This window comes from Pempheris klunzingeri, chromosome 3 (assembly GCF_042242105.1).
Source record: "Pempheris klunzingeri isolate RE-2024b chromosome 3, fPemKlu1.hap1, whole genome shotgun sequence".
Lineage (NCBI taxonomy): Eukaryota > Metazoa > Chordata > Actinopteri > Acropomatiformes > Pempheridae > Pempheris > Pempheris klunzingeri.
Window position 1 is genome coordinate 24,704,929 of NC_092014.1, and position 144,179 is coordinate 24,849,107.

Here is a 144,179-nt window from a genome sequence, read left to right on the forward strand (position 1 = left end):
GGGAAGCTATGAAGTCATGTCCTGTATGCGCATGAAGGATGCCCACTCTCTCCTTGAAAATCTGTCAAATTCTAGGTCTTTAAGCGGTAAAACACAGAGGCCCCTGGAGGATTGTTTATGGAGTTGCTTCCTGTCAAGATGTAAGAAGATAGAGCGTGATGACGTATTATAATGGAGTGGATGAAGTATCTGTTGTGTCTTGTATGATTGACTTTCTACCGAGGAAGAAGTCTATACTAGAGAACGATTGGTGCAGTGGCGAAAATTTGAGAAATCTTGGGGGGTGTTTGATGTATTTAAGATAAAGGTGGAGATATCAATTACAGGTATTTTCCTGTGAATCAATATGGATACACCTGTTAAATCTTAAATTATAGGGAGCTGTAACAAAAACAAAACGTACGGCCTAATAGCTCAGTTACCTATTATTTACCTATACATGAAAAGCCTATACGTAAAATGTGGTGCATTCAGCATTTCAGGTTTTTTTCATTTTATTTATTTCAGACTGCAACTGTCAGAAAACAACAGCATGTCAAATGTCAATTACCTGGTTCTTATCTCCCAAAACCAATACTGTAACCAACATACACAGCGCATGCACTCACACAACGAAATGTGACTGCACACAGACGTGATGATGATACAGATACAACACAAGCGTGCGTGTGTGTGTGTGTGCATGCGTGCGTGCGTGCGCGTGTGTTTCCATCTGTGTATGAGTGGGTGTATGGTGCCTCGTCCTCCCCTGCTCAGGTCACGGTATGAGATGATAATCTGGCCTCATTGCAAATGTCCCATCCAGAGGAACAATGACAGATGACTGCAGATTACAGCTACAGATTATCCAGCAGGGGATTGGCGAGGAGGGACAGGAATGGAGGGAGAGGAGAACAAGAAAGAGAGAAATGTGGAAGAGTATGTGACATACATGGACAGATAAAGACGTGTTTCTAAGCACAACTTTGCAATCTCTGTCAGTACCTATAGATGACAGGGATTCAGCAGCGCTCCGAATGCTGATGCTGAAAAACATGGATATTTAAATGATGACTATTTTCACACCCGTATCATATCCTCAATCATCAAAAAGAGTAAGTGTACAGTACTGGTCAAACTTTGATTGGCAGGTGATCTCCGGGCAGCAACACAAAAGAAGGCATCAAAAACATCCAAATTAAAGTCACTATAAGTTATAAATCATCTGGATCCTCACATGATGGCCCACTGAGTGCTCCTGCCCCCTGTCCTGTATCTGTTCAACCTCTGCTTTGGCAGACCAGCCAGCTGACTTAGCTGTTAGTTGCAGATAAAAAAAGATATAAAGTGAGGTTCTTGGGGATTACCAGTTTAACAGTCAATGTTTTATGCAGCAGAAGGTCACCGAGCAAATGAAATGATAACCTAAATTGGGCCTGTATGAACATTAAGCCCTTTAAGCTCTTTTTGTTACTGGGGAGATGTGCAAACAAATCAGCATAGATTCTACATAGATGAGGAGGCAAAATCCATCACGTTTAGAGAAACCTGTAAATAACGAAGCAGCTTTGTGGCAGTAAACAGGCAGGAGGTAAATAATGCCGTCTACAGTGTGTGAGATAAGTAGTTAAAAACAAGTATATTTCATATTACAAACTTTGTATGTGAGGTGATCCTGGAGCTGAATACTGTAACCCTACTTTAAGATATGTGCAAATGTATTTCTATTTATGGAAATTATTCACACACGTACAATATATGTCAGTATCTGCCTTTCTACTGTCTGGCAGTCACCTGACCTATACTGCCCACTCTCTCGCATGTTTCCACTTGCCTTCATCAGAGAGTCGGGAATTTATCATGCAATGCTAAACTGGCCTGCTTCCCAGCCTGCCAGCTTCCAGTCTGCCCTCCAGCCTGCTAGCCTCCAGCCTGCCAGCAGCAAATCCAGTAAATTGGGTTCGGGGTTGTCAGCCTGCAGCCTGCTTGTCCTATAATAGCTAACCCACCGCCTGCCAATCCTGATCCTGTATTTATGAGCATTCTATTGACAAGATGAGGAGCCACCCTGCCATCCAGCAGTCAACTTTAGAAGGGAATCACCATTTTCAGGGGGGACTGTAGAGTCATATGTGTAGTTATTCCAGAAGCTCCTTGCAATTGATATTAGCCAACTCAAATCCATCCATCCATCCATCCATCCATTATCTATACCGCTTATCCGTCAGGGTTGCAGGGGGAGCTGGAGCCAATCCCATCTGTCTTCGGGCGAGAGGCGGGGTACACCCTGGACTGGTCGCCAGCCAATCACAGGGCCAGCCAACTGAAATCTCAAAATCAAATTCTGCCCAGTAATTCGTCAGTGCTGTCTCACCATTGACTTGTCGGACAGCCTCATGGTTCCGTAACCATAGTCACTTGGTCAATATACACATGGGATATATTTCTATTTCTATGGAACCCTAACAGCAGCCCATCACTAACTCACCTGGGGCCCATTCGGACGCGCTGGCTGGGACGTTCCTGCATTTAGAATTATTCTTCAGACGTTTAGGTGGCTTTTTACTTTACGTTCTGACTGACTCCAGCCAACATATTTGCCATCCCAACAGTCTGTTGTTGTGAAAATCAAAATCAAGGAAAAAGAGTTTATGGTCAGCAGTGGGTGGTCCTGCCATCATCACCACTGGACCCTGAATTACAGGCCAGATTATGATGCGATTAAAACCACGCACATTAAATAGTTTGAAGCCATATCTGATTGTGTGAGAAACAGAAACACGCAGTTATTTAGAAATGGACAGAGCTTAAATCTAGTCTTTGTGATTATATAAATGAACAAAAGCATGTCAAATAGCATAGAGGGTAAAACATGCAGCTGCACTGGTTTATCACAAACATACATAGTTTGCATTCCCTATCTAATGTTCATCTGGACCTGGTGCCTGTTGTCTGTTCTCTCTGGTTTTTACTCACTTTCCTCTTAAGGTGAAGTTTATGCAAAAGGAACTGCCACTGCTGACACACCTACAATGTTTAGTTTAGTTAAATTAAGTTTAGTTGAGTTTCCCCAACCTCACCTGCTGCCTCCTGTCTAATAGGAAGCTGGTGAGCCACTGTGGTGTTGTAGAAAGATAACACTGCAGGTGCTTCAGTAGGGGCATTAACAGCAGCCTATCAGAGGACTTGATGAGCTCAGGTATGAGGACAACAGGACCAAAAGTCTGTATCTGCATGCGCCCCCTCTGATAGTACATCGGTTTGTCTTTTGCATAGAAGAAACGCCCTAAAAAATCATGGTTATCTTTACAACAGTGGTACAAAACCTACAGTCTCATAATGTGTTTGTAGAACATCTTGTAGTAAAATGCTGATATAAAATGAGCAGTTAGTTGCTGCTGCAACACCCTAATTTGACTCATGTGTTGACCTAAGGTAATGTAATGCAAATATAGACCACTGCTGGATACAGGATTATTTTCAAAGTATGGAGTGCAGTGTGGCGGAGGTCTGTTTAGTGAAATTCTGATGTGTTTTTTTCATTTTTTCTATCTCCTCTTTTAAGCTGCTCTCTCAGTGTCAGATCCATTGTCCTCTAAGCCCCTTCTGCTGCTCTATTACCACTCTCACCACACACACACACACACACACGCAAACACATACATCACACATGTACACACACACACACTGTAATAACTATATATAGGTATATATATGTGTGTATAGACGTGTGTGTGTGTGTGTGTATTACTAATAGCTTTCTTTAAATGAATATATGTATACATTTACGAATCTGCAATCTGAAACATTTACGGTACCTAAAATGTAGAATCTAAATATACAAATCAGCAATAATCTATGCATACAGTATTAGTTATAATATTAAATATTAATCTCAATTTGTAGTTTTTTTTCTTTAAAATTCAAAAAAAATTCTAAACTGAGAAGGACAACAAGTTCTGGTCTCTGTAAAGTCGACAGTGTGTTGCTGTTGAATTAGTGAAAGGTCTGGGCTCAATAAGGAGTAATGTGTGACCAGCCGACAGTGTTATACATGGGATTTGCAGGCAAGAGCATTTATTTTCAGTAGCTCTGACGAGCGCTTGGCTTTAACTGCTGCTCAGTGTGTAAAATTACACATTATCATCTCAATGCACAGCCCCTATATAAAGAGACATAAAGAGACAGTCTGTCTCTAATTTCAACACACACTTTACACACACATCTGACTTCTGTATGTATGAATGATTATAGTTGGTGTATGATGGAGAAACCTGCGTTCTCCAACAACCATACATTGTAATGAACACACAGTTTACAGTATGCAGTAAATCAGGTATTTGGGAAACTATTTAACTTCAAAAGAGTGACCTTTTCTTCAGTAACACTGTATGAAGAGCAGGAGGAGGAGGGACAACAGATGGGGATGGACAGAAAGAATAAGAGGCGGGAAGGAGGGGTGAGGAACGGGAGGGGAGGAGCAAGAAGCAAACCTATAAGAAAAATATGAGATAGTAAAGAAGAGGAGGGAGGAGGGACATAACAGAGGAGAAGTGGAAGAGGATTATTTACCGTTTTAAAAGAATAAATCTGTATTGTGTGAATCTAGCACAGAGAGGGAGGGAAGAGAGAGAGAGAGAGAGGGAGGGAGAGAGAGGGAGGGAGGGGGTTTATAGCAGCAGCAGAACAGCAAAGAGGAGCAAGAGAGACAAGAAAAGAGCATAACTGTTTATTTTCATTCATTTTATTTGAAATATTTTTTAAATGTTTCTTTTTTTAAATCTGTTTTAAGAATCGCCACAAGGAAAAGATGTAATCTGGAGCCAAAACAGACAGATACAGGTGGGTAAAAAGACAGCAGTGTGTGTGTGTGTGTGTATGTTTATGGTGTTGTATCATCTGACCTGTTCACAGTGATTGCTGTCCTACAGGACCATGAATGTAACACACACACACACACGTATATTTAGCTCTATGTTCTGCGGTCCGGCCTTTGATCTTTTGCAGAACATACACTGACGTTAACCTCATTCCAGCCAGCTGAGTTGTGTGAGTGTGACCGTATGTGTGACTATCCATGTTCACAAGAGACAAAGACTTGAAAAATGCGTCCCCGTGTCTGTGATGCTGCAGGTGTGGGCTCCAACCGGTGTAACAATAATAAGTGTATTATGAGCAGAGCCTTTCTCGGGCCCGAAACTAAATTTTGCAGTTTATAAAAGAGAGTTCCCACCCAGGTTCTGCTCTTCGTAGGGCCCATCAATCAATAAAACAATCAGAGCACAAAACAAATGGCTTCTGTTTGAAATGCCGTTGAGCATAATAGTGAAAAGCTAACTTCCCTAGCTACTTTTCATTTTGTTTTGCCCACATGTAAGCTATTCAGGGCACCCTGACTGAAGATCCAACCTTGACTGTTAGCTCGCTAATCATTGCATGTGTTCATCATCCATCATTGTATTGTTAACATTTGATTTTCTCAAAGCAAACTCATCTGATTAGAAGAGGGGTGTCAAACTTATTTTAGTTCAGGGGCCACATACAGCCCAATTTGATCTCAAGTGGGCCGGACCAGTAAAATCACAACATAATGACCTAGAAGTAACGACAACTCCAAACTTTTCCCTTTGTTTTAGTGCAAAAAAGTACAAATAAATTCTGAAAATGTTCACATTTAATGAACTATATTTTCACAAAACATCATGAACGACCTGAAATTTCTAAAGAAAAATAAGTGCAATGTCAACAATATTATGCCTCAGTTTATCATTTACACATTGCGACTTACAGATCATGGTGTATCTACAAAGGCACAAACCATTTAGCCACAGGTATCTGAACAATATAGTGTTTTGCTCATTTGAAATAGCAGTTAATGTCTTTGACTTTGCAAAGTCATCCTGCTGGATGGACCCTCTGGTGGGCCGGTTTTGGTCCGCGGGCCGTATGTTTGACACCCCTGGATTAGAAGCTACATTTTAGCATGAATGCAGCCTGTTTTGCAGTTGACTAGTGTCTAAACTAGCGTATCACTTGATATTCTTGTTGATGTTTGAACATTGTTGTATATTTATTTAATGGTTATAAAGAAATATAGTTGAATGATTCAAATCTCAAACATTTCCCTCACTGAGTATTCACTGGATTTTGGAATAGCTTCATATTGACTTCACACCGGACTGGTTTTCATGATACTGTGTTGCATCAGGTCTGTGGGGATGGCAGATGTCATTTGGGCTGGTGTGCAATGCGGCAGAAGAGGAGTTAGCATGCTGTTGCCCATTTGGATTTTCGCAGTAGGTGAGTCTTTACTTTGGTAAATTGACTTTTGGTACATTAAACAGTCAACGTAGGACGTGCTTTTCCCAGGGTCATTTAACTTCAAGAAGTTTGGGTCATTTTTGGGGTGAACACTTTGGTTCATATCTCTCCTTCTTCCTTTGTTTATTCCTTCAGTCCCTCCATCCCTTCTGCAGCCTCCTCTTCCTCTCTCCCTTCCAGTCCACATGTCGGTCATTCCTCCTTCCTGGCACTTCCTCCCTCTGTCCCAGGTGGAACTGGGCCCTCTTTTCTCAAACTCCAGCCCCTTCTCCTTCTCCCAGAGCCTGTTGTTGGTGCCTCCATCAGAGCAGGCCCTCAGACCGGGCCTCCAGGCTTCATTTGGCCCTTACTCAGTGACACAGGTAAGAGGAAAGGAAATGATAGAGGATGTGTTTGAGTAAGTTGACCGAAGATGGCAATGTACGCTAATTCTCCTTCGACTGCTAACGCTAACTAGTTTTCTCTTTCCACAGCTCATATCAGAGCCTGTCCTCCGTCTCTCTCCCCTTCTGTCCGCCTCCCTCCTCTCAGAGTATGTGGCAAGAGAGAGGGATGAGGAAGGGCAGGAGAGGTTCAGGGTCAGGGCGCTGTTCCACAAGCGGGGTGACACCAGCACTCAAGGGACCTGCATCACCCTGCATGCCTTCAAGGAGACAGAGGAGCACAAGGCCTCCTGCATCACACAGGTGAAGACCAGGACGTCGGCCTAGTGTGTCTCTCACTCATTTGCTTCACCACATCCCATTTCCTTCCTTTAATCTGTCCTGTTTCCCAGCCGCCTCTAGGGCTGTGTGTAGTAACCCTGACACTGCCCGGTGACTGGTTTGAGGATCAACGGGCCAACCAGTCACATCGGGATTTGGATAAGTGGCACAGTAGCATCCACCCGCGCCACCGGGGGCACAGGCGGGAACGACAGCGGGGCGGACATCATCATGGCAACTTTGTCAACCGTCAGCGTGCAACTTCTCCTTCACTGAGGTAAGATAAACATTCGTTCTTTCATTTGTCTCTCTCTGTTATATAGTCTGACAATTATCTAAACCACTTTATTTGCAGGTCAAATGTCAAATGAGCACAGAAAGGGTTTAGTCATTATTGTTGGAAGTGCACTTTATAAGTATCTATATAAAATAATTCCAGGATAAGGACTAACTAGGTAATTTGGCATATGTCCATCTGGATAACTTGGATAAGGTGCAGCACACAACTACTTCACTAAGCCTGAACTAGCCTACAGGCTTTACTTCATTTATTCCTTATTTTTGTTTCATTTTCAGTGTTTTTTAACAGTACAATTGACAGTTCAGAAGACAGGAAAATTCAGGTCTATCCTTTTAACAACTGTCTGTGTGACTGATTGATTTACGCGTACATTCAGATACCATCCTGATGTTGACGTGGACACCCTAGGGGATGTTCCACGGGCCCTCAGATACCATCGGGGACCTATGAGAAACCAAATAGAGCTTTTCTACTCGTCCTCAGACACAGTGGCAGACCTCAAGCTGACACCACCAAGGTTTGTTACAAAGAATGCGGGAACATGTATAGAGACTCCGTTTTTTTTTCATTATTGCTCCAAAATTCACTTCTGTCTGCTCCCTTGTACCCATCGACCACTCTTCCAGATGTGTGGAGGACAGAGGTCAGTCCCAGAGGAAGCTCCTCCATATCAAGGCGGTGACGCTGAAACCGGAGGAGAAGGAGAGAGAGCAGAACAGGACCAGAGAAGAACAAACGTGTTTGAATGGGCAGGAAGAGGAGGAGCTCAGTTTGGACTCCCATGTTGTGATTCGCTATCACAGGGGTCCTGTCCTGATAGGGCAGCCAATCAGGGTGTCTGTGAATCTAAGAGCCAACTTCAATGCTGAGTTTGTCGTCATAAGGTAAACACAAAAGGACTTGTCCTGTATTACACTCTGTATCACTAACTGCCTGCAGACTTTTGTAGTCTGACATATAAAATATGTTTGTGTTTGTGTCTTCAGGATGAAGGTGAAGAAGGGCTTGGTGTCGATAGTGGCCCAGAGAACTCTGACCTCTAGCCCGTGGACAGTGACCCTGGAGAGAAGCCAAGGCTCCAAACACGACGTGGTGTCCATCCTCTGCCACAAACACAGCACACTCAAGTACACACACAAGTAGGTCATGACTTCACCTCAGTTCAATCAGTGTCAGTTAATGAGCCATTACAGTCAAATTAAAGTCAAATTACAGGTGCGCAAATACATCAAATACGTCATATAGCTAAGCTCTACACCTCCAATCATGTAGTGGCGGCTGTAACACAGCATTTTACCATTCAGGCAACCTAAGGCGTACATTTACACCGATACCTATTAGCGCACACAAGACCTGGCGACACACACAGAAGCACACACACCTCAAGCAGATCCCTACCCTTCCACTCAGTGATTGGTCTGCTCCGTGGAGGTGAGAGAGTAGGCAGGGCTATCACAACTGAGTGCAACACAATGAATTAACTTTGACGTCAGACTGAGAATTCTTTTTTTTTTTCAGAGATTGCAAAAGTGAGTCATAAATGTGTGTGTGATGGATATTCTTTAGCATGACTAATTAACAGTTATGGTTTATGAGATATGGTAACGACCTGTATGGCACTGTTTCATCTTTTAGTTTGTCAATATTCATGCAAATTTGTCATTTTTGTCGTGGGATTCCCGTATGTGATGGACAATAAATCATTGAGGCGTCAGTATGTGAAAAAGTTTGACAACAGGACAGACAAAGCCTGAATTGTAATGTAAGTAAGAAATGGTCCATTTGCAGGGAAGCTGAGAGCTTATTTTATCACTTTGTAACCAAGGGGACAGTGGGGAAGCCACGTCTTTCCTCTGCAATGATTCTCACTGACTGTGGTTTGGCAGCTCAGGCTCTGATCTCTGTCGCACTGCAGTCCCACCCTCCTCCAGCAGGTAGTGTGTCTGTCAGTGGATGGCCTGAGGCACAGCTTTGGTGTTGCCATGACGGTGTCTGCTAACTGGTGGGTGGAGTACTCCGGGCATAATAACCCCTCATCGCCACATGGGGCAGTAGTGAGCATCTTCTCGTTCACTGATCGTCAAATCTTTGGCATCGCCCCCATCACAGAGGTGCTTCAAGCATTTATTCACTCATTCATTCATTCATTCATTCAATCCCGACCCACACTTCATAGTTTGTATGATCTTTTAAATCTGTGCGTTTTCTGATCTTCTGTTGTCAGAGCAACACAATCATCAACACAGCCATACTGACCAACCAGCTGGTGTCGCTGCCTGTTATTGTTCTGGCCGTGAGTCGTGATGGGAAGGTGTCAGATGTCACCTCTGCCGTGACGTGTCACTCTACCAACGAGGACACTATCAAGGTGCAAAACTAAGAAAATCAGTCTTCAAGGTCAAGAATGAACTAGTGCTCAACTTTAGGCAAGCGTAGCGCAAAAACTGGAAGCATGGGGAAACTGCATCCGCACACTAGATAAGTAACAATGTATAGTAAAGAATATTTCTATCATGGGTACATTTGGTACATTGGACCATAACAGTTGGTTAAATTCTCAGTAATTGTTGTCCATTTTGGGGGCAGCACAACAAGAATTAAAGCACAACAGTCCAGTAGTCAGTTTATCACAGCTTTTTCACTGAAAAAAGATGCTTGGATTGGACGAAGGTCGGTGAGAGACTGAAGCAAAACAGTGTTATTGTTGGTAAAAACCGAATAAAATGAGCTGAAATACACTTTAGAGAAACTCTTTAGAGGTGAGGGAGGCTGCATAGTTATCCATAAAATTCTGTAGGTTTGTCACTATGAGCAACACCTTTCACATTATACATCATTCAACCCATTGTTAATTTAGAAATATTGATTACTGCAGTTTTAATAAGTCACATTTTTATATTTAAATATTCATTTAGATCACAACTAAATTAAACCCATCTCCTTCTTTTTTTGACTTAATATACATAATGAACGTATGCCCTTTAATCACCAGTGTAACTGAAGTCTGCTCCTCTGTCTGTCTCCATCCTCACCATAGGTGTCCAGCGATTGCTCCACCCTCTTTGTGGACGGCAGCGAATCAGGGTTGGGCAACACCTGTGCAATAGTGGAGTTTGTCCTGGGCACGCTCAGTGGCTCTGTATGTCTGGAGGTGTGGGCGCCTTCAGTGCCCCTGCGAGTGTCCTTGGCAGACCCTGTTCTCAACGCCATCGATGGTTGGAACCACTTTTCAGAGAAAGGGTAGGAAACATTGTGGTCTATGTAGCCCCTTTTATAGTCTGTTTATTTCTCTATGAAAAGAGGTTCACCAGAGGCTTAAACATGACCTGAACATCCTCCTTAGCCCCGGAATCTACTTCAGCATATTCTCTAGGTGTCCGTGGTTGTTTTCTTAAATGCGCACAATGTCACACAATGTCAAGCACTCTTTGGCCAAAAAAAGAAAATATGCAACAGAATAATCACTTCTCAATAAGAAGGCCATCAACAGATGGATATGAAGGATCAACGACAACGATGAGCCTTTGTGAGCTAAAAAAAATAATCCCCTTGTCATCACAGTTGTGATTTTTCATTTCTTAGGGGCCAAATACTGTAAATGTAGTTCATCTGCTGGTCATGAAGTCTGTAGATAGACCAGATAATCCACAAGTATTCTACATACAGTAATGTGCAGTGCAGACACATTTGATCAGATAAAGATTTTTCAGTGGCATTATTTGTCTGAAAGCTGTGAAGCCCTTAAAAAGGGCATTAGGGAGAGAAATAAAAGTTGGGTAAAGAATAGAACAAGAAGAACACATGTACTTTAACGTTTTCCCATGAAACTTTTGTGTTTCCTTGCAAAACTTTCAAATATAGGTCAATACACTTCCAGGTCAGTTCGGCACCGGGGTTGCCACCCCTCTCATGTAATACTGGTTTGTCCAGTTTTGAAATTGTCCCATATTTTGTACACACCATACGGTAATGGAAATGTTCTCATACGATTGTAATGACATGAGAAAAACCAAAAGAATTTCATGTGACACAAAGGAGAATTATTAAATCAGAATAACAGGCAGCTTGACAGTCATTCAACATCATCTGTGCCCTGAGTTTGAAGACTTTGAAGACTTTTAACTATACTCGGAGGTCCAAGGTTAATATGCACAATATGTTCAGATGCGTTGGTAACACAAGCATGATCACATGCATTTGTGTATTTTCTGACACACACACTGAAATATATTAAGGCCTTTAGTTCCTCATGTGTTTCCTGTCTCCTCAGGTGTGTGCCGGTGTACCAGCGGTCCTCAGTCCAAGTTCTGACCCAGTTCACAGCTCAGGACTCCCAAAGCAGAACCACATACCTCCTGGACTCATCTGATTGGTTCGTGGATGTTACAGAGCTCGTCCGTAACTGGCTGAGAGTAGAAGACCCTCAAGTGGCTTCCTTTGACACCCAGAACAATCTGATCGGTTTACAGCCAGGAAAGACATCACTCCATGTAGGTGATGGTTGTACTTAATTTAGGTGGACTTCTTTATTTCATCATCATCATCATCATCATCATCATCATCATGTCTCTCTCTCTCTGTCTCTCAGTTCAGTTCATTCAGTTGGCTTTAAAGTTTTAGAAACAATATTGCCAAAGCATCAAAAAATAAATAAAAAGCAAACTAATTTGAACACTCTCTCTCTCTCTCTCTCTCTCTCTCTCTCTTAGGTCATCTCTGAGCAGTGGGACGGCATGCTGGGGGGATGTGACGTCACTGTGACCTCTGACCCTGTTACTCCCGGGGACCTGTCTGTGCAGGTGGTCGGAGGCCTTGGGATGTCAGTGACGGCCAGCCCCACCCACCCGTCCATCCTCACGGCAACAGTGACAGCATACAACATCCTGTACAACCATCACCAGGTGAGAGCAAGGTCGATTTATGATGTGTCGAGACAAGTTCTTCACTTCCATCCACAGAGTCATTCTCAGCACTGTGGTCCAGACTGAAACTTCTAGTTTGCAGTTTTATGCAGACATTCTTGGTCACCAGTGGATGAATCCTAATAACACTGGTGATCCCCTCACCTTTCACCTGGCAGCTTTTCTTTTTTGCTTATCTAGTGAATTATCTTGGCATCTATATGATGAATTGGCACAGAATTTGGTGTAGACAGTCATCAGCTGTTTGGCAACCAGTCGACTTGTAACCTTCAGTTATCACGCTTGAGTGGGTGGGAGGAAGAGAGCATGACAGCAGCCTCTCACCTTTAAGTTGCCTCAAAGGTTAGGGATACGTTACGAAAATGTATATGACGATCTTTCCATCCATATCCTGTCATGTCTGTCCAGGAGGCCTCCGTCAGTGTTTGGCTCCAGTTCAGTGACGACACTGCTGCCCTCCTCTCCTCCTTCAGCGATCTTCCCTTTTTCCTGCGACTCTCTTCATTGGCTGAGACAGTAGTCATGGTGACGCCTGGCCCCAGCCAACGCATCTTTGCCCAGGGCGATGGAGGTGGACCGTTACTGCTTGCAGAGCTACTGGTTTCGACCTGTGCTGACCAGTCAATCACCTCCAACTCTATCAGTGAGGGCGTCAGGGATTGGAAGGACATTGGAGGAGGAGGTGGAACCAGGAGGTTGGCAAGAGGATCTGGTTGGATAAGAGTCAACCTAGACCTAGACTTCCTGCAGAAAGTAGGGGACAAGGACGAGGAAGAAGAGGAGTTTGAGTTTGACATTTCAGATATGCTTGTTGAGTCGGATAGCGACATCTACGCAACAAACTTTGATGAGGACGATAATGGGAATGTAAGCAGTGACTACTATGATAAAATCAGTAGGAAGATGATAAATAGAAACTGGAATGAGGTGGGTAACAGTGGGATGGTGAGTCGGAACAATCTAGAAAGAGCTGTACTGATGCCGAATCAGGAGGAGGGCACAGTGTACTTCTCCCCGAGCCAGGAGAGGGGAGGAGGGAGGGAGGAGGAGGAGAAGGAGGATGGGCAGGGAGCTCGAGAGCTGGAGGTGGGCGTGGGCGCCGTCCTCTCTCTGCTCTGTCTCTCTGCCGTCCTCTTCCTGGCAAATTGTCTGCCCTGCGCCCTGCGAGACAGGAGGAGGAGGAGGACAACGATAGAGGAGGAGACGGAGGGAGAGCAGGAGGGAGACACAACGGAGGAGGAAGAGGAGAGGAAGAAGGCGGAGGTAGACGACAGAGGGGCAGAGGAGAGGAAGGAGGCGGAGGGTAAGGACAAGACAAAGCAGCAGCAGGAGGAGAACAATAAAGAGGACGTTACAGAAGTGGAGATCATTTGCTGATATACAAGCTGAGCAGGATTTCAGCTCACTTTGACTGAACAATCACAAGGAAAATGAAGCAAAGTCATTATTGTAACAGCCTGTTATCACTATTTCATACTACAGCATATTGCACTACCAGACACACACTCTCTCAGTTCGTGATCACTGCTCAGTATTTGTTACCCACAGTGGAACCATCATATTTTTTGGGGGGGGTGCTGGATAATGTTGTTGCGTCACTCGGCTCACATCAAATGATGCAATACTGCGATGTGGCTGCTCCGAGGTGCACTCTGATCTCTGAATTTAATGTTACACCCTCAGCTGTTTGAAAGCAGCAGAAAATGTGTGTGATCTGGATTCTAGGCTCCAGCTGGAACAAACATGGCGGCGCATTCGATCCACCCAAAGTCTTTATTCAGTCCATCCACCAAGTCTCGTGTCAAGTCAGTTTACTTCTATTTATGTAGCATCGAATCGCAACAAAAGTTATCTCATAAAAGTATACACCATACACCATAGAGCAGGTCAAGACCATGACCTTTCATTTTCAGACACCCAACATACTCCCATTAGCAAACACTTAGCAATAAAGAAACCTCAAAGAGAACCTGACTCTAGGTGGGTGGCCATCTGCTTTGACCTGCTGAGTTGAGAGTGAGGGAGGGAGGGAGGGAGAGAGAGAGTGCACCATATGCACCGTATTTTGGCCCATGTTTTATCAGTGATATGATTTATCAGACATTAAAACAAGTTGATTGATATTTAATTGTTCATGTTTGACAAATTAGAATATTTTCAGAGAAATGATATTTAGCTGAAGTGAGAGCTGACCAGTCATCCTTTGTAAAGTCTTCAGTCCCTTCACAGCCAATGTACCTCACAATGTACATATGTTGAATAATTACTGTGTATTTATGTGGTTAACTCCAAACCTTGTTTTTTTTGTGTTGTATCTTTTCTTTCAGAATATGTTATGTGGGTTGTCTATAGCCGGTCTCATACCATTATGTACCAAAAAAAGCTTTCTAATTTTTAAAGGACAGCTGGATATGAGTGTAAATAATATGTCAATTAGACTTCAGACACTTTGTGTGTGTGTGTGTGTGTGATGTTTCCATATTTACTGTAAAAGTCAAAAATATTCATACAAACTACCTAATCCATCTAATATTTTAAGAATTTAAGAATAAACGAAGACACATAATTCCACCATTAATGTAGTGACAGCTGAATATGCTTAACTGCGTATGCTCAAGGTCAACGCACATACCAAAAGCAAGTAGTTCTCCATGCCCGCTGTTGGTGTGATGATGAAATAAAGTAGTAGTAGTGGTAGTAGGGTCAGACCGCACTCACTGACAGCTTGTGAAACTCTCTAATATTTACAGTGAATCGTACAATGGAGCCTGAAGGATTAACATGGATGGGGCCTCAAACTTTGGTGTCTCACCAATGAAACAGGAAGTGGGCTGTAACTCGGTTGTTGATGATGATATCTGCTTCAAACTTAAGGTGTTCGATGAGAGTCCGGCCCTGAACAGATCTGTATGACAACATTCACCGACACTCATAGCGCCTCCTAGTGGCAATGGGAAATGTCATGTTTTACTCTGTGACGTCCACAGAAAAGACGAATGACCAGATCTACTTCAAAATGCCGTCCGATTACCCTTAAGACCTTGATGAAGCTTCATCATGAATAATATTACATTTTCGTCAGAGGCGCTGTGAATTTCGATCCTTCGCTATGACATGTCAAATAGCTATAACTCCACAAGGTCCTAGCTTTACTAAATTTCATGTGCTTGATGACAGTCCGGGTCTGAACCCATGCACAGGCCAATTTTGAATCATTGTCATAGCGTGCCACGCTCTATTCTCGGGCATCTCCCTCCCAGCAGCCTAACCACAGCCACCTCAAATTTGGTCAAAACATTCCCAAGACTTTGATGATGCTTTGTTAAGAAGCTCTTGAGCTTTTCTCAAACGCTTGTTCGCCATGAAACTGGAAGTTGCTGTAAAATTGTCTTTACATGATTCAAACCTCACCAAACTTGCCATCAGGAGGCGTAAAATGAGTAATCTGATCTAGTTTATGGATTTGGGTGTGTCAAAATGGCTCAACGGAGCCCCCTGCATTACTTCAACAGAGCTGCCCCCGAACTACGTTTGACCTACATATATGAAATTCGATGAGTGTATAAAGAATTAAACTTCAAAAAAGCCTCTTGGAGCCATGTCGTAAACCCAACAGGAAATCCGGCATATTGAATTAAGTGTCAGAATTTGGTGGATTTTTGGCCTGGACACACCTGGTCAGTGTGTGAATGTGAAACTATAAATCATATTGCGTATAAAAGCCCTAAATTTATTCTGCACTCATTTAATCAGCCACCAGAGGGCAGTGATGGCTTTCCAATGGCTGTAAACCTCTCTGGAAAGCCTCATAAATGTCCATTAAAGCACTCTTATGCCCTTTCTCTGTTGATAACCAATTTTCACAACATTGCACAGTGTGATCTTCTCTATACTTGCTATTGATCTTGTATAATTAATAGTATCATAGTATAAGACTATTAATAAAAAATAAGACATAAAATAAGACATTCTATGACTCGGTTGTGGCATCGACCGTTTTATATGGAGTGATCTGCTGGGTGAGCAGCATCACAGCTGTGGACTGGAAGACACTGGACAAGTTCATGTTCTGTCCTGGGTTTCCCCTTTGACCTTGATGAAGGACACACTGACGACGCTGGAGAGCTCCTTCAGCGACAGACTCCTCTACCCTGAATGTGTGAAGGCGCGATATCGCAGGTTCTTCCTTCCAGCAGCTGTCAGACTACAACCAGCACTGCTCCCAGTAGACCACACTGCACCAAAACTGACAATAATGGCACTATAATGAACACCAACTGTGCAATATATTTATTAATAATAATATTTATTCATCTTTTTCACCTCACTTCACAATGTGCAGTACTTTCTAATACTTTACTCTTTTTTTCATATTTCATATGTATATTATATTGTTTCATTTTTATACTTCCTCTATCTTAACTGTACATACACTGTAAGACATTTCATGTTATTTCAACTTGCAAATGAAAGTTCACCTGCTGCCTTGAAAACACAAATTAACTCAACTTGAAGACAACCTTTGTTTCAACTCGTGAATTAAAGTCCATGTAGTTGATATGACTACAATGTTCTAGTTGTCTCAACATTGTTTTTTAAGTTGTCTAAATTGATTTAACTTTGGACTCAGAGTTAAAACAACTAACCTTACATTATCAGTGCAAGAAAACCTCATTTACCTAGTCAAACAAACTCACATTTTGATATTGTTATAACCCACACTTTCAAGTTCAGTATTTATATAACTTGCCATTTCAAGTTAAGAGGATTTATATTTTAAATGTGTTTCAACTTCGATGTATAAGTTATATTGACTCATTAGTGCAAGTTTGCTTGATTTATTAATCACAATTAACAGTTGCTTTCCTCCAAGACTTTCTGTATAATTTCCTTGATATTTTGACCAGCAAGTTCTCCAATGTCAAATAACTCATTCCTGTATTGCTGAATTAGAAACATGTAAAATGGTTTGCATGCAGAGAAATAAAGATGCCAGCTGGTTTTTAATCACCTCTCCTTTTCCAAGGGGAAGTTCAGCACCAGAATCATATTGCAGCAACCATCAGGGTCACAGACGGCAGAAGTATTGCTTCACAAAATCATTTATTATTGAACACACATAACAGAAGAAATCACAGCATGTTATTGAACCCAATGCCCACCTAACTTATGGTTCTCCCCAAAACACATTAACCCTACCCATAAGTCCTTGCGGCGCTGCCCTGCCGATGCCACAATATGAAGGTGATGCCTCAGGATCATTAACAGAATCCTCCCCTTTGTTTTTTCAACTGATAACTTGATAAAGCAAATTCAGTCAACTTGACAAAATGTTCAATTAGTCAAGACAATGAATAAATGTAAATTTAACCTACAAAAACTAGAATAGCTGAGTTCAAAATCTAAAACTTATCAGAGCACTTTGAGTTAAAGAGAAAATGGAAATTGACATAACTAAAAGGGGCTGTGATGTTTTACAGTGTATACATATTTTTTATGTATATGGGAATATCTTATATTATTTTATCTTATAATATTTTATCTTATCTTATGAACACGTGTTCTGTGAATTATATGTGTTTTGTGCTTTTTTTTAACTGACTCAATAATTCTTCCACATAGCAAATAAGAGTCAAGGCTTAATAGACATCTACATGCCCTTAATACCTCATGGTCACAGCAACAGCTGCAGACAACAGGATCTCAGTCTCTTGTGACAAAGATCATCTGATTTATATGAAACGTACATATGATGCATGTGATGTACATCTCAGTTCCATTAAGTCTCGCTACAGCGGTCACAAAAATTCAGGGCAAGTCGGCCAAACTGTGGCAGCAAACCCGCGGCTGTGGGTGGGCTTGGAGAGGGAATCCTACACACGTGACACAACTATGGAGTGTGTAGCTACAAGCTATTTTCACTAACTATTTCAACCAACAGCTGTACGGAAAGAGAGGTTTGCAATCCTGGAAGCTTGACCTTCCTTTATTGGTTGGATACACACATGAGCGCCTGGTGACGCATCCTAAGGAGATACCAGATGAGGATCAGAGAGGATAATTGGGGCCGATCTGCCCTCCATGCAGGACTTGTACCTGTCCAGGGTCAGGAGGAGGGCAGGTAACATCTCTGTAGACCCCTCACACCCCGCAAAACCACCAGACACAGAGACAGTTTCTTCCCCCAGGCTGTCACCCTGATGAACTCTCACTAGTCTCAGAGACTCAGGAACCACTGTGCAATAGTCCCATACCTGCACATTGTACTATATTTGCACAACATAAATGCACCACACCTACCTCCAATTATATACTGCTATTTATACTGCTATTTATATGTACTTATATTGTTCATATTGTTGGGCTTCACCATACGGTGAACAGCACATGGTGAAGACCGCATGTTTCTTTGTCTGTAAAACTATTGGGCTCCCTTCCCCAATGCCCCCAGTTTCACAGATAGGTGTGAAATCACCCCCGCGCCCAGCTCCACAGTCGCCATTGGCCGGAGGGGACACATGATTTTACGACCGCAGGCCCACAAAACCAGTTCACCCCCACTGAACTTTCTCTTTCTCATCGTCTCTCCTGAAGTGGACAGACCACTCCTCTTTCTGATGTCTCTACTGAAGTGGAGAGAAAAGCTCTTTCCTGCTCCCTCTCCTCCTGCAGAGGAGAGAAGCTCAACTCAGCTAAGCTCTGCCTCAGTGTGGTCTGTCCAGAGCAGCCACCTCCTTCACGGTAGCGACACAAGGTCCTGCCTGAAGTAAGCAGATCAGCGCCAGCAGGCACGACCCAGAGTCTGCCAGCTGATAACCAACAACAAGAGCACACCAGCAAGTTAGCACAGAGCTGCTAACTAACAGGAACAAAGGAGCGACCGGATTCCTCCAGCCTGCAACCACACAGCAACGGACATGAACCACACCTTTCCTCCAGCAACAAGCTGAGAAAGCAGCACCCTCAAGGACACTTCTTCTACCCCTTTAAGGACTGGTAACAAACTCTAACTGGGCATAATTAGCATAGCATTACTGCATACATGGTTTACCCCTGTTAATGTATTGACTTGCTTTAATGTTCATTGAGTTTGATTATTGTGATGTGTTGTAGATTACTGTGCAGCCATTAAGTTTAGTTGATGTTAGTCTACAAACTAACCATCCTGTCTTAACCTGCACCTTTATCTCTCTCACACACACAGTCTGCAACAGGCCACTGAGGGACAAAGCTAAGCTAACAGCACTTAGCTTCCTTTGTCTCCTGTGCCCCACACCCCAGGGGGTCTGGCCATCACCATTTGGTCTCTCTCCCCCACCTTTGTGGGACCCATCTCACATTCCTCAGCCTTATCACACATACACACACACACACACTCTTACACTCTTATTATTTGTTAGTTTAGTCATAGAGATTTAGTTAGATTGTTTGATTGATTTTGTTTCTGTAACAGCAGATGTCTTTAATACCTACTCTGCTTCAGCTGTACTTACAACCAAAGTACAACTCCTTCACCTTAATGAGTAACAAATGATGTCCCTGAATTTTGCTCTGTTTTAATAAATGTTTTAATACCTGCTGTCTCCTTTAATGTTGTACAAGTGTGAACACTGCCAACCTCTACACTGTCAAGAACTCCAAAATCCTTCAGCTAGCTATCAATGTGGTAATTTTGGTAGTAATTATTAAATTAATTATAAAACATAATTCCAAATTGATAGTTTAGTATTTTTACCTCTAAATCAATTAAAACGGCTGTCTTTTCCTCGTTTTTCGAGGTGGTGCCCCAATCGAGGTGGACTTTAATCAAAGTTCATTTATTTTAATAATTATTAATTATCTTTGATAATTATTAATTATTTCTGATAGCCAATTGAACATTACCACTTGTCAAAGCACAACAATATTCTTGTTGTTCTAGTTTATTTCTTACTTTTTACTGTACATAAAGAGAGAAGTTGCACCAGAGTCAAATTCCCTGTTTGCTTGTACAAACTTGGCCAAATAAAGTTGATTCTGATTCTGATTCTGATGAAGTCATGCAGTTTGTTTTATTACTGTGATCATCGATCAATCAACACAACTGACAAGGATGAAAACTGAAATCATTTCATTGTGCTTCACAAAGTGTTTATTGTACATATTAACAAAATATACTTGATGTATCCACGGTACAAAATCATTTCAACCACTTGTTCTAAGACATGGGATGCAACAAAGGCTCCTGGTGTGTGTGTGTCTGTGAGAGAGACGACATTGTGTAACTTCTGTTAACAACAATGTTCTAACTTTCACACCTGTTGTGTTATTAGTGCTGGTGTCTATCAAAAGTAAGACCACATTTCCCATAATGCTACTTTCTGGCATATATAAGTCAGCTTATTGTTGCATGACATTGTAGTGAGTGCTCTAAAACAACACAACCTACTTTGATTGACTTTGATTCAGTAGTAAAGTACACATGACTTGCAGCTCTTGAGCTAAAGCACGACAATCACTGCTTTGATCCTTTAACTGAGGGCTAATAGTCATACAATGCTTTATTGTATATGAATGGCACAAAAAATCAGGAAAGTATGAAAATAAGTAAACCTTTGAACTTTTTCACACTTTGTATTGCTGCAACAGTCCTGCCCCCCCACAGTCTACTCAGTGTGATCAGCCTAGTCCTAACCCTCCTCTCGCCTGCGGCCCGCAACCTGTGGCAGACTGCTGATGCGTTCTCAGGTTGCAGATCCAAGCGAACCTCTTCCCACACTGGTCACACCTGAAGGGTTTCTCCCCGGTGTGAACTCTCTGGTGCTTCTTCAGGTTTCCGGCCTCTGAGAAGCGTTTGCCGCAGGTGTCACAGCGGAAGGGTTTCTCTCCCGTGTGGACTCTCTCGTGGGCCTCCAGGTTGGACAGGCCGGAGAAGGCCTTTCCGCAGGCTCGGCAGACGTAGCTCTTCCTGCGGCGGTCGCCGGGCACAATCTGGCTTTTATTGTGGTGAGCCAGAAGGCCAGCTTGATGCCGTGCAGCGATGGCCAGCATTGAGGTGGCTGTGGATCCCCTGACAGGTACGGCTGCCTGTGGAGCCATCGTGGAGGTCAGAATCCTACTGGTTGAGCTAATACCAGAGATATTTGTTTTATCAGCACTGTGAGTCTTATTGACAGCAGTTGTGGAGGACAGTGTGGTTTGTGCAGAGGGGCTGCTGTGCTGCTGCTGCTGCTGAGAGATCCTGCTGCCGAGACCGTGCTGCTGCAGCAGCTGAGCCTGTGCACTTCTTATCATGCCGGATGTTCTGCTCCATGAAGGCTGGGAAGATGGAGCCTGCATCCTCAAAGGTAAGGACACAGACGTACCAGCTGACAGGGTGGGAGCAGAAAAAACAAGCAGTCAGCACATATTCATCACATCATTCTCTCTCAACGACTGAAACAACACACATTCACCAATAAATGGCTGTAATAAAGATAATCTATTCTGGTAGCCTTCAACATATGCAGTTCTAATGATGTTTTGATAGCATGTCTGTGACTAAAGGAGAATCCACACAGGAGGTGTTTACTGAAACATTTTTGATGTAATCTCCATAAGTAGCTTTTCAAATTACAAGAGTCACTGTTAATGCTTGATGAACACTGAAACTCTATGGGCATAGAAGATTTGGTTGATACCAGTACAAAAAACATGTTTTCTTCCTGTTTACTTCTCATGCAGTCTACATGAAAACTATTTTTGCTCACTGAACAAATAAGTGTTTTTGATGGTATTTTTGAGACATTACTCAGTCTGGTGAAGATCAAGAGTAGCTGTGCTGCTGATGGCATTTGTAATTTTGTATTTCATCCTCTCACTGCTACCTGTTTCAACATATCCACAGTTCCCTGGTCTGTTAAAACTTTTAGGTCCGCTTCGAACAACTAAAAAAAGGGACCTGCACTCCAAATCTGTTCGAAAAGCTCAATCCTTCCTCTTCACGCTACTGAGCGTGACCAGTATTGTTACATTTAAAAACCCTGGAGAACGAAGATTGATTTGGGTTGTAAAAAATGCCAGATGAGTGTAATCGGGATCCAAAGCAGGAAACAAACATATGCATTTTTAAATTTAGCCAGCTTAGAGTGGCTGTACGGACTGAGGAAGCACTCAGCTCAAGCAACTCAATTAAAAGCCAATACAAATGTGTCAGTTTATTGCCCTTCCTTAAATCATCATCTAATCTTCATTCATTCTTTTGTTGCAGCAGTTATACGAGCATTTCTGTGCAGCCACAACAACCACCACCAAAAAAAAAACACAAAAACAGCACACATGGAGCCCCGACAGAGGAAAGGAGACCATCTCACCTTGTGACACTGACGGCTGGATGTGAACTCTGGAGCGGTCGGGTCCTGCACCCACCCTCACTGCTGAGGAGACGGAGCCTTGAGGCGGCTGAAGCACATGTTGAGGTTGCGGTTCAGTCTCTACGATGATAACTCCATCCTGATCACACTCTGCAGAGTCATCGGTGGTGAAAGAACACGAGGGGCCACTGGGGGCCGATGCAGAGTCATTATCGGGGGCCCAGCGGGTGAAGAACGTCTCCAGCTCAAACAGGGAGTAGTCAGAGCTGAGGGGGTTGTTACTGGACCTCTGCTGCTGCTGTTGTTGTGCTTTGGGGCTGGCGTCTGTGTTGGTGTCGGGTCCCCTCGGCTGGACTGCCACTATGCTGCTCGGGTCTTGTGATGTCACAAGGGTCGACTGAGGCGCTGCAGACTGGGGAGGGGGGAGGAGAAGGGTGGAGCGTGTGAGCAGAGGAGAGGTGTTTTAAGACCAGTGTACAGGACAAGATAGACATCTAAGCAAATAGTTGGGACACTTCTTCACTTCCTGTAGAGTGAGATGATGCAATGGACGCCACTCTGGTGTCTGCACATTAGGTATGGAGCTGGAGGAGTGTGACATCAAGTTACACTACTCCATTAACACGCACAAAGTTAATATCTGAACGTTCAGTTTTAATCTGCACAGACGGACGTCACCTCTTAAAGTCTGCGACACCTGTAGACACAATTCTGTAGAATATCTTCCTTCTGTCCTTGACTCCATGTCAGCAGGCCTACAGTAGTGAACTACTAAAACCCAGGCACCACCCGCAGTATCTGCAACATGTGACAAACATGTTGTCTGTAAAACTGATGTTCACAACAAGACTGTAAAAGCTAGCAGGTGGCTAAAGGCTGGCTGTGAAGGTGGGAGTACAGAAATGCTCGTAGAGTCCAAAAGGGAAAGCAAACTTTCTCTAACATATCTTTTACATGTGGTCATTATGAATTAGAATAATGTAGAGTATGAGTCATACTGTATACTACTACTATACTACTGTATACAGTATACTATACATTAAATTATATTGTGTCACAATTTTGTAATGTGCGATTTACAACAAAAACACAATTCACATGCTGAGTGTTTATAAAGTTTTAATGATTTACATTGCAAACTGTGAACATTGAGCAATATTTTACAAAATTGTGACACAATAGAAACAGCTAGTGATAGAGTTACAGTATATGTCTATGCTACCGTGACTCGTATTGTACATAATAGTCACCCTCTAAAATTCTTGCAGATAAAACAATGGAAAAAAGATGGATTGGAGGTATTATTAAGAGTGAACTGAATGCATTTTCAGTGGAGGAACAAGATTAAAATATGGCAAAAAAAAATGCACACAATATTACTGACTGTCTGAAACATGTCCTTATCTGTATCTATGACAACCCTCAAATAGCTCAAATACAGCCCTGGCTTTCTGAAACAGGATCTTGTTTGAAAGTGTATTCGTTCATATACAACATGTGCAACAACAGGATCGTGGCATACTTGCCTCTCTGAGTTTCTCTTTTAACACAAATACTGTTTGATTCATTAATTATCTCCTATAATTTCCACTTTGACGTTTTTAAGGCCTGGTGGAGTTTTGATATGCAACATCTGTCCAACTCCATAGCTGGTACGTTTACTCATAGCGTGCTCACCACCCTGCTGCTCTCATTATCTAGCCTGAAATAGAAACACTGTCCTTAGTTCTGCTTTGCTCAATGGGCATTTTGTCACAGTATGAAAAGCACAGCTGTAGATAATCACATGAATGACGGCTGAATTCCATTTAGCTGCTTCAGTTTCAGGTCTCCGGCCTTGTGCATGCTGGCTCGCTGTCACAGCTTATTAGGACAGAGCCATCGTTAATGTTGTTAACAGCATGTGCCATTCCTATTAGGACGAGTCAAAATGTCTGCTGTGAAAAAAGGCCTATGTTAAGCTACCATCAGTCAAATGTCACAGGTTAAACTCTTAAATGCCTTAAATTATCTCAACTGTGTTCCTGGTAGGTTTGTAATCTGAAATCCATGCAGGAAGCTTTAGGTTTTTATGACAGAAGCTTAAGAGCACTCAAAAAGAATCAATTCTTGAATAAAAACAGCATTTCTGTAATAAAGAGAAAGTGTTCTCAGCAGAGTGGTGAAGTATGACATGACTGTTGTTGTACAGTCTGAAGTGGAAATGGAAGTTATACTGAATTGACCACGTGAGCCATTACAGTAGAGGTGCAGGCTGGTCCCTGATTAGCATTCATTTCAATTAGGCACCAGCCTTTGTTTGTTCACGCTGGCTATTATCTGGCATTCAGCCACTATTTAAATACCGTTTTTTATTAGACATATTTGTGCTGCTTGGCACTGTAGAGAGACATGTGTCTTCATAACACACCAGAGCTCTGACTGACATCTGTGATTTAGTGAGTTAGATGTGCTCGCTATGTTGCTGTTGTCTGTAAATTTCAATAGCTATTTGATTTTTGAAATATAAGGCTTGGCATTCACAACAAAACACGTTTAGGTCTTCGTCTATGATGTCCCTGGCTTCGTGACCGTGTTTGTGAGATGGTGTCTCTTTTGGTGTTTTTTCAGGTTGCTGGGGTCAGAGAACCTCTCGGGACAGAGCGAGCACTGGTACGGTCTCTCCCCAGTGTGGATGTTCCTGTGGATCTTCAGGTTCCAGAACTGGGAGAATTTTTTCCCACAGATGTTACAGCCGTACGGCCTCTCTCCTGTGTGAGTCCTGAGGTGGGATTCTAAATTTGCTGGGGAGCTAAACCCTTTGCCGCAAAACCTACAGATGCAAACCCTCTTCCTGGGTATTTTCTGATGCAAAACAGCGCTGCTATAACTTCTCTGACCCTGACTTTGACTTGGATCCAAGAACTGCTGGGGCCTCTGTAGCTGACCTAAAACCTGAATGGGGCTGGACTCCTCTGACAGATCAATAACAGGAGGTTGCTGCTGAAGGGACACAGAGCTGTGGAAGCCCCTGGAGCTCTCAACTGCCAATCCCCTTCCTGCTGAATTCTCAACAGCCAATGCCCTCCCAGAGCTGCCGGGCTCTGCTCCAATGAGTGTGGTGGGCAGGTATGACAGGGGCACACAGTGTGTGGACGGCCCCGGAAGGCTGTCGTCATGAAAATAACTCCCCTCCCCATTAGTCCACAGGGAAGAGTGGCCATAGCTGACCTCTGAGAAGCCCCGCCCAGACTCCTGCAGGTCAGACAGCTGATTGGTAGAGGTTTGTGTGGTTTCATCAAAAGGCAGAACTGCTCTGTAGTCGTCTGTGCTGGACTCCACCAACCCTGAACGCAAAGAGAGAGAAACTGATTTTCACTGCCAGAGTGTATGTTTTACTCATACAGAGTAAAACAACGACTGAGAGAGACATACACAACGGTGGATGAGTCCACTCACCCTCCTGTATGCTGAGACCTGTCTCGCTCTGAGTACCCGTCGCCACCTCCTCCACCTTTACCAGAACCACATCTGGCTCCTCCTGCCTCTGCACATGCAATAAAGAGAGGAAACGTCTGCTGTTACTGCAGACACACGACACTGATGACTGAAAAGAGGCAACATCATCATTCAAAACGCAGTAAAGAAAACCGACCAGGAGCGACACCTTTGCATGAGAGAGCTTATTACAGATCTATCAGTACTGGCATATATGTCACACCGGACTGCAGTCTTTGTGGGTTCATCATTAGTGACACCTTTTATTACACATAATCATTGTTAATGAGAGAGATATTGAATATGATTTTGAAAATGATAAGGATTTCTTAGTGTTTATGTAAATATATTGGCCACAAAAGACCAGCGTTGTTTTCTAATCCGCAGCTCATGGTATGATCAAGAGCTGCATGCAGGAGAAATAACAGTAAACATTATGCTGATACCAAACCAAATACAGTTACAACTGTAAGAATGTATGAGCACCTGCTGTAATGCTCCCTCAGCAGTCAGTCTAGTCTTCAGATAATCATTTAGTACCATTTGGTCACAGACGTTACAAACATCAATGTCACAACTGGCTCAGAAACCAGTTCAGAGATTTTCAGTCGATGACTGGAACGATGGAAGGTTAATTAATTGTCATGTTTGTTATATTTGCCATTTAATTCCTCTTGTGTCGAACAGTGGAGCTACTAGTTGAGAACAAATTGTGACCATCAGTAATATTGAAACACAAGTAAATGTAACATAAATATAAATGAGGCTTTTTTAAAGTGTCTGGCTGTGACAGTGTGCTTTATACCCTAGTGTATGACTGAGCCATAGAAAGGCCACCAAGGTGTATATTTAATACTATAGAAAGCCTGCTACGAGAGGCAGGCATTGGATCAGTGGTCTTCTATCACATTCAAGTTGCAAGATGCATTTTAGTTGCCATTTCAGTGACTGGTCAGTCATTCTTCAGAGCCGCAATGCAAATCTGATTACATTCATTGGACTTTCAAAGTCCTCATTCTTCAAAGAAGACGGTTTGTGGTTTATAAGTAGATTTTATTCCATAAATGAAATGTTGCATACAAAGCGTCAAATATTTCAACAATAAAACAAAGGAAATGTGTTACATTTAGAATGGCATCCACTCCATAGCTTATCTTTCAATTATTTGGAGTACATTAACAGAAAGAGTTTTCAGACCCAGCTGTTGACTCAAGTCCAGCACCAGCACTAACCGTATCACCCGTGAAAACGGTGTGACATTACAGGACAAACTACATTTTAAAACTCTCCAGCGCCCATAACACAAACACTGAGTTTGATGCTTCTTCCGTTTTAGTCTTTAAATTTGCAACTGCGCTGGCTGATCTTTGTGTGACACCACATTTCCATCCAAAACCTGACTTCCATTGTGATTTGCAGCTTTACCAAAGAGATGTTGCAGTGTACTGGATGGTACGATTTACAGCCGCATTTTCAGTTTCCAGGCAGAGCTGAAGCATGGTCATTACATAAACTGACTGCAGAGGGTGATAATAAACAGTATGGCTTGAGCTCATTCTAACATGATTTGGTGACATTTTTTATATATAAATATATATATATATATATATATGTATATATGTATATATGTGTGTGTGTGTGTGTGTGTATATATATGTGTGTGTGTGTGTGTGTGTGTATATATATATGTGTGTGTGTGTGTATATATATGTGTGTGTATATATATATATATGTATATATATATACGTGTGTGTGTGTGTGTGTGTGTGTGTATATGTGTCATCCAAACCCATGTGCAGGCTCAAACCAAATACCTAATACTGTGTGTGTATTACAGCCTGATGCATCTTCTTCTGTGCCACAGAGCTCCATTGTTGTTCAATAACTATTAAAAACAGATCAGTGAGCCAAGCTTTTGCACTAGGTGACATGTTCCTTCATTACCATAAGCATGCACACAGTAGTTTATTGACTCAATCACACACACATCGCCCTGCTGCCCTAAATACTCACTAGAGCATCATATCTGTTGAGGAATATTTCCAGCAGTGTAGTAATTCAGAGTAACATTTACTTAGATCTATGGAGGAGAAAATTACTACATCTTTTTCTAAAAATGAAACAATACTGTATTTGTCTTTAAAGACAGTTTTCACTAGGAACTAATTGGTTTGCAGCTGAGAGCACAGACAGAGAGTCGGTCTGAAAATGAGATTTGTTGACTAACAAACTCTTTCAGGTGCTTTTAGGAAATGAGGTCCAGGACGGGGGGGGGTATCCACTCCAGTAGAAAAGCTCCTTTGTCACCTTTTTGTTTTTGCAATACTAGTGTGCAGTTATCATCCTGGGTGGGTCAGCCCAAGCATACGTATGGGAAACAGATAAATGAAATAACACATTTCAGGCCTCCACACAGTGGAGAACCAGAACACAGTTTTAACAAGACTAGTAAATGCATCATAACTATGTTCAAATTGCCCAACCAAATTCACTTGAGCATTTTAGTAAAGAGAAGTAAAGAGCGCTGCAATTCTAATTCATCTTGTTCTTATTTCCTTAAGTCACATTTAAAACATGCTTCTTGTTAACGTCTATGTGTTTATAAATCTCATGAGTTCTGTTTCTACGGCCAACATTGAGTCTTTGCTGGGTCATGATGCCCTACAGCAGACTTAAGGTAAGAAGACAGTTCAGGTCTGTTCCCAGCTCTCCACTTCAGTGTAGATTTCAGGGTGGCTCTTTTGCTGGTGTGTTTTCAGGTTTCTTATCCAGGCGAACCCCTTGCCACACATCCCGCAGCTGTATGGCCTCTCTCCGGTGTGAACTCTCTGGTGTTTCCTCAGGTTCCCGGCCTCAGAGAACATCTTCCCGCATGTGGAGCAGCTGAAAGGCTTCTCCCCCGTGTGGACGCGTTGGTGGATTTCCACCTTCTTGGGCCGGTTAAAAGCTTTGCCACAGTAGCTGCAAACAAACAGTCTTTCCTTGGCGCCGGTTTGTTGGTTCACTTTGCTGGTGTCACTGAAGGACTGGGACAGGGGGAAACCGGGGTCGTAACGAGTCCAGCCATTGATACTGGAAGAGGTTGACGGGAAATCAGCCGCTGCCATTGAGTACGAACAAGACGGCAACCTTTCTTCCACTTCAGCCCCCGAGTGCTTGTCAAAAAACTCCTCAACCAACGACTTCGTGTTTTTATCATTGCCGCACAACACATCAAACTGTGAGTCATTGCTGCCATCATCGATATACTGGTGAGAGTTTATAGTTTCCTGCAGTGAGTCTTTGCCCTCAACAGAGGCACTAAGTTCACACTTAAGGAGAGGAGAGGAGTCACTGACCTCCACTCCTCTGCTGCTGCCGCCGCTGCTGCCAGGACACCTCGTCTTGCTGCTCTGGACCTGGGACTGGGACTGGATCTGGGGCTGCGATTGGCAGGAAGTGGACTGGGTGTTCTGGTGTTCGAGGTTGGGTCTCTGTCCAGCAGCTCCACAGGGAACACGCTCCACCACTCCTTTACAGAGACGATGTGGGGCAAAGAGTGGACAAAATGAACTGAATGGGTGATAGAGAAAGCATTTCTTACACACTAAATATTCATGCCTTATATGGCAGCATAACTGCACCTAAACAGGAATTTTTTTTTGTGATTAACCTTTCCATTTTTTTTTCCATTGATCAATTATTCACCATTATCACTAATAATCACCATAAATGGCTAATGCTAAAGTCATCATGATGGATATCTCCAAAGTACTGATTCAAGAGTGCTTTAAAAAAAAAAAGAAGTCCAGATATCCTGACTTTTAGTGCGTAGTATGAGTAAGGCTAAACCACTACATTTCCTACGATGCATCTCAACAGCACCTCTACACCAACATCCGCAGTTTATACTGCAGTCTGTGTCATACATTTGGGGTCTCCTCACCCAACCGGAGACAACCCTGCTTACATCAATCATTGGAGTACCCTCCTTTAAATGTGGAATGAAGATGTAAGCAGGAATGTGACAGGGCATTCGGTAATAATTAATATTCAGCCTTACGCACACCGTGGTCTTCTGTACACATGCGTTACTGCTCACCATCATCTCCTATAAGCGCCACGTCTTCCTCCGTTTCCTCAGCTTGTGACATGTTTGCTTCCACCTTCTCCTCCTTCAACAGCAAAGCCTCTGGCTCCACCAGCTCCACATCTGGAGACTGCACAACAATTTGCCATTCGGTGAGCAAAGACCAGTTTGACATTCATGCACTCACTCAGAACAGCCGCCCAGTACAAACACAGCCCTGTGCCACAGACCAGTTCGGGGTTATGTTTCCATGTGTCATTGCTCAGCAACAACCCACTACAAAGCCAAATTAGCGGGTTAGCCAGGGTTTTCAGTGTCATGAAGGTGGCTGGTTCGATCACCATGGCAACTTAACCTGCTCAGAGTTTCATCTTTCAACTGTAAAAAGTATCTCTCTCTTTCCCCTGTTGATATTCCCTATGAGCCATGTAAATTCTCATCTTAAGGAAGACGTTATACTGTGTGTGTGCAAATCATGATGCAAACTTGTTACCTTACATACATTATGATGATGTCAGCGACTGAAGCCACGGAGTTAGTGGTGCAAACTGTGACTTTGCATTGTCAGAAGAAGCTACATGCAATTCATTTGGTGAAGCAGATCATCCTCACGCTGACAGAATGATGAAGGCTCAGCAGCTACAAACATCCTGTGTTTGTTCCTGAATAGCTGCAAAGTCGGCTTTACACTGCTGGCAATGCAGCTCCACCGATTAGAAAATTGATTACCGTATCTGTATTTATCACAGATAATATTTAATTGTTAAAATTAATTTCAGTTTGATTTGGCCAAAAACTAAAATGATGTCCACTTCTCCGTCATCATGGGACAGTGTTAGACCTAAATGCACTCGAGTATGTTAAAATGTACAATATGCAGCTTCTGCATTAGGAATAAACAAGAGGATTAAGAGTCGCCTTGTTAATTACCTTAGTCTGGATGCTGTCAGAGTGGATCCGGTCGGTAGCTGCGCCCCCTGCAGCAGCTCTGCCGGACCACAGAGCCACATCCATCTGTCGCTCAAACACACCATCTACGCAAAAACAAGGAACATTTCTACTTACTAATACTGACAGTGTCACTACAGTGGAAGTAGAGATGAGAAAATACACAACGGAGTGCGTCTTCCCCACCATTAAACAGTCATCTTTCCAAATAGAGCCAAGCATGCTGTTGCTAAGGAATGTTAATCACCATTTTAAGTTAACAATCAACTACATGACGGTGTGAAATGTTTTGTGGATGGACTCCAAGTGAATGCTGATGTTGCTCTGTGTTTGGTGTGTGTGTAAATAGGCAACTGTTTGCCAACAAGTTCACCAGAACAGAACAATAGGCCACAGATATTGTGCACCTTACTGTGTGCAGGTCTGTAACACCATAGTGTAACTGAAAAGTGTGTTTCCATCGGCTTTCTCACTTTATAAATATATAATTTCAATTTCATTGTGCTTCTTTGCACAATGACAATAAAAGAAATCTGATTCTGAACACACAAACTGTTCAATTGTGAACAGAAATATAACTATTATTGAGAAAGAACAAATCCAGATGCTGTCTGCTGATGTTACAATGCTTTAATCAGCTGGACAAAACCATCATTCAAAGATGTAATCACCCATATGACAGTGTGATGCTGTTTCCTATGTTTCATTCAAGGCTCAAAAATGTTGTGCTTTTCATTTGACCTTTATATAAACCTGTAGCAGAATTACAACTATAAACTTGTAAAAACAAACATTTTCAAACCAAGTGACTGAAATGGACTCATCAGCAGTGATGCAGCACTGAATCATCTATCAGTGTGTTGATGTCAGAAAACCAGCTTCGCAGCCTGGAGGCATATAGTGCACCCCTGCAAATGTTAAGGGGAAACAGGAGAGGGGCAGCAAGAGCCAGGCAGTAACCTGCTGCAGTGATTTCAGAGGTGATCACAACAGCTTGAAAATGTAGATTCTGACACACTTTGCTATAGAGCACGAGCATTCACGCACAGTTTCCTGCCTTTCTTAAGGTTACACAGAAATGAAACATTTCTGGGTTTTATGCATTAATGTGAACTCTAATGGATCTAATGCTCGTTTACCACATCAGTCTGTTGACGACAGGATGAGGGGTGTGACAAAACTCCCTTTAATCATTACTAGAAAGGTAAAAATGATCATCATTATTAATAATAATGAATAATTATTCATAAATCATCAATCAATACTGTGAAATGCAGCTGAAGTGTGTATGAATAAACACTCTCATTAGCTCCATACAGTTATTACCATGGAGGAGCTTCATCTCATCTACTAAATGTTAGTTATTTAGGTGTGTTTTTTTAAGTTGGCATTGAAATTGAGTGGAAATTTAGAGTAGGTTTTTATGAGGAGATGAGATGATATGATCCCAGCAGCGAAGCCACTTTCAGACACACATAAACACAGCAAGCTGTACGGCTGTGCACAAGTAAACATTACAGCCCAACCTTGAATGGTGGCACTGTGGCCGAAATGACCTCAAACCTAGTTAGGCATTTCTGTACAGCAACTTCTTGTTGCTTCTCTCTTTACATACACACCAACGCTGCCATAACTGCAATACGCTCGTGTATTTTGGCCTGTCTAGCTCTAATCCACATCCATTTTATGAGCAAACAACTCTTGTTTTTCTATTGTCTAAAGTAATATGACATTTATATGGTCTTTATACATACAGTATATACATATTAGTATATATACATAGAACTGAGGTAGGTTATGTCACAGCGGTCATAAGTGATGGCGGACAGCAACATGCTCTGAATGATGGCAATAGTCATGACAACCGCCATTGTTGACCTTAATATAGTAGCAAGTCATTGGGGATGAGTGTGCAGAGGGTGCTGCTGCATAAGTCGTACTACGCTGACAATTATGTCAATGTAATGATTATTTAGAACCATACCTCGAAGAAATTATGTTACAATATTATAAGAAAGGCCACATATTTTAACAAAGACTCTTTCTACAGTACAACAACAACAGCAGTCTCCCATCAAGATACATGATGAGAGATATTTAGGAGTAAGAATTCATCATGATTAGCATCATTCAGAGGGTGTATATTCCCTTTAAAACACACTTTTTAACACAGACTGCTGACATGGCTCTTACCGGAGGGAGGCGAGGACTCCCGGAGCCTGCTGACCTGCACCCTCGGTCGGCTGCTGTTCATGGCGCTTTCCCGGAGCCTCCTCTCGGCGTTTCCCCGGGCCATCTTCAGCTCCAGCAGATGCAGCTTCCTCTTCAGGGCTTTGTTCTCTCTCTGGCATTGAGACATCTGCAAGCTCACCACCGCGTAGTCGTCGTCCACCAGCTTACAGATCTCTGCCACCGCTGCGTTAGCCAGGACCTCCATGATGGAGGCCAGCTGGGTCTGGAAAGCCAAACGGCTGGACATTGTTCCTGCGGTTGTCGAGTCGCTGGTTGCTCCGTGGCTCTGAAAACGCCGTTTAACTCCCCTCGCAGGTTTACAATACGCTGGCTGGTTTGGTCACAGCATTACAGTGGCGGTGAAATCGTACGTGTTTAAATGTTGAGCAGTTATAAGGCTAGGCTAAAGTTGCTTCTCATCTCCGCCTGGGCTGCAAATGATTGACGTAATTTCCGCTTCTTCTTCTTCGTCTTCTATTTTCTTCTTCTTCGTTTATTGTTTTTTTGGCAGTTGATAATAACACTTAGGTGCAGTATCGCCACCTTCTACATTGGAGTGTGGATCTGAACAGTTACTATCACATTAAATTCTTCAATTACCTGCTGTGTTTACTTAAAACCTGCAAATAGCCCTATTTATCTCTATCTTATATATATATATATATATATATACACACACACACACACACACACACACACATATATATGTACACATATATATATATTTCTCTTGTGTTTCTACTCTTATTGTTTCACTTTGTGTGCTTATTTTATACTTTATTTTTATTTTTAGTATTGTTTCAGTCTAAAACAGGCACTCAGAACATTTCACTGCACATTATACTGTGTATAACTGTGTATGTGACAAATAAAGGTCTTATGTCTTATGTCCTACATCACGCCTCGTCTCTTGTTAGTGTGTGTGTGTCTGTGCTTGTGATTGCAGACCTCCAGGGTGTGTGTGCAGCCTACGAGCTGCTGCTCGGAAACCCCTCACTATCACATTACAACGTGATTTGTTCCTAGTCATTTGACAACAGGCAAAACGTCAATAGGCAACATCTGTGTGTTTGGTATTTCTGGTAAACCGAGGTAAGAGTGAGTCAGCACACCTGCTTTTCTGTTAAGGCTCATTATTGGCTGGAAGGTGAAGATGGATGACCGAGACAAGTCATCTGACCAACTTCTTAGCTGCTACAAACACTAACCAGTAACCCTGTGCAGTAACCTGCACTCCACTCTCTTCACACTCTTCAAACAGTGTTGTGTGTTTGTGATCGTCAGCTTTGTACATGTATCAACAAGATGAATACTAATCATATTAATTATTCATATTTCTCTTTGGCAAGTCAGATTCTTACAAACTGTACCTCCTCTACTTTGTCATTTGAAAGACAAACATCTTCCCGTCCTGTCCTGTCTTTTTGTTTTTTTAATTTGAACCGCTGAAAACACAACAGATTCCCACAGTCCACATGACAGAGACGGTCCAGTCCTTTATATATGAGATCACAGCACAGAAATGATGCCCACAGCACAGTTAAGGTCACTGCAAACCTTTTACATGTTTAATGACACCCATACATTTGAAATCACTGGAACATGTCATGAAAGAATACTGAAAGGCAAAATATTTGTTTTAGCTGCGCAACCTACAGCTAATGCCAAATACATCCAAACACCTACATATACAAACACAACTCTCTGATATATAGTTTTACTTTACATCTTTTTACAGTCCTTTGTTCGTTGATATTTAAATCGAGAAGAAAGAATGATTGACATTAAAAAGACTTACGCCTCATTCTTCAAACTGTGAAAAGCTGAGGAGGAGGGATTAAACACTGCAGGCCTGCATCAAGCGGACTTTGTACCGACAAAAATGTTCACTGCCCAGTTCTGGAAACAAATGTTGAGGTTAATTTTCTGGACAGCAGCACACGACACCTTCCCCTCTACTGTTAAGAAATGAGAAGTAAATAAATACAATGACAATCAGTGCGACAGACATAATCATGAACACAATCATACATGAGAAGGTGCAGGCCTGCACTACAAGATTTATTCAACAAAGTGCCAACATTTACCATTCAACTACCTGCCTGGAGAAGGCCACTCAGTGATGACACCGTAGCAGTATGAGTAACAGGGTGGATTATATGTGATGAATACATCATGAAAAACTAATTGGGTATCAGCACTGCTTCCACAGTTTGCCCATGACAAATGATAATGGGAACATTTAAAGTGCTTTAAAGGAAGAGTCTGACATTTTGCAGAATATACACACACTGTCGTCTAACCCACAGTCAGAAAAGAAGATGGATAATGTGTCATCTCTGCACATACAGTACAAAGATAGATCCAGGACAGAGGCTTTCTTTTCCTAGCGCGGTGATGGAAGGTTTTGCCTTGGGCAAGCCCCAGCTTAATTTCATTTGTCACTCCAACTGCTTTTCTTCTCCTTCTTTAGAGATTTAACAAAAGTCTCCTTTGTGCTCTGTACTGCAACTGCTGCACAATAATTTCCCCCTGGATAGGTAAATGCTATTTTATCTTATATTACACTGTAAGTATATCTGAACGGATTAAAGCTGAGTACATGATGCTACTTGTTGTTCCATGTGGACCTCTCACCCGAATCTTTTGTCTTTTAGCACTTCTTTAGTTTTTATACTGAAGTCATCTAAGTAAACAAACATTTCGAAGGATGGAAGTGAACTCAGAAACACAATGTCTGTTATTCCCACATAATGCAACCTACATATTGGAAAAACTTAAATCATTTTCACAAAAAATGTCCCGTTTGTCAGCAAACAATGTGTACTGTGACAATGATGTTTGACCGCTGTACAATAAAAACAATAATGTATTTTTCATATCCATTGTCTCGACTGCAATATCCTAGCGATGCGACATAGCGGTAGCCAACTGCCTTAAACCCCTAACGATAGAGAAGAAGAAGAAGTCGGGGCAACCAATGATGCCAAGGATGTGGTATCTTATCACAAAGACTAGAGGCAGACGGAGGTAGTTAGCTTGTTAGCTTGCTCCATCATAACTTTAAAAAACTGCCAACAACCCCAACACTGTCTTATTTCTTTATTGTTCCACGTTAGTCACCCATCTCAAGCTGGGGTTCATTGACAGCAATGACAGGGCTTAAGAGTGGCAACCCAATCTGTGTGCTATCGCTGTTTAGTTCAGTAACAGCAATGCTCCTACTTTTTCACAAACAACTCCAAAGCTGTCAGTAAGACAGCTTTGGAGTTGTTGGAATATGCGGCCGTTTCACTTTTGATCGCCCCCGAGCTAACCAAGCTAGCAGATTTTCCCTGCTTTCAGTCAAAAAAAAAACGTTACTTCAGTCTGAGCGCCACGCTGTCTCTGCATCCTTTCATATGAACACTTGGCAGAGCGTGAAGTAAAATCTTGCAGTGGCAGCCCCAAACCAAACCACAGAAGCTGGAAGTATCTGGCTTTAGAAATCACAGTAGGATAAGGCAAGAACAGATTTTTGTTAATATCAAGTGCTAAACATCTGATAAAAACGTATTTTACGTCAATTTTATAAGTCAACCCATTACTTAAAACACTATAGAGCTGTAGGTGTTCTGTTCTTCCTGTTTGAGCTGGTGGTCAGCGGAAAGTGCAGGTACACTGCAAACAATGACCCTCTCCTCCTGGATCAGCCCATGTAAACCAGCTACATAAACCAGATAGTCTGTCACAAACAACATCATTTAATGACAAATGAATGGGTTTAGTGTTATCAACACTGTCTCAGGCACTCTTTTACAGTCCACTGTACGGTCCTCTCTCGGTTTGACACAAGGAGTAAGAAAAGGTTGAGAGGCTTTTATGGGAAATCCACTTTAAACCAGATTTCACATGTAAGTGCTATGATCTACGACAAATATCGACTCTACGTGCCATGATATCACAGGATACAGTCTTGCTTCTCATTTGTTCGTGCTGACGTAAGATGCTAGGATTCCCATATAAAAGGGACTGCAATCATTCACCCTTCAGAGTCAAAAGTGTTTGAGGACCACTTCCAGATGCCATCCACCTGCTGGAGAGGTCAGTCTACAGGCCGCACTGGGACTGCTGCCGGTGTCTACGAACGCTACACATTTGGCTGAAGGACTGTCCGCAGCGTGAGCAGCTGTAGGGCTTCTCCTGCGTGTGGACTGTGCGGTGCCGCTTCAGGTGGCTGGACGAGATGAAACTCTTCCCGCACAGTGTACATCGATAACGCCTTTCCCCAGTGTGGATGAGGAGATGGACCCGCAGGTTGTTGGGCTGGGCAAAGCCCTTTCCACAGTGGGGGCAGGTGTAGGGTCTCTCGCCTGTGTGCACCCGTTGGTGCAGCTCTAGGGCAGCTGCACTGGGGAAGACACGCCCGCACACAGTGCACACCACAGGTTCTTTAGCAGCAGTAGCAGCAGCAGCAGCAGCAGCAGCAGCAGCGCCGCTCCTGTAAGGTCGCCTCTGGTTAGTCGTGGCGGCAGAAGGAGCTGTAGCGGGAGGAGGTGGAGGAGGCGGAGGAGGTGGCGCGGCTACGACAGCAGCTGCTGCGGCAGCGGCAGTGGCCATGTCGAAGGAGGCGGCAAAAGCAGCAATTTCATGAGCACCACCTGTGAAGAGCATGGTTGGGGGGCCATCTAGACTGTCTCCTCCTCCCTGCGAGGGGAAGGAAGCAGAGGGGTGGCCAGTTTCTGTGTTCCCCAAGCCCAGCTGTGCTACTGCATATGCTGCACCAAGATGGCTGACCCTCTCCTGCATCCAGGCCAGGTCCAGGCCAAGGCTGTTGAGGCGGTCGGGGCTGGGCTCCTCCGAGGATACAGGGGCCGACAGCTGAGAGGGATGAAGTTCATCTTCTGTAGTATCATCTGCCTGGATCTCTGGCTTCAGAGCACCATCGGTTAGGCTCCCTCCAAGGTCCCTGCGAGCGGACTCGGGAGTTGGGATCCCCCCACTGCTGACTGTCAAACAGTTACCCACAGGCTTGGTGGCTTTACGTTTCGCTCGAGGCCTGCAGGTCAGGTCCATTGTGGCGTCAGTGGGAGAGGAGGAAGGCTGGGTGGCAGAGGAGGTGATGTTGGTGACACTGGTGTCGAGAACAAGATCACTGGGGGGAGGGTTCTCACTGGGCTCCAGGGCTGAAGAAGGACAGAGAGGGACAGAAGAACAGAATGAGACAGGATGAAACAAAATACCCTGATGAACTTCTCTTATGGAACATCTGAACAAGACTTGGAGAAAACCTAGAATATGGCTGGACCTTATCTATCAAGTTTCACGATGCAGTCATTGACGTCCACAGAACATCTATGGTTTGTTCTCCAAGATGTTTGGAACAACCTACCTGCCCAGTTCCTTCAAAAACTGTCTGCAAGTGTACTTGGAAGAACTGATACTGGAAGTCAGTCAGAGTTGGGGGTGCTGACAAAGGGGTGCCACAAAGTTCAAAGCACCCAATTGGCAAATTTTCTTTGTATCCTGCAGCATTAAGAAGAGCCCTCATTGGAATCAAAGGGCATAGCACAAAGCCTCAAAAACAGCATCTCTCCTCCACCAAACTTTACAGTAGGCATTATGCGTTCTGGTGGGAAGTGTCCTTCTAGCATCCGCTAAGCCTAGATTGGTCGATCAGACTGCCAGAAAGTGAAACATCCGCTAAGCCTAGATTGGTCGATCAGACTGCCAGAAAGTGAAACGTGCCTCATCATTACAAAGACAACGTTTCTACTGCTCCAGAGTCCAGTTGAAGAATGCTTTACATCACTCCAGCTGACGCTTGGTATTGCACATGATGATGCGAGGCTTGCATGCAGCTGCTCAGCCATGAAAACGCATTTCATGAACCTCCTGGCTTAAGGTTTGTGTGCTGGTGGTGCTGCCAGAGCTACTTTGGAACTCTGAAGTCAGTAATACAAAAGATGTTTGGTGATTTTTACACACTAACCCTTCGTGGCTAAGTTGTTGTTGCTCCCAGGTGCTTCTACTTCACAATAACATTTCTCAAACTGACTTATGCCAGATTTAAAGCCACTCTGTATTTTATTATTATTCTATGTACGTGTTAACGATGTATTGTATCTATATATACACAGTGGATATAAAAAGTCTACACACCCCTGTTAAAATGCCAGGTTTTTGTGATGTAAAAAAATGAGACCAAGATAAATCATTTCAGAACTTTTTCCACCTTTTTATGTGACCTATAACCTGTACAACTCAATTGAAAAACAAACTGAAATCTTTTTCATTACAGTCTTTCACCATGGCACATCTTGACTCATTTGGCCACTCTTGCTCCAAATCTGTCAGATTGCGAGGTAGAACATTCTACACTCAAGGTCTACCTGATCAAGGCCATTGGATAGGGTAAAAGCTTTAGAGAAAGCTACCAGGTGAACTTTTAATTTGTTTGTCACAAAAATATCTGCTGTGATTAAAACTGACCAGCAGACTGAAGTCCAGATGCACTTGTTTATCTTCATATTCTGCTTTATTGGTATTAAAACCAGGGGAACCACTGAAACCATAAGAATATCATCATGCACAGAGCCACACTCACCAGTAGAGAGACCACACTCTGCCCTGATGTTGACCTCTACCTTGAGGTCCAGGTTGCAGTCATCTCTCTCCACTTTCTCCTGCTTCACCAGTGGCAGCACCTTGGTTTCTTCCTGCTGTGATACAGAGGAAAAAAAAGCAGCTTGGAACATGACAGGACATATCTACATCCATCAGGTTCATTCGTTCAGGATGAGCTTCGGACTCAGACCTGTGAATAGGTTCATGCTGTTGGCTGCCTGAGATGCACAATGTCAAGTTAGAAACATTGAGTTAAGCCTGACTGGAGAGAGAGAACTTTTAAACTTGCAGGCTAGAAAAAAAACACCTGTCAGCACAGTTATCGCCACCTGCAGCTGAATTCCAGCTTGGAAAGTCAAAGTGTCAGTTAACGTTGTGACATCTCTGATGTGATGTTATCCATTTTACAGATTAGATAACATGATTTCACTTTTGTAAACTGTTCTATGCCGTGTTCAGTGTGTTGACGTGGCTTGGTCTACTGGAGTGCACCACAGAGGTTAAAGTTTCCAGGCCACTCGTGAGTGTGCATCTTTTGCACTGGCTTCATTTCTATGTGCTCAGAGGGGAGAAGGGATGCCTTACACACCCTGATATAGCCGTGAAGTGACACAACAGACCATGTGCGAAAACATTCTGCCGATTAAATCTTTACCTTGGAAATGCGGTGACAAGGTTTGTCTTCAGGGGAGGAAAGAAGAGGCTGGTGGTCGTCATGTCCTGGAAAAACAGCACAGATATAGAGTGCTTTATAGTGATTTAAAGTGCTTCAGACAGTCACATTGTGCCATCTGATTTCTTTAATGCTCTGTCCTTTCATGCTCATATTCTCTTATGCCAATAGAAGTGGACATACAGCGATGTAGTAGTATAAAAAACACAACATACAACCATCAGCTGTTTAGAGCAGAGGGAAACAATGACGAGATGCTTGAAAAAAAGTGTCCCAAAACTGCTCATGGGTGCACAGCAAAGCATCCATCTAACTCCTACATTTGTTCATATTCCAGCATGCGTCATAAGAACATACCGCAAAGCAACCATATCAGTCTATGGGGAATTTACAGGATCAAAGTCAGCTGTATGTCTGTGGAAGTTCTGAAGTAAAACACATGTTGTACGTAACAAACACAGAAGCGGAGCAATCGTTTTCTTCAGTTTGAACACAACAACGATAAATCATGAGCGTCTCTTGACATCAACGTGGTTAGAAAGACAGTCTGTCAGACAATAATCAACATGAGCAATGGCTTTTTCTCCTGTGAGAGTCCATCCATGTGCTGACGGTATTTATGGAGTAACAGGTACGACAGTGTAATATCAGCTCACAGGGGGGAAAGAGCCCGTAGAGCTTATTGACAGAGTCACACTCGGGAGTTAAGAGAGACGGACGGATTTACACCTTTTGCATCTCTCTGGCTAGAATTCAACCCAACAAAACACTTGCTCTACAGCAATAGAGTTGGAAAAAAAAACCTCTCCTCTCTCCTTGAGGGTGGCTCATGATGCTTATTGCCTGATTTTGTTGCTTTGCCTTAAAGAGTCAAAACCTAGTTAGACAATAAGCAGTATTTCATTTTTGTGTTTATATATTATATAATCCCTGAATGAATGTTAAAACATATGATCATAAGGCAGACTGAGCCAAGTACTGCAGCAGAGAAACACCAACTATAACTACACTAATACTATTCTATAAATGCAATGATCTAACTCAACCAAGAAGTTTAACATGTCAGCCTGCCATATAACCCACTGACATGTGGCAGGATGTACTGTCAGGTACTGAGTGCATCAGCACCATCAGTTAGCATGACTCCTCCAGACATTATACCTGCATGCATGAGGGCATGTCTGCGTCATGACTAAACCAGACGTCATGACTAAGGCTCATGTCCACGGCCGCCTTCTTCTCTCCCCCATCTGTTTACCTTCGGGTGGCCTAAAATGAACGGCATGTATTTCCTCCCGCTGACTCCGTCTCCTCATCTTCCTCTCGTAGCTCCGCATCTTCACGTCCATTTCTCGCACCTTCTGCCGCAGAGCGTCGTTCTCCTTCTCGCTCTTCTCCCGCTCCTGGTCCATCTGGGAGCGCAGCGCCGCGTAGCCATCGTCCACCAGCTTGCAGATCTCCGCCACCGCCGAATTTGCCAGTATCTCTATAATTGAGGCGATTTGCGCTTGGAAGCCAACACAGTCCGCCATCATCGCCAGGTCTGTCTGTCTGTTCCTGCGCGGACAGATGCGCGCGGCGGACTGCTGCTGCTGCTGCTGCGGTGCACGGGCGCGATCAGACTGGCACACTGGTGCGTGACTGGTGACATGCAAGAAGCTCACAGTGTGTCATTGCCACTGTCTGCATTTCTTTAACGCGCCCGACACTGTTGTGGCTCTTTGGGGTGCGAGAGTCGCCTCCTGATGACGTCAGTTTGTTGTTCTGCATCACTTCACAGGCAGCTGTCTCAGTCATGGACACACTCAGTCAGATGTGAATGCTTAAACTGTCTGTGTGTGTGTGTGTGTGTGTGTGTGTGTGTGTGTGTGTGTGTGTGTGTGTGTGTGTGTGTGTATATATGTAGTACTGTGCAAAAGTTTTAGACAGGAGTGAGGACGTACTGTAAAGTAAGAATGCTTTCAGAAATGTAGGATTTAATTTGCTGATTTTTGTCGATTCAGATTAGATGGACTTTATTGATCCCCCATAGGAGGAAATTTCACATGTTACAGCAGCAACAAAGGCAGGGGCAAGATAAGCAACAATAGAAAGAAAAAGAAAAAGAACTAAAATAAGCAACAGTAGATAAACATATATTGTAATAATAATAAATGAATACATATTTACACTGTGAACATAAATGTACAGTATGGAGAGATATATGAATGTATGAGTGAAAAACAGTGCCCATTAGCTACCATGTGGTGACTATGGACTGTTTCTCGGTTTACAAAAACTGTTTACAAAATGCAAAGTGAGCAAACAGAGGGAAAATGTAAAATCAAACCAAAAACAGCATCAACTTTTTCACTCTGTTTAATAAGTGACCTGCATACAAGCTGCCCAGAGGGCATCTATGTACCAGGTGAGTCACCTAGCAAGGCAGCGAAGATCCTAACTGCATGTTTGGTTGATGTCCGTCAGTGGCTGCTGACCGTGAAGGCTTCCTCCATAAAGGACTGTGGAACACAGTACCAACTAAAATCACATTCATTTCATATAGAAAATCTGTTACAGCAAAGGATAAGCGCTGGTTAAAAGCAAACCAGAGCTGTACCCATTTATAGCTGATTGTCTTCTAAACTATTATTGGTGTATAAGTGTGTGTGCTTTAAGTGTATATTACTGTAATCTGTAGTGTAATGTGATTTTATGATATTGACATCTGCATATGTAACTACACTGTACATGTAAAAGTCCAACTAGGGACATGAGTTGAAAATTAGCAAAAGCTATAAACTCTCACATTGGTTTCATGCTCTTTATCAGACCTGTATTAAACTGCAAAAAAACAAACAAAGTAAACTATTTTCAACCATAATCAAGCTCAGCATCACACATGTCACAAAATGTTGTCACAACTTCACTTTTTTCACCCAACCATGTGACTTAGAACATGTCCAGTTGCCACTCAATCAAACACAATTTCCCAACCTATAATCATCTGTATGAAAATGTCAACAAGAAGTAAAGAATCCCACCATCAAACATGATAAAATGCTGCAGGGTCAGCGTGCATGTGACGTTACATCAACATCATACATGATGCCACAGTCACGTGTGCTCAGTCCAGTTGTCAAGTCAAGTTTTACAGATCAGTTTTAAACTTAAAAATCTGTTTATGAAACTTGTGTTGTGCTCAGTGTGTCAGACATCACAGTGTGACAGTGTCCCAGAGGAGCAGTCCACACGATACCTCAGGATTTCTGTATACCCGCTTAAAAATACGCAAGGACACTAACGGTATCATTTTGTGACAGAACTTTCACCTGTTTTAAATGATCCACTCACTATACAGTGTGCACTCACGGATGAGGCCAGGGCCAAGCCTCCCCTCAGAGTCACAGAGGGGGTCAAAGCTTACAACTTCTGAACTGAGAGGATGAAGAGGAGCCATCGCTCTGTTCACGACGAGAGGAAAATCATAATGAGAGTGAACTGTGGCGACAGCAATCAGCCAGACGTGTGCTCTCTCCACCCCAAGACAGATGTCTTTCTGTATTACTAATCTGAGACATTCTGCAGAGTTTCCAAGCTGCTGAAGAGCCCCGCTGTGCACCAACCCGACAGCTGCTGTGAAGGCTGTAGCAGTAACACCACCTACTGGGCATTACGGTGAACTGCACCAGGCCCTTCTGCACAGGTTGACCCTCAGTGGGGCCCTGGGGTCAGCAGAGGACTGATGATACCTCTGACTGAACTACATGTTAACCACGATGGAGCAAATCTGCCATCCATCCATTCATCCACCCTGACAAAGGAGAGATGGAGGATGGTAGGACAGATGGATGACATCCATGATAGATGCCATCCATCCATCCATATAGCTCCGTGGAGATCTGGCATTGTAAGACTGTACGTTAAGTACTGTAGAATAAAGCAACAGTGCAGAAATCTCCATTCACTGTCTGTTGCCTCTCAGAGCTAATCGGCTAACCCGGGGCTCCTGCTAACTAGTCGCTAGTTACTCCACCTTAACCAGCCACAGTTGCAGTTAGCGCCAGAACATCTTTCATCAACGAGTGAAATACTATGATATACTATTATAAATACTATTATATGATATAATGTCTACTAGAGTTCCTGAACTAGGGATGGTCATGTCATGATTTTAGATTATTCATTAAATTATTTAAAAAATTGAATTGAGTCTAATCCAGGTCATAGGTGGATGTATACTGCATTAAACCCACGCAATAACACAGTAGTCTGCGTCAAGGATTTTACTTTTTAAGCAACTTCGTACAACTTTCATCAAGAAATAAGATAATTCCAAAATGTTATATGTCGTCTGAAAGGGCGACTGCATATTGGGTTTAATCTAAACACCAGTGCATTCACATCTATGCCACCACAACAATGGCATGAGACATAAATCGGACATCACCATGGTATAGATTTACCGTGTACGGTAGACAAACACTTTAACTTCAGCCAGTCAGATGGGCTGATGGGTGTCATCTTAGATACCTCCAAGCGAGGCTTCATGTTGTATGTTTGTGCAGGAGAAGGAATCCACCCTGATCAGGAAACAAAATAAAAGAATAACTGCAGAGGTCAGATTTCTGTTGCTTTTCACATAAAAACTTAAATTTGTCGCATGCTACTGTTGGACGTGGGACAGAGATTTCAAAACACTTTGCACATTTAATTATTTCAGCTCAAGAGCCTCCCGCAAGAGAGAGAAAGGGACAAGATCAGCTTGAGAAAGTTCAGTCACACAATGTTTACCGGTAATATGACAAAATATTCACAATGAGATTTGCTGACTGATGAACTGGAAACACAACGAAGGCACAAGCGGCCTTACTGTGAGTTGTGAAGACAAAACACAACGAAAGCAGGATTTTGGATCCTTGTCAGCAAGACAGAAAGTGAGAACCTGACTGGAAGCTCTTCCAGATGTGCAAAGGAATAAAATATGAAACATTAAGGGATCCAAACACATATTATTCATGGTGGGCTGCCCTGAGCACCTGAATTTGCTAATTAGTAGTGTGTATTTGCTAATTAATATGAAGGGACAGTGTTGTCAAAGGAGAATGTATATTCACGATTTTCTTCACATGCATCTACAAGGCTGCGACCTGTTGATAAAACAGGAAAAGAAAGCAGAAATATGTTATGTGCACACAGCTGTCCTGAACTATACACTCACACATTCCTTTAACCGCATCTCTAAAAAGAGCCTCAACATTGCTCCAGTTGTCGATAAACCGGTTGTGAATTCCAATGCTTAGTTATGAGGAATTTATAAAGATGTAACATACATAAGTAACAACATAAGTGTGTTCTCCCAAACAAATGTAGAGAAGCGTACGAAACTTCTATGTCAAGATTTGGAAAGAATGAACAAGTACAGAGTAGTAAAACATTTTTATGACACTGTGGAAGAAGCTGGAAGATTATTTATTAAGGTAAAAAAAAAAAAAGAAGCAAATTGTTAGTTATATTTGGTGAAATTTGCAGAATTAAAACCGACCAAACAGTTTTTTTTTAACGTTTTATTGTAAACATGAAGGTGTCTAACTGACGACAGCACAGGACAATATTCAGTCTGATATTATAATTAGTCCTACTGACTTCATAAGACAGTCGGCCCCCTCTGCTTTCCTGCGTGCTCACTTGCTGATGTGGACGCTCTGGTGACGGACCAGGTTTCCCAGCACAGAGAACTTCTTGCCACACTTGGTGCAGCTGTAGGGTCTCTCTCCGGTGTGGACGGCCTGGTGCACCTTGAGGCTGCAGGCCTGTGAGAAGCGTTTCCCACACAGGCTGCAGCTGTAGCGCTTCTCCCCCGTGTGCACACTCATGTGTCTCTTGATGTGGCTGGACTGGGAGAAGCGTTTGCCGCACTGAGCGCAGCTGAACGGTTTCTCCCCGGTGTGCACTCGCTGGTGGGTTTTCAGCTGGTGCGGGTGGACAAAGGGCTTCTTACAGAGGTGGCAGTGATAGATCCTCTCCCCGGCATGACAGCGCTGGTGCACCGCTAGGTCTCTGGAGGTGGCGAAGAGGCGACCGCACTGCTGGCAGTTTAATGTTCGCTCCGCACTGCTTTCAAAGCTCCTGCTCCTGGTTTCACTGGAGGTGTCACTGAAGGATGAGACGGGTAAAGAGTCTGGCATGGGAGAGTCCCCAAAGCTGCTCCTGCTACTCAGGAAAGGAAAAGATGAGGATGACAGTGGCTCCTCCGTGCCTGTGACTCTGTCTGTGGACCGTGTGTGAGGAGCTGTCAGACACCTGGCCACCTCCGGAGAGGAGAACAGGTCATCGAAGGAGTCCAAGCTGCTGGTGTCCAGCTCTGCTGTTTCACTCTCTGTGTGGGGGCCGTTACTGGTAGTTAGTCTGCTGTTACTCACACACTGGTGTCTAGAGATAGTAACCAAAGGTGTCCTAAAAGCTTCAGACCAGGAAGGTTCAGCTTCCAGTTTGACTGCTGTTGGCGCTGCCTCTACCTTCCTGTCTGCTGCCGCAGCACCACACAGATCCTTCACTTCAGTGTTTGTGAGTAACAGCTTCGAGTCCAGTGTCTTTATCAGTGGAGTTTCCACATCAGGAATTTTATTACAACTAGACTCAGCAGACAGAGAGTCACAGGGATCCGCACCATGCGTGTCTTCCTCTTTGGCCAACTCAGTTCTCTCTCCGTTTGGACCAGAACCTCTTGGTGCGGCTCTATGGCTCTGGTCTGCTGGATGAGAGTAGCGACCCACAGTTATGGCCTCCACTGCTCCCTCTTTCTCCACCTGCTGATGAGCGTCGGGTCCGGCGAAGTCCTGTTTTTCATACTGACTTAACGCGCTGACTTCAGCACTCAGAGGGCAGTCACTCTCAGCAGTAAGAGGCAGAGATGGAGGTGCAGCTAAAGAGTCAACAGAGGAAAAAAAGGACAAAACGTCAACTTCAAAAACCAGTCTTCAGTTTTTAACTCTCATTCAGACTATTCATGTCAACAGAGATCATCGGCTGTTACCATGCTTACTCCACACTGTCAGAATTAAAGGATAAGTCCGGTATTTTTAAACCTGGGCCCTATTTTTACATATTTTGGGCTTATTTTGATTTGTCAAGCCTATTGTTTTGTATAGTTTTTATTTTAATTAAATAGTTGACTATTTGGTGTCACCCCTACAAATAGGTGCAAAAAGTTGTGGAATCGGTCCAATAGATCAGCAATCATGAAACAAGCTACAATGGCTGTAATGTAATCCTTTGGGGCAACTGCTCCTTTAAAAGTTTGTCCATTTAAAGTGTTTGTTTTTGGCAGTGACAGACTCAGATTGTGATTCTAAGCATCTGACAACATCAGAGAAAGGATCCCTACAGAGACAGACCAGTAAGATAAGATCCTTTGTATCACTCTCTTCACAGCCACCAGACTCCATTGACAAAAACAGGCATTTTACCTCCTAGATAGAACATGGGACTTTGTGTGACTATGGTGTTCTAAATGGTTAGTTTGGATCTCAAAAACCTTTAAAACTACCAAAGCAGAACGATAACACGAACAAACTAACTGTGTGAAGCAGCGGTAGACCAGCAACTGCCGTGTCTGCAGCCTGTCAGCTCCTCCTCCAGCCTTTCCTTCTTTATCACAACCACCTCTGGCTCCACCGGCGGCTCCATCCCAACCACTGGCTGACGAAAAGAGAGCACGTTTAGAAAGTCATTACTGCTGCAGCACCACTAATGCCTGGCTCAGTTATCAGGACTGTTCCAGGACACTTTTCATTAAATTCAAAAGATGACATACATACTTTTCAATGACCCTTTAGCTGGTTACTATTGAGCTAGCTAGCATGACTTTCCCACCTCTGATGATACACACACAACCGCTGCCCAGCTTTGAACCTCCCATCCCGATAACCTCCCTTTTCCCTTTTGAGGTCTCACATATGTATGACACAATAAGGAGGGAGATGATAGAAGAGCTACGCTGATCTTGGCACAGACAGAGGCACTTACTTGTGACTGCTGAGTGTCACTATTCTCCAGGGTTGTGCACTTGGCTATTCCTTTGCTAACGGCGGATCTGTCTTCTCCGAAGTGATTGTCTGTTGGAAACATATCACAGAAGTATGTCATATGATCATTGGTACCCTCACAAGTCATGTGCACTCTTTGCCATGTACCTTGCCTTTCATGTCAAACATAGTACTAATTGAAGTTATGGATTTGTATTTGATATTTAAATAATATCTTAAGTGAGGGACGAGGTTCTGGTTTTTCAATTATCAAATCAAGAAGTGGTTAAATCTGTATTTTTGTGTCTATAATGGGGGAGACCAAACCAGGAAAACAGCCCCCAACCAAAAGTATTTGGACACACGGTGATGATGGTTTGGTTCATTAATATGACAATGAAAATGTTCTCAGCTTAATGGAATACTTTTCACAAGAAACCTTCTGCCAGAACAATACATGACTTTATCATGTTAATTCATCTGTATACAGTTTTAAATGATTAACTGTAGATTTATGAACTTCATAATTATTCATTAAAATCATCAACCCCCCATTGCATATTAGCTGTATTGGCAAAATGTGCAAACTTTCAGCTGTGTTCAATGTACAGCTCAAACAAGAACAATAGAAATGGCTCAACAGAACTTATATTACTGGTGGTTTCTACAAATTCAACACAAAATGCCACTTTGGCTTCACCATGCTCAAAACCATATGCATAGCCAGACACCAGGTTCTGACAGTGTTCATGAGGAATCTGAGCCCATCCCTCATGGGCAGCAGCCTCCAGCTCTCTAATATTCTTCGATTTGTGTGCTGCAACTGCCTTTTTCAAATCCCAGAGTTTGTGTCTGTGCTGAATTTCCATTGATCCATAAGCCCATCAATGATCCCTTTGTGGAAACATAGGTAATCATTAGGCAACATGATTTGGGATCTTTTTATTTATTGGGCCCTGGCCTGTTACAGGTATGAATGGGGGGGGGGGGGGGGGGGGGCAGTGCACTTCTCAGTGTGATGCAACTGATAAAATACAGTACAGGTGCTATGTTACTGTTTGTCAGCAGAGCCATCAGACTCACCTGACCCACACCCTTGACTATTTTGAGAGAAAAAGCTGCAGCCATGTTAATGTTAATGTTATCATTGTATAGCCAAAGCTAATTGTGTCATGTGTGTCTTTCTACACTTTTATTTATGTCACTGTTAATATTGCCTTTTCTTAACATTTCACTGAAAGCATCAAATTCAGTAAACATCGTTTGTTTTTCCCTCATTCTCTCCTGCACAGCTCTGCTTATTGTTTGACCTGAAAGCTGCTACAGTGTGGTAAAGGCACAGGGGCTGTGATCAATGAGACACCAGTGAAGCGGGCTAACCTTTCCTGGGACAGGACACCCCCAGCGGCAGGGGGGAGGGCTCTCTGTGGGGCTGCTCTCCTAAACGGACCTCCATTAGCCGCAGTCTGCTCTTTAGGGTCTGGTTCTCCCTCTGGCTGCGGGATATTTCCAGTCTCAGGGAGGCAAACCCGTCGTCCACGAGCTGACAGATCTCAGCCACCGCCGCATTAGCCAGCACCTCCATGATGGACGCCAGCTGAGTGTGGAGGTCCACAACACTCGTCATCTTGTCCTGACGGCGCGGCTTCGCTGCTTCACTTCGACATTTCTACCAGCAAAACTACTCGAGCTGCTTTATAAAACTCAAGTCAGCCTATTGTGGTCACGCATGACATGTGAGAGGACGCGATACAGCCGTGCTCCGTAGTGACTGCCATTAGAGAATCACTTCTTCTCAATGAAAAAAGTTGTTTACTTCCGGTGCCGCAAGGTAGATCCTCGTCGTACCGTAATTACCACAGTACAGACGCACGTTAAAATCAATGAATCGTTGTTGCACTAAAAAGCATCGGACGGTAACAGGGTGTTAGGAAATAGAAAATGTGCAGGCACGCTTATGTTAATACATTTTCGTGTTTTTATGTTAGTACATTTATGCTTTATTATCATGAAGTTTTAGCCTGATGAAGGACTGTGTGATAGTTGCTGTGACCTTTACACAGACCAAAGAGATGTGTGTTGGTGTAGGATGTATCAGACTGTGCTTGCATTCTTGAGATAAAGAAGAGTTCGAGAAGGCCTTGAACAGTGAGAAGTCAGCGTACCTGCGCTTCCCACCAACCGCCCCTGCAAGGAGGAGAGGGAGCAGGGTGCGGCGGAGGACTGCTGAGAGGAGGAACTTTGCTTATACATGTTACATATATGCTTGAAAGACACTGAGACCATTCAGTGCAGATGTAGATCTTTGCCTGTACTCCTTGCTTGTTAGTTCAAAGTAAAACTTTGAACTGAGATCTCTGTCTCTGAGAGTTTATCTTGTGTGTTGGGAAATTAATGGTACGAACTAACAGCGAAAATACAGTTCTTGTCTTATAGAAATAATTTCCTGACACAGGGTTATTGTCATCTTATAATCATTAATTAGCCTTTTATCATGTGTTTTGGGTTTGTTTTCACTGGTGGGTTCTTCGTTAAAATGGCAGCAGATGACACTTGAAGCAGTTCGGCTTATTCAATGAAATTGGAGTACTTACATGATTCTTGCAATTGTGGGATGTGTGGGACTTGATTCAGATTGGAATGGCCACAGTCTGCCTGTGCAGCATGCAGATGAGCGGCATGGTGTGGGAGAACTTGGGTAGATTGAAGGCCAGCCGAACTGCTGCAGTCTGAGTGAGCTGCAGAGGTCGGATGGCAAATGCAGACACACCAGCCAGGATCCAGTTACAGTAGTCTAAGCATAAGACGACAAGTTTTTCATTCTTTTCCCCTTTCATTTGATTTAAGTGACTATGACGAATTCACTGGGTGTCAGCATCACCTCATCTATTCACCTCACCGAGCTTGTTTTACCTAGAAACTAAATCTACATTAAAAAGTAAAGAGAGCTGTCAGCATGGCCTGATGAGAACAGAGGAGATGCTCTGTTTCTTCAAATGTCTTCACACAACAATCAAAGCAAATCTTTTCGAAACCAAACCTGATTCAGTAACTACAGAAAGACTGATGTAAACTGTCAGACATCTTTTAATTAACCAGAAATGCTGTCCAAGACTTTCCAAACACTGTTCAAAGTGAATCCCAAGAAAAAACATGATGAATACTTCCCAACTGTACAGTGAACAGGGACAGCACACATGAAATGGCACTAAATGTAAACAGTTTAAGGACGTAATGACCAGTTATACCTCATACACAAAGGGTGGACACAACGTTATGAGCACCTGGACAGCTTAATGCCATTGTGCCTTGGATGGTTGTGCCGTTGTCCTGAATGCATCATACTGTACAGTGTTCAGTCTGGTCCCAGTGTGACCTGCTCTACTTGGAGCTGTGCAGAGCCTGGTGCCTGATGAGGTTGCTGAGGAAGGAGAAGTTCTTGCCACACTTGGAGCAGTGGAACCTCTTCTCCCCAGTGTGGACACTCTGGTGGACCTTCAGGTTGGTGGAGGTGGAGAATTGCTTTCCGCAGTGGGGGCAGGGGAAAGGCCTCTCCCCCGTGTGGACCATCTGATGGCGCTTGAGGCTGCAGACCTGACCGAAGCTCTTCCCGCATTGGACGCACTGGTACGGCTTTTCCCCCGTGTGGACGCGCTCGTGGATGCGCAGCTGGCACTGGTGGGCGTAGCGGCGCGAACAGAAGGTGCAGGCGTAGGGGAGGCAGGACTGTGCTGAGCCCGAGTCCTGGTTCTGATTGCTGGACGCTTGATAAAAATGGCTTTGCCTGGAGAAGTGGGCATTGTCCATGTGTCTGGTTCCAGACCAAGAAGACTGGGTTTGGTGTTGCTGGGAGTCCAGTGTCCCCATAGTAACAGGGGGGTTGCTGAAGCTAGAAATGTGACTGCTGTAGGCTGCATTACTTTCAAACATCACTTCACTGGACGGCTCGTTTATCTGAACACACAAGAGCGACTGATACTGTGACCTCACACTGGTGATACCCTGACCTACGAGAGGGGTCACTTCCTCAGCTCCGTCACCTCCACCGTGTCCAGATGACAACGCCCCACTGCAGCCGTCCCCCACTGCACATGGACGTGAGCTGATCACACCGAGGTCGAGCTTAGACACAGGGCTTGCCTGGTCCATGTCACACTGAGGCTTTTTGCAAACAGGGGGGGAACTAGAGGCAGCCTTTGTCCCCATTTGGCTCAACGATGAGTTTCCTACATTTTCTGGTGTGTAGGTGGAACAAGATGGTTGCTCTACATCTTCAGTCTCGCTGCTCTCTTGCCATTCCAGCGGCATTTGGAAGGGACTGTGTGTCTCTGTGTCATCTGATGAGCATGCAGAAAAGAGAACAGTGTCAGAAAAACATATTTGCTGTATTATTTTTATTATTATTTTTATTTTTTTTTTTTTACATACAGTGCTCTACGTAAGGGTTTTCATACAAACATCATGTCGGAGCACGCACGCTGCACGTTTCATCGAAGCTAAAGCGGAATTAATGGCCGAAAGTGGAGTAAGAAATCAATCAAAAAGCTGATATGTCATTTGTACTTAATGAGCTTTGGCACGCAAAACAACACAATGATGTGCTCCATTGTAGCACATATGGTGCCTCCACAGGGAGTAAAGTTCATCCACTGTTTGGAAAACTTACTAGAAATAATTAAACTTAGTCAGGTGATTGACTATTCTTAAATGTGAAATGTATTGTTATATCTCCGGCATTCGGTTTTGCCTCCTTTGCGTTTGGGAATGATTCAACGTTAACTAAACAAAAGCACTGTCACCGCTGTTTGAAGAGCCAATGCATGGAGTCTGGTGTAGGTTGAAATGACTGAATGGTATTTCTACCACAGTAAACGAAGTGACAGAAACACAGATACCTTGCACTTCATCCATATTTTCCTCCTTGCTCTGAGGGCTGCTCGTGTTTTTCAGACATCCCTGGCCCTGCAAAGAGGAGGGAGGCATTTAGCTGACACAAACAACCCACCAGGCTTTGACACAGTGATGCTTATTATTTCAAATAGGAGTCATTGGGTTGATGTGTTAGATGTATGTGCTAGATATACTCAAGCCATTTCGTGGAGATCGGTTATTCATTTTGTGTAAATCTTGTTATAACTACAGCAAAGAACTGCATCCCGCTGCTGCTTCCACTGTGACTAAAACTGTAGATGATGCATAAATTGACACCATACAATGAAACTCTTTGAAAATATGATTTATTGGCACATTAACACTACACTCTTGTTATACATGAGTACAAATGTATGATTACATTTCCCTCTCTTTGGTGAGCTCATGGCTCTGGTTAAAAGGATACATTTAAATGTTAAATGTTAAACATGCAGTTACATGTCAAAAGTGGTGTGATGGATCTAAGAGGATGAGTGACAGCAAGTCAACACAAAGGTCAATTATACTTAAGTGCTTAAACAACGAGGAAATCTTCACACGGCTTCCTGTAAAATACACAGTGAGAGTTGCTCACATTATGGTATCCATGGAGTATCATTACAACTGTGATCACACTTTGTGGACACCAGCAAAGGAGACAGCAGGAGACAGGAGCAGGAGTTGTCATTAGAAAAACAAAATGGGCTGATATGATGAGGAGGCTTGTTCCCAGCATTCGCATAATAATGTCTGTTTCATTGCACTTTCAGGTAAATTTGCAAAAAAAAAAAGTCTAAGATCCTGTTTTCATGTGTCATTATGTCATTAAGTGTAGACTGCAACATAACAAAATGAAAAACACAAAGGGGTCTGAATGCACTGTGTAAACTGTATATATTGTATGAGTGTCAGTGTCCAGCAGAGCTCTTCTCGTCTATGAATTAGTCGCTGTACTGTGTGCCATTTCCTGAAATGATTGTGGCCTCCACATCTCTGATGTGTGTGTGGGAGAACGTTGACAGAAAATCTTGTATGTCACTGCATGTTACTGTTTGTCTTGGTCAGGATCACCCTGGTTGTGCGACTCTTTTATCTTAATTTAACTGTCTAATTCTTACTGAACTCTGATGTAAATTTTTTTTTAACTGCTTATCATTTTTATACGGACTGCTCAACTATCCCATTCTCTCTGACACTGTTAATGAATCAAACTCTCTGGGGTGGTAGGATTTCAAACTTAAAAAGTTATAATCCTTATGATTTTCATTTCTAATTTAAAAAAAAAAAAAATCATCGATAGTATTTTCCTGCCACAGCGATTCAATGTATTTACATCGTTACTGACAGGGTCTGCCATCGCCACACTAGATTCAGATTGCTTGTTGTTGATGACGACACACAAACTTGAGAAGCATTCAGATCAAAGGGCAGAGGTGCTGCATTTGCTGCTCTGCATTTCTTCCATCTGATTCTAATAAAAAGTTGAATGCTCTGAAAGGTCTTCAAAAAATAAGCCGCAAGATTAACGGTTAGTACTGTGTAAAAAAAAAAAAAAAAGAAGCCTTGTCTAGCCCTCTTCAGGTATAACTTATAACCCTGGCTGTAAAACTTTGGTGCAGCAGTGTTGTGGAAGGTCCGGTCTTTGCCTTCAGTGCTGGATCTTCTGGTGCCTCTTGAGGTTGCTGGGATGGGAGAAGCGGCGGCTGCAGACAGAGCAGCTGAAGGGTCTTTCTCCGGTGTGCACATTACGGTGGATGTCCAGCTGGCTCTGGCACACAAAGCTCTTGCCACACAGCAGGCAGGTGTACGGCTTCTCCCTGGTGTGCCTGGCCATGTGCTTCTGCAGGTCGGCCTCCAGGAAAAAGCGCTTGGTGCAGCTGGTGCAGCCATACGGACGCTCCATGGTGGCAGCGTGGTAGAAGGCCAGGTGGAAGCTGCTAGAGAGGGGTTTGTGGTGGCTGTGCTTGGGGTTGCTCACAGGATGGTGCAGGGCCACACTGTGTGCATCATTGGAGGAGTTGCTACTGGAGGTGGTTCCACCACTGGATGTTCCTGGGCTGTCATCACGAAGGAGAGCAGAGCCCGCCTGCGCAGAGGACTTCACCTGCACAGATCTGTGTCCAGCCGATTCCGGCCCAGCACACTGAGTCACGGGTGTTTTTTCATGTCTGTCCCTCCTTCTGCCTGCTTGTCTCTTTGTCTGGTCTACATCTGACCACTCACATTCCTCCCCCTCCTTATCTGACGCCCCCCCTCCATCAATGACAATCACTTCTGACAGGGAGGGCTTAGACGTGTCTAACACAGCGTCATTATCTTTCCTGCCGTCCATTACATCATCACAGGAAGCTGGCACAGTGTCCCTGTGTGGCATCATGTCAGTGCCTGAGTTCAGCGGCTCACTGTCCCCTGCTCTGACATCACTTCCTGTTAGTGCCAGCTGGAAACTGAGGGTAGTGTCACTGCTGCTGTCAGTTTCCGCTGTCCTGCTGACAACAAAGCTGACGATGTCGGATCCACTGACCTCCGTTTCACTGCGGCGTCTGGCTGGCTGGCCGTTGCTGGCGTCCTTTGGGGCGTCAGGGAGCGACGTGGCAGCGTCGGCATCATCTCTGCTGCTGATGCAGGTGTCTAGCGGTGCCTTGTTGTTGGACGTTCCTGTCTCCATTGCTCCCTCCACCTTGACTATTAGCAGCTCCCCCAGCTCCTCTGGCTCTGCTGACTGAAAGGACAAATTGATTAAAATAATAGTCCATTTTTTGGGTAACTAATAGGAAAACAAATTGTTCCTGTAAATAGGATAAACCTCTTACCTATAGATGATGCCTGATGATTAACCCTACTTCAAATCTCGAGTGGTTTGATTAATACATAATTATGTACACTATAAAAATAATCTTTACTGCCTTATCTTTGACTGATGTTCAATCATAGAAAATATTAACTATAAATTAACTCAACTGAACAACCTCCACCCACCAGAGGGTAGGGCAGCCTGTAAGGAGCCTGAGAGGTGAAACCCAGGGCAAAATAACATAACAGCTGGTCAGTCTGACATTTAAACAGTGGAGAGGACAAAATAGAATTTTTTTTTCTGCAGTGGAAATGACACCCTTTGTCCCATATACGTCATATACATGTAGTGTTATCAACTACACATTCTGTTGGCTTCATTTTGACCACTGACCTGAAAAATGTTGCTGCACTGACACAAAATGACTCCAATGAAATGTTCATGTTGATGGCACGATGGAGACGTCTTTTTCATAGAGATTTTATCTGGCTTATTCACGTTGAACCCTGAAACTGTGATGAAAGTACATGTGTGTGTGTGTGTCTGTCCTTCGGTGTGTATATTTGAATGTCAGGTGCAGATGTACTCAAATTCGGAGGCTGTTTTATGTAAACACCATACTGAAACCCATCGCTTGTCTGCTGTGAAGACTTCACAAGCAACATCTGCAATCAGTTTTTCTGTCATACTCCTGTTCCCTGCTTCAAGTCACCTGGTAGCAAAGCAGGCCAGCAGCGACTCAACAAACAGTGCTGAAACAACACCACGGATATATTCTATGAGCTGGATACCAAAGGCAAAGATGGCGCCTATTCAGTCCAGTGAGAACGTCAAAAAAAGGTTTCTGGCTTTCGGTTTAGGTTCAGTGATATGTGGCCTGCAGAATATGCACAGTGGTGCTCATACCATCTTGCCTCTGGGCCACCTGCGACGGTGAAAGGCTCGCACCACAGTGGCGATATAAAAAAAAGTTTTACAAAGATTAAACCTCTACATCTTAAAAACAGTTGAGTTATTACAGAGTAATAATTTGGGGAAAATGCTTTCTGGGCTGCAGCGGATTTGTAGTTTGTTGCAATACTGTGAGTGGCCACTGGGAAAAATTAGAAAAAATGGACACAAGGCTGAGCGGTGGTCTGATTCTTATAATACATCCATGAACAACATTAAAACATCACAGCGATGTAAAAGACTATTTCTGCTTCGGTGTAACAATCAGTATAGAAATAAACAATAGAGACTTGGATCGTTCAAACGACAGGACTGTTATGGTAGAGCTTGGCAATATGATGATAAAGTAATATCCTCCTTTAAAACAAATGCCATGACAGAGCAAGACAAACATTCTTTGACTTGACGTTATTGAGCATTTTAATTACTATTAATCACTAACTTCTCTCATACACTTGGGTTCCAGAAAATCACCACCCACTGCCACAACATGGAACTATGAGAACACAACAGGGCCAGCTACCCACACATTAACATCTTAGTAATAGTTGTAGTAGTTAGCATATTTATTCATTCTTGTTAAATAATTTATTCTTTGTTTAGCTTTTTTTTCTTTTATTGACATCAAAATTCAATTTGGATTAAAGATTTTGAAATATCATCGTGAGCGTCGCTCACCGTCTGACTAAGCTGTGAAATTATTAAAACTTTAAGTGTCCTGCAACCAATATGGTTAAAGTTACGTGCATAAACGTTTTACAGGTGTGAACATTTCATCTAAAATATTTTACCTTTCAAAAAAATCAATTTAATAGCAATGTCTCCTCTATTCAAACAACATCTCCCTTCTCAAAGTCTGTGACTGGTGCAGCAATATCACAGCATCCTTTCACATCACAATTAAAATCATATCCATAACTATGGGAGTAAAGCAAAGTTTTGATGAGCAGACGTTTGGGGGAAAAGAGATGTGGGACGTCCGGTCCACGGAAAAGAGACATTACGGATTTCAAATGCACTTTACACTTTTGTATTTACAGGGCTCAGCGGGCAGACTTAATGATCTACCAGAAACATACGGCGCAGATTCTAGAAATTATTTTCACAACATCTCAATTCAGATAGTAATAATTCTGATTGGCATGGGAAAAACCAATCATCCCTTCAATCGTTGAGATACGGAGATGCGGTTGTGACAAGCCTACTGTGAATACAACAAATATTAACATATGAGCATATTAAGTGCATGTACCAACTCCAGATAAACGGAAAATAACAATTCAACAAATTTACAAATGAGAAATGATGACATTCAGTGTAGTAACATTAAACATAGGCTCTACACAGACGGACACAATCATCGCAGAAATGCAGTTGTGCTTTGGTGAGCCTACGTAGGGCACTTAGGGATGTATATGTGAGTATACACTATATTAACATGTGACGTAAGCACTTGTAGTTCAATGGATGCACCCAACAGAGGGAAATGTGTCACTCAGGGACACACAAGGCAAGACACAATAAAATACATAAAGTGTGGTTACAGCAAGTAATAACTAAAGTATGTTTAGCCATCTCCATTCCCTCCAACCATCAGCGGTTCACAGAACACAGCATCATCAGCCCCCAGTTGTCATTGATTGTAAGCTTATTATCAATTATAGTAGACAGATATTTGTAACACTGACCCTGTTCAATAATTACCTTAATTAATTGATTAATTAATTAATGGGTGTGTAGGGCTTTCTGCTAAAAATTGCACACATATCTTATCTAAGTTAAAGTGACATTCAGTTTTCATAAGCAGTAATGACACCACTGAACAAAGTCATCAACCACTGGGCCGTAAGCAGAATCACTTCCCTGTAAGAGGCCTCAGAAAGTGTGTACCATGTCAGGAACGTCTGGAGTCGTTGTGTAGTGATTTTTAGTGTATAGTATGTATAAAACAGGTGAGTTGGATTGTGCTGAAAGCAGAGGAGAAATCAAGACAAGATTTAAGACTTTTAAGAACTAACATCACTACTGTCCCTTTCAGAGCTGCAGATACCCTAATAAAAAGCTGTGTTAGCTGTTGGCATGCCTTATGGCAACAACAAAGTGCACAGTCAAGTTGAGGGCATTCTGCTAAGGTGGAGAAAGAAATGAGAGCTCTGTCACACACATACTGGCACACAGCCCAAACCTTCAGGTGCCATCGCTCACTGTGTTACCATAAGCAATGTAAACTTCACCTAATGACCACAACCAATATAATAACTCGGTAGAACACCACTTTGCTGTGATTCCAGTGATCGCCATCGCAATTTTCTTTCAATAAATGTCCACTTTGTCATGCCCTGTTCCACAAACTGATGGTTAATCAAGTGCAAGTAAATGGAAAAGACATAAACACTATCTTCATATATCGGCCCCTCTCAGTCCAAAATCAAAAATCTTGGAATGCAGCACTGGGTAGAGGGTCAGCTGTGTCAGTGATGCTGGTATGATGGACGGTGTTGGGCTTTGGATGCGTCTAATATGGAAATGGTTTGGTGGTATTTAAACCCGTTGAGGAGCCTACTTTTGGCGACAGTCACATTCTTAAAATCACCATCATTTACTGTGGTATAAAATAGAGAAAAAGTGAAAATCTGATAGAAACTGGAGAAACTGACACCATAGCGTGAGAATACTTGTCACGGATTATGATTAATCTATCAATACTGTTGCGATGATAGACTACTCTGTCAGATGACTCATGCAAGAGATCCGAGTTGAATTCAGACTGAATTTGAGCGTATTAGAGCAGAGTCATATGCCGGCTCCTCCATGAAAAGTGTTCCAACAGTCTACATTATTCACATACACTGCAAATCTTATGCTCGTGTTAAGAATTTCATACCACTTTTTTTTTTAAATGACATCTTGGATGGATGCAATTTGCTACGATCTCAAAGTCTCAAAGTCAGACATTGGGTCCTGCACATATGGGCCTATATGAGGATGGTTTTCTGGTGCGGGTTGACTTAGGAAGAGCTACCTCAGTTTTTGTGGTTGTGACGACCTCCTGATCAGGATCCTGGTCCAGGTTGATGGGCTGTGTCTTCTGCACAGACTGCTGGGCCCCTGGACCTCTGTTCAGAAACCTGGTTCTGCTCTGCAGAGAAGGGCCTGGTGGACCATTAGAGGGAAAGTAATTAGCCACTGATTACTACAACTACACTCAATATGATTCTGTAAAAAGAAGCCTGTGAACAAGTACCATTTGTGCAGATAGCATCACTGCACAGTGTTAAAAACAACAAAGCAGCACAGCTTATTAGTGAGACAGGTTGTTTATCTAACAGGGAATATAAGGACACACATTCACTCACATTCTCCCTGTGTTGCTAAAAGGTGAAACAGCTCTGATTGTTTGAGACATTTTAGAGTTGATAGAAACTTAATTAATTTCTTGGTATGTTGCTCCTCAAACAAAAAGGACGGCAACATTTTTAGAGGTAAACCTGCTAGAGGGCACCAATGAGTAGCTGTATGTGTTTAAACAGGCGTCTATGGCTGATAATTCCAACCTCTATGTTTATGATCTTTTAATAACTTGTTACAATGACATAAGCAAAGACCGATTAAAAAATATTGATTAGAGCAGCTTTAAGTCTGACGAGAGTGAGCCTTGTTAGACCCGTCTCCATAATACACAGCAGGGGAAGTCAGAGTCAGCAGATTGAGTGTCTCATCTGCAACATAATCTCCAGAGGATCGTGCAGCAGTCTATTGATAAAGCAGGTCAGATGTTTTTCAATGTCAACAGGTAAAAGAGGCTTTCAAAGCACAGGGTATTCAACCAAAAATGAGAGATTAGGAATTTATCTGCAACAAAGCTTTTATCTGTTTCATTTCCAATATCTCCTACCACCAGCATGAATTAATATACAATAAAAATATATATAATCGATTGTACTACTGTAGTTAATCCACAGAATGCATTGTTATATATGGATTATTATTTGTATCAAAAGTAGTTGCAGTGACCACTGATCAGAGGCTCTGTCTGTCATTCTTCAATTACTGTTGGATCTTACAAATATCATATTAAATCCTGGAGGTAGCATTAAAGAAATCCTATTGAGTGCATTTGGCAGGAGTGAAAATGTGCTTGTTAATTTGGGTGAATCGGTCCTTTAAAGTTGAGGTCTAACACAGACAGTTGGCTTGATTTAAACTCACCTACCTCGGTCTAGTTTTCTGAGTTTAAAGTTGTGGGTGACGGCTCTACGTACCCGCCAGAGGGTCCCTGATCTGCCGGTTAAGGAGGCGGACGCCGGGGAAGCGGCAGCTGATGGAGCCCTCTGCCCCCTTCACTCTCTCTGCTCGGTACCTGGCGATCTGAAGCTCCAGCAGCTTGATTTTCCTCCGCAGGAACTCGTTCTCCTTCTGGCTCCGGGACATTTCCAGGTGAACCACCGCGTATCCGTCGTCCACAACTTTACAAATTTCTGCGACGGCCGCGTTGGCCAGCACCTCCATGATGGAGGCAATCTGAGAGTGGAAGTCCATGGCAGTCGACATTGTCCTGGCGAGCTTCACCGCTTGGCAACTGGATGGAAGAAACAGCTGTTTGTCCTGAAAACTACATGGACTCGCCTAAACGCGCTGCCTGAAAGACATTACATTGCTGCTGGCACCTACTTTTTAAAAATAAGAAAGAGAACTTGGACACAGGCTGTGGAGTCTTTGTTGATGTGGTGGCTGAGCGGAAGCTGGAACAGTAACAGTGTATTTCCGGTTAGAAGGATGACTGCAGCACCACAGCGCCCCCTCTGCTGGGGAGCGGAGCTGACACACACACACACACACACACACACACAGCACAGTAACCAGCCCATGTGGAGGACATGGCAGAAGGAAAACACAACACAGGCAGTATAATGCAGTGACAGCACATAAATGCAGTTCCAAACACGAACAGGTATATCTAGAGGGAGTAGAACACATTCAGACCCTTTACTACAACTTCAATTCAATTCAATTCAATTCAATTCAATTCAATTCAATTTTATTTGTGTAGCCCAATATCACAACAGTGTATCATAGTGCTTTACAAAGTTCACTGAAATAAACAAGTGTAAGCGACTTCTACACTTATGTATGTAATAATTATGTAAATAATAATAAAACTCAATTAGGCCTACAAGAAAAAGTACTTTGTTCAAAGTCATACCTGATTATAAGAACAGGCCAACTGACAGCAAACATTCTTTAAGTATCAAAAGTAAAAGTTCTTGTTGTGCATCAGACTGATAGATAGATAGATAGATAGATAGATAGATAGATAGATAGATAGATAGATAGATAGATAGATAGATAGATAGATAGATAGATAGATAGATCTGTGGGTTTGTTGAAAATGCCACAAAAGGCTGGACATGGTAGGACAAAGAACAGCAGGAAAGGTGGCCTCCCTGCCACAGTGTATTCAAACTGTGGAAAACACTCGCTCCGGTCCAGCAGGTGGAGGCGTGCTCACAGGAGCAGTCAATAATGGCACAAACAAACCACACATGGGGGATTTTGGGGAGAGAGCGCGGAAAGTCTCGCGATATTTATGTACGTAACCGTGGCCGTACAAGGTCAGCAGCACGTGCACGCTCAGTGCTGTCAGTCTCAACCGGAGCAGAGTAACGTTAGAGATCTGAGCTCCTTCAGTCCGTCTAATCAACACTAGGAACCCGGTGTCCTTTCAGAGATGGCCAGAGGAAGCCGCAGCCGTCCCTCCGCCCCGGCCAGGTAAGCTAAACAACAGTAAAGGAACTAAATGTAGGTAAAGTAACTTTCCTGCAGGTCAGACTGAGTCACTGGTTACATCCATGGTTGGTGTCGTGTGTCCTGTTCAAAGGACAGGACGTGACGTTAGCGCTTATTCAGCCCTTATTAAGACGTAAAAACGGATAAGATGTTGAATAGTAGAGACGAGACAGCATCTGTAGTTAGACTAATAACTACTTTATGCACATTATATAGTCTAATTATTGTTGCGTCACAAGTCACCGACACCACGTCACGTCTAAAGTTTGGTGTTTGCAAGGTCACTGTGTCAAAGTTGACGTCTCTGCTCTAGCATATGACTTTCATTTGTGAGATTACATCACGTCAATGTAAAGATTTAATTTCATGTATATGTGTATAAATACACACACACACATGCATACATATGTTATGTCACTTTAAGCACAAGAAATGGACTGTTTGTGTTGTACTTGCAGCCCCGCTCCATCCTATGCTCCGGCCCCTGCTCATCCACCTCCTGCTGCCCTGGCCTCCGCTCCAGCACCCTCCCAGGGGCCAGGCCTCATGGCCCAGATGGCTACCACAGCTGCTGGGGTGGCGGTAGGCTCGGCTGTGGGCCATGTCGTTGGCAGCGCCCTCACAGGAGCGTTTAGTGGGGGTAGCAGCAGCAGCAGCGGCAGCAGTTCAGAACCAGCCAAGCCTACGTACCAGGTAATCGGTGGAATGTGATCAGACAGAGGATTAGGATGGTTAGATAACTGAACTTAGCTGGACTTTAACATGTCAAACACGTCATGCTTTGTGGAGGTCTCGTACTTCTGCCTGGGTGTTTTGAGGAAGTCTGGCACTCCTGTGTAGGTATTTTGAGTTAGGCCTGTCCTGGTGTCGTTTTCCCCCTCGCTTGTCTGGAAAAGTTAAAAGGCTAAATTCCCTCCACATGGCGTAAGGATTTCAAGTGCGGAGCACCTGCAGATTAGTTGACTAACTTGTTAAGTGATAGAAAATAGAGATCATTTGTTGTTACTTTTTTCAGTGACTGGATTAGCCTGTAAAGACACTTTAATGTGCTGACTTTAAAAAGACACACTGGCTCACTGTCTGCACAACCCAGTCTATGATCAAACTGTGGATGAAATCAGAACATCAATACCAACCTGCATTACAGCAGTCACTCTTCATTTTCTTATGGTGTTGGTTTCCCTAAAACATTCAGACTTAAGTGTAAAAACTGCAGTGCCACCACAGAATGACATTCAACCACATTCATCTCTCAAAGTAATATCATAGGAAGTATCGCTGTCTTAGTATGGGTGTGTTTGTGTTTTACGAATAAATGAATTTACAAAATGCAAAGTGAGCGAACAGAAGACACATTGCCCTCAAAACAGCATCAATTCTTCAAAGTGCACTGGCACAGTTTTTGAAGGAAGTCAGCAGGAAGGTTCTTCCAAACATCTTGGAGAACAAACCACAGATCTTCTGTGGATGTCGGCTGCCTCAGATCCTTCTATCTCTTCATGTGATCCCAGACAGACTGGATGATGTTGAGATCAGGTGTCTTCTTCACGCTGAAGGTAGTTCCTGATGACATTGGCTGTATGTTTAGGGTTGTTACCCTGCCGCAGAATAAATTTGGTGCCAATCAGACGCCTCCCTGATGGTACTGCACGATGGATAAGTATCTGTCTGCATTTCTCAGCATTGACGACACGATTAATCCCGACCAAATCCCCAACTCCATTTGCAGAAATGCAGCCCCAAACCTGCAAGGAACCTCCACCAGCATCACTGTTGTCTGCAGACACTCATTATTGTACCGTTCTCCAGCCCTTCAGTGAACAAACTGCCTTCTGCTGCAGACAAATATTAGCCAAATAGACTTCTTAGATGGGTCCCACTGGTCTGTGGTTGTTCTGAGCTGGTGGCACAGTTGGACATCCTCAAATTTCGAAGCGAACTAAGCATAATGTGTCTTTCAGCTGCTGCACTAAGTTTCCTTGGCCGACCGCTGCATCTACGGTCCTCAACGTTGCCCGTTTCATTGTGCTTCTTCAAAAGACCTTGAGCAGCAGATCCTGAAACCTCAGTCTGCTTTGAAATCTTTGCCTGGGAGAGACCTTGCTGGTGCAGTATAAACACCTTGTGTCTTGTTGCTGTGTTCAGTCTTCCCATGATGACCTGTGACATGAAAAATGTCTTCTACAACCTCAGCTTGGCAGCAGAGTTTGGCTGCTCCTCACCCAGTTTTAAGCCTCCTACAGTTGTTTCTCTTTAAGTTAATGACTAATGTTTCAACCTACATATGAAACTGATGATCATTAGCACCCGTTTGGTGTAACTGGTTAATCATATACCCGACTATGATCCTACAAAATCCCTGACTTTGTGCAAGTGTACCTTGAAGAATTGATACTGTTTTGAAGGCAAAGGGTGGTCACACCAAATGTTGATTAGATTTTCTTACTTTGTATTTTGTGTTTTTTATATTTTAACAGCATTCTTACTTAACAGCATTTCTTCACTCCTGCCTACGACTTTTGCACAGTACTGTAGATCATCATTTTGCCAGTTTTAGACTGTATTTTATTAAGTTTTTTTGCAGCTGCTATTATTTCAACACAAAAGGTAACATTTGAAAACTTAAGCTTCCTTTGTTAAGTACCGTTTTTGAATAGAAATATAGAAACCTGTATTTTTCTTTTTTTAAATATAAAATCAGGGTTATCCTCCTCATCAGTAGCAAAACTTGGATATCACATTGGCATTAGTACCAGGCCCTGGGAGAATGTGCACTAAAGGTTTACATGTTTCTTTTTGCTGTGTACAGGTATTCAAATTAAACAAGTGATTCACCAAGTAGCTAATATTTGAAGGCATTTTACAAATACATTTTGATTCCATATACCACTCAAACCGTTTCTTGTGAAGTTGTGGCCAACCAGAAGCTGCCCGCTTGCTTGTGTCCTTCCAGGAACCACCCCGGCCTGCTCCAGCCCAGCCAGGCCCTTGTCACTTTGAGGTCAAACAGTTCCTGGACTGTGCTACCAACCAGAATGACCTGAGTTTATGTGAGGGCTTCAATGAGGCACTCAAACAGTGCAAGTACTCTCACGGTGAGTCTATGGTGAACGATCACTGGAGCCACGTAACACAGCACTGCTCAAACACGCCATGAGCACCAACTGTTGTACTCCTATAATAATCTATCTTGTTTTGACATGATTGTCAATTTTTATATTTGCACGCTTTTTGATTTGGCAGCTTCATTTTTCTGTTTTTCTGTAGGTGTGTCATCACTGGTGTGAAGGATGGGTGTCATCTGCTGTGACAGACGCATCTTCATAATGAAGCATACTGTAGACACGTAGACCTCAGGAAGTGAGCGTGTTGGTTTTGTTGATTGATGACTGTGTAATGTATACAATGTTTTTGGCAATGTACAGTGACGAGCCTTTAATAAATAGCTGCTATCTACTTCTGTCAGCATGTGTTGCCTTTGGGTCTGCCATGTGGTGCTTTTACCCACAACTCTATAATTGTTTGTTTGCCAATTTTACATTTATTGTTTGTCATTTTCTTGGCAATGAATGATACAAACACGCACACACTCTATGGTCTATGTAAATAGCTCCTTGCTGCCTCAAGTACATAGACCAGGGCTGTCAAACTCATTTTCACCGAGGGCCACATCAGCATAATGGTATCCCTCAAAGGGCCAGATGTAACTGGAAGACAGTATAAATGTAACTAAATGTAATGTAAAATAAATGCAACTACTCCTTAATGTTAAATAACTGAATTTTTTACTTATTCAACTTACAAATATTACATATATATTTGCATCGACGTAAAAAAAAATATGTTTGTTATTATAACATAAATCCTTTTAATTTGTCAGGTTATGAAACCCACATTACTCCATCAATCAACGATCAAATGTCAACGCTTTGGCATACTTTGCTCCTTGTTTGGTGTCAAAATGCCAACGTAGATTGTACTCTTTGACAACCGCCACCGCCTCATAACACAAAAGACATGCCGGTTTTTCTCCTTGAAGCACAAACATGTATTCGCCTTCCCATCTTTCTTGAAACAGCCTTCCATCTGCATCAATTTTTCTCTTCCTGGACATTTTGGGTCATTGTAGAAATCATTTTCACCCAAACTTGCTAAGGTATTTCAAAATAGCAAAGGTGTGTGATCAAAATGTGGGAATGCAAAAACACACATTTGCTGTGTGAGGATGACAGAAAGGATCAGTGAAAATTGAGGATGGGTAGAATGGAGAGGAAAAGGAGGAAAAATTAAGCGAAGAAAAAGTGGAGGGTAGAAAAAGGAAGAAGTTATAAGAGAGAAAAGGTGGAAATATGAAAAAGCATAGGACATGGCCACACATCCAGAAAGGAAAAAGAATAGGAGAGGAGTGGTAGAATGAATGATAGATTAGAAGAAGATGATAGGAGGTGTGGAGACAAAAGAAAGGAACATGGAGGGAAACTGATGTAAAAAAAAGATCCATCCAATCAGAATCTGCTTTATGAGCCAGTGCAAGCATTCAAAGGATGTTTCACGGTGTTTGCTCCCAAAAAACACAACACACAAGAATAAAAATTAACAAAATGATTCCAAATTATTATAAAAGTATTGTGAGTTTTACTTTGAATTTCAAATAAACAACTTTCTGTGTGTGTCTTTCTGACTCTACACTGGATGTGTGGCATTTTATACGAGTGTTAAACATAATGGAGGCCTGAATATTTGGAATTAATGGACATTCAGGTCACTCTGTTTTTAAAGAAAAGCATTATGATAAATAAATGGTTATAAACAGTTGATAAATGTCCAGAATGGACAGTATTAACAGTCTGAACAGTGTAAAATGAATACATTCAGAGACAGTATGGACATGTGCAGCAGCTAATGTGGGTATTCGTTGTATTTTTTTAAGTACATGTAATGCTACTAGTAAGATAGTGAGACATGCATTCACGCATTTCATTATCTTTATTGTCTTTATCATCTTATTATCTAATATTATGATGTTATTGTAGGACAGCTTTGCCATCACAGGAGGATCTATTAGTGGACGCTGACACATGACAGGATCTTGTGTCTCTGAAACATGTCCTGTGTGCTCTGGGACCTGTTTGTATAAAATGATCAGCTGATTTCAGAAACATGTCATGACAGTGCAGCTGTCACAGTTTGGTCACTTCATCTCTCTCGGCCTGATGGACACTTCTAATAAAGTTGTGTTTCTTCAAAAAGGTTCCATGTTGCCATGTTTTGTCTCCACCTGCATCCTTCGAACTAAAAACGTCCCTTCAACTCTGAAAACCTTTGCAAACGCACGCAAAAATACGAGCTGCTGCTTTTTTTCGAGAATTTCACAGAAAACGACCCATCAGCTGAGAGTTTCATCCACCCGGACTTTGACTTCAGCCCGACTGTCACCGACAACTGCACTTTTCCCTGGAGACGTAAGATTTGTTCACTTTTTAACCCCGTGTTGTTTCTGCGGGGTTTTACGGTTCTGAAGCCTAAAGTTCACTGATGTAGCTTCACACTGACTGACAGTTTTGCAATATTTGACATTTTCAGTGTAAACTGACTGATGTTTGACTGCAGTGACCGAATTTGAATAAAGAAAGTAAAATAGGTGTGTTTAAAAACACACTGTTTTAACTCTATTAACTTAGATTTGGGGTTATTTTTATTCAAACCAAACATCCTTCAAAAAGTTGTCAATTTTATTTTATTGGTCATAGATGTGTAAAACAACTGTAAAAAGAGATTTTTGTAGAAAAAAGTGCCAAATGTGATATAACTAATGGCGATTTGACAAACTCATTTAATTTATTGAGGAAGGATCAGAAATGATGTCGAAGGATGTGTGAAGGTTTGTCTGTCAGCAAGAGAACCTAAAATTAGCACAATATTGAATGAAGTCTGGCGGGAAATGTCGCTGTGTAAACGGATTAAAGTATTATTAGAAAAAGCAACAGAGTACATAAATAATTCAAGTTGTGTTTTGTTTGAAGGAATTCAGCTGTTTTGATTCAAAAGCTGGTATCTGCAGGTCCGATGAGATGTGAGGCTTTGACATTGAAGTGTCCATGTGACAGTTTAATCTGAAGACATGATGGATGTCCATTATAAACTTTCGTATGATCATTTATAATTCATTAAAAGTAATGTTCTGAATATCACTCTAGGTTTATTTTTACTGTCGTTAACACTTATTGAAACTAAACTGATGACATAAATCAGTTTCAGGTATAATTGAATTAGTTGTCACAAATAGAGTCTGAGTTTCCTGAGTTTGGCATTAACGTGCAGTCATAAATGTTACAGTAAATTGTATTTTACAACAACGTCAGCTTTATCTGTGCTGACTGTGTGCTCGTAGCCTGATGTTGTGTAAAGTGATCAGAGAATAACAGCGTCCATAAGCAATATTTGATAATAATGTAAGGCCTCCTGCAATAATAACACTTAGAAAAAATGCATTCATTTGACGCTTTACTACTTTTTACTGCAAGTACTTCTAAAGGTTTACTTTTAATGGAGTTTTCCTTTATTGTGTTACTAATACTTTTGCTTCAACATGTGATGTGATGACTTTTCCAGAAAGTTTTTGTGAACAGCTGCTGGTACATTAATGTGATGTGGAGCAGCGGTCTGAACCTTGTCTTTGTGTTTTCCCTCAGATGGCTCAGCGCTGGTTGTACTCCTGCGTCCCAGACCCCAGCGGGGCCAGCGCTGAGCGGATCCTCCTCCGCAGGATCCTGTCCCCAGAGTCCCTGAGTGTTTCCACCCCTTCACCCAGCCATTGTTCCACCTTTTGGTCTCCGAAGGACAAACGCTTAATGTGGACTTCTGTGCTTGTCTCTGATCCCAACAGGCCCGACAGCACACGCCTCATCCTTCACAGGATCCCGGCACCTGGCTCCAGCCCTGGCCCGGCCCCTGGTCCGGCCCCTGGTCCTGCCCCTGGTCCTGCCCCTGGCCCGGCCCCTGGTCCTGCCCCTGGCCCGACCCCTGGTCCTGCCCCTGGCCCGGCCCCTGGCCCGGCCCCTGGTCCTGCCCCTGGTCCTGCCCCTGGCCCGGCCCCTGGTCCTGCCCCTGGTCCTGCCCCTGGCCCGGCCCCTGGTCCTGCCCCTGGCCCGGCCCCTGGTCCTGCCCCTGGCCCGGTCCCCTGGTCCTGCCCCTGGCCCTGCCCGCTGCGCACCATCTGGCCCTGCCCGCTGCACCCCACCTGGACCAGCCCCCCGCCTCCGCCTGGCCCTGCCCGCTGCGCTCCGCCTGGACCAGCCCGCCGCGCTCCGCCTGGCCCTGCCCGCCGCGCTCCGCCTGGACCAGCCCCCCGCGCTCCGCCTGGACCAGCCCCCCGCGCTCCGCCTGGCCCTGCCCGCTGCGCTCCGCCTGGACCAGCCCCCCGCGCTCCGCCTGGCCCTGCCCCCCGCACTGCACCTGGACCAGCCCCCCACGCTGCACCTGGACCGGCCCCCAGATGTCCACCAGTCTCCGAACCAGCCACCAGGTGCCCTGCGCCCAAGCGCTATTTTACTTGCTGCCCCAATAAACTTTCCTGCGGTTTCTCTCCTGTTCCTCGCTTCTTTTCTACCTCCTCCTGCTGGACCTCTGTGAACTCCCCCCCCATTTCTACCTCTTGCTGCTCTTGCTGTTCCTGCCCCTGCTCTTACTGTGGCTCCCCCTGTCGCTCTCCTTCCCCTTCCCTCTCCCCTGCCTCTTGCTCAGATGTCTCCCATCCTGCTCGCCCAAGTTCCCCTCAAAGCTCTCCCCTTTCTCTCTCCCCAGGGTGGGAGGAGGACACCTGGACTTTGGTGCACCCCCGCCAGGCCAGTGAGTTATGGCCAGGCCCGGAGCCAGAGTGGGTAAGAAACATGAATAAGGCTATGAGATTAAGAAATGTGTTTGGCAGCAGGTGGCGAAAGAGATCTGCAGATCCTGCAGGTAAGTATTAAGGTAAGTATAAGGTAAGACTTAAGGTAAGTATTAAGGTAAGACTTAAGGTAAGTATTAAGATAAGTATTAAGGTAAGACTTAAGGTAAGTATTAAGGTAAGACTTAAGGTAAGTATTAAGGTAAGACTTAAGGTAAGTATTAAGGTAAGACTTAAGGTAAGAATTAAGGTAAGACTTAAGGTAAGTATTAAGGTAAGACTTAAGGTAAGACTTAAGGTAAGTATTAAGGTAAGTATTAAGGTAAGACTTAAGGTAAGACTTAAGGTAAGTATTAAGGTAAGACTTAAGGTAAGAATTAAGGTAAGACTTAAGGTAAGTATTAAGGTAAGACTTAAGATAAGACTTAAGGTAAGACTTAAGGTAAGTATTAAGGTAAGACTCAAGGTAAGTATTAAGGTAAGGTAAGGTAAGTTATGGGTGAGGTAAGGGTGAGGTGAGGTAAAATAAGGTAAGGTAAGGTTTGGGTGAGGTGAGGTGAGGTGAGGTGAGGTAAGTAAAATTTCCTTGAATTATTTGACTTGAATTTATTGAATTTCTTTCAGATGTTTAAACTGCATTACTAGACTTTGTTTACAGGAGTTGCCCTAAAGAGGAGAATAGAAGAAAAGACCTGAAGAGATGAGATGAGAAGAGACATGAAGAGTCAATGAAAGAAGAGAGGAAACAAGAAGAGGAGAGATGAGAGGAAAAGATGACAGAGGAGAGGAAACACAGGGACGAGGAGAGGAGGAGGGAGGGCAAAATGACATGAATCCTTATCCAGAAAAAAGTACGTATCACTTTATTCCTTCTTATTTCTTTCAGTGCTCTAACTATTTACACTTGTCTTCTTATTGACTTTCAGAGAGGAGAGGAGAGGAGGGGAGGGGAGGGGAGAGGAGAGGAGGGGAGGGGAGAGGAGAGGAGAGGAGAGGAGAGGAGAGGAGAGGAGAGGAGAGGAGAGGAGAGGAGAGGAGAGGAGGTGGGAGGCCAAAACAACAACAAACCTTATATGGAAAAAAGTAAGAATTTTTCTTTAATATTTATTATTATTATTTCGTTATCACAATTCATTTCTCAGTAAATAAGTAAAAAAAAGAACCAATTTTCTAACCATATACAAACTTGTTTTCCATGTGACATAGGAGAGGAGAGGAGAGGAGAGGAGAGGAGAGGAGAGGAGAGGAGGTGGGAGGGCAAAACTACATGTGACCCCTTATAAGGAAAAAAGTAAGTATGAATTTATTTCTTGTCATTATCACAATTAACTCACCAATAGATTAGTAAAAGTGAATAAATAACCTATTTTCTAACTGTATATACACTTTTTTTTCCAAGTGACTGTCCGAGAGGAGAGGAGAGGAGAGGAGAGGAGAGGAGAGGAGAGGAGAGGAGAGGAGAGGAAGTGGGAGGCCAAAACAACAACAAACCTTATGAGGAAAAAAGTAAGAATATTTCTTTAATATTTATTATTATTATTTCATTATCACAATTCATGTCTCAGTAAATAAGTAAAAAAAGAACCAATTTTCTAACCATATACAAACTTGTTTTCCATGTGACATAGGAGAGGAGGGGAGAGGAGGGGAGAGGAGGTGGGAGGGCAAAACTACATGTGACCCCTTATATGGAAAAAAGTAAGTATGAATTTATTTCTTGTCATTATCACAATTAACTCACCAATAGATTAGTAAAAGTGAATAAATAACCTATTTTCTAACTGTATATACACTTTTTTTTCCAAGTGACTGTCCGAGAGGAGAGGAGAGGAGAGGAGAGGAGAGGAGAGGAGAGGAGAGGAGAGGAGAGGAGAGGAAGTGGGAGGCCAAAACAACAACAAACCTTATAAGGAAAAAAGTAAGAATATTTCTTTGATATTTATTATTATTATTTCATTATCACAATTCATGTCTCAGTAAATAAGTAAAAAAAGAACCAATTTTCTAACCATATACAAACTTGTTTTCCATGTGACATAGGAGAGGAGGAGAGGAGAGGAGAGGAGAGGAGAGGAGAGGAGAGGAGGGGAGAGGAGAGGAGAGGAAGTGGGAGGCCAAAACAACAACAAACCTTATAAGGAAAAAAGTAAGAATATTTCTTTAATATTTATTAATATTATTTCGTTATCACAATTCATGTCTCAGTAAATAAGTAAAAAAAGAACCAATTTTCTAACCATATACAAACTTGTTTTCCATGTGACATAGGAGAGGAGAGGAGAGGAGAGGAGAGGAGGGGAGAGGAGGTGGGAGGGCAAAACTACATGTGACCCCTTATAAGGAAAAAAGTAAGTATGAATTTATTTCTTGTCATTATCACAATTAACTCACCAATAGATTAGTAAAAGTGAATAAATAACCTATTTTCTAACTGTATATACACTTTTTTTTCCAAGTGACTGTCCGAGAGGAGAGGAGAGGAGAGGAGAGGAGAGGAGAGGAGAGGAAGTGGGAGGCCAAAACAACAACAAACCCTATATGGAAAAAAGTAAGAATATTTCTTTAATATTTATTATTATTATTTCATTATCACAATTCATGTCTCAGTAAATAAGTAAAAAAAGAACCAATTTTCTAACCATATACAAACTTGTTTTCCATGTGACATAGGAGAGGAGGAGAGGAGAGGAGAGGAGAGGAGGGGAGAGGAGAGGAAGTGGGAGGCCAGAACAACAACAAACCTTATAAGGAAAAAAGTAAGAATATTTCTTTAATATTTATTATTATTATTTCATTATCACAATTCATGTCTCAGTAAATAAGTAAAAAAAGAACCAATTTTCTAACCATATACAAACTTGTTTTCCATGTGACATAGGAGAGGAGGAGAGGAGAGGAGAGGAGAGGAGAGGAGAGGAGAGGAGAGGAGAGGAGGGGAGAGGAGAGGAAGTGGGAGGCCAAAACAACAACAAACCTTATAAGGAAAAAAGTAAGAATATTTCTTTAATATTTATTATTATTATTTTGTTATCACAATTCATGTCTGTAAATAAGTAAAAAAAGAACCAATTTTCTAATCATATACAAACTTGTTTTCCATGTGACATAGGAGAGGAGAGAAGAGGAGAGGAGAGGAGAGGAGGAGAGGAGAGGAGAGGAGAGGAGAGGAGGGGAGAGGAGAGGAGAGGAGGGGAGAGGAGGTGGGAGGGCAAAACTACATGTGACCCTTTATAAGGAAAAAAGTAAGTATGAATTTATTTCTTGTCATTATCACAATTAACTCACCAATAGATTAGTAAAAGTGAATAAATAACCTATTTTCTAACTGTATATACACTTTTGTTTCCAAGTGACTGTCCGAGAGGAGGGGAGAGGAGGGGAGGGGAGGGGAGGGGAGGGGAGAGGAGAGGAGAGGAGAGGAGAGGAGAGGAGGGGAGAGGAGAGGAGAGGAAGTGGGAGGCCAAAACAACAACAAACCTTATATGGAAAACAGTAAGAATATTTCTTTGATATTTATTATTCTTATTTCATTATCACAATTCATGTCTCAGTAAATAAGTAAAAAAAGAACCAATTTTCTAACCATATACAAACTTGTTTTCCATGTGACATAGGAGAGGAGAGGAGAGGAGAGGAGAGGAGGGGAGAGGAGAGGAGAAGTTTTTTGGTTTTCAAGGTCCCTTTAATAAATCATTGCAGGGAACAAACAAAAATCACAGAGAGACCGTCACTATTAAAGCAAACCTGAAATACAACAAAACCATTTGTCAATACAAACTGAAACGAGGTGCTACTGTAATCAAACATCAAAAGTTCAGCACCAGTTCTGAACAAAAGCCAGCATATTGTCCACTGTTTGATAATATGCGTGCCCCACCTTTAGATGAGACTTCACCAGTCCCTTCAGAGCCTCCACTGGATCCACACTACCAGCACTCTGGGCACGGTTTCTCCGTGTCTGCCAGACAGCCAGCTTAGCAGAGCCAGACAAAAAATTAACCAAAGTGTGTACATGCTTCTTTTTCCCAGAGTATTTGGGGCCGTATACAAACAAATCAAAGGAAAAAACCTCTCCGAGACCCTCTGAAACCATGTCTTTAGAAGGGTAAAGAGAGGTGACAGCCGGGGACATGACCAAAAAGATGCTGTAATAGACTGTCCATGGTCAAGCTCAATAAAAAAGGCTACTTCCGGCTCTGATCATATAGAGGTCCTCTACAGAGGACTCAGCAGTTTTTCTCCCTTTTTGACGAAGACTAATAATTAAGATTGTTGCCTAGTGTTAGGTAAACGTTTTGTCTACTTTCACTAGAATCACCCTTAACTTTTTTTTTTTTATTAAATCAGTCTCACGTGCAGAGATTGTCCCCACGCACCGCACGTATTTTGAAAATCTACAACCGGAAACAGTAAGGCTACGTTGCTGTGTCGTCACTGGTCTTTAACCCTCGTCTCCATTCACAGTCGTCGGCGGATTTTGGTCCCGGTAGTCGTCAAGATGCCTTTCATCGACTTACAGAGTAATTTACCGGCCAGCTCTTTTTCGGAGGAGTTTCTGAAGAAGTTGTCGTCCAGCGTGGCTGCAGCTTTGGGGAAACCGGAGGACGTAAGTTCATTTCATGTCCAATATGTAACCACGCGGCGTCACTGTTGAAGCTGCCGTGAGTCTGACCTACAACACAAGTACGAGTCTTAAACTTGCACGTGAACGTCGGTGTGTTCACAGGTAAATGTCTGTGCAGCACCCAGACTCATGTTCAGCCGTGTTCAGCGTTATTTAACTCTTGGGGCAGCAGACACTGGGGGGGGGGGGCATGGACGGGTCAATCACAGGGCTCCTCTCAGGTGTATTATCCTACAGCTGCCTGTCATATCTGGATAGAGTCATTTTGGCATTAATGATTATATTTAGGATATCCAGAGTGACTAGTGAAGATACATTTGTAGATATATTGTTTGGAGTCATAATTCTATTAGTGACATTTTTACCATCATAATGTGTTTTGGACATGCAAAATTACATTATGGACATCTGAAATGGATGTATTAAAATACTTCTTAGAGTATTATCATTATTATTATTATTAGATTTTTCTTACATCCATGACTGGACTGGACTCACTTTCCCCTGAGAATCCGTAATTCTGATTGGCTGGAAAGTGTTAATTTCTAGTGAGCAGACACAATAAGTGGATTCATAATACAACAGTGAGAGTAAAATACTATATATTAATCAATATTACTATGTAATGATGTATGTGTTTTGATCAATCAATCTTTATTTATATAGCCGCAATTCATATCAGCATTATCACAAGACTCTTTCCATAAAGAGCAGGTCTAGACGGAACTCTTTAATCAAGCATGCTTCTTGAGAAGAAACATTTGATTACCATATTTGTCAAAGAACAATTGAGTACCATTTAACTCCAAATGTGGGGCGATGGATGTCACTAAAGAGGCAGCATAAGGGTTCAGTGTGTGTTGCTCAAAGATAGCTGGGCAGATACGTGGAGAACTCTGACCTTGTGGTCATTAAATGTGCTCACTTTGGATTTGCTTCCCTGATGTGGCTTTCAAACCAAGTACTGTGTATCATATGTCATTAAACTGCTTTAGCCTCACTAATCGTGGCCATGGTGGTGTTTGTCTTTCAGAGGATGAACCTGGTGGTGAAACCTGGCCTGCCAATGCTGATAGCTGGCTCTTGCGCTCCATGTGTGATGCTGTCAGTGTCTGCTATCGGTGTGACGGACACCGCTGACAAGAACAAGGACCACAGTGCCAAGATCTTTGGGTTCCTGACCAGAGAACTTGGTTTGACTGAGGACAGGTGAGATCTTTGTAGATCACATACAGAATACTGTTAATGTCATCAGTGCTGCTCTGAGTTGGCCTTTACAAATTTACAAATACAATTATCTCCCATTCTACAGCTAACGTTTTAGCCCTAAAGCAAGTTATCCAAGACACCACAGATTCACCGTGCTTCTCCACCGTTATCGGACCTGTCGGTTATCTCACAGAACGTGAATTATCATAATTCAAACTACCTTTTCAAGGGCAAGAGCAGCACTCCTTTATGCTTGAAACGGCACAAAGCAGCTGAAGGACTTCGAGCTGCACTTCAACCCACCAAACTTTATTTTCATGTCTGAATAATAATTGCACTAGGTCAATGATTGACAGCTTTGTTCTGATTGACAGGATTGTTATTCAGTTCCATTCGCTGGAGCCTCACCAGGTCGGGAAGAAGGCAACCGTCATGAGCTTCTTGTAATGGACTTTGTCGTTTCTGGCGCGTCTCTCAGTCTCATTCCTTAAAGAAGATTCCTTAAATCTGCATTCATCTCACACTTGAAGTTAAAGTGAAGTATATTTTCTTGTCAGATTCTGAAATAAAGTTTATGAGAATAATGTGTTATTTGAAAGATCATCAATATAAAGTCTAACAGAAGAACATAGTTGTTGTTTTTTTTATTTTAACATCATGGAATTATTTTGGGAAGCTTTTTATTAAATAAAAAGTTTTTTGTTAAGAAGTCAAATCTTTTGCAGAAAGTATTTCAATAAACAGATGTCTTTAATAATCTCAGTTGCTACTTCCATCTGATGTGTGTATGTGTGCACGCTTTGCACCAGATTCTGGTGCCATTTGATAATTATAAGCAAGCAGCAGTTATGTCAGGTGCTGGTAAAGGAATGAACATACATTTCTCTCATTTTGCTGCTCTGATGTCTGCACTTGTGTTGATTTGATTTGGCTTTATAACAATCGTGGCTTGTAGTAGACACAATGCCCCAGAAGAGTTACATAACCCGCTGCTCCACAGTATCAGATTCAGCTTTGACTATTGGTCAAACTTCACTGCTGGGACATAAGACTGCCATCATGTACCAGAGAGTACAAAGGGGAAACAAGAGGACTCTCTCTTCTCCACATTTAGCTGGATTCTTGTCCTGCAGCAGGAAGAGGAGCCCACAGAGGATCACTGAAGTCACACTTTACTGCCACGTGTTTGTAGTCCTGGCACGTGCTGCTGGTTGGTGCAAATCTTGATTTATGACACGTGCTTGCTGACTCTCTGGTTACCTTAAAGCTAATCTCTTTCAAACATCGCTTTCACCATTTGGATTTGTACTTTGGTTCTGGACCACACAGCTGCAGAGCTCCGGCCAGTGTGGCTCTGTAGACCTGATGACCGCAGAAAACGCTGATTTGTGATTGGTTGATAAATATTGGTTGATAAAAGTATTTTAACAAGCGCTCTCAAAGACTACATCTGCCAATAAGCGTACAAAATACACTTTTTAAAAATATTTTTGCTTCATCTTGGATTAAATTGTGATGTGTGTGATGCAGAAAAAGAAGCAGTGGCAGCAGGACAGCGTTTCCTGCTCCTGATCTAAATGTCATCAGGCTCCTGCAGAGCTTAAGGACGAGCTGATGCCTAAAAGTAGCGTTGGGAACCACCGGTGTAGGAGGAAACACCGAGGCTCGTGAGGGAGAGGATACATCTTGGTGCAATAAAGCCTCTTTGGGGTGGAGTGCCATCAGAGAGTGCAGGCAGAGAAGTGTGAGATCAGCTCAGCAGCAGAAATGGCGTTAGAGCTGTACCTGGACCTCTTCTCTCAGCCCTGCCGATCAGTCTACATTTTCGCCAAGAAGAACAACATTAACTTTGACTTCCAAAAAGTTGCGCTGCTGGACGGTGAGTTTCAGATCTTTCTCCGGGTCACAGACACGAAGAGTGGTTTACACGGTGTCACTGCGAAGAAGTCACTAAAAAGTCCACTACTGTCACTCAAGTGAGAGATTCATCATTCATTAATGATACAGATCTTGCAAATTTTCAATCAATTTATATTATTAGACACAAATACAGTTGTTCAATAAATTTGAAACTAAACCAAAAACTTATATTATTACTTAAAACTTATAATCTAACGTTGGAGGGCTGAAAATATTATATTTGATGGGGATCTGATCCAGAGATCAGCGGCATGATTGACAGATTTGTTCCCCATCAGACTAAAGGACTGTAAGAATGATCAGGTGTTGATAACTTCCTAGTTTGTTAATTGAACTGACACTGGTTCATCGACCTGAAAAAATCACACTGTTATTAGATTATTACATTTGTATGACCTACTTAACAGCGTTCATATGGTGTTTAGAAAAAACATTTATAAAATTGTTAACTGTGTGTGTGTGTTGGTTTCAGGTGAGCAGTATGGAGAAGACTTTGGGAAGATCAACTTGATCAGAAAAGTCCCTGCTCTGCGAGATGGAGACTTCTGCTTGGCTGAAAGGTTAATCATGAGACAGTGATCACTCTGTATAAACTTGTGTATGTGTGTGTGTGTGGTAGTCATTGGTAATGTTTCCCTTTGCAGCATAGCCATCATACTGTATCTGGCAGAGAAGTTTAAGACTCCAGACTTCTGGTACCCAGCTGACCTCCAGCAGCGTGCTCGCATCAACGAGTACCTGTCATGGCAGCACATCGGGATTCGCCTGCATGGATCCAAGATGTTCTGGCTCCGGGTATGTTCACCCGTGCTGGCGTGCTTCTTGTTAAAGTGCAGGATTTCACCTGAGACTGAGTCAGCTGGAGGGGAGGAAAAAAAAACCACTTAGTTTGCTTATACAGTAAAATTAGCTTTCCACATTTGGAAATAAGCAGAGAAATAGATATCTTTTCTAATGACTAATGAATAATGTTTAGGAGGTGTGATCACAGAAAGTTCTCAGGCCTGACACTCACTGGCCGGACTGACATCATCTCTTGTGTTTCAGCAGAGAGAAGCACAGGCCTGGTGAAGATAAAATATGTTTACATGATATAGATTACTCAGGAGATACAGACGGACAGGGTGGAGCAGCGCAGTCATTAAACCCAACGCAAAGCAAGTCCACCAGAACACAACACAGCTGCACCCTTATAAATTGATCACAAACCTGGATAAAAGCTGGTTGCAAAAAATCTGCACACAGGGCTCCAGTAGGAAACTGTGAGTGTTAAACCTCTGTGCAGTGTTCTGGTGTCTGACAGGCCCTCGAACTAACCGGCCCTCCTGGATCGTATTTCATCGTCTCATTACATCTTCAGTCACATTACTGTTATTATTGCCAGTGTTCACACAAGCTCAGTCCTACTACCGCCTTCATGTGTGTCAGTGATCCTGAGAAGTCGGGAAGCTTGCGACCCCCAGTACATCTCCACTGGCTCACGCTTGAGTGTGAGGAAAGAGTTAACCGTGTTCCTCCACAGCACAAAGAGAGGAGAAGGAGAAGCCAAGCTGAACCTCCTGAACTGTTGCTACATTTCATCTGGGGGGAGTTACAAGGCTAAGTGCTGTGTTGTTTTCTGGTTTCCCTGACGGACTCTCAGGAAAAACGCTCCTTCATCACATGACCTACTCTTGTCATTCCATCTGCTTTTATCTTCTTCTGAAAAGTGTTCATCATTTTCAGGGTTGAATAGTTTGTTATTTTATCTGCAAACTTTGTTTCTGTTCCGTAGCTCTTGATTCCCAAAGCTCTGGGCGTGGACATCCCACAGGACAAACTGGACGCAGCGCTGGAGGATCTGAACGGCTCTCTGAGACTCATCGAAGAAAAGTTCATACAGGACAGGCCCTTCATCGCAGGGGATCACATCTCATTGGCTGACCTGGTCGCTATTGTGGAGATCATGCAGGTGCACAGAGTGGGTTTCCTTCAGTCAAAATGCAAAAAAAACAAAATATTCAGAGGATCGATAAAGGGCCATTCCGGTGTTTTATTTACTTTACTGCCAACCACTTTCTAAAGAATATCACAATGTTTTGCATATTTGAATGTATTTTTTTTCAAATAGTGGGGCAGATATAGGCTCATATGAAAAGATATAACTATTGGAAAGCAGCAAATTCAGCCCCTGAGGGCCATGGCAGCCATTATCCAGAAGTAGTTAGCTCTAGTATGATGGTATAGTATAATAAGTTTATGTTCTAACCTAACCTTGTTCAAATACCAACTGTAGAAAAACATACTTGGGAACCAAAGGGTAGATTTATGCTTTATTTTTTTGTATTTTCAAACAACATGTTCCTCTTTTACAAAAGGTAAAAGATAAATAACACTGTCTTTTTCCAAGCAGTGGCTACCTTACTGAAATCCCATATCTAAAACACTGCATCAAGTTTTGATGAATGCTTCCAGGGATGTAAACAGTATACTTACCACTAAAGGGAATGATGTTTGCACAGTCTGTTTTTGCACTGATAAGGAAGGATGTGGGTTAGTGGTCACATACCTTCTCCTCTCTGACAGCCTGTGGGCTCCGGCCTGGACGTGTTTGAGGGGAGACCCAAACTGAGCGCTTGGCGAGACAGAGTCCAGGCCGCCATTGGAAAGGAGCTGTTTGACGACGCCCACCAGACTATCCTGGGAGCCCAGGAGAGCGTGAAGCTGATGGACTCCAGCAAGCTGCAGTTCTTCAAGCCCAAAATCCTGAAGTTCTTCATGTGAAGAAGAGAACACGCTTATCATCACGTATCACTGTCGTTATTTACAGGATAAATATACTCCATATACTCAGTACATTAATGCAATACTTAAATCAGTTCATTTATTTTGTTTAGTGGTGGAAACTGAAGGACAATTCTGAGGTATCCATCTGTATGTATTTCTCAATACTTGGCAAACATTTGATGAAGATAACTTTCAGTATCAGGGTCTGGTTTGACATCATTCCTCGTGTTGTTTCAAGATGGTTTGCAAACAATGCTGCCACCAAGTGGGCAAAGAAAGGCCATTTGAAGGTAGATGTTGGTGCACCTCATGTGGAAATGTATTCAGCAATGAGTAAGTAATAAATGGAATACAAGAGATTCCTATAATAACAAAAAATCCAATAAAAACATTAAAGATGGGGCTGAGTGAATCTTAAAAAAAAAACTTTTTCAGTCTCCGTTTCGTTTCCTTGTCCACTGGTTTCATTTCATCCTCCCCTCTGTCCCCTGACATAGCGTTGGGCTAAATGAGGGACAAGAAAAGTTTTGTTTATTGACAGTTAGTATGTCCTCATGAGGCATACTTTTGTCAAATAACAGAATAATTTGGTGAATGTGCCCCAGCCTATTGACTGTTATTTGACTATTATCATTTATTATTTAGCTAGTTTGATATTTGATTCTCATAGAACAATGCCTAATGTTATGTAGCACCCTCATTGTACTTACAGAAGACTTATTGTGTGACTGTCCTATGTAATGTAGGATAGAAACCTCAAATATAAGAGTCACACAGGGGCCAGCAAGGACCACCCCCAGGTGTTGGGGGACCGGCTGATGAGAAATGGGCCACTGGAACAAAGCATAGGCTGAGAACATGGATCTGTTGGAATGCTACTACAGAAGTAACCCCCAATGAGAGGATGCGGGATCTATGGATGCTTTGAAACCCAACATCTAAGCCAACCAAGAAACAACTATTAGCTTGGTGTTCCGACATCCGCACACAAGGATTGTTATCACAACTTGAAGTATAACCCCTGAAATACAGGAGAGGATTAGACCACCTGACAGAGGTCTGTGATTTACACCCAACTTGACATTAAAGTCATTTTTTAAGGAAAAGAGAGGAAGCCATGAGATGAACAATGAGAAATGCTGTCTTGTTTTCTTTATGGGTTCTTTTGGTTTTCTGTTAAAAGTTCTAAGATGAAAGTTTGCTGTGTTGTTGTAAAGATGTCAGGTCAGCAGGTGGTGCTGCATACCAGGAGTATTGTAAAGTTGATTGACACTGATGCTCTGTAGTGAACGAATCCTTTTTCTAAATAAAAATAAGCTAAACATGGCAGAGAAAATGTTATTATTATCTGCTATCATCAGATAATTGAAGTAAAGTAAGCATGTAATTAGTTTGAATGAATGAAGTTCTAATTATTGTTCACATATATGACAGTCCTCCAGCATGCTCTGTATTCATTTATACATAATACAGTCTGTTTTTTCTCTCTGAAGAACCCTGTGTTGTAAAATGACAATTAAATTACCCTGATGTTTCTGCTCTTTGCTCATTTTGAAGTATCAAGATCAAGATAAAGAATCTAATTATCGTAAATATTAAAGACTAAATTAACAAATGATTAACTTTCTAGAGAAAAATGAATGTGGACCTGGAAATGTTTCTGAAAACGACGTAATTTGTTATTCACGGAGAGACTGAGGCAGTGTTCACTTCCAGTGAATTCGAGACTCTTTGAATGATTGCGAGGTGGGCCAGCGTCTTCAAACGTACAGTCAATATATTTGAAGAATATGTAAACTGAACGAAGAACGAAAGCTAACATTGGTTTAAACTGAGATTTCCATTTCATCAAGCAGCTGCTTTGACATTCAACAACGTTACTAAACTCTAATGGCTCTGAACACTCATACTCTTATTACCAACATGTATGATAATAAATTGTTGGCCTTGGACATTTCAGTCTGGTCTGCTGGTCTGTTATAATCATTTACCTTTTGAATTGTATTTTAGTGTGTTGTTCAACATTTGTGAAGATGTACAGTAATGAAATCACAGTCTTCAGCAGCTCTCTGATACAGTTTAGTCAGCTGTTGTGGAGATGGTTGACATGCAAGGTCAGCAGCAGCTTTGAGGACAAAAAGTTTAAAAGGGCTCAAAAGTTTAGAAATGAGGTTAAGTTGAAGTAGTCTCACAAAATAGTCCCAGCTTAAGGTCCACTTACATAGTCTTCATAGGCATACTTGTGAAGTGTATAAAGAATGGCTTCTCAACCTTTGTGGATCTGGGGAGAGGCACGTCAGCCCAGTCCAGACTTAACCCTCACACACTCACCTTCTTCACCAACAACTGGGACTTGTATTGTGCTATTTGTGTACATTTTTACTTTTTAAATGAAACCGGGAACGTCTTTACGTGTAATCACACCACTGTTCTTTCACTGCACATTACCCACTGTAATACCAAACATAGTTGCTGAAAGTAAAAATCTGATCACAACAGACATCGTAGTTATTGATGACATAGCACAGCATTGCAGTAGGACAAGGAAATGTTTATCCTGGCTGAGAAAAAAAGAAGCCTGCTAGATAAGGAGGAGAGAGACTTACTGGATAACTGGATCAATAACATGATGACTACAAGTCTTGTGTAGTGAGTGTTTTAGATCTTGCGCAGGGAAATTGTTGTGTCATCAGCCTATCAGTTATTATAGCTATAAAATGAAATGATTTACTGGAAGCCAGTGCCCCCTCTTTACGGCAATCTATCTTTCACTCTTTCTTTTCTACCACACTAATGTGGTATCAGTTCTCTCCTCTTCCTTCAGTCAGTGAGGTCAACACTCCACAGCCTTTAACTCACTATCACAAATGTGAAGCAGAACCAGGAAAATGTTTTATCCCACTATATCTCCCCGATAATTGTAGTTCATGGTTTTGCAATTCAAATCACACAAATCAGACCAAATGTTAATGACAGATTCACTGCTGATTAAACTGACCGTCAGTTAACACAGTGTTCCAACTCAGCTAGAGAGATTAAGGTAGCATTAATTAAGATTAATTAATTAATTTAGATTAAGATTAAGATAGCATTAATGTAGCAGGGACCGTTGTCCATACACAACCACCAGGAGTAATTTGGGTTTCCACGTGTTTTCTCGAGAAAAGAGAGCTGCAGTTAATCGTTGCTCACTTTGTTGTAGAATATAAGATGGTTGAACTACACAAAGTAGTGGAACAGTGGCAGCAGCTTTAGAATAAACTACATGGTAGCAGTAGTAGTAGTAGCAATTTTTTAATTGTGGCATTACTGACTGATAATCATTCTGTGTGCCAGTTGTTTGAAATCATTAACCTGAAATCACAACAGCAAAGTGTTTACTGTCAGGAAACAGATAAGAGTCCAGCTTCAGATCTTTATGAGCACACTGTAAGCATTTCCATGGGTCAACAGTGCACTGTCTGCCTCCGGTGTGTATATAAGGAGCAGGACAACCTCCTGTTGTCATCTCACCCCTCAGCTGATACCTGAACAGCATCACCTTCCATTTACCTGACAGGTAAGACACCTGCTGTATGTCTTCTCATTCAGAGGAGCTCATGCTTCTGCTCCTGCTCTATACATTCATTGATACAGTTCCTTTTTCTTCTCACAGATCAGTGGATCATCACCATGAAGACTGCCCTGGTCCTCTCCGTTCTCCTCTGTGCTGCATTTGCAGGTCATCCATGTGCTCATGAGTCAGTCAGCAAATCTCTAACGTAGTGTGGTAACTGAGCGCTCTGTTCTCTGCTGTGTGTATCATGTGATGATATCTGTGCACAATTGTTAACAGTATTGTGTTTTTCTCTGCAGCTCCTGCTGAACACAAAGAACAGGCTCCAGGTCAGTATTAAAGGTTTTTGCTTTAATAGACAGTCAATTCGACCTACCTCTATCTGTTTCTTATTATTTCTCTGTTTGTGCAGCACGTGTGTCTGAGGAGGAAGCAGCAGCACCTGAATGTAAGAGCCACTGTTTTCATCTTTCCTTTATATTCCGTCATGAGTGAGGTTGTCGTGGCAAAAAAAATCAACATCTTTCTTTAAATATTAAAAAACTCATGTAGAACATCCAAATGTGTAAATATTGGGTCCTTTTCTACAAACTGTCTATTGCTAACTCTTCTCTAAACTACATCAGATACATTACAGACAGAAGTCGGTTTCAGTCAAACAGCTGTTTCTGCTGTCAAATATGAGCCCAGAAAAGACCTGCTATCAGTGCATTTCAGTCTATGAAGTAAAGCCAAAGTTCTCTCTCTCTCTGTCTCTCTGCAGTCCGTTTTAACCTCTGTCCAGATGGCTGGTACAGCCACAACTCTCGCTGCTTCCTGTTTGTCAACTCTCCCATGTCCTGGTACAAAGCTGAGGTATACCGCTACTGTCACACCTCTTTCTTTCTATTGTGAGCAGGTTGAATGTGGCTCAAGTCGTGGCTTTTTCTCTCATCTGATATGATGATTTGATCATTCAGTTACTTTACTAATGATGAATTAAGCATGTTCTGCAACACACCAGTAATGACACAACAATGATTTAGTCTCAAGGATCCGTCTGTGCTCCCTCTGTCCAACAGGAACACTGCAATGCCCTGGGTGGCCACCTGACCTCAGTCAGAAACCCCAGAGAGTACAGCTTCCTCCAGCAGATCACACCGTCAGGACAGACCATTGCATGGCTGGGAGGCTTCAACCTGCAGGTCTGAATTTATGCAGCACTACCAACTCAGTCAGTCCGGGTTAAGCCTTGGACCTGGCCTAAGGAGGTCTAGAGTAACACTAGATAGACTTGTTAGCAAATGAGGAGACTTCTCTCCTCACACTCATGCTCTTTCTCACTCAGGGCCAGTGGATGTGGATTGACCGTGAAGGTTTCTATTACACCAACTGGTACTCCCCCTCCTCCTCCAGCAGTTACCCCTGCACGTACTTACGCACCTCCAGTAAGTCCACCTGTTGAGATACATCAGCTAAACTTTGATCTACTTTTACCTGTTCTCTAATGTTTGTTTCTCAAGAGGAATATAACGTAAAGAAAACATAGCTATACCTATAGCTAATGTCTTAGTGTGGCTACAGTGGCTACATGGGAAGGTGCAAGAGGGCAAAATCATACATATTCAAACATTTGAATAGTTTTCCGTATATATTTTTACATAATCGTGACCTTACTAGTGCAGGTCGCCCTCTGCCTCTTTTCAAATGTCCAAATAACAGTTTTATGTTATACCTGAATTCCTGTCTTGGTCTTGTAGAGTGGAAGTCTGTTTTTATATGACCTGATAGGGGACAATGTCCAGATCAGAGCGAATGTGACGTTGACTCGTACTTCAGGGGACCCATCACACAGTTTTCACACCTTTTTTGGTCTATGTGCTGATTTACTCAATTGTCTATGCTCAGTGTTAACGTTGTTTCTCTTTCTTAAATCAAATTTCAGATGGTTGGGGAAACACCCAGTGTGGCTCTCAGTATCGCTTCATCTGCTCTAAGAAGCCGTTCAGCTGTTAAACCACATATCAAACATCTGGGGCCTTGGGATGGATCAGCTGGGATCGTTTTTATGTTTAAGGCCAACTCATGACCTGTTTGGTGCCCTTTTTTGCATTGTGTATAAATCATTACATGTTAGGTGAAATTGTGCAAATGCATTTCTGTTCTGTGATTGTGACAGAAGGCTCATTTTCATTAATAATAATAAAAACGTTTAAGAATGGGACAACGTGTGGTCTTCCTTTAAGAGCGTGGTCCAACATGCTCGTTGAAGTTGAAGCTGTAGTCTGAACATGGAGATAACTGTCATGCAACTCAGAGTAACTTGAGTCTTAACCTAAGAAAGTAACAGACAGGTGGTTCAGGAAGTACAACCTTTGTTTAGCAGACTTGTATTAAAGCAGGTTCCTAAAGAAAAGTAGCCGGCTCTGTCCCTTTCTGTAGAGGGCATCCGTATTCATGGACCAGTCCAGTTTGTTGTCCACACCACACCAAGGTATTTGCAGGATTGCACCACCTGGATGTCCTCTCCTCGAATGTTGACTGGGTGGAGTGGGGGCTCAAACCTGCGAAAGACCACACACCACAATAGCTGTGTTGTCAGAATACTTCTGGATGTTGTGTTTAACGTCCAATGTGTACAGGGTGAACAGGAATGGAGACAGAACAGTCCCCTGTGGAGCCCCTGTGCTGCTCACCACTGTCCCAGCCTGACAAACTGTGGTCGTCCTGTCAGGCAATCAGCTTGTCTCTAAGCATGGGCGATTGGATGGTTTTGAAAGCGCTCGAAATATCAAAGAACATACACATATCGTCACATAACCACCTGGCCCATCCAAGTGATAATAAGCCCGGTGGAGCATGTAGAGGAGAGCATCTTCCACCCCCATATTTTCCTGGTAACTGTAGGGGGTCGGTGCGTGTTCTCACTGTGGTCTCAGGAGGCAGAGAAGCAGCTGCTCCAGTGTGTTCATGATACACGATGTGAGGGCCACCTGTCTGTAGTCGTTTATCTCGGCACCCTACTTGTTTTTCGCAGATGTTTTCCACAATGTCACTGGTGATCCAGAGTTTATCACTGGGAAAACAGCGCACAGTCCTTGCTGGTATAACTCTGTCCCTACTGAAGTTAATGCAGTCCGTAGTGCAGTCAACTATTCTGTCAACGTCAGTGTCAGTGTGTTTGTTGTGTGTGTGTTTGTGCTGCAGAGCCTTGACAGGACTCTTCTGCTAACCAGGTAACACCAGCGAGTTGGCTTAATCTATCAACTCTGGACCTAAATCACCTTCCCAGTGTTAATTCCTATTTACAACATTCCACTTATGAAGTAGCTACAGAGAAAGGTGTCTGGGCTACTTTACTTTATCACTGATTAAGCTTTACTACTTTGAATCAAAGTATGTAATACCAGAAAGGGATTGTAAATGTGTAAATGTCTTCAGCGGAGTCAAACAACAAACAACAACAAAGCCAACACTTGTGGGTCAGAGCCATGTACAATGGTTTAGAAGATAAACAAGAGGAAGGCATGCATTATTGATCCCGCTAGACTTCATTTAAAACCTTTCTCTTTCTCTCCTCTGATTAAAAACATGGGTATGCTCATGTAACCCTGGTTATTTTTCTGCCCAAGTTTCAGAGTTTTTCTGAACGTTACATGAGTAGTACTAGGATTTCCTCTATTTAGAAGTGTTCCTCGAATGCACCATGGAGAAAAAACCACAATTGCGCGAGCACGTAGCACGGCCTTTTCTCATGGAGCTATCAGAGAGTGAGCCAAGCAATTAGCGGTAAGGAGAAATAGTTAAGGTAAATCAATGGATAAACGGTCGATAAGTGACTAAAATTGTCTGAAACTAAGTGGGCTGTTGTTCTGTGTAGCGGGACTTGGTAGACGCTGAGTTACACCGAATCGAGAAGTCAGTCCAGAGAGAAATCCTGCGGCTGCGAGCGGGATTGTGCACTGATGGGAAAAATGGAAAATACTTTTCGGTAGTGGATAAGGATATAATGTGTATTGCAAAGTGTGTTTTATGAAGTGAATGTTGTGAGAAGCCGATTAGCAACCTAGCTTAGCCCGCCAGTTGCCTAGCAGCCAGGTAACACGTGTTTCTTCTGGTTTGAGTCGGTAGCATGCACGCGCATTTGCCAAATGTTTTTGTAAACTGTATTAAGCCACTTTTATGCATTTATTTGTTCAGTGTGATGTTGTCAGTACTGGTTTGTTAGTGTTACAGGGAAATGAGATGATTGTAGGTCTTAATAGATATGGTAGTCAATGTTATTTTGGACTCTCAGTGATTGTTCTGTACACTTGTGTGCAGGCTGGTTTTCTTTGCCTCTGAAAGACACTTCGATTGTGATGAACCATCCCATTCGCTGAGGATCACCGCTGCCTGTGGATTCCTTTCCTTTCTGGATACATGGATAATGAGAATGCTAACCAATAACATGAAGGTTTAAATAAATGTTCATCATTTTCCTTTTAAAGTCTGTGTGTCTCCCTTGTGGGTTGGAGGGTTGATTGTTCTATTGTATAAACACCACTGCCAATATCCTCACTGAACTTATGACCTTGAAGCCCTAACTGTGTGATTTTGGGTACCAGATATTTAGATAAAGGAAACCCAGATTGATACGTCGATCCCTGACCCAGGGTCCGCAGCGCACTCCCTCACCAGTCTGCATTAAGGGGGTTACACTCAGGTTGGTCCTTTTGTCCGGTCATGGATCCACTGTCCTGTTTCACAAAGGTTGCAGACACACTGAAATAGTTTATGGGACAACATTTTGCGGTGGTGCAATAAAATGCATTGGCACTGAGTTGAACGTTGCTAATTTGACTAATTTATTGATAACATTGATGTGGTTTATGAACTAATGTGTTTTAACGTAACTTTGGTATTTAATCTTAAGAAAATCAAGCCTGGACAGCTTTTGATTCATTTGAGAATGAGCCATGAGACTTATTCTAAACACAGTGTAGCATTTGAAATGATTCACGTAAAACTGAAGTTTATTTGGTGGTGCGGCAGTCAGCACTGTTGCTTCACAGCAAGAAGGTTCCAGCTTCAAATCCGCTGACTGGCAGGTTTGTGCTTTCAGCCTTGAATCAGATTTCAGAATCAGAATTCGGGTTAATCGGTGACTCCAAATTGCCCCTAGGTGTGAGTGTGAACACGAATGGTCGTCTGTCTCTATGTGTCGGCCCTGTGATTGACTGGCGACCAGTCCAGGGCGTAACCCGCCTCTCGTCCAGTGTCAGCGTCCTGGAGTCTGTGGTCCTCAGACAGGGGTCTGTTCACCCCCCTCCCCACACAAGGCTCCCTCTGCAACACATTTGACAAGCATATGGTCTCTAGTTAACTCTGTCATCCATCATTACTATTATCATTTTCTGTTCTTGTGTTATTTGTTTTGTCTGCCTAATTATGTGTGAAGCATAGTTGGCTTAAGGTTATGTTGTGCTTTAACAAGTGGTAATGTTCAATTGGGCTATCAGAAATAATTAATAATTATCAAAGATAATTACTAATTATTAAAATAAATGAACTTTGAATAAAGTCCACCTCAATTGGGGCACCACCTCAAAAAATGAGGAAAAGACAGCCGTTTTAATTGATTTAGTCTCATAAAAATACTAAACTATCAATTTGGAATTATGTTTTATAATTAATTTAATAATTTCTACCAAAATTACCACATTGATAGCTAGCTGAAGGATTTTGGAGTTCTTGACAGTGTAGAGGTTGGCAGTGTTCACCCTTGTACAACATTAAAGGAGACAGCAGGTATTAAAACATTCATTAAAACAGAACAAAACGCAGAGGCACCATTAAGGTGAAGGACTTGTACTGTGGTTGCAAGTACAGCTGAAGCAGAGTAGGTATTAAAGACATCTGCTGTTACAGAAACAAAATCAATCAAACAATCTAACTAAGTCTCTATGACTAAACTAACAAATAATAGGAAGAGTGTGTGTGTGTGAGTGTGATAACGCTGAGGAATGTGAGATGAGCCCACAAAGGTGGGGGAGAGCCCAAATGGTAATGGCCAGACCCCCTGGGGTGTGGGGCAAAGGAGACAAAGGAAGCTAAGTGCTGTTAGCTTAGCTTTGTCCCTCAGTGGCCTGTTGGAAACTGTGTGTAGATAAAGGTGCCAGGTTAAGAAAGGATGGTTAGTTTGTAGACCCTGTGTCTGTGTGAACAAACTAACATCAACTAAACTTAATGGCTGCACAGTAATCTACAACACATCACAATAATCAAACACAATGAACATTAAAGTAAGTCAATACATTAACAGGGGTAAACCATGTATGCAGTAATGCTATGCTAATTATGCCCAGTTAGAGTTTGTTACTAGTCCTTAAAGGGGAGAAGAAGTGTCCTTGAGGATGCTGCTTTCTCAGCCTGTTGCTGGAGGAAAGGTGTGGTTCTTGTCCGTTGCTGTGTGGTTGCAGGCTGGAGGAATCCGGTCGCTCCTTTGTTCCTGTTAGTTAGCAGCTCTGTGCTAACTTGCTGGTGTGCTCCTGTTGTCGGTTCTGGTTATCAGCTGGCAGACTCTGGGTCGTGCCTGCTGGCGCTGATCTGCTTACTTCAGGCAGGACCTTGTGTCGCTACCATGAAAGAGGTGGCTGCTCTGATCTTCACCATGTGCTATTCACCGTATAGTGAAGCACAACAGTTATTATTAGTATTATTACCGTTATTATTATTATTATTATCATGATGTCATGTTACTCCTGCAGGATGTTCTGTGAAGTGATATATTGCAAAGATTTCAGTGTGAAGAAACCTCCTTTAATAGCAGGGTGTATTGTGAAACGACAGGATTGTTTCCCAGCAGTCTGGATTGTGTAAAATAATGAATGGCCTCAATGCCCACACACATATCACTTCTGTCAGTGCTGGTAAACTGTCATGAAACCCTTTTATCAGCTCTTATCTTGTTCCAGTGATGATGTTAATGATTTGACGCATAACGTGGGTCTGTGCTGAAAGACTGTTTATAAAGAGCACGGCAGCTTTCACGTTCACAACAGTTGATACTGATTTTCTACAAGGTAAGAAGGATGTTACAGCTTCAAGAATTCAGCTGTCGCCATTTGAAATTTAGACATTAGAGAATTATAATCCTTTTGAAAAAAATGTAGATCACATCCTGATTCTGTTTTCCTCCAGACCCTCATCATGTTGGCCATGAAGACTGAGCTGCTCATCTCTCTCCTCTGTGTCACACTCTCTGCAGCAGGTAAGACTCCAAACAGCAGTACTGACAATTCACCTTAACTTCAAGACCAAACAGGATGTTAATGTCTTACAAAATCAGCTCATATGATCTTCAGGTTAATGTATGGTCTGTAAATTTACAGACAACTCACAGTCTTGAACACAAAGCTTGGTCTCTAGTGTTAAAGACAAGCTCCAGCTGTCCTCCAGAGCAAACCACCAACCACAAGAGGTATTGTTTGCAGGACAACGTAAGCACAGGGGGTTCCATTGTACTGTAGTCTTGCAGCATACTGAGTTACAAAAAAGGTCGGCGATGCTAAGATCATGATCGAATAAACGATGAACAAACTCTTGACATTAACTACATAGCTAACCGGATGTGTTTCCTCTCAGTTGATTCATTGGAAGAGGCCATTGGCGTTTCAGCCACAGCTCAGTGTCTTTTAACCTGCTGTCACTTACTGTTGACAGCGGCAAAACGTCCACAGTTATTTAGTTATTTATCATGTTCATTATTACCTTTCTGTCTGAAATAAGACAAATATTTTAAAATTGTAATTAAACATAGCAATGCCATTTATGATCCCGGATCACTGTTGATGCTTTGATACTCATTTGACATGTGTTTTGTGTCATGTTTTTCCTCTCAGCTGTGCCGGTTGCAGATGTCCAACAAGCTGAACTCGTAGCCCCAGGTAAGTGTCTGTTTAGCTGCTTTCTACCCTTTGACTCCTGTTAAAGCTGTTAAGTTCTGATGTTTGATATTAGCAGTGAACTAAAAGGACAGTTTGGGATATGAGGTCACTAAAGCCATATGTTATATTTATATAATTTTCTTTAAGGAGCTGATCATGTTCTTCCTCTCAGATGTGGCAGTAGCAGATGTCCAACAGGAGGAAGCTGCTCTTCCAGCCTCAGGTCAGTGTCTGGCGCTCTACTCTTATTGATCTTTACAGACTCCTGACCACTGAACATATTTACAGCATCATGTTCTAGGGATTATGAGCGATCTAAATACTCTCAGACCGTTCATCCGATCAAGCTGAAATTTGACTATGTTGTAGTCGAAGACTTGATGATGAAAAGTTATCAAAGGCAGAGTAGAATATTGAACGGCATGGCGTGGGCGGAGCCTCAAACTTTAGCCTTCGCCACAAAACAGGAAATGGATCATAACTCGGCTGTAGATGATCATATCTGAATGAAAGTTATCACGTTTGATGACAGTCCGGCCCTGAACACATCTGTAGGACAATATTCACAGACACTCATAGCGCCTCCTGGTGGCAACAGGAAACGTCATGTTTTACGCCGTGGCGTCCACAGACGAGACAAATCAGCAGATCTACTTCAAAATACTGTCAGATGATTAACGTCTTAGATGAAGCTGTGGAGAAAAGTCTGTGACTTTTCGTCAACATGGAGGGGGTGTGGCGTGGCGGCGAAGTTCGACCCCTCGCCATGAAATTTCGATCACCAATAGCTCACTTTGTAAATGTAAACTGTACAGCTGTGTACAAGATTTATGACACTGTGGTGGCGTCTGCAGTCCTTTATGCAGTGGTCTGCTGGGGAGGAGGGAGCACGGAGAGGGACAGTGAACACATTGCACAGAAAGAGACTGAACAGACTGGTCAGGAGGGCCGCCTCTCTCCTGGACTGCTCCCTGGACTCCATACAGGAGGTGGGTGAGAGGAGGACTCAGCAGCTCCTTCAGCAGCAGACCGAGGCACCCACCCTGCAAGAAGGCTCTTGAAGCAGTCGTCTATTCTCCTTTTATGTGCTGCCTTTGCCTCTCTCATTCCCCATTTCAGGACGGCTCTGGCAGTGCTGTACAGCTCGCTGTCAGCACAACTGAAGGCAGTGTCCCTCTCCCTGAGCAGGCTCTGCACCTGTTTTGTCATCCAGGGTTTTTCCTTGGGGTAAACCCTGATGCTCCTGTCCACAGTGGCGATGTCCTTGCAGAACTTTTTGCAATCCAAGACTGCTGTCGTTTATTGCTTCAGGTCAGGACGTGGAGCAGTACACGAAAGCAGTAGAGAATTTTGAAGTATTTCAAGGGCTTATATCTCAGCAAAAATGACACATAGGAAGCTGATTCCTGGACCAGGTGGAAGCTTGCAGATAGATGCATAAGTATGAGGTAGTTGCATCACTCTAGATACAAGCATGGAGGAGATATAACAGAACAAAGACATTCCAAATTTACATCTATTGTATTGGGTCAGAAGAGAATTTTGAAGAATTTCAAGGGCTCATATCTCAGTGAGAATGACAAAGCTGAAATGTTGATCTCTTGTCTCATATTCATCTTTTGATGTCAACCCCAAATGTTTTCAGTCTACAGCAAAAATAAGGGAATTGGCCTCACTGTTCCAATACTTTTGGAGGGGAGTGTATATGGCATTTACCTTTTTCCTTTTTTCCTTTGAATGTTAAGGACACTGACGGAGATGACATGCAAAGAGACCTGCAGAAAACCACAATGAGCATTTATGTGATCAACAAGGAGGGTGGAATGAATGGACACCATGAGGACATCGGACTTTTGGTTGAGGGAGTCATCATCCTGGACAACATTACATCTCCACCCCAAGCTTGTGCTTTGATGCTGGGAGTAATTTATGCACTGAACCTGGCCTATCCCAAGGAGCTGAAGAATTACCATGAATTCATTCAGAAAGTACTCATGCAGATGGACGGGGGAAAAGCTTTCCCCCAAAGTCCTTGGGCTGCAGAACAAAATCACTGTTGGACTGTAAAGATTGTGCAGCCGCACTTGCACGTTCAGCGTGTCCCTGTCTCCTTTCTGTGGAAGCTTCTCTGAGACACACTTTGCTGCCACAATTCCAAACACAATCACAACCCATTTTTCATTTTTCTGCACACAAACGTCGTTACTCTGCTTTCCCCTGGATGGCTGTTTCTGCTTGTCACTCACATTTATGCTGTTGTTTTCCTGCAACAACTCACCACCCACAAATTTATTGAGAAATTTCTGTTACATACCACACCCTTACAATAACAATCAAAGCATTTCAGTGCCAAAAAGAATGACTTTTAGTTTTCTTTTACTTACTTAACTTCGACATTTTCTGGGTTTCTGGACCAAAAGTAAGGCCCAGTGTTAAAAGTACTTTAATTAGCATTTAATGCTCTGTTTTTGGTTTATCAGGGGGGTAAAAGCTGTTATAATCAGCTAAAGAGCTTGTCTTTATTAATGGTCTTTTTGTTTGCCAGCTATGGACAGTTCTGACTGTTTTCTTAATAATTGTTGCTGGACACATTTGTTTTTATTGATGTGGTGTTTTTTGTGATTGTCACTGTTTTTCAGTAGAGGGAACAGGTTTGTTATACACATTGTACTTCCTTGGTTTATGCAAAATTTCAATGCAGAAACAAAATTTGGGAGACTGCACTTATAAATGTGTCAACACTTTTGATGTTAATGGTTGTTTAAACCATCTGAGAGAGGTTTTATTTGTATAAAGCTGTCTCAAGTGTAGCAGTTAAAGCTAACGTAAAGCGTGCAACAGTTAATGCACTTTGCAGTTAAAAGGTGGTTGTCAGATGCTTGTTTGAGTATAATCTCTGACACTCAAGGTTTGTAGCATAATAAAGTCGGAGTTGTTATAACCATTTTTGTGTTTTTTATATTTTTACATACTTCATTGACAATTACTCAACTAATGTTAACTAAGAATGTGTACTTTCACTCAACTTAATTTAAATATGTAGTCAATAAACCATTTAATTGATCTTAATGTACATTTTTAAAAAAGGTTAGTGGTAAACAAAGAATTTAATTACTTTTAACAAGTGTTAAGTTGGAATTACTAAGGAAAATTAAACATTTATTCAAAACAAGTGAGATGGAATTACCAAAATAATATATTTTAAATTGACAGAAAAATAATAAGTACAGTCAACTTAAAAAATATATCTAAATTTAGATAAAATTATTTCGTGCAACCACTTGACATAGTAAAATTAAATACATTCAACAAAACATTTTTTTCAGTGTAGAGAAGGGAAATTCTGATTATCAGGTTAGCCGCAAAATGTTGACTGTCAGCTCCCGAATGAAGTCTGACATCTTAAATAGACTAGCAGAAGACATTATCAAATACAAAGCCTACCCAGAGGATGCACATTTCTGCACAGTTGCAGAGGCTTTAATCAAAAAACACCCTTGTTTGAAAGAACTGGGCTCATTCAATGGCTTCTATGGTTGGAAACAAAGACTAAAGGACAAAATGGGAAACTACAGGACCCAGCTCAAATTGCAGGGCTGTCTGGAATTGTCAGTAAACTCTCTGAAATCCAAAGCAACTACAGATGTTTTCCCTGCAAAAAAAATGACGTCAAGAAAAGAAACAACGGCGGGGTTATTGGAGACAAAATGGCTCACACGTTCGCCTACAGAACCAAGGAACCCAGCATCAAGGATTTCAAGGACAGATGGCCTGGGCTGTTTCAGCAGAAAGAGGTAGTAATGGAAATTAAGTGATGGACATCTGTATCTTGGTATTGTTACTGTGAAAATTTTGGATTAGTCATAATATTATTTTAATGCGAGATCCTATATCCACTTCATTTTGTCTGTTTCAGATCAATGCAGAGTTCCAGAGGCTTGTGGCTCTTCCCCTTGAGGAGAAATTTATGGCCCAACTAGACAAGTACTCCAGTCAGTTGATCAAAGTCATCCGGGCCAAAGGAGGAGTAACACGTGAAAAAACGGCTGACGTCATTCAAACACTGGACCAGGTATGTACCTAACCATGGGACCCTAATTAGGCTGGGCTGTACCAATGTTTTTGTATCTTTATGGAGACATGAAGAGCAGTGTCTCTATTGTTCTTAGGTTAGTATTCAAGTGCATGTTTCCTGCAACTCAAACTGTTACGGATACATGTTTTAAGAGATTTGGGGAAATAAGCAAGATTATGTTGTCCTAGGTTGAAGACGTAAATCTTCAGAGGGAGTGTCTCCTGAAGGCCCTCATCATATTCCTGGGAGAGGATGCAAATGACCTTATTAAGGAGTATGTGGTAATTTTCCAACATTTAATATCCACACATTTTGACACATTCCACCAATGTAAAATTGATTGTATTTTACCATTTATAGTAGTTCTGCCAGCAGAATTAATTGCAAACACTTCATGTATTTTATAGCGACAATAAACATATAGGGTCAAATACCTATTTTTAAAATGAAAAAGATTTTCCTGACTTGGAAGACTTTCCAAGTATGAAGGAACAGTTTTCCATTTTTTAAAAACACCTTCCTTTCTTAGATTGAGATGTACTAGTTTAATGTGTGTCAGCTCAAGTCTCTGCTGGTTGCAAGGCAGTCAAACACTCACTTCTGAACAGAATTTTACACTGAAAAATAAAATAGAATACGCTTTTAAATTGATTGTGACCCTTTTACAATATGTTAATATTATATTGTGCTATCACAAGCTGTGTATCCGTCTCAATCCAAGAACTGTGGTGTTTTTTATTTATTTGTGTTTACTTTACTGAAATTTTGTTTTGGTTATGCACCCTACTGTAGGACAGTAGCGCAGATGATAATCAGAGGGACCTGGAGCAGCTCACCATGGCAGTGTTTGTCGTTCGGACAGAGGAAGGAGGACTGAAAGAGCCTCCAGAAGACATTGGCATTGTTGCATGACCTGGCCTCAGTCGCCTCAGCTTGTGCCCTGCTTCTAGGTTTGATATACAGTGGGTATAGAAAGTATTCAGACCCCTTCACTTTTTCCACATTTTGTTATGTTACAGCCTTATTCCAAAATGGATTAAATTCTTTTATTTCCTCATCAATCTACACTCAATACCCCATAATGACAAAGTGAAAAAAGTTTTTTAGAAATTTTTGCAAATGAATTAAAAATAAAAAACTGAAATATCACATGTACATAAGTATTCACACCCTTTGCTATGACACTCAAAACTGAGCTCAGGTGCATCCTGTTTCCACTGATCGTCCTTGAGATGTTTCTACAACTTGACTGGAGTCCACCTGTGGTAAATTCAATTGATTGGACTTGATTTGGAAAGGCACACACCTGTCTATATAAGGTCCCACAGCTGACAGTGCATGTCAGAGCAGAAACCAAGCCATGAAGTCGAAGGAATTGTCTGTAGACCTCCGAGACAGGATTGTATCGAGGCACAGATCTGGGGAAGGGTACAGAAAAATTTCTGCAGCATTGAAGGTCCCGAAGAGCACAGTGGCCTCCATCATTCGAAGTTCAGAACCACCAGGACTCTTCCTAGAGCTGGCCGCCCGTCCAAACTGAGCAATCGGGGGAGAAGGGCCTTGGTCAGGGAGGTGACCAAGAACCCGATGGTCACTCTGACAGAGCTCCAGCGTTACTCTGAGAAAATGGGAGAACCTTCCAGAAGGACAACCATCTCTGCAGCACTCCACCAATCAGGCCTTTATGGTAGAGTGGCCAGACGGAAGCCTCTCCTCAGTAAAAGGCACATGACAGCCCGCTTGGAGTTTGCCAAAAGGCACCTAAAGACCATGAGAAACAAGATTCTCTGGTCTGATTAAACCAAGATAGAACTATTTGGCCTGAATGCCAAGCGTCACGTCTGGAGGAAACCAGGCACCGCTCATCACCTGGCAAATACCATCCCTACGGTGAAGCATGGTGGTGGCAGCATCATGCTGTGGGGCTGTTTTTCAGCAGCAGGAACTGGGAGACTAGTCAGGATAGAGGGAAAGATGAATGCAGCAAAGTACAGACATCCTGGATGAAAACCTGCTCTAGAGCGCTCAGGATCTCAGACTGGGGCGACGATTCACCTTCCAACAGGACAATGACCCGAAGCACAAAGCCAAGATAACGAAGGAGTGGCTTCGGGACAAGTCTGTGAATGTCCTTGAGTGGCCAAGCCAGAGCCCAGACTTGAACCCCATTGAACATCTCTGGAAAGACCTGAAAATGGCTGTGCAGTGACGCTCCCCATCTAACCTGACAGAGCTTGAGAGGATCTGCAGAGAAGAATGGGAAAAACACCCCAAATGCAGGTGTGCCAAGCTTGTAGCATCATACCCAAGAAGACTTGAGGCTGTAATCGCTGCCAAAGGTGCCTCAACAAAGTACAGAATAATTCAATTCAATTAAATTTATTTTGTATAGCCCAATATCACAACAGAGTTGTCTCTCAGTGCTTTACAAAGTTCACTGAAATAAACAAGAAGTGTAAGCGAACAAACAATCTAATAAAGAGTCCAGCAGTCAATGAGGCCAATGGATCAGTCCGAGGCATCACCTGCCCTTTATGACCCTCCTTCTTCGGGAAGGAAAAACTCAAAAAACCCAGTGGGAAAAGAGAAATCTCCGGGAGCACCACAGTGAAGGAGAGATCCAGATCCCAAGGACGGACAGGCTATAGCCTTGGACAACGCACATCCATTGCCTGATGGAGAACCACATCAGCAGGACCAGGACCAGGACCCACAGGAACCAGAGGACCACATCAGCAGGGCCAGGACCAGGATCCACAGGATCCACAGGAACCTGAGAGATGAGAAAGCACAGAAAGGCTCCGGGGAAGATAGCAAGTTAGAGGCAGACATTTGGATGACATGAGACATGTGTAATGATGGAGAGGAAGAGGAGGATAGAGAATAGAGGAGCTCAGTGCACCATTGGAGTCCCCCGGCAGTCTAAGCCTATAGCAGCATAACTAGGGGCTGGTCTAAGGCCTGAGCCAGCCCTTAAATATATGCTTTGTCAAAAAGGAAGGTTTTTAGTCTACTCTTAAATGTAGAGAGGGTGTCTGCCCCCCGAACCCAAACTGGAAGGAGGTTCCACAGGAGAGGAGCCTGATAGCTGAAGGCTCTGCCACCTGCACTACTTTTAGAGACTTTGGGAACCACCAGTAGGCCTGCATTCTGGGAGCATAGTACTCTAGTGGGGTAGTACGGTACTATGAGCTCTTTAAGATATGATGGAGCCTGACTCTTAAGAGCCTTGTAAGTAAGGAGAAGGATTTTAAACTCTATTCTAGATTTTACTGGAAGCCAATGAAGAGAAGCCAGTACAAGAGAAATGTGGTCTCTTCTTTTAGTTCTCATCAGAACACGAGCAGCAGCATTCTGGACCAGCTGGAGTCTTTAACGACTTATTGGGGCAGCCTGATAATGAGTTACAATAGTCCAACCTAGAAGTGACAAATGCATGTACTAATTGCATTGTCTGTGGATATGATGGGCCTGATTTTAGTAATATTACGTAGATGGAAAAAGGCAGTTCTAGAAATCTGTTTAATGTGGGAGTTAAAGGACAAATCCTGATCAAATAAGACTCCCAGATTCCTCACAGTGGAGCTGGAGGCCAGATTAATGCCGTCCAGAGCAGTTATGGTAGTAGAAAAGCTGTCTCTGAGGTGTCTGGGGCCAAGCAAAATAACTTCAGTTTTATCTGAATTTAACAGCAGAAAGTTGCTGCTCTTCCAGGACTTTATGTCCTTAAGGCAGATTTGAAGTTTAGCCAACTGATTAGGTTCATCTGGCTTTATTGATAAATATAATTGTGTATCATCTGCATAACAGTGGAAATTAATGGAGTGCTTCCTGATAATATTACCCAGAGGAAGCATACATAAGATTAAGAGTATTGGTCCAAGCACTGAACCTTGTGGAACTCCATGTCTAACCTTAGTGTGGACAGAGGATTCATTGTTAATATGTACAAACTGAAATCGATCTAGTAAATAGGACTTAAACCAGCTTAATGCAGTTCCTTTTATACCAATGAACTGTTCCAGTCTCTGTAACAGGATGTGATGGTCAATGGTGTCGAAAGCAGCACTCAGGTCTAACAAGACCAGGACAGAGAGGAGTCCTCTGTCTGATGCCACAAGGAGGTCGTTTGTAACCTTCACCAGTGCTGTCTCTGTGCTGTGGTTCGCTCTGAAACCTGACTGAAAATCTTCAAATAGACTATTAGAGTTTAAAAAATTACACAGCTGATTAGCTACGACTTTCTCCAGGATCTTGGAGAGAAAGGGAAGGTTGGATATAGGTCTATAGTTAGCTAACACACCTGAATCAAGAGTAGGCTTTTTCAGGAGAGGTTTAATTACTGCTACTTTAAAGGACTGTGGTACATGATTACATACAGACTGATTTGTCATATCCAGTAAGGACGTGTTAATTAGGGGCAGGACCTCCTTAAGTAGTCCAGTAGGACTACTGTTGACGGTCTAGATGAGGAGATTATTGAGGTCAATTCAGCAAGATCAATTGGAGAAAAACAGTCCAAGTACACATCAGGTGTAACAGCTGTTTCCATGATTAGAAAATTTTATCATTAAAGAAGCTCATGAAGTTGTTACTGCTGAGCTCTAAGGGAACACAAGGATCAATAGAGGTCTGGCTCCTTGTCAGCCTAGCTATTGTGCTAAAAAGGAATCTAGGGTTGCTTTTATTTTATTCTATCAATGAGGAGTAGTGGGCGGCTCTGGCATTACAGAGGGCCTTTTTATAGGTTTTAAGACTATGTTGCCAGATTAAACGGGATTCTTCCACTTTGGTGGCCCGCCATGTCCTTTCTAGCCTTCGTGAGTGTTGCTTAAGCTTGCGTGTCTGGGAGTTATACCAGGGAGCTTGTCTCTTTTCTTTAATTCTCTTCTTTTTTAGAGGGGCAATAGAGTCTAGTGTAATTCGCAGTGAACCTGCAGCACTATCAACCAGATAATCAATTTGGGAGGGGCTGAGATTAACATGGGGGTCATCCATAGCAAAGGGACACACTGGCTGAAATACTGAAGGAATCAACTCCTTAAACTTGGCAACAGCACTATCAGATAAGGATCTAGTGAGGACCTCCCTGTCATATAGAGCATAGTCTTGTAGCAAGAAATCAAATGTTAACAGGTAATGGTCTGATAAAATAGAGTTATGTGGAAAGACTGTTAACTGTTCAATTTCAACACCATAAGCCAAAACAAGGTCAAGAGTGTGGTTAAAACAGTGAGTTGGTTCATTTACACTCTGGGAGAAGCCAATTGAGTCCAATAGTGAGACAAAAGCAGTGCTGAGACTATCATTTTCATTATCCACATGAATATTAAAATCACCTACTATAATCACTTTGGACTAAGTCTGATAAAAACTCTGAAAACTCAGTTAAGAATTGACACTGTGACAACCAACACTGGTTTTGGAGTTTTCCAGGTTGGGTTTGAAAAACTAAGAACAAGGCTTTCAAAGGAGGTATAATTAAGTTTGGGTCTAGGTTGGACTATTACACTAGAGTTAAAGATTGCTGCAACTCCACCTCCACGTCCAGAATCTCTGGGAATGTGAGTATTAGTATGACTGGGAGGAGTGGCCTCATTAAGGCTAACATACTCCTCAGGATGTAGCCAGGTTTCAGTCAGACACAATAAATCAATTTCATGGTCAGATATCAGATCGTTTACTAAAACTGCTTTGGATGGCAGAGATCTGATGTTTAAAAGTCCACATTTCACTCTCCTGTCCTGTTTCATAGTGCCAATGGTGGTATTAACTCTGATTAAGTGTTTAGGCTGAACTCCTCTCCAGACTTAATAGATCTAAATGATCTGAGTGGTCGGGGGACAGACACAGTCTCTATAGGATGTTGGGTGGGTGACTGGAGGAGCAGAGAAGAGTAAGACTGCAGCTCTGCCTCCTGGTCTCGACTCTGGATTGTCAAGTTTTAGGACTAATAAACTTCGCCATATTTCTAGATAAGAGCGCAACTCCGTCCAAAGTGGGATGGATGCCGTCTCTTCTAATGAGACCAGGTTTTCCCCAGAAAGACTTCCAATTGTCTATGTATCCCACATTGTTAGCTGGGCACCACCTCGACAGCCAGCGGTTAAATGATGACATGCGGCTGTACATGTCATCACTGGTCAGGTTGGGCAGGGGACCAGGGTCCGACATTGTTTTGGCAAAGTCAAAACAATGAATTAACAAACATTAATTTTGGTGACCTCCGATTGGCGTAATCGGGTGTCATTAACGCCGATGTGAATTACAATCTTGTTAAATCTACGATTAGCCTTCGCCAGCAGTTTTAAATTTGACTCTATGTTGTCCGCTCTGGCCCCCGGGATGCACTTAACTATGTTCGCCGGTTCACCGCTAGCTTCACGTTCCTGACTATGGAACTTCCAATGACCAGAGACTGTTTCTCAGCGGGTGTGTTGCTAAGTGGGGAGAAACGGTTGGAAACCTGAAGGTGGTGGTGCACTGTGGGCTTTTCCTTTGGACTATGTTTCCTCCGGACAGTCACCCAGCTGCCCTGGTTTCCTGGCTGCGCGGGAACCGCCGGGGGAGTAGGAGCTAAGCTAGGTCAGCCCGCACTTGTGCTCCATGGTGTGGAACCGTGTCTCTGTAGTGGAAAATCGCTATTTGAAATAAAATCAAGCTTGGTACAATGTCAAACAAACTGAACTCTTTATTATCTTGCGCAAGAGAGTCAAGTCATCCACACCACAGGAGAGTGAAGGAGTTGACTGGCACAAAGAGATATCAGACAGAATATTATAGGCAATTGGGCGTATCATAAGCACAAATGGTTTTCTTCCTTATAAGGTAAGAATCTAAGTAAAACATAGCATTATAAATCACAGACACAAAGAGCGACAATAGCCAAGGTAACTCCCTAATTTCTGGTCATCCTCCCCAACGCTAAAATCAAGGTGGTTTCCTGTTTTCTGATCAAATGCCCTCAAACTCAACTCCAGGTGTTTTCCTGTTTTCGCCATGTCCTTTTCTTAGGATCAGTTGCAGGGCAGATATATACATTTGGCATGTCTCAGTGTTGTTACACTTGTGCTTTCAAAGGTCATCAACAACTAATTGTCATTTCAGTATTTTTCCATCACATTTCCCCCCTTTTGATTACAAAATCACACAGGTCAAAAATGCTCCTTAAAAAAAAGTTAAGAAAAATAGAATAAATGTAAAATTCACTCAAACGTTGACGCTATCAGGTCCAACGGTATTTTCACAGGCATATAACCTCAGACATGGCAAGTCACATTATGTGATTTAAGGCATCTCATCATTAAGTTATGCTGTGCATAAATAATATTGCAGAAAGCTTTTTTTGTGATCCAAAAGATCTGAGGATGTAGCAAGCTTATCAATGAAGGATAAATCTGTCATGGTGTAGGTCATACTTACACATGAATTGTCCCATCGTCTTCATCAGACGATGTGTCATAGTCAGGTATGGGAAATAAGTCAGGTTGGTCAGTCATGAGTGGAGGGTCAGTTGGTAAGGGTGTATACATAGACAACATGGTGGTGACGGATGATGAGACCACACAACTTATGAAAGCCTTTCCGCATGGAATAAGACAGCACCCTACTAATGGCAGAATCAGCAGGCACACAAGGATGCCAGTCGTTATTGACAGGATCAATGGTTTCCATTGTCTGAAAGCGTCTCTAAGCCAACCAAGATGATAAGGTACACCTGAGTTTTCTGCCAGCTCAATTTGCAAAGCTTTCAGCTGGTTCAAAGACTTGGTTATTGTTCCATCTGAGCCTGTGTTATTTGGAATAACGGTACAACACTGGTCACCTATCAGTGCACAGACACCTCCTCGGTCTGCCAGTATCTAGAGCTAATCTGTTCTGCCATGTCATCTGAGAAGTTGCACTCAGTTGTTCAGCTACACCCTGAATTGCAGCGGTGGTGTGGTTCAAGAAACGTTGCTATTATAATAGTTGTTATAATAGATGTAATTTATCCACTCTGTGTTTTTCTGAGCTTCAATAGCAGTACCAATAAATGGAATGAAGTGAGTGAAACCCCCTGCTATTTCGTTTCGCGCTTTGCACTCATTTGGAACTCCCCTTGGTTGCCCAATAGCATCAATGTATACTCTAGTGTCCACGGGAGGTAGGTTAATATCACGCTTTCTGCAGTGTCTGGAATTCTGTCCAAATGGTCCTACGGCCAGGTGAACTTCCTGTACCAACACCACATGAGCACATAGCCCCGTCCAATTCGCCGGTAACGTTTGTCGGAGCCGTCGACCACCACACTTCCAGAATACATCTGGTACTGCTCGGTCTTGTTTGTTAAGGTAGATTGCAGTCGATATATTACGCAGACACGCCGACCATTCAGAGTGAGAGATATTTGACAGTACATCAACACAGTTTCTAAGAGATTCCATCTCTGGAATTTGTACAGTCACATTACACTTCCCTGTGAACTTACCAACCTTCGCACCTGTACCTGTATTATTGTAACATACAACTACACTGTTCTCCAACTGCGTTAATCCCTCTCCAGGCGGCAGGCTAATACGTCGCCGTGGAACCTTACACTGGGACTTCCATGGCTCCACTCTCCCTGCCAGGCTGTTGCCTGCTGCTAATAAACAATGTACATAACTGAAGCTCCATTGAGAATCATTATAAATACCCATACGGGTGTACAGGTCGGTGTGGTTTACATATTTCACATTAACTACCTTGGACCAACACTTAAAAGGGGTTGATTTCAGAAGGAATACCAGTGAAGTGTCGCGGAGGTGCTGCACCCATGCATATTACACAAGTGTCGTTTGTCAGGGATCGTGCTGTAAAATTAGTCAATTGAAACCATGTGTTTTCTTGTAACCACTGTCCTCTAAACATATTCGGAGGTGTTGCTTCTCTTTTGGTTCGGTTGTGGGTTAGGGTAAGTCTAGTCGAGTTGGTCAGGTCAGTGTCATCACTTTTGTTAAACGTCAACAGTATTGGAATTACTATCACTATTGCAATCCAGAGAAACACACATAATGTACCTCTTACCCCACAAAGTCCAGGGTGCCATGGACGATGTCTTTCCATTGTACAATAGTTTGTTCTAAGCTGTTCGAATGTCAGCCAGTCAGCAGGAGATTATTGGCACCGTTAGGTTACTTCTCCTTGTCAACACCAGAGACATTGACAATCAAACTCACAAATTTGATCAATTACAAACTTTCTGCAAACTTCCCAATTCTTTCTCCTGAAGTCCTTCACCACTACGTTGTTGCAAACTGTGAAGAGAATTAATGGCTTCCTTTGGAAAGGCAGCTATCATCTGTTTCTTTACATCAGACAGAGCAGAGGATAGGTTAGCACAATAGGTTAGCATATCATTCATATTCATGCAGGGTCTTTGGCGCTTCTGTCCCGATGTGAGGAGGTGCTGCAAACAGGCAAACAGGACTGAGATTGTTTTGCGTTCTTTTCCTCATTCTCATGTACATCAGCACAATGGGAGAGCCTGTGTCCATTTTAACCCTGTCTCTGCACAACATTTTGCCAGTTTTGTCTTGATGAGACCCATTGTTGAAGCAGTTTGGTTTTTTGTGGGAAAAACATCCACCCACTTTGACCACATGACTACCATTACCAAACAGTGCTTTTTACCTAGAGGGTGTTAGTTCAACAAAGTCCATCATCGCATGTTTGAAAGGTCGTGTTGGTGGTGGATGAGCTGCTTGCTGTGTTATAGGTAATGCTCGGCCAACATTGTGTGTTGCACAAATCACACATGCTTGGCAATGTTTTTGTGCCTTTTGTGAACCAATTTGCATCCATCATAGTCAACATCCCTCCTTTTGACACATGGTCAGACCCGTGTGTCAACTTGGCATAGTGAGGGAAAAAGTGTTTTGGAAGACAAGGGTTATCATTAGGTCCTATCCAAACAGTGGATTCAAACCGAGCTCCACAGGAGGACCATACACATTTTTCATCAGGAGTAGCAAGTGACTGCATAGCCTTAGCCAGTTTACAGGCCTCTGTGAGGGCAACAAGTTCGGCTGCCTGTGCTGAGTAACATGAGGGGAGAGGTCCAGAAGCGACCACAGTAGAGTCAGTAACCACAGAGTAGCCAACACGATTCAGGCCAGTTGTAGAGTCCCTGGAAGCAGAGCCATCTACATAGAAAACCAGATCAGGGTTAGTAAAAGGAATGTCTTAAGTCTGTGCGCAGAGTGCACTGATGCTGAAGTTGGGACACACAGTCATGAGGTTCGCCATCACCTGGAAGAGGGAAAAGAGTAGTTGGGTTAAGGGTGTTACAACGCTAAGAGTAACATTAGGCATATCCAGGAGACAGGTGTGGTATTTCAGGAAACGTGCAGCAGACAAATGAGAAGAACGTTGTTAAGTCAAAATCAGAGACGCAGAATGTGGTTTGAACAAAGTCAACAGAGCATAGCCAACTACGTCTCTAATTATAATTAACTATAGGCTATCTATAATTTTGACAGGCTAGCCTTATATCCAGTTGCAGCCAGATGTTTGAGGAGAGCCACAGTGTTTTGTATACTCGTGTGTCATGGCTCTCTTCAACCAGATGGACAGACCGTAACACTTTGACGTTTGTCTGGTATGGAGTGCGACGGATTGTTAGTCAACGGAGAGAACATGATTTGTGGGTTTTCGGTCGCTTCCCAATCGGAGACAGCCTCACAGTGACGCATGAATGGGCCAAGATGTCTCCATTGCTCATTTGGTGATTTAGACATTGATACGTCTGGGCATGCATCATCCACTTTGTATAAAGCTAGCTGTATGGAGGACAGACAAACAGAAAAAAAAAACAGATTGCAATCAATCCAATAAAAATTGCCTGTGATCAGGGTGTCATTAAGTTCCCTGAAAAAAAAAAAAAAAATCTGATCTGAGAGTGGATCCAAATGAGGTGTGGCCAATTGGAGCATGTCGACAGCTGAAACTAAATTTACTCTCCACTGATATACATATACAAAGGTGTTCCTGGACTGAAATGGACCATGGTCATTATTTCTCTTTGTCTTTATACTTGTACACCTTCTGGTGTGGACAACAGGTTTAAGCCAATTGCACACATGAGATCTCTGCATATTAAATTTATAGGGCACACCGGTGACAGCAGAAAAGAATGCTTAACAATCATGCAAGGGTCAGAGTCAGTCAAGTCAGTATGTACACATGTCAACGGAGTTGTAAAAGTTTCTTTAGTTACCACCCCTGAGGCGCCCTTTGAGTTAACAGTTCGGCCTCTGAGTTTTACATTAGGCATGAGTTGTTTTTGAATCACCAAATAAGTAGTCCCAGAATCAACCAAAAATGTCAATGTGTTTCCCACTACCATTAGTTGTGTTGTGGGAAGCTTTTTGAACACCTTTTGTGCATATTTGTCATATGCGTGTGTTCGTTCAGACTCAATTTCTTTTTTTTTTTATTTATTTTATTTCTTTTTTTTTTTTCTAAATGTGCTATCACTTCTTGCAACAAACACTGTTGTTCAGGCGTATGTTTGTGTGGTGTGTGTGTGTTGGCTGTAGCTGTAAGCATGTCTTCCTTACGTGTGTGAGCAATAGCTGTAAGCGTGTCTTCATTGCCAGGCAGTTCAAAACTTGTGTGATCTTGTGGAGCAGAATGTGTGTGTGTGTGTGTGTGTGTGTGATCAGTGACTGGTGGTTGTATGTGCTTGTGGATGTGTGTGTGTGTGTGTGTGTCTCACTTCCTTTTCCTCGCTCTGTCAGCACCTGCCTCGTCTCCCCTGCACATGCGCCACACCGTTGACCACCATTCTCGTTTCAGTCAGATGTTGGCCTGGGATGCTGTCTGCTCGGCCCTCCACGCCCATGTCCTCGTCCCCGCGAGCGTCGTGGATAAGGACAGTCTCTGATCCAGTGATCAGTCATGCCACAATTGTAGCAGGGGCGGTCTTGTTGATTCAAGGGGCCCTGGGGGTTGCCCTGGTCTCCTCTGAATTTGTTCATAGAATGTTCATGCCGCTCACCTCGTCTCCGTTGGTTGAAATAGTCCTTATCTTGCTGTTGCATCACTGTTGTCACAGCTTGCATCATTGTTGTCACAGCTTGTACCATGGTAAGCTGAGCTTCCTCCTGTTGTTTTGAGCGTTTCTTTTCTTCAGGGTCTTTACTGTCACGCAGCCCCTTTTGTGCACGAATGGCATGTCTTCTCATGTCAAAGGTGTTCTTCAGGTGTGCTTCCCAAATTTCCATGGTCTGGGTGGCGGCGTGACCACCTTCAGGCTCAGTAAAACCACAGTGTTCACGATAGACTTCTATCAAACGCTTGAGGTATGCATGAACATCTTCTTCAGGTCGTTGTTTTGTGGCTTCCAGTCTCTGCCCAGGTCCAGCGGTAGCTTGTGGTGGTGGTCTCCGGGGAGGGCATGTGTTGAGGAGAGGATCTCGCAGCGCCTTTAAACTAGGATACAGAGGAGAAGAGGGAGAGTGTGGAGTATTTGATTGTTTTCTTTTCTTGCTCCTTACTGACAAATCAGTCATTTGTTTTTGCAGTACTTTTATTTCCCCTCTTTCACATTCATCTTCCCACATAATCAAAAATGTCTTGTGCTTTTCAACATTTTCTAAATCTATAATTTTAACCTGTTTCTTCTGTCTTATCCTTTTTACCTTCTTCTCTAACTTTTCCTCTCTAACACTTTCCTACTCAAATAACCCCATTTAGGAAAACCAAAATTGTTTGTCCAATCATTTAAATATTCGATTGCTTTAGGTCCATGTTTTTGTGACATTATATCAACTATTGGTCCTTCAGGAGTGTTCAACTCCTTCCCACTATGGTTTCCCCATGATTTATTTCATCTTGAGCTGCGCCTCGCTCTCAGAAATCTGAATTTGGTATTCATCTTGAGTATTACCTACTCTCAGAAAATGTCCAATAGTATATTCTGGGAATTTGCACCTCCAGTAATATACTGCCCCTTTTACTCCTAAAATACAGTCGTCACTGTAAGTTCTGGATTCCCTTTGGGTTGAATCAAGATTAAAACCCCCACGAGTGGTACGTTACTCAGTGGCAGAAACTTCACCGATTTGCCAAGACCTTCCAGTCTGCGCGGAGTCTTAGTTTCCTTCAAACCTAAAGACCATGTGTCTCTATAATGTCACAAACACACGTTGCCTCCTGTAATTTTCAGGATTTCAAACACAATTTGTGTATTTTAAGGATCCACAGAAATCAGAATGTCAACATCTCACCGGCTTTTAGCGATTGTTTCCTTTTGGATCGCAGTGGAATCGGGTCAGGCTCCGTCAGACCACAGTCATCTCTGAATGATGGTTAGTCGAGGTTGGAGGTGAAATTAGTCGTGATCCATGGTTGCTAACCCCCGTGGTCCTTCAGCTCCATGACGAGATCCCAAGCGATCCCACTTCTGACACCAAATTGTAGTGGAAAATCGCTATTTGAAATAAAATCAAGCTTGGTACAATGTCAAACAAACTGAACTCTTTATTATCTTGCGCAAGAGAGTCAAGTCATCCACACCACAGGAGAGTGAAGGAGTTGACTGGCACAAAGAGATATCAGACAGAATATTATAGGCAATTGGGCGTATCATAAGCACAAATGGTTTTCTTCCTTATAAGGTAAGAATCTAAGTAAAACATAGCATTATAAATCACAGACACAAAGAGCAACAATAGCCAAGGTAACTCCCTAATTTCTGGTCATCCTCCCCAACGCTAAAATCAAGGTGGTTTCCTGTTTTCTGATCAAATGCCCTCAAACTCAACTCCAGGTGTTTTCCTGTTTTTGCCATGTCATTTTCTTAGGATCAGTTGCAGGGCAGATATATACATTTGGCATGTCTCAGTGTTGTTACACTTGTGCTTTCAAAGGTCATCAACAACTAATTGTCATTTCAGTATTTTTCCATCACATCTCCAACTCACTAAGCCTCGCCTCCAGTACAGCAAATAAACTACACTTATTACAGGTGCCCGTTTCACTAAAGGAGGCCGAGGAATAGCTAAACATTGAGCAGGAGACAGCAGGAGACTGAGAGGGAGAGAGAGAAGCCATTGTAGAGGTTTTAGCTTTTTAAGCTAGCAAGTGATTTAGATATAAAGCTACAGAAATAGCAAGATAATCACCACAAGAAAGTGAGACCTATGTGTGCAGGTTTTAAATTTAAATGTACAGCTGGTGGTTAGGACAGTAAAGCGTGAAAATAGATCCAGTGGAGTAAAAGGAATGTGAGACGCTGTTGATAGCACAGTACACAGAAACTCCGATAGCTGGAAATGACGCTTACCGTAACAGGAACTGCGCCGCACCACAGTGCTCCACAGTACTGAATAAAGGGTGTGAATACTTATGTACATATGATATTTCAGTTTTTTTATTTTTAATACATTTGCAAAAATTTCTATAAAACTTTTTTGACTTTGTCATTATGGGGTATTGTGTGTAGATTGATGAGGAAAAAAAAGAATTTAATCCATTTTGGAATAAGGCTGTAACATAACAAAATGTGGAAAAAGTGAAGGGGTCTGAATACTTTCCGTACCCACTGTATGTACTCAACCTGGCCTATCCAAATTTGTATGGAAGACTATCAGCTTCACAGTAGTGACACGCTGCAATGTGTTGCTCTCCTGGGCCCCATTTTTAAAAAAATTTTTTGCGAACTGAAGAATTTATCTGGCCTTGTGCATTGCTTTGAGCACAGTTGTGGATAAATATGGACCTCTCTGAGCCTCTTTTGAAAATTGCCCTCTCCTTGCTCTGTTCTGTTAAGCAATTTAAATGCACAAAATATACATCAAAATGTAAAGTGAAATACCACTTATGTTGTAACAGGGTTTTGTAACTGTTGAATTTTACAAATGTGTAACTGTAAACTTGAATTTGCAGATAAGGTTTAATTTCAGTGTAATTGCAAACAGCAAAAAAAAATGTACCATTGGTGACTTTGTATTGAAGGCAATGATTTTTGTTTAGCTTTATCAATCACTCATCAAAGTCTTTCAGTTGTCATTTTGCCCTGGATGTCACAGTCTCATTGTCATTTTATACCAAAAATATTTCATTTAAGTATTACTGCAACTTTTCATTGATTTTACCACCACTACTGTTCATTTTGAGAGAATTTGTGAAGTTTGGATTTCATATTCAGTGCATTCCTGATGACAATTACACAGTTGGTAAAACGTTGAATGTATTTGAAATTAAGCTGCCATCGTAATAAGTTGGTAATTGGTAGTCTTTTTCTGTTTTGTTACAGTTAATCTAACTGTTCAGATTAACTTCCTCTGTGCTGTGTAAACTACCAATATTTACCATACCTAAGTATAAACAGATTCAGGTTGGGAAGCTTTAAAATCAAGTTGCAGTAATGCAAACTTTACATTTGAATTTAAGCATCTGAATTAAGTTTATCTGACTTAAACCAATCAAGTTACTGTTACTCAAAAATCTTAATTTGGATAAACTTAATTCAATTGCGTGTTACCAATTGAAACAATTCAATTAAGTTGGTTAAACAATTTTCTTTTTTCAGTGTTGTTTATAGAACTTGTTGTGAAAACACTGGAAAACAGCCGGGACCTTCAAAGTTTTGCTCTGTTTATACTTAGGTATGGTAAATGTTGGTAGTTTACACAGCACAGAGGAAGTTATGATGCTGTGTTTTGGTGATGAGAGCTGAATGTCTGTTTTAGTCGTCTCTCGGCCTGATAAGCTTGTTTATGGAACTTGTTATGAAAACACTGGAAAACAGCTGTGTTTTGGTGATGAGAGCTGAATGTCTGTTTTAGTCGTCTCTCGGCCTGATAAGCTTGTTTATGGAACTTGTTATGAAAACACTGGAAAACAGCCAGGACCTTGAAAGTTTTGATCTGTTTATACTTAGAATGGTAAATATTGCTAGTTTACGCAGCACAGAGGAAGTTATGATGCTGTGTTTTGGTGCTGAGAGCTGAATGTCTGTTCGGTCGTCTCTCGGCCTGATAAGCTTGTTTAACTATTCTGAGTGTTTCCTGTACACAAATTCAGGGCTGCCAGCACCTGGAAACACATTTCACCTCCTGTGTCCAAAATAAGCTTAGAATGGCGAGAGGACACCAAATGAATATCAATCAATCAATCTTTATTTATATAGTGCCAATTCACAACAGCGTTATCTCAAGACGCTTTACATAAAGAGCAGGTCTAGACCAAACACTTTAATTAGAGAGAGACCCAATGATTCATGAATTCAAAATTAAGGATTCAAGAATTCCCACATGAGCAAGCATCAGATGTTATATTGAGCAACAGTGGCAAGGAAAAACTCCCCTTTAACGGGAAGAAACCTCGAACAGACCCAGGCTCAATGTGGGCGGCTTCTGTAGGGGTCCGCGTTGCGTGGAGGTTGGACAGAGAGAGAGAGAGAGACAGACAACACAAACAGCAACCAACGTACTAACATTGACTATAGCACTAGCAATAGGAATGTGACTAAAAGATTAGCAGTATGATATTATTGAAAAACAAGACGAGTGTCTGACAATCCGCAGCAGTGATTCATGAACCAGAGAACCATATCAGCAGGACCAGGACCACGATCCACAGGAACCTGAGAGATGAGAAAGCAAACCAACTATCTTCAAAAACTTGACCCAACTAATGTAATTCATCATCATTCACTATTCTGAGTGTTTCCTGTACAGAGGTTCAGGCCTGCCAGCACCTGGAAACACAATTCATCACCTGAGTCCAAAATAAGCTATAGCTATTATGAGTGTGTCCTGTATAGCAATTATCATCTACCATTACCTGGAAACACAATTCACGTGTCCAAAATAAGCTTAGAATGGCGAGAGAACGCCAAAATGAACACATGTTGAATACAGACAAATTAGCTGGAGAAACGTCATCCAACTAATGTAATTCATCATCTTTAACTATTCTGAGTGTTTTCTGGGCAAAAATGTAAGTATATCAGTCCCTGGAAACATAATTCACCTTCTGTGTCCAAAATAAGCTTAGAATGGCGAGAGAACGCCAAAATGAACACATGTTGAATACAGACAAATTAGCTGGAGAAACTTCATCCAACTAATGTAATTCATCATCTTTAACTATTCTGAGTGTTTTCTAGGCAAAAATGTAAGTCTATCAGTCCCTGGAAAGACAATTCAGCTCCTGTGTCCAAAATAAGCTTAGAATGGCAAGAGAACGCCAAAATGGACACATGTTGAATACAGACAAATTAGCTGGAGAAACTTCATCCAACTAATGTAATTCATCATCTTTAACTATTCTGAGTGTTTAATGTACAGAAATTCAGGTGTGTAAGCCTCTGGAAAGACAATTCAGCTCCTGTGTCCAAAATAAGTTTAGAATGGCAAGAGAACGCGAAAATAAACACATGTTGAAAACAGAAAAATTAGGATAGGATAGGATAGGATAGGATAGCACTTTATTAATCCCTTGGGAAGGTTCCCTCAAGAAATTGAAGTTCCAGCAGCAGCACAGCACCAACAGTACAATAAAGAGAAAAAAAAAAAAATATATATATATATATATATATATATATATATATATATATTCACCCAAAAATTATTGCACCTGTCTAGCACCTCCCTCACCCCTCCCCCTCCCACCGAGGGTAAAGTTGTACAGATTAATGGCTCGGGGGACAAAGGAGTCTTTCAGTCTATTTGTTTTGCATCTGGGGAGGAGCAGTCTGTTACTGATAAGGCTTCTCTGTGCGCTGATGACAGTGTGCAGAGGGTGACTGACATCATCCATGATGGTCAGTAGTTTGTCCAACGATCTCTCTGCAACTGTCACCAGAGAGTCCAGCTTCATGCCGACCACAGAGCCAGCTCACCTGATCAGTTTATCCAGCCTGTTGGTGTCCTTCTTTGATGCCCTGCTACCCCAGCACACCACAGCATAAAAGAGAACACTGGCGACCACAGTCTGGTAGAACATCCACAGGTGTTCCCTGCAGATGTTAAATGATCTCAGCCTCCTCAGAAAGTACAGCTTACCCTGGCCCCTCTTGTACAGGTGGTCTGTGTTGCATGACCAGTCCAGCTTGTTGTCCAGCCACGCCCTGAGGTACTTATAGTTGCCTACAATGTCGACCTCGTCGCCCTTGATTGACACTGGACGTGGACGTGGTCTGGACTTCCCAAAGTCTATGACTAGCTCTTCAGTCTTTGAGCTGTTGAGCTGTGTTTTTTGTCACTCCAGGCAACAAAGTCTTTTACCAGACTCCTGTACTCATCCTCTCTTTCATCCCTAATACACCCGATGATGGCTGTGTCATCTGCAAACTTCTGGATATGACACAGTTCCGAGCTGTAGCAGAAGTCTGAGGTGTATAAGGTGAAGAGAAGGGGGGCCAGCACCGTCCCCTGAGGTGCTCCCGTGCTGTTGACCACAGTGTCAGATGTGATGTCCTTCATCCTGACATACTGCGGCCTATCAGTAAGGTAGTCCGAGATCCAGGACACCTGGCAGGGGTCCACGTGCATACCCAACAGTTTGTCCTGCAGCATAAGGGGCTGGATGGTATTGAATGCACTAGAGAAGTCCAGGAAAAGGATCCTCACTGAGCCACTTTCCTTATCCAGGAGGGAGTGGGTGTGATGTAGGAGATAGAGAATGGCATCATCTACACCAACAGCTGCCCGGTAGGCAAACTGTAGGGGATCCTGGGCATGCTGCACTTGGGGCCTGAGGAGGTTAAGGACGAGTCGCTCCAGTCTCTTCATCAGCTGTGATGTGAGTGCCACCGGTCTATAGTAATTGAGCTCGCTGGGCCGGTTCTTTTTTGGAACTGGAATAATACAGGATGTTTTCCATAAGGAGGGCACTTTCCCTAGCTGAAGGCTAACGTTGAAGACCTGCTGGAGTGGCTCACCCAGTTCAGCAGCGCAGATCTTAAGCAGCCGGGGGGACACCTTGCCTGGGCCTGCTGCTTTCCTGGGGCGAAGCTTCCTCAGTTCTCCCCTGACCTGGTCTGAAGTTATACAGGGAAGAGGCTGTGGGGAGGGGAGAGGGGAGAAGAAGAGGGGAGAGGAGGATGGGATGACGGGGATGACAGCATTGTTGTTGGGGGAGGGGTGCATTGGGGGGAGGGAGGGCTGCAGTGAGGGTGGGGGGATGGGGGGTGGTCAAAACGGTTGAAAAAGTTGTTGAGTTTGTTTGCCTCCTCCACTGTCCCCCTTACTGTTGTTACAGACTTTGTCTTGAGGCCTGTGATAGTATTGACACAATCCCAGACATCCCTCATGCGACTCTCACTCAGCATCTGTTCCACCTTCCTCCTGTAGTTTTCCTTTGCCTCCTTCAGACATTGTTTCACCTCCCGCTGTGTTGATTTTATTGCCTCTGTCCTTGCTCCTGAAAGCCACCTTCTTCCTGTTAAGAACAACTTTTGTCATGATCCTGTATTTTGTCTAGTTCCGTTTTTGTCTCGTCTCATGTTGTCTTGTCATTTCCTGTTTTATTTTGTAGTATCATGTGTTTCCTCGTTTCAGTTACTGTTACTTCCTTTCGTCTGATTGTCTTGCTCCTCCTTGATTGTTTCCACCTGTTCCCCATTACCCTGTGTATTTATTGTCTGCGTCTCCCTCTGTCCTGTGCCAGTTCGTCATGTCCATTGTCTTGCCATTCTGCGCTATCTTGTCTGTGAAGTCCCATTGTTGGAGAACTATTCTTGAGGTTTGGTCGTTTTCAGTTGTATACTTTGTGTCAAGCTCTGCCTTGCTCCTTTTGTTGATCACGTTAAGATTAGTCTAGCTTAGTTTGTTTTCAGTTGTTACTTTGTATTGTGTTTCTAGTTTTGAGTGCCATTTGCCTGAGTATTTCTGTTCTTAGTGTTTTGATTTTGTTTTGTTTGATCACTCCTGTTTTTTTCACGGAGTCGCCTTGAGTTAGTTTTAGGGTTTTTTTGTCTTGGTTCCTGTTTTTGCCTTTGATTTTTGTTTCTTTAATTGAGTCGAGCGTGTGGGTTCCTCAATCTTGTCTGTCCGGTCCATGTCAGTACGAACTGGCCAAGATATGAACCCAGCCGACTCCACCCAGCTCAATGAACTATTAAGTTCCCACAGTATGCGCATTCAGCAACACGAGGAGCAGGTATCTGCTATTGGACATGGGGTTACTGAACTTGCCACGCGGCAGGAAGACTTTAAACTCTCCATCAGTTCAAAAGTTGATGTCTTAACTCAGCAAATGCAGGAGATGTTAACGCATTTAAGTTTCTTCGCAGGCATCAGCTGCTCCTCCAACTGCCGTTACTGCTCCGCCCGCTATGCTGCCTCCTGCTCCTCTGCGTTTGGCTCCACCAGAGAAGTTTGCAGGAGATTCTGATCTGTGTCGTCCGTTTTTGGTCCAATGCAAACTACATTTTGAAATGAACCCCGCTGCCTTTCCTTCACCACGCTCCCAGGTTGCCTTCATCACGTCCCATCTCACAGGGAGAGCGGCAGCTTGGGCCACCTCTGAATGGGCCCGGGATTCCCAGATCTGTCAATCCCCTGAGACCTTCATGAAGGAACTTAAGAGTACCTTCGACCACACAACCCCCGGTAAAGAAGCGGCTCGGGCTCTCCAGAGGTTAGTACAAGGGAACAGATCAGTAGCGGATTACGCCATTGAATTTAGGACTATTGCCGTAGATAGCGGCTGGAACTCTGTAGCCTTGTTCGATGCCTTTTTTTGAGAGGCTTTCAGACCCTGTTAAGGACCAGCTGGTTCCACGGGACTTACCAGAAGACCTGGACTCTCTGATCTCAGTGGCTATCCGAGTAGATAACCGCCTTCAGGACCGGCTACGACAGAAGCAAGCCTCCGTCGGTCGACGACACGTAGACTCTTCTTTCCGCAGGACCCACACTCCAGACCTTCAACTTCAGAGTCGGATCGCACCACGTTCATCGGATGACGAACCTATGCAGCTAGGTCGAACTAGGTTGTCCGCAGAGGAGCGTCAGCGCCGCTTCCAAGAGGGACGCTGCTACTACTGTGGAGAGAGGGGCCATCTCCTGAGCCGGTGTCCTGCTAAAGAGATCAATCATCCAACAAGGAGGTGGGAGAGAACAGAATCTACACTCAAACCCAACACACCACATAGGAATCTGACCAAGGTTAAATGCACCCTCCAAGACACTTCCCTTGTTAAGGAAGCACTGATAGACTCTGGAGCTGATGAAAGTTTTATAAGTTGAAGCTTGGTCTCCAAGTGGATCCCCTTCCACAGCCTCTAGAAGCTAGTTCCCTGGATGGAAAGGCCTTATTTAGGGTTACGCACACATCCGAACCGCTAGCTCTAGACATTGAGGGACACAAAGAGCTCATGAAGTTCTGTTTGTTTGACTCCACTCATCATGCTCTGGTGTTAGGCTACCCATGGCTATGTAAACATGATCCCCACATAGACTGGAACTCTGGTACTATCAGAGGATGGGGGGAGAGATGCCGGGAGTCATGTCTCCCAAAGATATCCAATGTGACTGTGGGTGGTGTGGTTGGACACGAAGTTAATGGATCTTCTCTTTCAGATAAATCCCAAGAACTGGACTTGACCAACATACCCACCTGTTACCATGACCTTAAAGAAGTTTTTTGTAAATCCAAGGCCACTTCTCTGCCTCCACATCACCCTTACGATTGCGCCATTGACCTGCAACCTGGTGCCACCCTACCTAGAGGACGTCTCTACTCAATCTCTGGTCCAGAGAAGACGGCTATGGAGGAGTACATTGAATCCTCCTTAAAAGCAGGTCTCATCCGTCCTTTGTTGTGCTTTAACAAGTGGTAATGTTCAATTTGGCTATCAGAAATAATTAATAATTATCAAAGATAATTAATAATTATTAAAATAAATGAACTTTGATTAAAGTCCACCTCGATTGGGGCACCACCTCGAAAAACGAGGAAAAGACAGCCGTTTTAATTGATTTAGTCTCATAAAAATACTAAACTATCAATTTGGAATTATGTTTTATAATTTAATAATTACTACCAAAATTACCACATTGATAGCTAGCTGAAGGATTTTTGGAGTTCTTGACAGTGTAGAGGTTGGCAGTGTCCACAGTTGTACAACATTAACGGAGACAGCAAGTATTAAAACATTTATTAAAACAGAGCAAAATTCAGGGACATCATTTGTTATGCATTAAGGACTTGTACTTTGGTTGTAAGTACGGCTGAAGCAGAGTAGGTGTTAAAGACATCTGCTGTTGCAGAAACAAAATCAATCAAACAATCTAACTAAGTCTCTATGACTAAACTAAAATAATATGAGTGTAAGAGTGTGTGTGTGTGTGTGATAAGGCTGAGGAATGTGAGATGGGTCCCACAAAGGTGGGGGAGAGAGACCAAATGGTGATGGCCAGACCCCCTGGGGTGTGGGTCAGAGGCAGACAAAGGAAAGCTAAGTGCTGTTAGCTTAGCTTTGTCCCTCAGTGGCCTGTTGCAGACTGTGTGTGTGAGAGAGATAAAGGTGCAGGTTAAGACAGGATGGTTAGTTTGTAGGCTAACATCAACTAAACTTAATGGATGCACAGTAATCTACAACACATCACAATAATCAAACTCAATGAACATTAAAGCAAGTCAATACATTAACAAGGGTAAACCATGTATGCAGTAATGCTATGCTAACTATGCCCAGTTAGAGTTTGTTACCAGTCCTTAAAAGGGGAGACGAAGTGTCCTTGAGGGTGCTGCTTTCTCAGCTTGTTGCTGGAGGAAAGGTGTGGTTCGTGTCCGTGCTGTGGTTGCAGGCTGGAGGAATCCGGTCGCTCCTTTGTTCCTGTTAGTTAGCAGCTCTGTGCTAACTTGCTGGTGTGCTCCTGTTGTTGGTTCTGGTTATCAGCTGGCAGACTCTGGGTCGTGCCTGCTGGCGCTGATCTGCTTACTTCAGGCAGGACCTTGTGTCGCTACCATGAAGGAGGTGGCTGCTCTGGACAGACCACACTGAGGCAGAGCTTAGCTGAGTTGAGCTTCTCTCCTCTCCAGGAGAGATCAGGAGAGCTGGTCTCTCCTCTGCAGGAGGAGAGGGAGCAGGAAAGACCTGGTCTCTCCACTTCAGGAGAGATGATGAGAAAGAGAGAGTTCAGTGGGGGTGAACTGGTTTTGTGGGCCTGCGGTCGTAAAATCATGTGTCCCCTCCGGCCAATGGTGACTGTGGAGCTGGGCGCGGGGGTGATTTCACACCTATCTGTGAAACTGGGGGGCATTGGGGAAAGGAGCCCAATAGTTTTACAGACAAAGAAACATGCGGTCTTCACTGTATAGTCAGGATGTCACCTGATGTGGGATGCTGATGGGATAATTGTGCATGTTTCGGCCATTGTTCATTTTTGTCAGTCCAGGTGAAACAAGTTGGTAACTACTGGGCAGTTTGTTATCCAACTGGGCATATGCTGAATCTATCTTGGCTAAGCTAGAACAGACATACATTACAAAAACAGTTCTTCATACACAACAATGACATACTGCATCCTAATAACCTGTGTTTCTCAGTTGTTAGTGAGGGTTAGTGGGAACAGGAAATGTCAGTGTGTTATGTAGCAGAGATAGAGGCACCTAAAATGACAAAGTCATAACAGTGTGTCCTACGTGTGTTTTGTATGATTTTACTGACAAAATATGAAGTTGGTCCAAGTGTACTTGGAAGTTGAGCAGTGGTGTTGGATCCAATCAGAATTTAGGCTTTCAGTAATGTTTGTTTTATTACTGAGTGCTCAAATGAGTTTGCTGCTGTTGCTAACAAATTCAAATTTGCCTAAATAACTGTAGTGAAGGTGAGATGCAAGATTGGGTGTCTGTCATCAGGTCAGTGCTGCCATGACCAAAAAGAGTGCGCTCTAGAGCTCTTATTCTTTCTTGGCCCAGGGCTGTAACGCTCCTGGTAGCCAGAGGGAGAGAGACATTCAGAGTCACTATCTGTGTCGGGTAGATTATGGCCATGTTCTGAGCTGCAGTCAGAGATGCTGTAGTCATCATCTGACCCGTACACTACCTGGTCATTGTTCCTTGCCTGGATTTCTGCATATGGCAGTCTCCTGCTCCTATGCTTGGAATGTCTATCCCTGGGCAGTGGACGGACCTGGTGGTTACGCTCAGTGTCCCTATGTGGTCTTTTGTCACCCCCCTTTCGTTGGTTGTGAGGGTGAACTTTTGGGGCAGCTGACCTGTCTGACACCTTGGTGTGTGAGCTGGGTGGCTCACTTGTCCCCCCCCTTGCTTTGGAAGAGACAATAGTTTCCCAGACTACCTGTGTCATCTTCCGGATCTCCTGCAATGAGGGGTCACCTTCCTGTGTCCTGAGTACAACGTGAGTACGCACACATGGGTGGAGGTTTCTCAAGAATAAAGCTTTGAAGGTGGAGCTTTCTTCTAAGCCTGGTGCATTCTTTCCCTGGAAATATGCGTGTCTCAAACGTTGGTAGTACTCTTTTGGATGCTCACGACGGGCATGCTTAATTTGTAGGGCTGCAACTATTGCTGTGGTGTCGTCAGTGGCACAGGAAAATTCTTCTGTCAGTGCTTGACGTAGCAATTTATACTCATTTCTGACACTGGGAGGTCGTGACTGTATAAACTTGTGGACCGCTTTAGAGCTGGTTTTCCACACAAGTCTAACTTTCTCCCTTTCAGTTGCATGGGGTAAGTCAATTAAGTTGTAGTCTAGCTCCCTGAAATAGTCCTCAACTTGGTGATCACAGTTGTCTGGATCAAACCGGTCAATGCTTCTAGCTAGAAGCTCAAGCTCTTCAAGGCGGGGACTCTGTGAAGGCGAGACTAAGCTAGTGTCATTGATATGTAAATCATGCCCTACACTTCTCTGTGGTGGAAGAACAGGGGCTGAACAGCGGCCACTCTGACGGTGATGCAGAGAGGAGGCTGAGCAGTCCTGGACTGTTCTGGTCCCATCTTTGGAGGGACAAGCATGGAGAAATGTGTCGTGCAATGATGTGAATGAGGGACTTGGGACGGAATATCTTCTAGAAGATATGCTAGACAACTCCTCTATGTCTGTTTCAGAGGAATGGGAAGTCAGGTGGCTTTGAGCTCGGTCTCTCAGCGGAGGCTGAGGAGCTGACTTCATTCCCAAGAACTTGTGTTCAGGTGGGAATAGTTCATGTCCTCTGTTTGGGGAAAAACTGAACCTGTCACTGGTAGAAGAGTGTGAATCGGAGTAACCGGAATCACACTGGCTGATCGACTCTGGTCGGGCCAAATGTTCTGACTTCAGTCTATACATTTCTTCTTTCTGCGAACAGAGATCTAACTCTGCTGTGTGCAGGTCTTCTAAGTAGCGCAGGGCTTTCTTATTAGCCGTCTGAACCTCATGGAAGAGGCTAGCATTTTGCGCTCTCAGGATTTCTACCTCCTTCTCTATGGCTGCTCTACTCTGAAGGGCGAGGCTGGTTTGCCTGTGAAAAGTTAAGAGCAAGCATTTTAACAAGGAGCCCTTGGATGCAGTCTGTGCATCACACCTGTCGTTGAGTAGGGAGTCTATCTCTTCTGTACACTCACTGAAATTCAATTTGTTGATGAATTCGGGGTAGCCAGGCTTTAGGCTCTGTGCTAGGGAAGAAATAAACTGCTCTACACAGGGGTCCTCCATTGTTGCCTGAAAAGGGGTGAGGTAAAACAAGTTAAAATGCGATGAAGCAAAGTGGTTGGCTGTGGTGTTGCGGTGGCAGACACCTTGAAGTGTAGCTTGGGGAATACTACTAGCCTAACACTGTGGTGGCCTACACTAGAGGGTAGTTATACACTATCTAGTGGAACTGGTGGGGATAGCAAACTGAGGCCAATTAAGGTAAATGTAGATTTACACAAAATAAGTTTACTCACCAAAATTTTGACTCTCTAACTGAAATGCACGGCAGTAACAGTCAGGAATGTCTCTTTAAGTTACTCAAGCTAGAACACGTGGCAGTTGCAGCTAGGTACTAACTTCACAGGGCTGATAGCACACTGTGGCTCTCTCTCAGGCTCTATTTCTTAATCAGGCTGAAATGCACGGCAGTAACAGCCAGGTTCAAGCTCTAAGTTCACAGGGCCGGTGGCACGCTGTGTCTTAACAAACAGGAAGCACTTTAGTTAACAGCGAATGGACAGATTGCATTGAATGTGTGACATTCAGATGCCGAACCAAATTCTTCCTACAGGATAGGTTTACCTGAAAGGTTAGCAGCAGTAGCAAGCTCTAAATGTAACACTATGGGGCTTTCAATGTTTGCTTTCAAACATAGGCACCAGTATTAGCATTAGCTTTAGCCTTAATTCACAGTACACTACACTAACTCATCAAATTGTTTTTAGTTTAATTTAGTTAGATTGATTTTCACCACAATGCACTTGAAAGTACAGCTGGAAGTACTTCTGTGACTGACTAGTGGTTAAAAATGATAATTTTGCTCGTTTTAAAGTTTTATCAAAAATTTTGGTTTTGACCAAAATTTTGCTGAAAATTAATATTGTACAAATATGAACAATTGCCAACAGTACTCTGCCTCACACGGGGCACCATTTGTTGTGCTTTAACAAGTGGTAATGTTCAATTTGGCTATCAGAAATAATTAATAATTATCAAAGATAATTAATAATTATTAAAATAAATGAACTTTGATTAAAGTCCACCTCGATTGGGGCACCACCTCGAAAAACGAGGAAAAGACAGCCGTTTTAATTGATTTAGTCTCATAAAAATACTAAACTATCAATTTGGAATTATGTTTTATAATTAATTTAATAATTACTACCAAAATTACCACATTGATAGCTAGCTGAAGGATTTTTGGAGTTCTTGACAGTGTAGAGGTTGGCAGTGTCCACAGTTGTACAACATTAACGGAGACAGCAAGTATTAAAACAGAGCAAAATTCAGGGACATCATTTGTTATGCATTAAGGACTTGTACTTTGGTTGTAAGTACGGCTGAAGCAGAGTAGGTGTTAAAGACATCTGCTGTTGCAGAAACAAAATCAATCAAACAATCTAACTAAGTCTCTATGACTAAACTAAAATAATATGAGTGTAAGAGTGTGTGTGTGTGTGTGTGATAAGGCTGAGGAATGTGAGATGGGTCCCACAAAGGTGGGGGAGAGAGACCAAATGGTGATGGCCAGACCCCCTGGGGTGTGGGTCAGAGGCAGACAAAGGAAAGCTAAGTGCTGTTAGCTTAGCTTTGTCCCTCAGTGGCCTGTTGCAGACTGTGTGTGTGTGAGAGAGATAAAGGTGCAGGTTAAGACAGGATGGTTAGTTTGTAGGCTAACATCAACTAAACTTAATGGATGCACAGTAATCTACAACACATCACAATAATCAAACTCAATGAACATTAAAGCAAGTCAATACATTAACAAGGGTAAACCATGTATGCAGTAATGCTATGCTAACTATGCCCAGTTAGAGTTTGTTACCAGTCCTTAAAAGGGGAGACGAAGTGTCCTTGAGGGTGCTGCTTTCTCAGCTTGTTGCTGGAGGAAAGGTGTGGTTCGTGTCCGTGCTGTGGTTGCAGGCTGGAGGAATCCGGTCGCTCCTTTGTTCCTGTTAGTTAGCAGCTCTGTGCTAACTTGCTGGTGTGCTCCTGTTGTTGGTTCTGGTTATCAGCTGGCAGACTCTGGGTCGTGCCTGCTGGCGCTGATCTGCTTACTTCAGGCAGGACCTTGTGTCGCTACCATGAAGGAGGTGGCTGCTCTGGACAGGCAGAGCTTAGCTGAGTTGAGCTTCTCTCCTCTCCAGGAGAGATCAGGAGAGCTGGTCTCTCCTCTGCAGGAGGAGAGGGAGCAGGAAAGACCTGGTCTCTCCACTTCAGGAGAGACGATGAGAAAGAGAGAGTTCAGTGGGGGTGAACTGGTTTTGTGGGCCTGCGGTCGTAAAATCATGTGTCCCCTCCGGCCAATGGTGACTGTGGAGCTGGGCGCGGGGGTGATTTCACACCTATCTGTGAAACTGGGGGGCATTGGGGAAAGGAGCCCAATAGTTTTACAGACAAAGAAACATGCGGTCTTCACTGTATAGTGAAGCCCAACACCTTCCTCTTCTCCCGTAGGTGCGGGTTTTTTCTTTGTGGGTAAGAAAGATGGGTCCTTGAGACCATGTATAGACTATTCTCCCCTTAACCAAATCACAGTCAAGAACAGATACCCACTTCCCCTCATGTCTTCTGCTTTTGCGCAACTACAGAACGCCAAGGTGTTTACCAAATTGGACCTCAGAAATGCCTATCACCTGGTGCGAATCAGAGAAGGGGATGAATGGAAGACAGGATTCAACACTCCGTCTGGCCACTATGAGTATCTAGTCATGCCTTTCGGATTAACTAATGCTCCTGCTGTGTTTCAGAATTTGGTCAATGATGTTCTAAGAGAATTTTTGGACAGATTTGTATACGTCTATCTGGACGACATTCTCATTTTTTCACCTGACCTGACCTCGCACCAAGACCACGTCTGCCAGGTACTGTCTCGATTACTTGAACACAAGTTATATGTTAAAGCAGAGAAGTGTGAGTTTCATGCCGAATCCGTATCATTCCTGGGCTTCATCATAGCCCCTGGAAAGATGCAAATGGATCCGGCTAAAGTAAGAGCTGTGGCAGAGTGGCCTACTCCGGATAACCGCAAGAAGGTTCAGCAATTCCTTGGATTTGCTAACTTTTACCGTCGGTTCATCCGCAACTTTAGTGCCATTGCAGCACCTCTGCATACACTTACTTCTCCACAATCTCCCTTTCAGTGGTCTTCACAAGCTGATGAGGCATTCCAACGCCTTAAGTCTTTGTTTGTCTCCGCCCCTATCCTCTCTGTACCAGACCCATCCCGTCAGTTTGTGGTGGAGGTGGATGCCTCCAACAGGGGGATAGGGGCAATCCTCTCCCAGCGAGCAGCGTCTGATGGCAAGATTCATCCCTGTGCTTACCTCTCACGTAAGCTGTCCCCAGCCGAACAAAATTATGACGTAGGTAACCATGAGCTGCTAGCCGTCAAAGTGGCATTGGAGGAATGGGCCACTGGCTGGAGGGGGCCCAGCAGCCATTTATTGTTTGGACGGATCATAAAAACTTGCAATACATCCGTGGGGCCAAAAGACTTAATGCACGTCAAGCTCGCTGGTCATTGTTTTTTAACCGATTCAACTTCACCCTTTCTTACAGGCCCGGGTCCAAGAATGCCAAACCGGATGCCCTCTCCCGGCTGTTTGATCCCGAGCCTGTTGCCAAGGAACCTGAGTTAATCCTTCCACGTAACTGTGTGGTTGGAGCAGTTTCATGGCAAATAGAATCAGAGGTAAAAGGTGCTAACGGTGAGAACCCACCACCTGCTGGATGTCCGGCTAACCGGCTCTTTGTTCCAGATGAAAAGAGGTCGCAGGTGGTTCATTGGGCTCACACCTCACTGCTTACCTGTCATCCAGGTGTCAAGCGCACCCTGTTTGTCATCAAACAGAGATTCTGGTGGCCCAGCATGGTCAAGGAGTACGTGGAGGCGTGTCCAGTCTGTGCTCGCTCGAAGTCTTCTTCCCGTCCGCAGGCAGGTCTTCTCCATCCACTGCCTGTTCCAAGTCGCCCATGGGCAGAGATTTCTATGGACTTTGTCACCGGACTCCCCATCTCAGAAAGTAACACCACGGTACTTACAGTGGTGGATCGATTCTCCAAAATGACTCATTTTGTTGCCCTACCCAAGCTACCTTCAGCCAAAGAAACTGCTGAAATTATGTTACATCATGTATTTCGTATCCATGGCTTCCCCAGGGACATTGTGTCTGACCGTGGTCCCCAATTCATTTCCAGATTTTGGAAGGAGTTTTGTGAACTCATTGGGGCCACGGTCAGTCTGTCTTCAGGCTATCACCCGGAATCTAACGGTCAGACCGAACGCCTTAACCAGGTGTTGGAAACCTGCCTACGTTGTCTGGTAACCCAGAACCCTGCCACCTGGGCTAAGATGCTCACATGGGTGGAATTCGCTCATAACTCTCAACCATCTGCCTCTACTGGGATTTCCCCTTTCCACTGTGTTTTTGGCTACCAACCACCACTGTTTCCAGACAATGAGAAGGAGGTGGTGGTCCCTTCTGCTCATGCCCTTATCCGCAGGTGCCGAAGGGTGTGGGCTGCTACCCGCCAGATTCTTCAGCGCAGTCAGGCCCGGATGAAGAAAGCTGCAGATCGGCGCAGGAGAGCTGCTCCTGAGTACCGGTCTGGTCAGAGGGTCTGGCTGTCTACAAAGGACTTACCCCTTCAGGTGCCCTCCAGGAAATTGGGTCCGCGGTTTGTGGGCCCTTTTCCCATCTCAAAGGTCGTCAACCCAGCATCGGTCCGTCTCCGCCTGCCCTGCTCCCTAAGGGTCCATCCCACGTTTCACGTCAGCCGTATCAAGCCTGTGAAGGAAAGCTCCCTGGTCCCCGCATCCAAGCCTCCCCCGCCGCCTCGGATGGTTGACGGGGGCCAAGTCTACTCAGTTAAGAAACTCTTGGCGGTCCGCAGGAGAGGAAGAGGCCGTCAGTATCTGGTCGACTGGGAGGGATATGGTCCAGAAGAGAGGTCCTGGATTCCCCCCTCTTTCATTGTGGACAAAACCCTCATTTTGGACTTTCATAGGGACCACCCTGAAGCTCCTGGGCCATCAGGAGCCGTCCCTTGAGGGGGGGGTACTGTCATGATCCTGTATTTTGTCTAGTTCCGTTTTTGTCTCGTCTCATGTTGTCTTGTCATTTCCTGTTTTATTTTGTAGTATCATGTGTTTCCTCGTTTCAGTTACTGTTACTTCCTTTCGTCTGATTGTCTTGCTCCTCCTTGATTGTTTCCACCTGTTCCCCATTACCCTGTGTATTTATTGTCTGCGTCTCCCTCTGTCCTGTGCCAGTTCGTCATGTCCATTGTCTTGCCATTCTGCGCTATCTTGTCTGTGAAGTCCCATTGTTGGAGAACTATTCTTGAGGTTTGGTCGTTTTCAGTTGTATACTTTGTGTCAAGCTCTGCCTTGCTCCTTTTGTTGATCACGTTAAGATTAGTCTAGCTTAGTTTGTTTTCAGTTGTTACTTTGTATCGTGTTTTGAGTGCCATTTGCCTGAGTATTTCTGTTCTTAGTGTTTTGATTTTGTTTTGTTTGATCGCTCCTGTTTTTTTCATGGAGTCGCCTTGAGTTAGTTTTAGGGTTTTTTGTCTTGGTTCCTGTTTTTGCCTTTGATTAAAGTTTCTTTAATTGAGTCGACCGTGTGGGTTCCTCAATCTTGTCTGTCCGGTCCATGTCAACTTTGACCTCTTGAGTCACCCAGGGTTTATTATTCGGGTAGCAGTGTACAGTCTTAACAGGGGAGGGTCCACGTCCAAACAGAAATTTAAGTAATCCGTCAGACAGTGTGTCTGCCCCTCTATGTCCTCACCATGTGGTTTCAGCAGCACATCCCAGTCCGTGGCTTCAAAGCAGTCTCTCAGGGCGTCCTCCACTTCAGGAGACCACTTCCTGATAGAGCGTGTTGTAGTAGACTGTCTTTGCACCAGGGGAGTGTATTGTGACTGTAGGTGGATCAGGTTATGATCGGACTTTCCCAGAGGTGGAAGGGGGTTGGCTCTGTATGCATCCTTCACATTTGTGTACAGTAGATCAATTGTCCTGTTATTCCTCGTGGGACAGTCCACAACCTGATGGAAGGTAGTCAAGGTGGAGTCCAGGGCGTTATGATTATAATCCCCAGAGATGATAATGAACGCCTCAGGGTGTTGTGTCTGCAGCCTTGCTGTCACTGTGTGGATCTTCTCACAGGCTATGGTGGCATCGGCGCTCTGAGGGATGTAAACACAGAGTGCGATCACATGACTGAACTCCCTCGGTCGATAGTATGGCCACAGACTAACGGCTAACAGTTCTAAATCTTTACAACACAAGACCTTTTTTTCGCAGTGACATGTCCCAGGCTACACCAGTGGTTGTTAATACATATGATTATCCCCCCACCTCTGCGTTTCCCGCAAGCGTTACCATCTCTGTCGGCTCTCACTGCAGTAAAGCCCGGCAGGTCCACATTAGCGTCTGGTATCAGTTGAGTTAGCCACGTCTCTGTGAAGATTTACAAGCTGCTCTCTCTGTAAATCCGCTGATTGTTGAGTGCAGGCAGCTCGTCGATCTTGTTTGGTAGCGAGTTAATATTTCCCATTATGATGGTGGGGATCGATGGTTTGTCTGCCAGCTTAGCCTTTAGCTTAGCACCAGCCTTGCAGCCTCTGTAACTTCTCCTCAGTTCTGCCGGTATATTGTGTCCTGCTCCGGCTTTTCTCCTGATGGCATTTTAAAGTCAAAAAATAAACATTAGATAGAAGAAAAGGGAAACAAACAAACACTCAGCAACTGGAGAGGCTGCCATTTCTACAACGCCATGGCAACAGCTGGAGAAATTAGCTGGAGAAACTTCATCCAACTAATGTAATTCATCATCTTTAACTATTCTGAGTGTTTTCTGGGCAAAAATGTAAGTCTATCAGTCCCTGGAAACACAATTCACCTCCTGTGTCCAAAATAAGCTTAAATCAGAATTACTTTAATAATCCCCAGGGGGAAATTGCTTTTTGTTACACACAGCTTCAAAAGAATAAGAATAAACTTCAAACACAAAGTAAAATAGAAATATATAAAAGTATGAATGAAAAAGATGTATTAAAAAATTATTATTACAAATTATTACACAGAGGTAAATTACTGCACCAGGTGAGTCCAGAGTCTTATAATAATCAGAATAATAACAATAATACCACTACTACTAATACTAATAATAATACTACTAATAAAAATATATAACATGCACACTCAAAAAAAATGAACTAGGGCATGTGTTTGTTCAATAAACTAGAACTATGTTCACCTTAAATGAATTAAGAGTGTTTATGTTCATTAAATGGTTCATTCATGTCTGTTGAACATGGATTAAAAAAAAACTGGATGAATTAGCTTCACTCATGTCACTGATACTGCCATATTTTTTAGTTGTCGGTTGTTTAATCTTTGAAAAGTGCAATTTTCGTGCTCTGTGTGGAAACTGCTGCCTGACCCGCCCGTTGCATCAAAACTAACTTGCAGCCAGGTAAACATGAGCTGCTCCGCAATGACAGATTCACGTGTGTGCATGCTTGTGCGAGCGCGCGTGTGTGAGAGAGAATGGGGGAAAGGGGGAGTGACTGGACATAGTTGCAACTGTGGTAAATCATGTTTTCGGCCGCTTTGTTTGTCACACGGATTTGTTTAGAAGTTCTCTTTTTTCAATTTCATTGAAAAAAATCCCATATGTAGTGCATTCATTTATTCCTTTATAATATAAAGAATATTGTAGCACTTACTCATAATAGAGACATTTGTCCTGTTGTATTTGTTCTTTTAAAAACAATGTTTGGACTAATTTTTCAAAAATGTCTCTCTTTTTTTCCTCCAGAAATACATCTCAAAAATAAGCAGTGCCCCCATGCTCTGAAGATTTGTATGCACCTCCTCTATTTGTAACATTATTGTTTAGGTGTTAAAAAAATACCAAAGTTTACTTAAAAGAAAAACTAGACTTGAAAGAATTGACAATGAACTCAGACAATGTTGTGTATTTAAAAAAAAAAATACTAAAATTAAATAACAATATACAAAAATACCATCATTATTAGTTGCTCCTCACCGACCAGTCTGTTGGGTCTTTGTATTGAGCATTCCTATTTTATTTCATCATTTGCTAATGTTTTTCTTTCTTCTTCTTTCAGTGACCTGTATGTGGCAGTGCAAACATTGTACAACCAGGGAGAGTAGTAGGTACAAACTAATTAAACATTACAGACTTCACCACCATTACGGACGAGGCCAACATTATGTGTGCATATATGTAAATTGTCCATGCGCATTCAAGACATGGAGTGGACTTGCCACCCATGTCCATAAAGCTCATTCTTCTCAGCTTACACAGACAGCCTCTAACTCAGTGACGTTTAAATGTGAGTTATGTGAATGTGCTGAGCTAGCCTTTGAGAGAGATTTTTTTGTTCATATTGGAACACACCTGCGAAGTAACGAGACGGTTAGTTGTGTGTTTTTTGGTTGTCCTTTCAAAACAAATGTTTACAGTACTTTTTACACACAAAAAGAGGAAGCATCATCCACACACACTAAAAGATTTTAAAGCCAGTGTAGTTAGATTTGTGGACCTGGTTCGAGGGTCAGATACCTCTGATATTGTGAGGGCTGGCTGTTCTGCAGATGTGTCATGTGATGAAGTTGAAAATGAATCATTGACAGAGAATGATGGTGCTGTTGAAAACAAGCATTAATATTGTTGAAATTGGAACATATTTTTCATATTCCAGCAAGAAGAGTTGATGAGTTATTGGAAGAGTTGCATTTTTTGTTGAGTTCAGCTTGTGCACCTGTCACAAAGCATACAGTTACTGAAATTTTCAAAAGCCATAACCTCCATATTGGTCAGGCTGTCATTGAAGAACTTGCCAATTCTGTGTGTGTTTCTAACCCTGTAGCTAAAATATTGCGAAAGTGTGGCCCTCTTGCCACTTCTTACAAAAGAAAAGAATACTACAAGCAAAATTTTAGGGTTAATGAGCCAGTTGAGTATTTTTTATCTGCAGACCAAAGACAGTTGTTACAGTTCTTGCAGGAAATATTAAGTCACAAAACATTACTGGATAAAGTGATTGACGAACAAATAGCTCAAGAAAATAGAGAGGAATTGCATGGTGATCAGCGTGTTTACAGGTCTTTTCGAGATGGTGAGCATTATAAAACAAATAGTTTTCTAGCTGTTGGAGAATTGAGAATTTCCATAAGACTTTATATTGAGTTCGAGATTTGTAATCCTCTTGGGACGTCACGCAAAAAGCATAAGCTTTGTGGTGTATATTGGGTCTTGGGGAATTTGCCTCCTGGCTCTCATTCTGCTCTGTCATCCATTTATTTGGCTGTGCTTTGTAAAAGTGAAGATGTGAGGACATTTGGGTTTGAACAAGTGTTGGATCCACTTTTGAAAGATCTCGTCATTTTGGAGCAACGTGGTGTGTGCATCAGTCAGTTGAATGAGTCTATAAAAGGGACTGTTAGTTGTGTAGTAGCTGACAACCTAGGTGCTCACAGGCTGGCAGGTTTTGTGGAAAGTTTTTCTGCTGAATACATCTATAGATTCTGCACAGCGTGCACTGGAAACACAGAGTGTATGCTGTGGAGTTAAAAGGGATTGTGTTTTGACTAAGAATCCTACCCATTTTCATGTCACTGCAGGATACCCTCCAGATTAAGCGCATGATCTGTTTGAGGGTATAATACCTGTGGAGCTTGCTCTGTGTTTTTCTATTTTGATCTGTAAAAAATATTTCACCTTAGAAAAACTGAACAATTTGATCCATAATTTTAAATACAAATGGGGAGATAAAACCAACAGGCCCCATGCAATACCCCAGACTTTCTCAGCAAAAAACAACATTGGTGGAAATGCACATGAGAATTGGTCTCTTCTTCGATTGTTGCCTCTGATTATTGGTCCACTTGTTCCTGAGGATGAACCTGCATGGCATGCTCTTTTGGATCTCAAGGACATAGTTGAGCTTTTCGTAGCCCCTGTCCACTCTGATGAGTCAATTTCATATCTTGAGTGGAAAATCAGTGAACATCGCCAGAGATACCAAGCACTTTTCCCAGAAAGCCGTCTTCTCCCTAAACATTATTATTTGGAACACTACACTGTTCTGATACGCCTCTTTGGGGCTCTTGTTCATAAATGGACATTGAGATTTGAGGCAAAACATAGTTTCTTTAAAGAGATTGCTCGCCATACCAACGCACCAGCTCATAATTGCTTCTGACCTGTACTCTTCTGACCATGGGACACCTTTGGTAGTAACTCGTGTGTCATCAATACCAGTTGATGTTTTACAAAGTGATGTTGCAATTGCTATTAAGCAAAGACTACCAGATGAGACTGATGTCCATATCACAAACAGTGTGTCACACAATGGTATCAAATACAACAAAGGAATGATTGTTGTCCATGGTCAATTATTTGGTCTGCCCGAGTTTGCTGAAATTATGCAGATTTGTATTTTGCAAGGCAAGGTACATTTTATTGTGAAAAGGTTCTCTGCTTGGTATAGAGAGCACTTTAGAGCTCTTGAACTTGATATGTCACATGTGAGAGAGGTGGTTCTGATAGAGCATGGGGAACTGCTTGATGACTACCCGTTAGCTGCCTATTCAGTGGGAGGCCTGCAGTTGGTTACTCTGAAGAGACACATTAACTTACAAGGACAACGGGTCCACAGCCTGATGTGTATCAATTTTAGGCTCCTTGACACCAAAAAAAGGTTGGGATTTAGTCTACCATAATAATTATGCTACAAATTTCTGTAAAACTGTTGCTATCACAACTGCAGAGTTCCTTCTTTAAACTACTGCCTTAAATGTTATATTTTGTCTAAATGGATTCCTTTTTTTTCCCATCAGGATGACTCAATACACAAAAGAAGAGCATGTATCCTCCAGTCCTTGTGTATCTACATGAACGAAGACCATGAAAAGCTCATAAAAGAATAGTGAGACTAAGTACATATAGATCAACTGGACAAAGCACATATTTACTTCCCTGGTATATTAAATTCAAAAATTAAGTGTAAAAATACAATAGTTTTAACAGCAAAACAAACCCTTTGAAGCCCTGTACAACCAAAACAGAAGTGTGTTGGAAACAGGCTAGCAGCTGCTTTTTGTGTTTTAAAGTGCCTGAGAAACAACCGTTGTCAACAGTTTTTTTTTTTTAAACTTAGGACTGTGATGCTGCATCGGATGCTCTTTGTGATCATGGTTGCCTTTGGTTGCCATCAGCTTGTTGCACACGTACTACTCTGTTACCTGATACCGTGCATATTGACAATTGTGTAACCATAGATGATTCCATCTAAATGAACTATTAAATGCAGTTTTGTTTTTATTTTTGGGCAGATGTAACACCGTACACTGCATGGTGTGATATTTTAAAATCTGAGGATTACTAATCTAGCCGCTAAGTCTGGAGCTCTTTTATAGTGACCGTTTGTCTCTGTACTAACTTCCTATGAATTTTTAATGCTAATGTAGAACTCACTTTGTGCTCAGGTTCTGTTTGAATTAGAATGGTGAGAGAAAGCCAAAATGGACACTGTTGAATACAGACAAATTATCTTAAGAAACTTCATCCATCTAATGTAATTCATCATCTTTAACTATTCTGAGTGTTTTCTGGGCAGAAATGTAAGTCTATCAGTCCATGATATCACATTTCACCTCCTGTGTCCAAAATAGGCTTAGAATGGTGAGAGAAAGCCAAAATGGACACTGTTGAATATAGACAAATTAGCCGGAGAAACTTCATCCAACTAATGTAATTCATCATCTTTAACTACTCTGAGTGTTTTCTGGTCAAAAATGTAAGTCTATCAGTCCATGATAACACATTTCACCTCCTGTGTCCAAAATAAGCTTAGAATGGCAAGAGAACGCTAAAATGGACACATGTTGAATACAGACAAATTAGATGGAGAAACTTCATCCAACTAATGAAATTCATCATCTAACTATTCTGAGTGTTTCCTGTACAGAAGTTCAGATTTGCCAGCCCCTGGAAAGACAATTCACCTCCTGTGTCCAAAATAGGCTTAGAATGGTGAGAGAAAGCCAAAATGGACAATGTTGAATACAGACAAATTATCTGGAGAAACGTCATCCAACTAATGAAATTCATCATCTTTAACTATTCTGAGTGTTTCCTGTACAGAAGTTCAGGTCTGCCAGCCCCTGGAAAGACAATTCACCTCCTGTGTCCAAAATAAGCTTAGAATGGTGAGATTTAAAGGCAAAATGGACACTGTTGAATACAGACAAATTATCTGGAGAAACTTCATCCAACTAATGTAATTCATCATCTTTAACTATTCTGAGTGTTTTCTGGGCAAAAATGTAAGTCTATCAGTCCATGGTAACATATTTCACCTCCTGTGTCCAAGATAGGATTAGAATGGTGAGAGCTGTAGGAAATTATACCTGGCTCACAGGAGGGCACCAATAATGTAGGAAGTATAGGTGCTTCACAACACGGGCACCATAAAATGTAGGAGATATTACCATTTAATTAATTAATTAAAAGCTCTCATATCAATAGGGGCACCACCCGTCATTGGACGGGAAATTCAACTTATTATTTTCTTAGCACGGATGGCTTCAGGTCTTTCACCTTAAGAATTAAGCATTAAACATTAAACAGTCTCAGTTCTAAATGTGTAAGTTCTCAGTGGCATTGATCCTCTTAGACCTTGTTATGAAGAAATATCCAGGCAGCGAAGTGGCAGTTAATACACCTTTTTATTAATAAATGCTAAATATCAACATAGAACACTAATGACTATAAAGGCGGATAAGACAGAAATGACACTAGACAGACAACAATCAGGACAGAAGACTAACATTGCTGATAAACCTTTGGATTGGTGATAGTGAAATGAAACTGAATACGGATTGTACCGGAGGACGAGGGGAACCCGTCTGACTTTGTAGAACGTTGTAGTTAGAACCACAGAGGATTCACTGACTACTCTCCCTGCAGATTTAGATAGATCTCAGAGCTACACTGACACCAACTTGTGAACTAACACCAGCTGTTATACTTCACGTGGGCCCTTGGTCCAGCAGCGATGCATCCAGCGGTGGTCCGCAGTCACACAGGCAGGGTCAGCTGTCAGCGTCCCTGGCAGGTTTCCAGGAGGAGGAGGAGAGAGAGGACCTCTCTCTGGAGGCTGAGACAGGAGGCTGGAGGGCCTTGGCGATGTCGGCTCAGTTCCCTCAGCACTGTGGTTCAGGGACTTGAAGGTTCTGGTGGATCAGGATGTGCTGGTTCTTGGCGGTGGCGTCTGTCGGCCCGTTCGGACTACAGGACAGCCAGCGACATTCAGCTCTTACTAGGCAGGGTGCTGGATCTGGATCTGATGTTGGCCTCAGCTTCAAAACTCATTTAAAGCTCACTAAGAAAAAGTTGTCGCTGGTCACACGCAACAGTTCAGAGTTATCAAAAACGAGAGTTGCTATCAAAAGTACTTGGTTCTGGCTGGTGTTTCAGGCGGTATTTAAGAGGACTTTAAGAAAACTCTGTTATACTTTCAGTCATAGTGATCAGCTATAACTTCAGAAGAACGGTCTACAAAAGTTTAACTTGAAGGTAGCAGGCCCAAAGATTATAAGTAACAAAGTAAAACTTAAAAGGGAAAAATAAAAATTAAAAAAACGGCAAAGCGGAAACGAAAGGCTAAGCAAAACTTAAAAATAAAATAAAAACAGCAAAGCAGAAAAGACGGGGCTAAGCAATGACAGAAGGGAAGACAGAGGTTTTATCCTCTGCATCTTAAGGGCGTGTTCTCCTCTGACAGAGGAACGCCTGTGTCATCACTAAAAGTTTAGATGTACTAAATTAGATTTCTGTTTCATATTCACTATATTCCAAATCCATTTTCATTCATAACATTGCATGGTATACAGAATCAAGATATTTCATTTCCAATACATATATTCATTAAGTCTTTACCAAATAACAAATGGCAAACAAACAAAATAATAATAAATGGCATGACACACAATAACCTAATCTTTAACATTCTCAAGTTTGCATTAACTTTCATTACTCTAATTATCACATTACACAGATTAAACAGACCTGGATTGAATATACTGTTGGTTAGTTTCTAACTTATTAGACACAGATTATTAATTATATGGACTTTCTGAGTCTTCTCACCCATTGGTAAATTGCAGTGTTATCAAAGGATTTGAAGCAGCATCCTCAAAAGGTTGGTTATCCTTGGATATTCATGAACATGTGGATTACATATGGATTACACCATTAGACAAAAGAACACATTAATTAGCATTAATTGATCTGTGGGCACTTTGGACAGTTTCTTGAACCACATTTCTTATAGCAGAAATGGAAGAATGTTCATACAGACTTCACTCATTCCCCTCCCTGATCAGTCTGGCCTGGGCCTCAGGGGTCCACGAGTGAGGGAGACCACGGGGTCGCTAGGACAGGACCCTTCTGTCCTAATCACTGGTTCATAGAGGGTTCAGAACGTATATGTCGATAGAAGCTCTTTGCTAATTTTTGAGAGAAAGCCAAAATGGACACTGTTGAATACAGACAAATTATCTTAAGAAACTTCATCCAACTAATGTAATTCATCATCTTTAACTATTTTGAGTGTTTCCTGTACAGAAGTTCAGCTTTGCCAGCCCCTGGAAAGACAATTCACCTCCCGTGTCCAAAATAAGCTTAGAATGGTGAGAGAAAGGCAAAATGGACACTGTTGAATACAGACAAATTATCTTAAGAAACTTGATCTTACTAATGTAATTCATCATCATCTTTAACTATTTGGGTGTTTCCTGTACAGGATTTCAGGTGTTCCAGTGTTTCCTGCACAAGATTTCAGTTTCTCCAGCTAATTTGTCTGTATTCAACATGTGTTCATTTTAGAGTTCTCTCGCCATTCCAAGGTTATTTAGGACACAGGAGGTGAATTGTGTTTTCAGGGGCTGGCAGACCTGAACTTCTGTACAGGAAACACTCAGAATAGTTAAAGATGATGAATTTCCTTAGTTGGATGAAGTTTCTCCAGATAATTTGTCTGTATTCAACAGTGTCCATTTTGGCTTTCTCTCACCATTCTAAGCCTATTTTGGACACAATTGTCTTTCCAGGGGCTGGCAAAGTTGAACTTCTGTACAGGAAACTCTCAGAATAGTTAAAGATGATGAATTACAGTAGTTGGATGACATTTCTCCAGATAATTTGTCTGTATTCAACAGTGTCCATTTTAGCGTTCTCTCGCCATTCTAAGCTTATTTTGGACACAGGAGGTGAAATGTGTTATCATGGACTGATAGACTTACATTTCTGCCCAGAAAACACTCAGAGTAGTTAAAGATGATGAATTACATTAGTTGGATGAAGTTTCTCCGGCTAATTTGTCTATATTCAACAGTGTCCATTTTGGCTTTCTCTCACCATTCTAAGCCTATTGTGGACACAGGAGGTGAAATGTATTATCATGGACTGATAGACTTACATTTCTGCCCAGAAAACACTCAGAATAGTTAAAGATGATGAATTACATTAGTTGGATGAAGTTTCTTAAGATAATTTGTCTATGTTCATCATACGTTCATGTTCATGTTTTCTCCCCCAACTAAGCTCATTGGACACAGGAGTTGAATTGTGTTTCTGGGTCTGACAGGTCTGAAATCTTGTGCAGGAAACACTGGCAGACCTGAAATCCTGTGCAGGGAAAACTGGCACACCTGAAATTCTGAGCAGGAAACACTCAGAATAGTTAAAGATGATGAATTACATTAGTAAGATCAAGTTTTTTAAGATAATTTGTCTGTATTCAACATGTGTTCATTTTGGCGTTCTCTCGCCATTGTAAGATTATTTTGGACACAGAAGGTGAATTATGTTTCCAGGGACTGATAGACTTACATTTTTGCCTTGAAAACACTCATAACAGTTAGAGATGATGAATTACATTAGTTGGATCAAATTTTTTAAGATAATTTGTCTGTATTCAACATGTGTTGATTTTGGCTTTCTCTTGCCATTCTAAGCTTATTTTGGACACAGGAGGTGAATTAAGTTTGAATGTTTTATGTTTTTTTTTTGGTTGGTAGGTTTCCCCAGAGTGGAGCTGCAAACCCAAACCTTGTGACATTTACTTGCATGACAACTGTTAATCTTACAGTATATATGGCTTTATTTTTACTGTTATTCAGTACTGACACATGTTGGCATTTTGCCTTCCTTTCTGCCTGTTGTTCTTTTTCAAGCTGGCAATCAAGACATCTCCCTAAGCCATGCTGCGAGAGATGGGCCTGAAATTTCATCAACCCCCTCTTGACCTGGACCCAATGTTGACCCTATAGGTCTTCACTTCTGAGAATGGGATTATTTCACTGAAAGTAGCTCAAAATGAATATTTTCAGACAAGAGACTTGTTATCCAGAGAAACTTGATTACACTCATGTAATTCATCATCTTAAGATATTCTGATTCTTTACAATATAGAAATTTACATCTGCCAGCCTCTGGAAAGGCAATTCTCCAGTGTCAAAACTGCTCAATATGAAAATTTCAAAACTTAATATGAACGTTTGCTAACAGGAGACTTTTAACTCACAGAAATTTTTATCATATATCATGTTTAACTATGCTAGCAGTGAAGAAATTTACATCAAGGATCCCAGCGTCCTTCTGGCAAACATATGAAGACGGATTGCATCCGATTGTGGAGCTACACTTTATCATGAAGGGAGTCCTGTGTCCTTGTGTTTACAGAGTCGTGGATAAATGGTAATACATCTGACTCCGGTGTCAAACTAAAGGAACAAACACTGCACAGAGCAGACAGGGAGGCTGCCTCATCTAATGTAATGTATACAAACAACTCATGATGCTGCAATATGAAGAGGATTTCTCAGTTCTTTTGTGGAGTTTAATTTTTTTAAATATATTTTTACCTACCACGACAGTTTTTCTCTTTAAAAAAGAAGATAACAAAACTAAATAGACAAGCTCATTGGAGTAATTCCCAGACTTGAGCATAATTTGTGAAAACTTGCAAGGATACTGTGTGCCACCAAATTAGAAGAACCATGCTTAATCTGGACAGCTTTAAAACCTATAGAAAGGCCCTCTATAATGCAATGTCTATTACTCTTCATTAATAGAAGGACATAAAAACATGTCAGCATGTCAGCCAGGCTGGCAAAGAGCCAGAACTCTATTGAGCATTGTATTCTATTCCTATAGAACTTGGGGAGAATTTTATCATTAAAGAACCTCATGAAGTCTTTAATTCTATTAGAGACAAAATTCAGGCTCTAATTTAACCTCAAATTTAGGGACCATTGGGATCTGTTGAACTTGATGTGTATTTGGATCTTCCTGAAGCTTCAATGATTTCCTCACCCAAACCGTCAACTTGTCTCCAGTTGGAATGCAACTGGGCTACTTAAGCAGACATGATCTTCACTTCCTGGTCCACAGCAGGTCAGATGAGCGACAGGATCACTGATGTCTTTCTTCCATCTTTGGTGGACATGTACAACCAATGCATTAGCAGAGGAGGCAGCATCACGAATGATCCCTACTATCCCTCTCCTGTCATTGGGGAAAAGCAAACTAACGACACAAAGGCATTTGTTACAGCTAGCATACAGAGCAAAAGGCTAGTAATGACCAGATCCAAACAGCATCTGCAGATTTTTTTATAGTTTAGTAGTTAGCGTAATTTAGCAGAATACTTTTTTGCTTGTAAATATAATAGCGTTTTCAGATGACAATGTTAACTGAATTGAAATTCCTTCAAAATCTGTGATCAATCTGCAGAGATGTTGTTGGAATTCTGCAGGCACAGATTCAAGTGGGCCTGACAATGAGCACGTTGTAAAACAGTACTAGCAAGCAAATAAGCACAAGCTATAACCAATAGAATTATAGCAACTGAAATATATAGGAACTGTGGTGTATGATATGCAGTGTTTGATATGTGTTTGTAGTGAGTATAACTGTGTATAAGTGTTTGATATGTGCCTTTAGGGCATAAGACATGGTAGTGGTCAGTGTTTCTCTTCTTCGGATCTGTGATCAATTATCTGGAGTCGGAGAGGCTGGGAATTGCTTGACCTGGCCGGGGAGATCTGACCTTTGCTCCCCCTTACTAGATACTGGGGGATGGTGTCCTTCTAATATATCCTTGTACCCCTAAAACAAAGACTAGACCTGTTATATGGATGAAAACCAGATGTTGGGATGTATGGTCAAGGGGGTATAAAGAAGTGACCAGAGAGGTGGCTCGAGGAAGACGAGGACAGAGAGACAGCAGATTCGGCCGGGGGTTACACTGTCTGTTCCTAGAATTGGCTGAACGTCTTCCCGGGCCTCCATGGTGCCTGTTAGACAACTGACCTTTTTGTAATAAACCTATTTTTATTCACTAAGTCGTTGTCAGCGGACGTCTCCTTTCATCAACTGCACATCATCGGCATCAGAGAAGTCACAACAGAACGCTAGCTAGCCGAATGCAGTAAGACAACCCTCACTCCTTACTACAAGCTAACATTACTTGTTAGCTCTAAATCATGACATGTTAAAAGAAAAAAAACAACAATCACTGTGAAAAAATAAATCCACTGCTAATATCTACACTAATAGTGTGATACATAAACCCGAGAATATCAAACTCACATTTTTACAAGTGCACAAACTAAAAGAAATGTCCAGCTAATGGTTACCTTGTCGGAGGTTATCTGCAGGCCTCACTCACTGCTGCAGAGCGTCACACGGAGGTCACTTATACAGCGCATTATCATCATCTGGCAGCTGGCTCTGGGCTTGATCTTGCCTCTTTCATGTCTCTTCTGAAATGACCGTCGCCGTCGATCCGGTTCTTAGAGCCGGCTCTTTGAAGTGAACGACGGGAGCCGGCTCCTGATCGGGTGCCGATCCGATCGGGACACAACACAGTGCAGTGAGCACAGGAACTGGAGTGAGGGAGAGACAAGAGAGCGAGAGAGAGCACTGCTACAAGTCAGACTGCAGGCAGGACAGGTGAGAAACATGAGCAACAGAAAATGTAGAAAAATTTGGACACATTTTAATATGATATTTATTCATTTATTTATTATTTATTTTTTAATATTGATAGTTCAAAGGCAGAGTGCAGACTTTGCAAAATTAAAATTTCATATCAGGCAGGCTCCACAAATAACCTGCACAGGCATGCGTGTACTGTTCACCCATCAATTCAGTTAGAGGAGGAAAGACAAGCAAGGGAACCTGCTGTTAATGAAGGTGCCAGTGTGTCTACTGCTCCTACAGTGTCTACAGCATCATCCAGGACAACACCACAGCCACCAAGACCTACAGCCCAGAGCTCTATGACCCCAGTAAAATTAAATAATTTCAAATCAATAAGGCAATATAAACAATAAATATTCTATATAATGTGTATTTTACATTAGTAATTCATTTTACACATAATTTGGTAATATATTTATTGAAGCAACAAAAAAAATCTGAGGAGCCGAAAGAGCCGAAATTCCCATCACTAGAAGATACGAGTTAAGCTCACCCAGCTTGTACTGAGGGCTCCTTCCAGCTAATGGTCACAGTTGTCTAGTAGATGAAATGGGATTCCCTACTCCCTAAACTCCCTCCCTAAGCATAAAGAAATCAGAGACTGTTTGTACCCACATCTTTACAGAGACCTGACATCGCCTTTACAGCCAGGATCTATTTATTACTCTGGCAAAAACAAATTTTATAATTTTATGACTAATAATATTCGAAAAGTATGACCCATCCCTACTAATCATCCTATTGTGTTCTATTGTTCAATAATCACACACTGTGATGAACCTTTGCATTTTTATACCTTTATTTTCTCATTAGGCTCACTTCACACACCTTTACCTGTATTTGCTTTTGATATAGATTAGCATCCTAAACTCTAGACGTAGACGCTTGCATCTTCTTTTCACACCTGAACACCAAAATAGTCTTGTATACATTTTTTTACACGATTTTGCTGGTCTTTCAGCTGGACCTAAAGGAACTATTTTGTAAGGACCCGCGTTCTTTTAATGGACAGCCCTTGGGGGGAGGTTCTGGCCAGGGGAACTAAGAATTGGGTTTTCCAACAGATTTTAAAGGGTAGAGTATCACAATATCACACGTAACCATTGTTTGATTGGATGCTAAGGTCCGTAATAATGATGGCAGAAAAACAAACGTATCGGCTCCCGATTGGATCAGCTCCCAATCAGGACCGACACATCACTAGTCTGTACATCAGTCTCCACCAGCCGTCAGCGTTGTCTGCGTAGGCATGTATCTAGCAGGAATATGTTTATAAAACAAGAACTTTCTGTTTCTTACAATCAAGATATTACATCTGCTGCTTAAAACCATAGAGGAGACACCAGTCTGTCAGGTCACACTGACCTGTACAACGTTTGAGGAACATATGAAACACTTTATGATTTAAAGTTCTAATTAACATTGAAGACATTTTGTTGCAATATCAGAGTTTCTAGTTAACAATTTCACCCCAAGATGTGCAGCCTAGATGAGGGAGACCCAGAGGGAGATGTGGATCACCCACACAGATGCAGTTACCCCAGTACTTCTCTGGACTATGAGGTAAGGTAGCCTATTAGGCACCACAGTCCTGCCACACAATTTACTTCCGCTGATGTTCTCAGATGTATTTGTGGTATTAAGGGGAACATGACCACCTATGCAACGTCTTACAGTCAAGACCTCTAGCTCCCCCGTAGCTTATCGTGTCATGTCATGCATGTAATGGTACACACAATAAGATCAAGATGTCCTCAACACCTGTTTCTACTTGTAAGCAGACACAGACACAAGTTTCTACATTATACACATTGAATATCGATGGCCATGAAGGATGAAGTGATTTTTGAATCAAGTTTCTTGTGATTGTTTGTATGCAGATAGTGGGGATGGGTTGGGATTTTTGAGTACACGTGACACAGCAAAAATAGAGTGAAAATGAGCTGTGATAGATAGATAGATAGATAGATAGATAGATAGATAGATAGATAGATCCCTTTTACTGTCATTGTAAATAAATACAACGAAAGTCAAAGCTCAAAAAAGTGAAACAAAACCATAAAAGTACAAAGATACAAAAAAAAAACAAATGCCAAAGAATAAATTATATTCCACTCAAATTATTACACATGCCCTATGTTTTGAGTGCATTATTTAGTTTGGTGATGGCTTGAGGATAAAAACTATGTAACAGTCTGGTGGTGCATGTTTTAACTGTCCGGTAGCGTCTCCCTGAGGGGAGAAGGTCAAACAGGTGGTGGGTAGAGTGAGATGTGTCTTTCAGGATAGTGTCTGTTTTCTGGAGACAACGGGAGGTGAAGATGAGGCCCTTCCCTTTTGTCTGCTGTAGAGCTGCACCAACCACACCAGACCAGGATGCCGTAGGTCAGTACACTTAGGACAGAGGATTGGTAGAAGGACAGCAGCAGATGTTGTGACAGGTTGCACTTCCTGATGAGGGAGACCCAGAAGGAGATGTGGATCACCCACACAGATGCAGTTACCCC

General features: G+C 42.6%; 6 protein-coding genes and 2 long non-coding RNA genes across 9 annotated transcripts; 7 read left to right on the top strand and 1 right to left on the bottom strand.

Annotated features, from left to right (window-relative positions):
* The first annotated feature begins 5,084 nt into the window (after positions 1-5,084).
* tmem132a (transmembrane protein 132A) lies at positions 5,085-13,604 on the top strand. Its single transcript, XM_070854482.1, has 13 exons — positions 5,085-5,130; positions 6,436-6,662; positions 6,774-6,986; positions 7,076-7,281; positions 7,682-7,822; positions 7,932-8,189; positions 8,292-8,444; positions 9,221-9,416; positions 9,530-9,673; positions 10,343-10,545; positions 11,576-11,795; positions 12,015-12,206; positions 12,636-13,604. Exons 1-13 carry the CDS (start codon positions 5,085-5,087, stop codon positions 13,602-13,604), a joined length of 3,168 nt encoding a protein of 1,055 aa, XP_070710583.1.
* A 6,764-nt stretch (positions 13,605-20,368) lies between these two features.
* LOC139222656 (zinc finger protein 236-like) lies at positions 20,369-61,884 on the bottom strand. The gene is made up of 22 exons (XM_070854495.1): positions 61,488-61,884; positions 60,248-60,378; positions 56,005-56,202; positions 53,465-53,531; positions 51,955-52,906; positions 51,734-51,740; positions 49,950-50,238; positions 48,571-48,659; positions 48,123-48,243; positions 46,228-47,467; positions 41,822-42,204; positions 40,546-40,610; positions 39,871-39,985; positions 37,378-38,449; positions 33,246-33,592; positions 31,035-31,138; positions 30,117-30,234; positions 29,374-29,546; positions 25,997-26,084; positions 25,122-25,905; positions 22,559-23,019; positions 20,369-21,574 (listed from the first exon to the last, which is right to left on the bottom strand). Exons 1-22 carry the CDS (start codon positions 61,774-61,776, stop codon positions 20,886-20,888), a joined length of 7,782 nt encoding a protein of 2,593 aa, XP_070710596.1. The 5' UTR covers positions 61,777-61,884; the 3' UTR covers positions 20,369-20,885.
* Positions 61,885-62,836: 952 nt separating this feature from the next.
* On the top strand, positions 62,837-66,468 carry chchd10 (coiled-coil-helix-coiled-coil-helix domain containing 10). The gene is made up of 4 exons (XM_070827762.1): positions 62,837-62,994; positions 63,471-63,705; positions 65,966-66,107; positions 66,280-66,468. The coding sequence occupies exons 1-4, from the start codon at positions 62,954-62,956 to the stop codon at positions 66,297-66,299; spliced, it is 438 nt and encodes a 145-aa protein (XP_070683863.1). The 5' UTR covers positions 62,837-62,953; the 3' UTR covers positions 66,300-66,468.
* Positions 66,469-75,336: 8,868 nt separating this feature from the next.
* ddt (D-dopachrome tautomerase) lies at positions 75,337-77,485 on the top strand. Its single transcript, XM_070828104.1, has 3 exons — positions 75,337-75,506; positions 76,558-76,733; positions 77,108-77,485. The coding sequence occupies exons 1-3, from the start codon at positions 75,399-75,401 to the stop codon at positions 77,178-77,180; spliced, it is 357 nt and encodes a 118-aa protein (XP_070684205.1). The 5' UTR covers positions 75,337-75,398; the 3' UTR covers positions 77,181-77,485.
* An 891-nt stretch (positions 77,486-78,376) lies between these two features.
* On the top strand, positions 78,377-81,819 carry gstt1b (glutathione S-transferase theta 1b). 2 transcript variants are annotated; one of them, XM_070856546.1, is made up of 5 exons: positions 78,377-78,612; positions 79,126-79,213; positions 79,298-79,448; positions 80,428-80,613; positions 81,219-81,819. In XM_070856546.1, the coding sequence occupies exons 1-5, from the start codon at positions 78,501-78,503 to the stop codon at positions 81,414-81,416; spliced, it is 735 nt and encodes a 244-aa protein (XP_070712647.1). In that variant the 5' UTR covers positions 78,377-78,500; the 3' UTR covers positions 81,417-81,819. The 2 variants fall into 2 exon arrangements, with proteins under 2 accessions (XP_070712647.1, XP_070712648.1); XM_070856547.1 differs by having other exon boundaries at positions 78,381-78,612; positions 80,428-80,604.
* A 3,071-nt stretch (positions 81,820-84,890) lies between these two features.
* LOC139199225 (uncharacterized) lies at positions 84,891-85,360 on the top strand. The gene is made up of 3 exons (XR_011584115.1): positions 84,891-84,978; positions 85,075-85,140; positions 85,275-85,360. It is a non-coding gene; the product is annotated as an uncharacterized lncRNA (long non-coding RNA).
* Positions 85,361-85,733: 373 nt separating this feature from the next.
* LOC139199224 (galactose-specific lectin nattectin-like) lies at positions 85,734-87,005 on the top strand. Its single transcript, XM_070828262.1, has 4 exons — positions 85,734-85,830; positions 86,037-86,159; positions 86,303-86,402; positions 86,900-87,005. The coding sequence occupies exons 1-4, from the start codon at positions 85,810-85,812 to the stop codon at positions 86,968-86,970; spliced, it is 315 nt and encodes a 104-aa protein (XP_070684363.1). The 5' UTR covers positions 85,734-85,809; the 3' UTR covers positions 86,971-87,005.
* A 5,004-nt stretch (positions 87,006-92,009) lies between these two features.
* On the top strand, positions 92,010-93,130 carry LOC139199486 (uncharacterized). Its single transcript, XR_011584131.1, has 3 exons — positions 92,010-92,206; positions 92,838-92,882; positions 93,055-93,130. It is a non-coding gene; the product is annotated as an uncharacterized lncRNA (long non-coding RNA).
* The last annotated feature ends 51,049 nt before the right edge of the window (positions 93,131-144,179 follow it).

Bases quoted from the DNA above. Each gene is read 5' to 3' on its own strand.
- ddt (XM_070828104.1), top strand. From the start codon at position 75,399: ATGCCTTTCATCGACTTACAGAGTAATTTACCGGCCAGCTCTTTTTCG. The intron at 75,507-76,557 runs GTAAGTTCATTT...TTTGTCTTTCAG, and splicing joins CTTTGGGGAAACCGGAGGAC to AGGATGAACCTGGTGGTGAA. The intron at 76,734-77,107 runs GTGAGATCTTTG...TCTGATTGACAG, and splicing joins CTTGGTTTGACTGAGGACAG to GATTGTTATTCAGTTCCATT.
- gstt1b (XM_070856546.1), top strand. From the start codon at position 78,501: ATGGCGTTAGAGCTGTACCTGGACCTCTTCTCTCAGCCCTGCCGATCA. The intron at 78,613-79,125 runs GTGAGTTTCAGA...TGTTGGTTTCAG, and splicing joins AAAAGTTGCGCTGCTGGACG to GTGAGCAGTATGGAGAAGAC. The intron at 79,214-79,297 runs GTTAATCATGAG...TTCCCTTTGCAG, and splicing joins GACTTCTGCTTGGCTGAAAG to CATAGCCATCATACTGTATC.
- LOC139199224 (XM_070828262.1), top strand. From the start codon at position 85,810: ATGTCCTGGTACAAAGCTGAG. The intron at 85,831-86,036 runs GTATACCGCTAC...TCTGTCCAACAG, and splicing joins TGTCCTGGTACAAAGCTGAG to GAACACTGCAATGCCCTGGG. The intron at 86,160-86,302 runs GTCTGAATTTAT...TTTCTCACTCAG, and splicing joins TGGGAGGCTTCAACCTGCAG to GGCCAGTGGATGTGGATTGA.
- tmem132a (XM_070854482.1), top strand. From the start codon at position 5,085: ATGCGTCCCCGTGTCTGTGATGCTGCAGGTGTGGGCTCCAACCGGT. The intron at 5,131-6,435 runs GTAACAATAATA...TTATTCCTTCAG, and splicing joins AGGTGTGGGCTCCAACCGGT to TCCCTCCATCCCTTCTGCAG. The intron at 9,674-10,342 runs GTGCAAAACTAA...TCCTCACCATAG, and splicing joins CCAACGAGGACACTATCAAG to GTGTCCAGCGATTGCTCCAC.
- LOC139222656 (XM_070854495.1), bottom strand. From the start codon at position 61,776: ATGTCGACTGCCATGGACTTCCACTCTCAGATTGCCTCCATCATGGAG. The intron at 52,907-53,464 runs GTATCTGTGTTT...CATGCTCATCAG, and splicing joins AAATATGGATGAAGTGCAAG to ATGACACAGAGACACACAGT. The intron at 29,547-30,116 runs GTGAGCAGTAAC...GTCTCTGTAAAG, and splicing joins GGCGCTTATAGGAGATGATG to GAGTGGTGGAGCGTGTTCCC.
- chchd10 (XM_070827762.1), top strand. From the start codon at position 62,954: ATGGCCAGAGGAAGCCGCAGCCGTCCCTCCGCCCCGGCCAG. The intron at 63,706-65,965 runs GTAATCGGTGGA...GTGTCCTTCCAG, and splicing joins CAGCCAAGCCTACGTACCAG to GAACCACCCCGGCCTGCTCC. The intron at 66,108-66,279 runs GTGAGTCTATGG...GTTTTTCTGTAG, and splicing joins ACAGTGCAAGTACTCTCACG to GTGTGTCATCACTGGTGTGA.